A 136061-nucleotide genomic window follows, 5' to 3' on the forward strand; every position below is an offset into this window, starting at 1 on the left:
GGAAACATGCGGCTGGTTTATCATAGTAGGAGAGCGGATATTAAGTCAGAAATACCCATTTTTTAATGAGACATGATGAGTAATACTGAGTAAAACTTTATTATCATATCATCCAGACCCAGCTGGGATTGTTTCACCTTTCAGTATGCTGCATCACATCTTGATAAAAGTCTCAAATTAACCAAATTACAGCTATCAACATTGTAGTGGAGGCAAAATTGTAGGAATCATGAGGCATACAGTGTTTTTTTTAAGATATGAAGTTTCTAAAAAGTAACAAATTGACTAATGGGTTTAGTAATGGTTAATAAGCAGTTAGTTGATTATTTATTAACCATTACTAAATGAGAGTTATGCAGTTTAAAGTCATTAATAGGAACAACTTTGGGGTTGTTTATCATTTCTTTTTGGTAAAAATGCATTAAAAATGTCAAATTCTCATTGGTTTCTCACTTTATAATGACCTATCAGCTATAAATGTTAATGAGTCATTAATATATGATTTTTTATCCATCAAGTCTACAGTTATAACTATTAAAAAGTTGTTAATAAAGGGATTTTAGTCCAAGTTAAGTGAAATGTTCAAACAAGTCAAAGCATTTTTTACAATCTGGCAACCCAAATCGTTTCATTGTCTTATTAAGGGCTTATAACTGATCTATAAAACATAAGTAAATGTTTTATTATTAACTAAAAACTTATAAACCCATCATAAGGAGTGCCTTATTGGAAAGTGGCAACAGTATTTCTATTATTTAATGTTTCCAAAAATCGTGTTTGTTGGTGTATGCACGAGAAATGTGCATACATAATATGTTTTATTATGAGTCTGATCTATAACTTCTGAAATATGCGTGTCTATAAGCTGTGACTCACTTTTCACCACGAAACATCCACATCACCCCGTGAAGCTGCAGCATTTTCAGCACTACTGTAACAACTGATGCATATTAAAAAAAAAAATACTAATCAGCCTTTAAATTCAGTTCTTGCCAGATGTTGAGATTTCCAACACTTGACTGGACCTGCTGCTGCTGTCAGAGGGATCCCACAGAGTGTGCTGTGATGGGGAGCGGAGCCTCTCTCTCCATTTGGTTTCCAGTCGCGTCCTGCGCGCTGTAGGACGCACAAACGGATCAGCTGAGCAGCGTTTCACTCTCAGAGGAAGACAGACTGAGCTGTGTTCGCCCACACTCACTCTCTGTCTGGACAGTTCAACAGAGTTTGATCCGGTTTCTCACATGATATTTTAAAATTTCGTGCGTCGAAGCTACTTTTTGTGGACGAGATGTTGGAGATGTTGGTCGATTCGCCAAAATGAACACAGGTGAGATCGTTTATTTCAAAGGAGAAGGGTTTGAACTGTTGGTCTCACAAACCTTTTTTCACTGTGTGTGTTCGATACTGATATATTGCTAGTAAGTGAGTATTAGTAGTTTTAGTTTTCATCATTATCTCTGCCCGTACATTCCTGTAAATAAATGGTGAATCCAGCGGCGGCAGCAGGATGGGAAGCAAACCAAAATGTCTTAAACGCAATGTTTCTTGAGGTCAGAGTGTGATAAATTATTCACATAATCCCCTATTGATAGAATAAAGAGATTCCATTGTGATCTAGCACTAATGGAGCTAATTTGGGTGTAAAAACTCTAAGTTGCCAGTTTTATACCAGCATGTGTTTTGTATTCTAGTTTGGGGGTTTAATGCTCATATGGTATGCATAAATGTTGATTGCGGTGTTAGATTAATGAAAATTGGAAGACCTAACTTGTTTAAGAGATCATGCTTGGCCACCTCATCTCAGCTCCTTCTCTGAAAGTTCATCTTTCATCCAAATCATTTGATGCGATTTAGTGTTAAATCGACAAGTAGCCATTTACATGTGTTGCTTGTTTGTCATTATCTTTTGTTGCATTCATTATTACTTTAAAAGCAGTAAAGGCAGCTAACCCTGAGAGGGGTTTCTCTCACTTCAATCACAGGAAGTGAGTCAGAGAAATCCCTCAGATTTTTTGTATTCTTTCCCAGAGGGTGTAAAAGCATACATTATTCATTTTAAGTCCAAGTTTCAACATTTTAAACAGCTACTGTATTCATAGAAATTATATGGAAATATTTCAGCTGGTTTGTATAATAGATTGCCTCAATGGGATTTAAGAAATATTGTTCACATTTTGTGAAGAAAATGGTCAAACTGTGACAACAAGACAAACATCAGTTTTCATCGAATGTAAAGATTTCACACACACTATTACATTTTTAGCAGTTTTAGGTCACAGGGACACAATACAAATGACCTGTAAGCTATTTTAAAGCACATAATCTTACAGTTTCCTTTTCCTGTTGTTCTTTCAGACTGCACCAAGCCTTCTGTTGCTCCAAAGCCAAGGTTTGTTTGTCACGCCAGCCTGAAGCTGTCGTCCCCTCTCATGTCTGCAGCCAGGGGTCCCAAACCTTCTATAGCCCCGAAACCCAAAGTCACACTGGAGCTCAATGGGAGGGACCTCTTCTTCTCAGGCAGCCAAGGAGGATGCATCAATGGCAGCTCGCTAATGTCAGATGGTGAGCCTGACGAAGAGACAGAGAGACAGTTTAACTCCTGCATCCTTGGGTCACCACAGGAAGATTTACAAAATGTGTCACAGAAGGGACTGGAAGTGACAGAGGAGGAAAAGGAAGAAGACACGAGTCAGAAGATGGACGAGGATTGGAGATTGACTGACAGTGCCCTGACGGAGGAGGTGGACTCACTGGAAACTCTGTGGGTCGGTGATGCCGGACTCACCGCCGACTCTGAGGATGCGGTGGAGATGAATGACACGGACATGACGGAGGACATGGACGCTGACGGTTGTGATGCAGGCGAGGCGTTGGCTGACACAGATGGCCTCTCAATGGGAGACATCTCAGTCAATAGCCTTGATCAGGAGGCAGGCTCCTATTCTGCTGTAAAAGTACCTGTGCTTGAGGATGGAAACACAGAGGAGAGGCAGGAAAGGCCCCAAACAAAGGATGATGAAACAGGTGACTGGACAGCAGATGATTTAACCGAGTCTCTCACAGACCAACGGGCTCTCCTCATCAGTGAAAACATGCTGGACACTGATACCCAGGAAGGTTTTCTAACTGGAGGAGAGGAGAAAGAAGAGGAATCTGCTCCAGATTACGACATCTCTTGTAACATCCAGAAGTTGAGGTGTGGCCATAATATGAAGGAAAAGGTTATCAATGAACAGAATGTTAGATTTTATGATTTTATCCCCGAAAACCAGAAAAAGCTCTGTAATACAACTAAGAGACATGTTGCCATAGAGGATGATCAAACCCAAGAGCCTTATTACGTCTCTTCAGAGGATGTTATGATCCCAAAAAATAACAAAGCTCATGGACGACCAGAGAGTCCTCTCACACCACAGAAGCTTTTGGCTGTAAACAACGGTGGAGTATCAGCCGGGAAATATCTAACAGCAAAAAATGGGCAAAGAGAGTATGTGTCTTCCGAGGATTACGTGGAGATCCGTAACAGTGATGGGAGCAAGGTAAGAGCACATCAGGAAAGGATGTCTATGAAAACTGAAGAGCACAAAGCTCAGACAGTAGAGGCCTTGTTAAATCATTTGGATTGCCAGCCGAGGTTCAGGCTGGTATCCATTTCAGTGCCAACGGACACAGACACCTCGCTGACCTCCTCTTTCTCGGATAGCCAGCTGCTTTCTCCGAACGACTCTGATGTCTTCAGAGATGACGACGACCTGGAGGGTCACATAGTACCGTTTGTGGACGACACCACTGATACGGAGCAGGACATCAGTGATGAGCATGTTTATGAGGATCCGAGGTATACGTCAATGGGTGAAAATGTTTTTCCTTTCGACAAGAGGACAGCAGGGATGCGCTCCGGCTCACTGTCACAGCGCATGAATAACAATATGGCTGAGATAGGAGGGGTGCAGTTTGTTCAGAGGCCCTGCATGAGCGGATTCAGCCAAACTGGACCTGCACTGAGCAGCAGCCCCTTATTAAATACAATGCGGCACAAGAGCCACTCCAAACCCCACTATTTGTCCTTGTACCCCCGCTCCATTTCCATGGAGGGGCAGGACATGCCTCTGGGTGTCTACAGAGACAGGGAAGGGTCTCCGGGGCAGAGAGGCGGCATTTGTTCATCTGGAAGCTTCTCCAGGTGCTCACCTCTGTCATCCAGCGGTCTCTCCACACCGACATCTGTGGTGGATATCCCTCCTCCGTTTGAGCTGGCCTACATCACTAAGAGACCCATCACAAAGAGCTCCCCCTCGCTTCTCATTGAGGGGGACTCGTCAGAGAAAAACAGGAAGAAGAAATCCTCCATTAAGCGCTTCCTGATGCTCAAGTTTAGGCGGAAAACAGAGAGCAAGCCTGCAGTGGATGTCAATCCATCCTCCTTGAAGTCTTCACCAGAGTCCAGCCACCACATACCCAGTGGACTGCTGGACTTAGATAGACACAGCATAAGTAGTTCTCCTCAGCTCAGCTCACGTTCTGCTAGTAAAGGTTCAGCTGAGCCAGCCTCAACCTTCTTGTTCTACAAGGAAAGCAAAAGAAAAGGTAACTCGGTGGCCTTTCTCAACCGCAGCGTTGTCCGGGTGGAGTCTTTTGAGGACCGCTCCCGTGTGCCTTTCACACCTCTTCCCCTCACCAAGCCCCGCTCCATCTCCTTCCCCAACACAGATACCTCAGACTATGAGAATGTTCCTGCCATCAGCTCGGACTACGAGAACCTTCAGGTCCCACAGCGGAGGCCGGTTCGGCAGGGGCCGTTCACTGCCTTCTTTGACCGTCCTACTCGGGTGCTGTCGTCCGCCAATGAGACGGATGGTTACGTGGACATGAGCAGCCTCCCTGGGTTTGAGAGCAAAACTCAGTCATCTGAACAGGAAGCAGAAAGGTAACTTGTGCCTGTGTGTAAGTGTATGTTCAGATAGATGCTGCTGGACATAATATTAGCAACCCTTTTGCACTGAGCACTAGTCTTTTTTTATTACTGTTCGGCCACTGTGTGGGTTTAACCAGGCCCCTGGGACAGAGGATTTATATTTATTATGTTGAGTCCCCTGATGCTGGGATCACAGCAGACATAGATGTGGTGATCAGCGTTAAGGAGGAAAGTGCAGGAGCTTCCCTCTTGTCTTGCAGTAAGATGTGCTAAACCCCAGCTGTGTGTTGTTGGGTGGTAGAGGACGAAACGCTGCTGGTGGCGTTGTGGATGCTATCCTGATTTCATTCATAAATCATCTGTTTAGAGAAACAGTGCAGAAACAGGCTCTTCTGTTGGCGTTGCCGGTAAAGCCTCTAGCCTCCCTGCTGTGCTGGTACAGTATTTGTTGGTATGATCAGCCATGGCTGTGCTGACATTAACCCATCCCCCTCTGCATTCCTGTTGGCCGTGCCCATATCATACAGGCCGCTCAGGATGATTAATAGTCGGAGCATTTTGGAGTCATTGCTCTTCTCTACCTAGTCAGGAACAACAGGCTGAGATACAATGTCAGTGTATTCTCAGTAGTCAGCAGTTGCATTCTGCAGTGTTTCCCTCTCATCATGTGTAGCTGACTGTTTTGGTTATGTGAGCGAGAAAAACTAGCAAGGGCTCTAAAATACCGAATGTAGAAAATTGGATGAAATTTTTGGTTGAACTAAAAATGTTCTTTTGTGTTTCCTTCAAGTACCACATAAAAAAACCAAGTAAATATACATACTTCATTCTACCCATTGCTCCATGGTACTGGTGCCTCCATCCTGTGGGTTAAGGCACTCTCCATGAGGACTATCTCCCTTATTAGTCATTTTCTTAAATGAGGGAATTTTAACGTGTTTGCAGATTTTAATGTAATTCTCACATTTCCCATTTTTCCATTCTGTGAAATCTATTTAGCCTTTGAAGTTCAAAATAAAAAGGTGTCCTTTTCAGTGATACTTTTCTACAGTTTAATATGCATTTTAATGTGGGTAGGTACATCAAAGTACCGTCTAAATTAAGACGTGTTTCTGCTATAAATTCAGTTTGTTACCACAGTCAAATCAGCCAAAAAACATATGTAATTTGGGTGCCTTTTTAAAAATGCTATTCCTTTTTCAAAGTAATTTATGTTGCACTACAGTTCTTTTTGGTGCCATTGTTTTGTCATTACTGCATTGTTTGTTGTGTCCATACCATGCAACCATGGTCTTGAATCAATAAAATCTGAATGTCCACATACAACAGTTAATACAAATTAAGGGAAGTAGGAGTTCAAAGGTTGGTGAAACATTGGAAAGACCTCATTTAGTATTAGGGTTACAAAATACAAGATTGTAAAGCTTTCTGTGCTAATAATGAACAACAACAGTGATGTGATTGCGATTTTCTGCACAACGTTTGAGCATTCGGGGAATACAGCTGCTGTAACCACAGCAAAGCAATATCCAGACGGACAGCAGTGTCAGTGGTTTAGGCTGTTAGTTTTGCAATCGCCTAAAGGGGCAATATTAGGGAATAATTTGAAGATAATTGGCATATTTGCCCTCATCCCTGCTATCACTGGAACACATTGGCTCACCCATCAACCTGAAGCAAAAGGAAAATGAATATTTTTTTATGTCCTTCTGTAATTTATCTCCATAGATTCTGCCGTGGGCCTGCATACAACCTGGCACGACTGTGAGAAGTGACATCGGCAGTTTCTCTGGGAGTGGCATTAAAGCCTGATATATAGAAACTGTGCGTGTAGTTTGTGGTTCAAGCACCCCCTGGTACCACATCCAAAGTTTGATCCAGTGAGCAGTAATGGGCCATGCAGCTCTAATATGTGCGATGCAGAGATCTGAACTGCTCACATATGTTGTTCATACATAGCTAATTTGCATCTCAGTGGGGTTAGAGTCACTGGTGCCTGGAGTGAAACATGGCGGGAACATTGGCAAAGCAATTGGTCACATAGAGGACTACCGTATCACTACTGTAACTGAAGGACGTGTTTTTATTTGCACAGATTACACTCCCCACTGAGCTGCAGCCATTAGCATATTCATTTGGGCTCCCTGCAGAAGAGAATCTTGTAGCATAAAATACCGACATGCATCCCTGGTTTGGTACAGTTGTCACCGCGGGCCTTTTGGGATCAGTTTATTGGTTTCTGTAGATCTGTAATGTTTTATCTATTCACACTAGCTCCTATCGCTGAATATGTTTAATATAGTGATATTTCAATGTAGAAGACCATAAAGGACCATAAAGACAGCTTGGATGGCTAAATGAAACTCATCTGATTTATTCTCACATGACTGAAGGTTTGAGGAGAGAATATAGTTCATATTATAAAACCACTGAGTCATATTTGTGGTAAAAACTGATTGATGCTATGTTACTGACTACACCAATGGCTTCCAACCATGGGCTCGGGAACCCCCCCAAGTGGTCACATGATAATTAAAGGAATTGCAAAGAAGAACATACATTCCTCTTAAACAAATATTACGTTTATTTTTGGACTTTTCTCTAATTTTTTTCTTTTCCTGAAATATTGAATATTTTCACATCTTGGCGGTGCCTGGAAATCATTAAAATTAGACAATTGGAGAAGGATAAATCCTTGTGTGGTTGAACTGCTCACCAGTCTTGTCAAGTTATAAGGTGTGACTATGGGTCACAAGTAAACATTTCATTTATTTTAGGGGGTCAGAAGTGAAAAAGGTTGAGAACCACAGGACCAGACCATATTGTAAAGCAGGTATTAGAAGTTTTAGACATTCCACTTTGACTTTGTGGTAACACTTAACTTTAAGCCTTTAGCATTCACAACCAGCATACAGACATTTAATAAATGGTTTGTAACACATTATGCATATGTTCACTCTATCTATAAGCAGATATAAGTGCCTATTAATGCATTTGTCAGCAACTATAACTCCTTCTTTAGATACCCAGAAGGCTGGTATATAAACAGATAATGAATGATAATATAATAGGATATATAATAGGAGAAGTTATAATGGCTGACAAAAACTGTGCATTAATAAACACTTAAACATGTCCTTATATCTGCTTATAACTACATTATAGTGTGTTATAAATCATTTATTATATGTTTGTACTGTATACTGCCGACTGTTACCTGTGTACTTACTGTATCACTAATTCTTAGCATCAATGCATTAAAACTGACTTTAAAGTATACGCGTACAAGATGCCACGGCGCCACATTGTTTGTCTTTGTGTGCTATATTTAACCAGAGTATCCTTTCTTTCTTCCCAGTGCCTATACAGAAGCCTACAATGTGTGTTCGGTGGCTGTTGGTCCACAGGCTGGTTCAGTGGGTGATGTCGGGGGAGAGACGGCTGCCGATGAAGACCAAGGACGTACCTCTGAGGAGGAAGACGGAGGTGGAGACAGCAATTATGACAGACAGGTAAAATTTTGACCAATATGGCTTGAGCTTGTGTAGTGATGGAAGTAATGATTTTGATGTAGAAAAGATGTTGTTTGTTGCAATAGTAGATTCATATTTTAGATAACTTACATGGGATGAAAAAAAACTTTATTATTTAGTAAATCATGAGAGTTTCTTAGTCTTTTCTGTCTATTTTCCATTGCTTTTATCAAGGACTTACGTTAGCCACTATCCTTTAAAATGTGATTTAATTTGTTTTCTTTCGTGCCATCATTTTGTAAGAGCTGGTGCCTCCTTTCTCCAAATGACAGATGGAAATGAAATCATATTAGCAGAACGGAACAACAGAACAAAATGAGTTTCAAAGCTTTTCACCTTGGGCAGTCGCAAAATTGCCCTCACAAGCCAGGATTTTAATGCAGGTTAATGGAGGTTAATGGGCTACTACAACGCTGTCCTCATTATTTTGAATTTGATTGCTGCTTGGAGACTATGTGTTGAGAGAAAGGAAGGGGTGTGGAGGGGGTGGCAGCTATATTTGTTGAACTGGTGCCAAAATGCTTTACTTCCTCCCAAGCTTGGGCTTATTATGACTAAATAATATGATTACAGCCTGACGGTCGATCCAGAGCCTTTTACATCGCCAAAGAGCTGGTGGATACTGAGAGATTGTAAGTTACATGTCACTTCATTTTTCTTAACAAATATATTTGCCTATAAGTCAAAACCAATGTTGAATTATTTGTCTATTTCTCTGTTCACAGACATGTGAAAGCCCTCAAGCTTCTCCAGGAAGTAAGTGATGTATCTGTATTGTCTTCAGATCTCTGTAGAGTTGCAGAGTTACGTATGAAAGAAAGGCAGGTCATGGTTTTCTGCTCAGGATTAGGTTTAATCTCTTAATCCCCCTCAAATGTAAACATATCTTTCTATTTGGCTGCCTTGAGCTGTCTTATTATGTAAAAGATTCGCTGTTACGTATGTTTTTAGCAGGCACACACTATATTTACCGGAACTTTAATTCCATTCATGATCATATACATTTTTATTAAATCCTATTTATGTTGTGTGTCTGTTCTTTATTTAACCAGAGTAGATTTACTGAGCATGAATGCTCATTTCCAGGAATATTTGCTCCACACTCATTCACATTCTCACCTAAAATCTACACAGTACAAACACAGTCTGATCTGATGGCGTCTGAGCAGTTGTACTAGAACAATTAGAGCTTTTGTGCCATGCTCAAGGGCACTGTAGCAGTGGTAATGAAGGAGGAACAAGTGCTTTTTCTTTCACTTCCGTACATAGGTGTGAGGATCATACTAGTGACCCAGACCACTGCTGCCTCAGTATTCAAGAGATGATGAGATTTCCAGATATAATCGCTCATCTACTCCCTGCTGTCAGATATTATCTTGGTATACTGCAGCAGAGGAAGGAAACAGAAAAATAGGGGAAGAAATGGAGACTTTAGGGAAATTTGAAGTACAAAAAAAAATAACTTTTACTATACTCTCCTCTCTGTTTGCCAGGACTTTAGGGAAGCGGTCGTGGCAGCAGTCGGGGATGAGGGGGAGCCTGTGTTGGATGAAAAAAGGCTTTGGGAGATTCTCAACGAGTTGCCTGATGTTTACACCCTGCACCGCAGAATCCTCACTGAGCTGGAGAATCGAATCCGAAACTGGTGAGACGCGTACGCTGTCTGAAGCTGTTAAATAGGAATGCTGACACGCACACATGCACAAACGTCATATGCATTTGCAGCGGTCCTTCTCCTTCTATGGCTTCACACAGTGCACACATTAATGAAGTTCAGAAAGCATTACGTGTAGTCTGAGGATGGCTGCCTCAACTTCATCCTCTGTTTCTTCCTTCAGGGAGGAAAGCCAGAGGATTGCAGACATCTTCCTGTCCAGGAGAGCAGAGTTCTTGGTCTTTACGACTTACATCGGCCACTATGACCGAAGTATGAACCTGCTGGAGGAAAGCTGCCGTACTTCACCTGCCTTTGCTGCCATTGTTCACCAGTTTGAGGTCAGACCTACAGTGCAGTGCTTCTCTGATTCCACAAAAGATGTTTTTTTAGTAAAATTATACACACTCAAACTTTATTATTAATAGAGCTTTCTGAGAATTAAATGTACTAATTGGATATAATACCTGTACTTACCATGAAGTTGACACCATATTTTTTTCTGTTCTTTTATTCAGTGATGATTATCATTTAATTAACCTATTGTAACATGCAAATACAGTAACAAACTGCTCAATACAGTAAACATAGTTGGATATATAAAGTGGATTTTGTCCACATCACATGCAGTACTCTTTTCCTCCTCCTCCTCAACCAATCTCCTCCTCTGCCTCTCTCCACTGTTGCTGATTTGTCATTGGAATTCAAGCCTGCATGAATAATAGAAAATGAATTTGGTTTTGCAATTTTTTTTGCATATTTGATTTAAAGGTTCGGGTAAATATGTGAGCAACTGCAAAAATAAATGAGAGTACTGTGAACATTTGGAACAATAGAAATATTTTTACAGAAAACACTTCGATATGGTGAAAAATTGCAGGGGTTTTGATTAAAAATAACAGTGAAACGGTGTATTTGATCATTATCGAGAGCCTTTCTTATCTCTGCACATTATCTCTTATCAGCAGAGTACAGTGTGTGTTTGTGTGTGTGTGTTTCATGTGCAGTGACAAAGATGAAGTGCATGTGGTAGCAGAGATGGCGATGGCTAAGTGTGTGTGGTATTGACCCGTGTTTGTGTGTGAGAGAGAGAAAGAAAAAAGAGAGGAGAGGCTATAAAAGCAAGAGATGCAAACCGTTAAAGCAAGAAACAGACAACTAAATGAATAAAAGTAGAAATTAAATTTAAAGGAACTATATGGTATCCTTCGCTGTTATAAGAAACTTGGGAGGACACCCAGGGGAAAAATATAGATTTTATATATAGACGTTAGGAACAAAAACTGTTCGTTTGGCATTAGACACACAAAAAATGATCTCTTTAAAAACAGGGGAATCTTAAAATTAGTACAGGTTGCATTTCTCAACAGCTTTTTTGAGCTACACAACATATACAAACTAATGCACTTTAGTGAGGAGACGTTACAGAAGCTGATAAGTTGATAAGCTTAAAGAGTAAAACATATAAGAAAGTAGGATATGATAATAGAATAATATGCTGAAAAGTTCAACAGGGAGGCTGCAACATTGCTTCAATATCCACCATTTAATTTACAGTCAAATATTATCCAGCCAGCTGCTAAGTACAGAGACTGGAAGGCATCAAGGGTATGATTGTTGTTTTTTGTTAGTTTCCACAGAAATTGGTAACACAGACTATTGCTCCCTTTTGTAGTATTCTAGCTGGATTGTAGAAGAAAATCCAGTGAAGCTGTGTACATGCATCTCAGTTATGGACAAAGGTGTTTTCAGTATTTTCCCTCAATTTTATAGACCACTGAGGAGAAGACTTGGCAGAAAGTCTGGCAGAGTTGGGGAGTAACAGAGTCAAAAAGTCCTCAGATTCTCCTAAACACTTTGTGTATACAGTATTAATGTCAGTGCAGCTGCATCATCACACATTGAGTTTTTAAATGGGAAACCGCTGACAAAATAGTCTTTCCACACCCTCGAATTAAACCTGTTAGTCAAAATCTGACTGTTCAGGCCCAAAAAACTAAAGCAGTAGTTCAAATATTACTTTGAATGTCTGCGTGTGGGTGTTAAAGAGAGAAAAGTCATCATTAAGGGTGTTGATCCATAGAATGAGGCACTATTACTGTTTGCAAACACACGCACACACACACTTGTTATTCTGCAAGATGCTGTGCTGACCTGCAGTCTGTGTTATTGGCCCTCATTCACACTTAAATCTGGTGATTCTGCTCAAAGAGTCCAGTGCTCTTATATAATTTGCTTTTTAGTACAACTTTCTTTTTTCTTTTTTACACCGTTAGACCTCCTTGAATGTTTTAATGTATCTGACATGTTGTTTGGCTTCCAGCTCATGTTATAGCCTACAGTAAATCTGGCACTAATGAACAGGAGTGACACAGAGAAAATGTTGTATTTTTCTCAGCAGCAGAGTCCAGCTGGGGAAAAGGTTTCTCTCAAACATCAGCTCCTGCAGGTCATTGTGCGCGTGGCTCAGTACCGCATGCTCCTGACTGGTGAGTGTAGTCTCAGTATCCTTCTTGAGTTACGAATATGTTTTCATTCTTGACTCTTTGGAGGCATTCATTCTTTTCCACCCCTCTTACAGATTACCTGAACAATCTTTCCCCCGATTCCAAGGAATATGAAGACACCCAAGGTACAGTAAACACGTTGTAAGAACAATGTGGGCAGAGTCTGCTCTCTGTGACTCACAGGAGAGCTTTACTGGCCTCTGTTTGTCGCTGTGTGCATAAAAGGAATTTATTGTGCTCATTTGGCATGAAGAGATGGCCTTGAGAGAGCTAATTTAGATTTCTTTGTTTGTTGTGGTAACCCACCAGGGGGTCATTTTAGCTGTCTTCTGTGTGAAGACTGCACTGTGTAATTCATCAGGAGGCCAGTTACAGCAACACTATCTCTTTATCTCTGATAAGAGAAACATCCAAGTTCAGGTTTAGACTCCTGACTCATTGAGCATTATGTTAGGTAACTTTTCTTACATCTCTTGTAAGTTATGAATATTTATTCTGATTGTGTTAACTTCTCAAAGCTGCACTAATCAATCTATTAACAATGGAAAAAATGAGTATGTGAAATGTGAAAAGGGCAGCGCATCATGACAAACCACAGAGAGTTAGCACCAACTCTGCAGCTCCCCTCAACTCTACAGAGCGCTTTAGTGACTTTCAGATCATTGTTTTAGTTTTATGGCCCCAACTTTACTGTTTTAATTCACTCTCAGCGCTCTCATTGCATTGTTTTCATCCACATCAGAAAGCTGTTGTCAACAAAATGCTCTTAAAACTCACTGTACGCTACCTGCCCAGAACCAAACAGACCACAGAGAAATTTAGCAACAAATTTAGTGATTAGCTGGTGAACATAATGGAGTATTTAGCACCAAAAGTGTCAGATATTTCTCTCATATTTGGAAGTTACTTACATTCATCAGGTGGCCAGAAACATGACAAATGAATGCCAATGTAGGTATTTGTTTGCTAACACGTTAGCCATATCAACTTCATAAGGTGAGTATGTGTTAATGTGTTTTCAGCATGTTGCTCTATTCCCAAGGGGCCAAAAAATCTTTTAATGTAGATTTAACATGAAGTTTCTTCTCTTCTTTTGTCTCTCTGGTTTCATCTTATTCAGCTGCTGTTGTGATCGTGTCCGACATTGCAGATCAAGTGAATGACAGTTTAAAAGATGGGGTAAGTATCATGTGTAGGCATAATAAAACTGTACCAGAATTACATATCTTATTGTCAACCTAATACCTCAGCCTAACAGACATTAAAGTACATTAAGGACACAGACAGAACAAGACAGTCAAGCATCTCCTGGATCGACTGGCACTAATTTTTGTACATTCACTGTTTTCAGACAATGTATCTTAATGATTTTGGTTTTAGCACAACTATGAGGTTGACATTTGAGGTTTACAGTGAAATGTCTTGACAACTATTGGATGGATTGCCATGAAATTTGGTACACACATTCGTGTTCCCTGCAGGATGAATTGTAATAACTTTGTTGACCCCTTGACTTATTATCTTGCGCCATCAATCAGGTCAAAAATTTAATTTGTCAAATATGTTAGCATGCATGTTAGCAAAATGGTGAACATGGTGAACTATATATCTGCTAAATGTCAGCGTGTTGGCATACTGATGTTAGCATTCTGTTCAAAGCAAGCTGGGCAAGTCACTAGCATGGCTGTAAACTCGTAGCCTTATATTTTGGTGGCTACAAGTACATTTCTAGAGTTACACACCAAATGATGACATTTATGAACAACCTAGCTTGATCTAAAGAGAACATTATATAACATGCCTGTCTGATCCAGGTGATACCTAAAGCCTAATAATAAAGGGAGCCATGAAAATAGCCAAGCAATAACAGCTAAGGGTTAACAGGATAATAATTTTCCTGTAATGCTCTTTCATCACTTCTCTCCTATTTTGGCATCTAATTTTTCTCTCCCTTTCTTCATGTGTCTGTCTTTCTGTGTGTCTCAGGAGAACTTGTTGCGTCTGGTCAACATAGAGTACAGTGTTCGTGGCCAGCGGGACCTGCTGCAGCCTGGCAGGGTACGGCTCTGATAACAGCATTGTTTCTGTCTGAAGCTTGCCAGCCCACCCTGTCTGCCCTGCACCACCCCTGTGTTGCCCTTTACACAGTCATTCAGCTGGGAATCCCCAGCCCACTTGCTCTAAAACAACATTAATTATTGCAGATGCCCTGTGTGTGTCATGATCAGATAACTTGTGAAGTGTTGAGTTTGATTTAGTTTTGTTTATGTTTTTTCTGTCAGGTTTTTGTGAAGGAGGGCACCCTGATGAAGGTCAGCAGGAAGAGTCGACAGCCTCGCCATCTGTTTTTGGTAACTGTTGCTTCCTTTTTGTTTGTTATGCATATTATGTTTCATATTTATATACATGTTTCATATTTATATATGCTTCATCAAGCAACTGCAGTTAGTTACATTTCTATTGATATCTAATAAATCAGTGTAAAATGTAGAGTCAGGCCTTTTCTGTCTGGTCTATTTCTATGTCCAGACTGCGCTATTAAGAGCAGGGTTTCCTGGCAGGATGTTTCTGAATGCTGACTTCCTGAGCCAGTTCTTTACTGACAGCACAGGGAAGGTCAAAACCAGCGTCTTATAAACTGTAGCGCCCACGCACACCTGTGAACTTTTATGACTATAATTCTATCAGCTAAATATTAGTCTAATGTGTCTTCAGCACCTTTACTGCAATATAGACGGTGCTTTCAGCTCACTAAGATAATGTGAAAATAATCAGGAGGCGGCAGGATGTAGCGGGAGGGGAGATGAATCGAATTGATAAAGTTATAAATATAAACAGTAACAATACAATTCAGGTCATTCTTCGCCACCTGTCACAGTCGAGTCAATAGAGCATGATTTATTTCATGAGAGAGACTGTTGAAAAAGAGCCAAAAAAACAGACAATGTGCTGTATTAAATGTTCAGTTTGTAAAATCATAAGATAAAGATAGCGCTGAAATGTTATAATCAAGAGAGAATAGAAAATTTAACACCTTCACAAATTATCCATAGAGCATCATCAAAGTGCACTGTTTTTCCCTCCTGTAATGTTTTTTTTAAATTTGTGGTCTGGGCTCGACACTAAAAAAGCTTGTAAATGTGTCTTCTGGAAGACTGTTGGGTAATCATCGCTGCTGTAAAACTTTTATCCTGCCAGTTTTCATCCAGGCAATGATCATGTGTTTTCAGCTATTATTAATGTTGATGACAACATAATAAAACAAATCTGCAGGAGCTGGCAGTTTCCTAAAAAAGGTATTGAAACGCACAGGGACAGGGAATAAGATGATCCACTGGAAATGATATAGAGCTTAATGATGCAGTTTGATATCAACTTTGAATTATTCCATTCATGTATGATGTTTTGAAGTTTAAGTTAGAGATCGGTGCTTTGCAGATTTAAAATGATGGAGTTAGTTGTGTGTATGTGTGCTTGTGTTTGTTTGCTTTTCCATGTATGTAATATAGAAAAAAAATTATGCAGTGTGGTGTTATTTTATTATCCATCAGTGTAGAAACTGAATGGACATATGGAGGCAAAATTTCTATTAGTTTAGAGTGCCACCTAATGGAGAATTGTTGCACTTACAGTGCATAATTGACAATGTTTAAGCAGATTAATATTTTATTAATTTTACTGTATTTTATCTTTTTTTAACATGCCATTGATCTACCAATAAATTACTTCCCTGTTTTTCACATTTACAGTGACTTTTCACGGCTGTATCTGTCTGTTTTCAGATGAACGACGTGTTGCTCTACACCTACCCTCAGCAGGATGGGAAATACAGACTGAAGAACACTCTGTCACTCACTGGACTGAAGGTCAGAGCCTTTCATCATTTCTCCTAACATTTCTAATTTCTCTCCACCTTCCTCAAACCTTTGTGGATGTAGTTTTCACCACAAAATGCCTTAGGAGTTTGTGTGCAATCAAAGCTGGAAATGAGTTGTCTATTACCCAATATTATCATGGTTATATCCTGTGTAGGTGTTGCATAGGTGAATGTATAAGTATTTAAATTAAATCATGCTATCATGCATAGCTGAATGCTATTTGTGATTTTTGGATTATTCCCCAACTGTCAGATTGCAAATTTTCCCCTTTTGTTCTTGCTTTCTCTGTTTTTCTGATGTGTGATTTGTCATATTATTGATTGATTACTCAGGTCAGTAAACCCATCGTAGACAATGTCCAAAATGCACTGAGGATTGAAGGAACAGACATCTCCATCACTTTGTCTGCAAGGTGGGTCACACTGAACTGTGTCTTGTCTAAGTAGTGGATGACGGATCATTTCTTGTAAACAGCTGTGATGAAAAAATGATTTCACCATCACAGGAAGTTAAAACCTTTAAAACTCGTAAAATGTTTCCTACTGCAGCTGATATTTGCTTATTTAGTGTAAATGACATTTGAGTGACTTCGCAAAAAAAAACCCTTGTAAAATGAACATTGTAATTAACGACTTTGTGTGTTTATTTTGCAGTTCCTTCATCGAAAGAGAGGACTGGTTTTACACTTTAAGCCGTGCTGTGACTGAACATACCAGAGGATCTGTAGCATTCAGCAGCTGCTCAGGAGAGGTGAGCAAACTCCTCTCGGTATTAATCAATTATGTTGTGAGTTAATGACACTTTTCTTCAGTCATGCTTATCCTCACCCAACCAGAGTGAGACTGATGTTACACCTTATGGTCATCAGTCCTCTGCAGTGTGATAAAGTATGTTTTTCTGTTATTGTGTGTGTGTGTGTGTGTTTCAGGCCAGAGATCGTCTGCGGCTGTCTTTAGGAGAGAAAGCGCCCACACTTGTTCCAGTGTCCCAAGTGATGATGTGTATGAATTGCACCTCAGATTTCAGCCTCACCCTCCGTCGACATCACTGCCACGGCTGCGGCAGAGTGAGTCGCACACAAATAAAATGCAGTGTGCTCTATGATGATGACTGCTCTCTGAGCTCATTTAACTTGCTTGTGGTGACTTTACGTTGTTCGACACAGATTGTTTGCCGGAGCTGCTCCAGGAACAGATATCCACTGAAATACATGAAGGACCGCATGGCCAAAGTGTGTGACCACTGTTACAGCGAGCTAAAGACGAGAGGTGTGAAAACTCTGCTTGTACACATTTTTTAGGATTTCACCACAATTTATTTCATTTTTTTAAAACATGAATCCCAAGTAAAGATATACAGAAATTAATTCAGAGTGTTACATCCCAGTGAAGTGAAAATACACTCCAATTGGTACAATATATGGTACATGTAATACAAAGGAAAAATGCTAAGCTTCTTTTTTCCTCCCCTTAAATAGCCCATACCATTAAAATATTTCAATATTTCACAGTCACCACATTGGAGTAGTATTTAAATTCTGATTTACTAAAACTGTATAGTTTCCATGGTTATTCATGCATATCCCCACCATCGTTCAACAAAGAAACATATAGTTTCTTCTACTTCAGATGTTAAAGCTGCATATCTGTGTGTTTAGTTTGTCAGTAGGTGTGTTACAGTCTCATCCCTGTCCTTTGCCCTGTTTAAAAGCTGTTGTCTGTCTTAACAGGGGGAGACGTGTCTGCGTCAGGTAAGAATAGCCCACGATTGAACCGTACCAGTCGTCCGCTCTCTGCTGTCTTCCAAAACATTCATCCTCCCAACATCTGGAGACATCGGAAAGGCGGCATGTCCTTCCCCCAGGTACACATCATATACACCTGCATCATGTTCAGGAGCCATTTTCACTGCACTGTTTAAATGAAAGATCAATTGTTGATTGTGTGGAATATACCATAAGTAACATCTCTTCTCGCTGCTGTGTTGTGCAGATGACGGTGTCAGAGGAAGGCTCCATTAGTGGAAGTCTACATCGCAGCAAGAAGAGCAAAAGAAATTGGAAGAGATTGTGGTTCCTCCTAAAAGACAAGGTGCTTTACACCTATCGAGCCCAAGAGGTGAGGGGACACATGCACTCCCCTTTAACCTAACAACACATATTCACTCACTCATCTTATACAGTGAGGTGGCATCAGCTGGAGTTTTAGCTGTAGCCATCAGTTGACCAAAAATAGCCAAAAGTGCAGAAATTCCCACAGGTACATTGCTGTTTCTTATAATAGATTTCTTTTCCCCTGACAAATGTTGTGTCTGCAGGAGAAGGTAGCTTCAGAGAGTTTGCCCTTGTTGGGTTTCACAGTAAAGCTGCCTGACAAGCAGCGGGGAGAGGAGGAGGCCAACGTCTTCCAGCTTTACCACAAACACACTTTGTATTACACCTTTAAAGCAGAGGACAACTACACAGCCCAGAGGTGAGAAGCATGCTTACCTCATAGATCATTTTAAATTGTTAAGAGAAGATTAAGATGTTAGTTTAACTTACTTCATTTTGAAACACTGTACTAACATAATGACTGGTATTGTTCTATGGACGACTGTCTTTGTCAGAATGAGTGACTCAGAGAGTTACTATTGATAAGTTGTTGCTATCTGGCAAAAAACTAAGAAAACCAGCCAAGTTTACGACCTTACCTAGTGGGTTTCAAAGGGTTTCATAGGCCCAAAGTTGAATATTTATCTTTGACTTGTGGAGGACCATGTCATCTTTCAACTGAGGTGGAAACATGAGCATCAACAAATTTGCAGTTTCAACATTTTTTATGAACAGCATCAATTTGTGGACTAAGGTTACATTACAACATTACAACAAAATAAGTCAGTTAATCTTAACCCCGAAAGACAAAATACTACATTGTTTTAATTCCGCAGAATGCTATAACATTATCTCAGTAATAATGTAGCTGTCCATCATGCTGACAGTGACAGAATTGGTAGTTTTTAGGTGAAACTGACTGAAATTACTCCTTCTAGCACAACTGCAGTTTAAGCTGTTTAAAGGATAGATTCACCATTTTTCAAGTCTGTCTTAAAACAACAGTCAGGTGTCCATATGAGCAGTGAAAGTGGTTTTCCTCACTGTAATTATTCCTCCTGTTCATACTGGCTGTTAAAAGATCCCCTTCAAATGTGCTTTCAATGCAAGTGATGGGGGCCAAAATCCACAATGTGTCTGTCATTGCAGCTGAAATATCATATATCTTCATATCATATCTTGTCTAGTTAGGTGATGAAGGCAATTAATGCCTATGCATATAGGCCTCCCAAGCTCTCTAGCAAGGGAGAAGCACATTGATCAACTCACACAAACATTTTATACTTTCAGCCTCTGCCCAACACAGCTGTCAACTGTGTGCAGTCATACGTCTCTGTCTGCAGACACCTGTTTCCTGCAAGATAATCAATATATGGTGTCATTCAAATCATTTGCAACTTCCATTTCTTGCATTTAGTTCCCCCTTTTCCAACAATCACCTCTGGGGGCGCCATGTATTATGCACTTCAGATAACCATTTCTGTGTCTTCTTTCCTAACAAACAAGACAATAATTTGCCTACACAAACAAAGTGCAAGACATCTTACTTAAAAACAGAACAATGTAATCACAACATATAAAAACTGGTCAGTTGAATAGACTTTGATTGATAATCATTAAAACATTAATATTATAATACAGTGTTTTCTCTAATAGTACACTTCTAATTATCATAATTTCCTTCACATGTCCATGCAGTCATTTTGTGCAAAAATGTTTTTAAAAGTTTATCTGAAGCTTATATGAGGTTTCAGTCACATCAAGTGGATATCTGCCACATATACAGTCTTTTTAGCATAAAATTCCCCCTTTGTGTTTCCTTGGACAGTTTTTCCCTGTTGAGCTGTGGTGGAAGTATAGTAACAAAAAGAGGGACTTAAAGACTGGGCACTAAAAAGACTGTTTCATTGAAAGATATCTACTTGATTTGACTAATTTGGACAAGTGAAGTTTCATATTAGCTTCAGATAAACTTTTAAATACATTTTTGCACAGAAGAAGGCTTGTGGATTTTGGTCCCCATCCCTTCCATTGTAAGTCCATTATGAAGGCATCTTCAGTCCGCATGAACAGGAGGAATGTTTACAGCAAGAAAAACCTGTTTCAATGTTCATTTGGGTACATGACTATTGTTTTAAGACAGACTTGAAAAATTGTGAACCTGTCCTTTAACCTCTTAACATCCACCGGGTTGCTGGTGACCCGCGTAAGCCAGTTGTAAGCGGTAGCATCACACAGTAATGAGTAAAAACAATTGGCACAATTTGGCCAATTGGAGATAACTGGAGAGGTTCGGGGACACCAGTGACACCACAAACTAAAAACTCCCTAGCTCCCATAAGGTTAGGCCTAGAGGTCTGGAATTTTATACAGGTTGACAAGATGTAGAAGGTATGTGGTGATTTGCATGGTTCTGGCATAAAGCATGTCCTAATTATTGTTATTCAAATATGACTCATTATAAACAAGGACCAAAAACACTTTATTGAGCCTTATTTGAACTGATGTAGTTTTGTTTGTGTTTTAGCCACAAACAAGCACATTTCCAGAGACTAGAGGATGTCATTTGTCAAATGAAGCCTAATACATGCATCATGTCCTTACAGTTCTTCTGTTATAAGCTTTTCCATTTGGGTGTGCCAAATAGGTGAACATTCTCTAGAAAGGGTGGATGTTAAAGGGTAAATGCTGTTTTTTTCCTAATGTAAAATCTGCTCCTCATTCAGGTGGGTAAACGCGATGGAGGAAGCCACAGTTTTATAGGAGCAGTTATTCTGGTGGGTTGCTGAAAATAGAGAAGTCTGCTGCCGTTCTTCTGCTGCAACAAAAGAAAAAGGCCGACTGTGAAACCAAAAAGGGAAGATTGGGAATAAAAACATATTTGATGATGTATGCAAGTTGTAACTTCCCTGGCTGGACTGAAGAAAAGGACACGATCACCTACTTTGTCAACCTCCAGTGTCCCCTGCCTGCTGTTACAACAGGTGTGACACTGAGAGCCACGAGAAGCGTTGGCCCAGATACCTGTCGGTGTGCAACATTACACTGATGTGATCTGTATTTCCCCCAGCAATTGATCAGCCAAGTTCCTCCAAATCATGGAAAACCTTGTGGATTATTTTTCACTGTTTAGAAGAGAAAGATATTCTATTATTCATTTCAACAAACATACAATTTAATCAGATATATATCTATATATATCTATAATATTTGGGCATTCCCCTCAGAAATACACAAATCTGAAATGGCTTGACCTCCAGTTAAAAATTAATCAGTTATGCCTTCATTTCATCAGTATTCTTCCACTGGATTAAATTAATCTCTATGACTAATACTTTGAAGCACAGGCTGCATCAAAGAATGAATAATTTTATATACATAGAAGTGTCTGTAGCTTTGCCATGCACTGTAGTGTTGGAGATGGTGCTTCCAGTAAATTAGCTTCTTTGCTTTTTTGCACTGATATAAAAAGGAATAAACATGAATAAGAAACATGAGTGTACCTTCATAAAAGAGGCCAAATGCTGCCGCTACTGTACTTAATTTACATAACATACATGTTGATTTGGACAAATGTCTTTATTGTTTTAAGTGCTTTTAACAAGTATAATGTAAATCCATGTTTATATAAAAGCACAGATTTGTTGGCCTGGACCGAGTTCGCTGATCTACATCATCAGTGTCTTGGACTTTGTACTGTACTTGACGATTTATTAAGTTTATTTCTAACACTATTTTGAAATCAAGTAAAGGAGGCTATAACAATGGAAACTGTCTGTGTTTTTCTCGTCATCCTCCTCATGTCCTCTAGATGGCAGGTGGACTAAACACTGAGGTTCAGCACTGACTTTCTGTCACTGTGTCCTTGCTGATGGAGCTCGGGACATAGACTAAAAATCAACTGTTTGCCCTCCACATGTAGCACCCCCCTATATGAGCACATCAAATTAGGAAACCATTTCTCTTTGGTGGCGTGCAGTTCATATGCAGCCAGTTTTCCAGATCGCACTCTGAGCTGCTCAGGAAGACACCGGGGACTGAGTGATAGACAGACCAGTGTGCTGTGCGGCCAGAGAAAGGCCAGGCCTGCTCTGCTTCTCGTCTCCCCCTGAGGCTCCCTGACCCAGAATAATATCAGGCAGAAAGTTTGCTTTCTGGGGCTCCTGAAAAGTTGCAGACACCTCGTCCTATATAGAGGACAGATCATTCATCACTGTGCTCTCCATCTCTGGCCCCGATTCTGTTTTCTCCCTACTCTGTTGCTTCACCCTTTTATAAGATATATGAGTCCTGTTTTTTTTTTTTGCTTTGCCTCTTCTTTGCTTTGGTTGCTGCATCATATTCCTGCTGGTCAAGACACAACATGCAAATTCCTTACAAATGACAGTTATTTTAAGTGTTCATCATCCCACACTTCCTGCAACTGTTTCTTCTCAGTGAATCCTTCTACTGGAATATCTTCTTCCCTTTGACTGTGGTTCAGTGCATTTCGCAAGAAATGTGTCTTTAAATGACACTAGAACTGAATAGTTGCCAAGTGTTAAGAGCAAATCCCTTAAAGTACACCATTTGTCTGAGTGTAGAAATAAAACAGCTTCAGTACAGCGTCAGTACAGCTTCATCTACAAATGATGAAAGCTTGCTGTGGCGCTGCTGGTGGAAAAGATAGAAAAGATTTTTACAGTGGGGCAGCAACAGTGTCATAATCTGAGCTTACTTCCATATTGCTGCAGGCAGGAGCAATGCAGAGAGAAGCAAATAATCAATCATACACACAGCCTACTCGATAACGACGAATGCATTCAGCTGTGTTACATGTGCTCAGCTCCGCAATCATTAACAAAGCTGAAATATTTTCTGAGCTGAACTTCCTCAACTATGGCTTTTTACCCATGATGCTCTGGCAGCAGAGTGGCGTGAACTCTGCTTATTTAATGACAAACCTAGACTGACACACTTTCTGGTCATTTTCAGTTTTAGTCTTTGAAGGAAATGCAATGTTTTTGTTGATGTCGTGAGTTACAACAGCGTGCCTTCATCTTTTATAGTGTTGTGTGGGTAGCAGATCCTCAGGGGAAAGGGAAAGATTTTATTACATAATAGCAAGAGATTTTTTTTTAAAGAGGGAGTAAGAAGTGCGAGATAGATAAAAATAGCTGTGTCCACTTGACATTGTCTTGACATTTCTGGGTTTGCACCTTGTCTTGTGTTTTTCACCACCCTGCAGAGATGGAGAGAGGAAGAGAAAAAAGATGTGGAGAGGCTGGAAGAATAGAGGGACGCACTCTCATGTCCCACTTAGCAAACTCTTTGCAGCCTACACTGCCAAATCAATGTTACACCTATTCCACCTCCCCTGAAGCTTTAAATATCCCACTCTCCCTCAACAGGACAAACACACAGCTTTCAGCACATTCTGCACCTCCGACTGAACATTTATTATCCCTGTTGCCCAAACATGGAGTCTGCTGCGTGCTTTCCGTTCTCTTGTGGCCATTCTGTCATCTGCAGCTATCTGCAGACAGAGAAGTATAAACACATGTCAGCGGGCCGGCAGCTGTCACTGTGGGATCTGAAATCTGTCTGGAGACTTTGAGCAAAGACAAGTACTGTCAGGGTGTTATTCTTCCTTTATTTCCTTTATATTTAAAGTAATGTGCTTGTTCACTTTCTTGACAAGAGTTAGATGTGAAGATTAATACCTCTCTTAAGTCTCTACAATAAATATGTATTTGGAGCCAGCAGCCAGTTAGCTTAGCTTAGCATAAAGACCGGAAACAGGAAAATAAGTCCACTTATCAGCACCTAAAGCTCAATAATTAACATGTTATATCTGTTTGCTTAACTTGTACAAAAACCTAAAGTGTAAAATGTCAAGTTTTGGTTTTTGCTGTGCCAGACTATTTCTTGGCTGGGAGCAGTTGCCAAGCAATCAGCAGAGACTCCAAGAAGTCACTGCTCCATAAACAGCACATAACCCACTGTAAAATGTCAAATTGTCATATGTACACTTTTTTTTGTTTTTGTACAGCTTAAACAAATGAGATATAAATTGTTAATTAGTAAACTTTAAAGTAGGCAAATTTGTATACCTTTGGACAGAGGCAGGCTAGCTGTTTCCAGTCTTTGTGCTAAGCTAAGCTAACCAGCTGCTGGCTCCAGCTACATATTTACTGTAGTGACATGAAAGTTATATCAATCTTCTCATCTAACTCTTGTCAAGAAAGCAAATAAGAATATTTCCCAGAATGTCAAATTATTCCTGTAAGCGGTAATGTCTCCTGTAGCATGACAACTTTTTCTACATTCGGGAAACTATTGAAAACTATACTTTAAAACAACGTTGTATCACTTAAAGAAACTCCACCTAGAGTCACCAAAGACATGAACCTACTGACATGACTGCTGAGTATTAGCTCTGCTGGTGACTCTCAAACAGAACAGTGTACATTTCCTTATGATTTTATTATCTTAATTGCTGCCCTTAAAAAGAAGCAATGTGACACTTTTGGTCCTTTTAGTCACCTAGCCTTTGCAAACAATAACCAATCATCCTTACACACACCCTTTCCTTATCTGCCTATTTATAGGTGATGCTTTAACGTCTAAATTAGCCCCTAAAATAAAGGAACGTCTACCTGTGACCCCTAGCATTAGATTGTGGTATAGGTGTTGACATGATTAGTAAGCTGTTCAACCAAAGGGGGATTTTATTTCCTTCTGAGATTGTTTTAATTTTGGCCCTGAAGATGTGAAAGTATCAAGTATTTCATAAGAAAAAGCCATAAATAGAGAAACCTAAAAAACCCTGCTTTACTTATCTTGTGACCCCTCAGATTTATCTTGGTACCCCTTGAGGTGCTCCTGACTTTAATAAAATCATAAGCTATTCACATAGTAATAAACCACAATATTGCAACTTTCTCATGAAGGTGATCAAGTCCATACATTGTGAGTTTTTATGTGGATCTGCATCTGTCTCTCTTTAAACTGTGTGTGCTAAATTTAACATACAAATAGGAGTATGCACACATATCCATACCAAAGAGGGCAGACGCTGGGCTGAAAGTGAGCAAACTGTGAAATAAACAAATGAACAGCTCATACACTACATGGCTCCAAGAGTGCAATAAATAAGTGGACATTTGAGCCCTGCAGTGTGCAAGCTGTTTATTTGTTTATTTCTAAAATTAACACCCGCCCGTTCTACAGCCTATACATCCCACGGGTGGATCATGGCGGTGTGTATGTGTGCTAGAGGAAGAAGAGAAGGAGAGGGTTCCTCAAGCTTTGCATCTGTCAGAGTCAGAGAGGAGCAGCCAGGCGATGAAGTCTATAATGTACATGCACACATACACACACACACACACACCAAGTCTCCGCTGCAGACTTCCTGTGTCTGCAGTGAGTCAGAATCTGCCTGTTATGTAAGAGAGGGGAACACTGACACACCTGTGACCTGTCAGCCTGCTCCTGCCAGGTTTCAGTTTAAATTTGTGCTTTGATTTGTAATGTAGCAGCAAAAATAATTTCATACTTGGAAACTGCACCTCGATATCTAATTATGACTCAGCTCTGCTGCAATTTACTTCCTGCATTCCTCATTTAGATATTTGTTCACTTCAGCCAATATTTTATTAGTGGCATTATGATGAGAATAGCTCAGTTGGCATTAATGAGTTTCTGCCATACATATATTTGGATGTGTGTAGGGGGTGGGTGAATGCAGGCATGGGATAAATAAAGGATATGGATAATTTGAAGTGATGGTGTTACTTAAGAACAAGAAAATATCCTTTTGGCTGCGGTAGCCAAATCTGCCACCTCCTCACCAGCAAGAACAAAGCTCAAACCTCAAAACTGCCCCCGCAGCCTACCAGCCACGTGACCCCACCCCCTACCACACATACTCTTTTATGAAAAAATGAATAAATAAAAAATGCTCCCTCACATACAAGGCTATGCTACAATAATCTAGGGCACACTCACCAGCAATGCAGATCTGTATGTTCCGCTATAGTTGCATGGGCAGGTGATCAACAGGTCTGCAGTAATGCACCCAACTACACCATCATGTCAAGCACCCACCTGGGGTTAAAATGGAAAGTGACATGTGCGGCAGAGGCATGCTTCTGTGTATAGTTCAACCCATGTGGAAAAAAATGCATTATAATAACTGACAGGACCTTTATTCAATATAGGGCAATTGGGTGCAATGCAACGACTCTGGGGAACAGACCGTTTTGTGTGTGTGTGTGTGTGTGTGTGCGTGTGTGTGTGTGTAGCAGGTAAACGTCACAGCTTGTTGAGAAAGCTTGCGAGCGCGCGCCACACTTCCTCAATCGACGGAATCACAGAGCGAAAAAAAGGAGGGGAAGAGAAAGAGCAACTTTCGTCGTCGGTGAAAAAGAAAACGGCACCGATTTTTGCAGGACGAGGTGAGACTTCCATTATTATTCATTGTGGTCGAGTTTTTCACAGAGTTTAGGGCTTTCCGGTTGGAGTTTGCAGAAAGTTGCCCTAAAACTAAAAAAAACGAACCCCTTGCTCTTTCTTCTCTTTCATCTATGGGGAAACAAACTGTAACGTTACCTAGTTTGACCGTACCCGCTGCCGCTAACGTTAGCTAGCGTTAATTTTTTTTAAGTCTCTCAGACGGACGTTATAGTTGCGGCAACACTATGTCGACGCTTTTTCTACAGCTATTAAAAACATAATTATCTCTACCTTAACTGTTCTGAATGAAACAATATGCTCTGCCAACTTTTTTCGATTAGTGAAGCGTTGATTTGTTCAGTAAACTGAAGTGGTACGATGGAATCTGTGACCTGTCAGATTATTTTATGGCGCAGCGGGGTCAACTATGGAAACATTGGTTGACCAAATATTGACAGGTGGTGTCAGGACTCTCCAAACTGATCTAACTGACCGCAAGCTTCTGCTAATCACAGGTCGCACACTTTTGGATCCTATCTAAATATTATGGGGTCATTATTTGTGGATAACCGTTACCCACAAATAGTGACCCCCACATTCCAGCCGTTACCCGATAACGGCTGGAATGCGGGGTTTTGGCCATGTTGCCAATATGGAATTCCTGTTGAGGTCACAGAATCTCACGGGTCACAGAATACGTTGTAACACCGGGCGTGAGGAGGAATGCGGGCAGGTCTGTGCAGAAAGGATGTAAATTTAAAAAACAACAACATTGCATTTATTTGTCATGAAGACAGTACTGGTTGCAAACTGTCGTCTGTGTCAGACGTGAAGTGACATCAGCCAACTGACAATCAACCACTTCCTTTGGAGGTAAAACTGTTGCTTAAAGAATGTCAGATGCAGTGACTGATTCTCAAGTCGATGCTGATTTCTCTTCAAATGGCCACAGTTGAATTGTAAATCACTGTAACCGCTTCCGTGGACTTTGTGACAGTCACAGTGAGTCTTTTTGTCTTTCAATGTCATATGTAGTTTTCAAAAGCAATAAAAATGTGTGGCCGTAGTTGCAACACTTTAACCACTTGTATGTGTATGTGTGTAACAGATGTGAGGACAGGTTGTTCACATGACACAGTAGTAACAGACTGGTTGTATGAGCTTGATGCTTACATAGAGACCTGCTCCAAAATAGGTTTAAGTTGTAATTACATCCATACAGCATATCACTGTACTGTTAACTGTACGAGCTCCGTCTATGTGTTTCTGCCTGTTATCTCTCTTTGTGTCCTGGTGAAAGACTTTTCTTTCCGCCTCTCTCTTTCTCCTTCACTTATTATTTTATTAGTTCAAATAGTTTGACAGTATGGTTCAGTTTCCCGCACTCAGGCACAACATAGGCAAGCTACTAATGTCACTACTACAACTAATATGCATCTATTACCTGTGTTATAGTTGCTTATTTTATATTTTAAGAGCATAGAAACACACTTATACAGACCCCAAGTTATCTTTTGGTATGATTACATAGCCTGTAAGTCAAGCTTTTAGGTGTAATGATGAAATAATTAAGTCAGAAATTAATGTTGGTCATTAGGGTTAGGGTCACAGATATCAGGATGTGGGCTAGAAAAAGATAAAAAGTCAGAAGTTCATGTTGCAAATTACAGTACACTGGTGAATGGCACATAACTACTGAATTTAACAGTCGGGACAAATCGAAACTGCACATGAACAGTTTGCTAGATAATCAATCTCTACCGCCCTCAATCACACAGTGTGCTTGCTATCGATTAACTCCAAAAACCCTGACAGCACAGCTCACAGCAGCAGTGAGTGTGTGAGTTAACATGGTTGTTCACCCCCCCCCCCCCCCCGCCTCCCCTCCCTCCTCCCCTCTGATTGCATACTTTCTTTCTTGCCCGCATGTCTTTTTTTCTGTTTCTTAGTTTTCTGGTCTCAGTGTGGGCGATTATGAGTTTAGGATTGTGAATACCAGCTAGGCCTACCATGAAGCACTGCATGCTTGTGTTTGGATTAGGGACATGTTCAGGCTCGCTCTGCCTTTGTAGTACAGGCAAACACAGCTCCACTGTTGCACTTGAAACATTTCAGAAACTACACGCTCAAGAAAACACAGTAACAGGGAACTAAACAAGTAGCAGAGGTGCAAATATGGTGCTGTAATATTTAGTGTTGTAGTTGTATTTCACACACAAGGGCGTAGAATTAATAGAATAGGCATGTAAAACAGCATGAGTGTGACTTAATCGGCTGGCCAACATATGCGGTTGTTGGATTTAACGTGCATGTGTCTGTGTGGGCATTACACATACAGAAACTGGTGGTGCATAGATGGTTTTAGAGGTTGAGACATAATCTATGCGTGCACATGTAAGTTTATGCAAGCAGCAAGTCATGCATGCATCAAACTAGTGCCTGCATATGGGGTGATATTGCTCTCTCACTTATGTCATTATCAGCATATATTTCACTTCGAATCCACAATGGATGCAACATACTTTCATAATCTTTAAAGATACTGATAATTTTTTTAATCAATTAATTATTTAGTTTATAAAATGTCGAAAATGATGACAAACGCCAATCACAACAGCCCAAATTAATGCTCAAAAGTGCTTCTTTTTTACTAGAAGTGGGAAAATCTATTCAATTAGTATTAAATTAAAATTACCAGCACAGGATTTTCACCCCAAAAAGCCAGATATAAAAAAATTAACATTAAAAAATAAGGTATAAAAATATTTTAAAAAAACAAAAACAAAACAGGCATATAATCATGTTGCTCTTTCCAACAACCAGCTTTGGAATCACATACAAAAACAATGCAATAGTCAGTCCGCACACTCTGTTCTTCTGCCACACAAAAACAGGTGTTATAGATGGAGGTGTTGTGAATGTTTGTGTCCCTCCTCCATGTGGGTGTGACTGAGTTGAAATGTCTCAAAGTGAGATTACAAAGTACAAGAGTAAATCCAAAGTAATGGTGCAGCCACAGTCAAATTTTCTCTTGTTTCTGGGATTGGAACATAACTGCGGTTCGAGAGAAGTTTTTCTGTCCTTATCAACTAAGCACATTTTGTGTGCAGGTGTCTGACAGGGTGTGAGATATATGTTCACAATAAAAAAATCTTGATTAAGAGAGTATTATCGTAGGTTCTCTCTCTGATGTTTGGTCTCACAATGTACACAGAGATTATTAGGTCTAACATTGACCTATAGCACTTATCTTTATGCCTTAATGTGAGCCAGCAGTATTGATGCATGAGAATATGCAACTGTGTGTATTAATGCAATATAATAAGTGGATATGTTGATGATCTACAGTTGTGTGTGTAACTAACATGCCATTATAGATAAATGTCACTAGGGTAACACTATGTTTGTTCATATCTGAGAGCAGGTGACCCTGGTACTCGTGACCATGGCTCCTTTCTTGAGGATCGCCTTTAACTCGTACGACCTGGGCGTTCTGCCCCCCCTGGCTGACCCGCCCTTCTGTGCAATCAAAATGAAGGAGGCCTTGACTACTGGTGAGAAACTCCATGATAGCCCACACACTGCCCTGTCTTTTACAGAAGGTGTGATCTCTGTAGGCAAAGCTGTCAGTTCTTGTGGTTTCCTGTGCTAAAAAACATCTTCTGTCTCTGTCCGTCTTCTTTCTCCTAGAACGAGGTAAGACCCTTGTTCAGCGGAAACCTACCATGTACCCAGCCTGGAAAGCCAGTTTTGATGCGCACATCTACGAGGGCCGTGTGCTCGAGGTACTGCTGATGAAGACAGCCGAGGAGCCACTGGCTGAGGTCACTGTAGGTGTTTCCGTACTTGCTGAGCGCTGCAAGAAAGCCAACGGGCGTGCTGAATTCTGGGTAGGACATTCCAGACTGTCTTGTAGTCCCTGTAGAGCAATATCTCAGACTGCCTGTGTGTCTAATTGTGTGTTTGTGTGTTCAGGTGGATCTCCATCCTTCTGGGAAAGTGATGATGGCAGTGCAGTACTTTCTGGAGGGAGTAGATACAGGTGAAAGGAAATAACATGGAAGCATTCTCTTTTTTTCTTTTATTCTCTGCCTTTATACTGTTGACTTTAAATCTTATCTGTATGATTTGTTTTCAGACTGCTTTGTTTTCTTTGCTTTATTTGCCACATTGTCATTGTAGCCTTCAAAAACTTGATTTCACATGTTCCACATGTTTCACTATAGCATTAAATATAGACTAAATAAGCAACAAAAAAAATTGAAAAAAATATCCTTATTTATAATTTATTAAAACTTAAACACTGACAAACTCTCCTTATCTGCTGTTGGCAGGGACTTTGATAAGATAAACCAACAGCCCCTCAACTATTATCAGATTCTGATTCTAGTGTTATACATAGCATGCACGTGACATCCAGCTGAGCCACCTCAAACCAGGAAGAAGACCACAGACAAAATAAAAATACAGAAATCTCTTAAATGAAATAGTGAGAACTGATTTTTACTCTGGCTGAAAAATTTGTGTTCATGTAAGACACCAGCACTCATAGTAAGAGGCTGTTTGAGAAAATAGGTTTTCAGAGAGAGATGAGGGAAGTGGGCGAATAGTGTGAAAATGGGGAAGAATATTTTCTATATCTGTCCCTTAACTTTTGCATTGATCAAATACCATGTTGATGAAGCTTTATCTTTAAGGTTAGGGATTTCCAGTTTACAGTTTTCATACTTTGGTTTTTAAAAAACCCCCACCCTCATACATACACACACTGTCCTGCGACTTGTTTTAATCTTATCACCCACAGGCATTCACATGAGCAATTCCTATGGGTCCCCATAAATGATCATTAAGACTATCAAATTTTGACGTATATAAATTGACCTTTTGCATTGCATTGTTGTGGGATAACTGATCTATGTTTTTCTGTCTGTCTGGAAGAGAGTAAGCAGGCTGCAAAGGAGGAAGAGGCTCCTACCCTGAACCGTAGACGAGGGGCCATCAAGCAGGCAAAGATCCACTTCATAAAGAACCACGAGTTCATCGCCACATTCTTCAGACAGCCCACTTTCTGCTCTGTGTGCAGAGAGTTTGTCTGGTCAGTTCCGCCTACACTTAAGTTCTATAAACAAACCTTCAAGACAGATAAACGGGAACTCATGAAACACCAATCTGATATGCTAGAACATCAGGCAGAATAACAAGGGGAGATTAAAAATATAATGTTTTCTATCTTCCTGATATCAGTTTTAAACACTCTCTGACTTGGTTGATTTCTGTCAGACTTGAGTTAAATGATCTGTTTGCTTGTGATTTTTTTTTGATAAAACCATTAAGGTTCAGCTTTCCTTTTAAGTTGTATCATGCATCTGTAGCAATGTTTATGTTCACCCACTGATGACCGACCTCCACTCATCTGCTTTGAGGTCACTTTTGGTCTCACAGGAGAGGAAATTTGTGGTTTACATGGGTGTACTGCAGGTGTTTGTTATCACCAACAAATGATTAATCAGCAGACTATTTACATTCACATGATCAAAGAATGATACAGACTGACCCATTTGTGTTTCTTTGTCTCCCACAGGGGACTCAACAAGCAAGGCTATAAATGCAGACGTAAGTGTACAATCATTTAGTATATTTTAAAATTGTGTACTTGACTATAAAAGGATATATTTTTTCACTTTACTGTTATAAATATGCTCAGATACTGGAACAAGTATGCAATTCTCTATCATCTTTGCTTTTTACCAGAATGTAATGCGGCCATCCACAAAAAATGCATAGACAAAATCATCGGCAGATGTACCGGTACTGCTGCCAACAGTCGGGATACTGTGGTACGTAACACATAGTTGTGCAGTACACAAAGCACTGTGAGCGTTCTTCATAATTCTCCAAATGTCAGTTTAGTGTGGGCTTTTCTCACTCTGTGTAAAACTGATATAAAGGTATCTCTTCTTATCACTGTGAACAATTGTGATAATATCATTGAATTGGCTTGGGTTGCAGGTCAGAGTTTAATACAAAGGCAGATACCAGTCTGGGTCCACATCCAATGTGATATCTTTTCAATGATCATCAGTGTTGGTGGATAAAGACGATCAAAGACCAACTGACCCAGATAATGACTACATGGAAATGATCAAGCACACTCACCCACACAGTGGATGAATGACAGATGGGGCGTGTACTCAGGGAGGCAACTTAAATCCAAGTAGACCTTAGAAGATTTGACATTGTAGTCACTTTTAACAGTATCAATCAAGTATCAGAGAGGGAAGCAGAGCGCTAAGCAAAAAAGGGAAAAGATGAGGCAGGTGCGCAGGGCAGTGAAGTGTCACAGACCTTTGAGTAGGTTTCCTTTGCCACCGGTAATTCATGGAGATGACAAATCCCGTCTGTTCCCGCAGTTCCAGAAGGAACGCTTTAAGATTGACATGCCACACCGTTTCAAGACCAATAACTACATGAGTCCCACCTTCTGCGACCACTGTGGAAGTCTGCTGTGGGGTCTGGTCAAACAAGGCCTCAAGTGTGAAGGTACAGTACAGATATGATTGACTTAATTATTGGAGTATAAGTGTACTTGTGTCTGTAACGGACTGTCTCTGTTCTGTTTGTAGATTGTGCCATGAATGTCCATCACAAGTGTCAGGATAAAGTGGCCAACCTCTGTGGTATCAACCAGAAACTACTAGCTGAGGCACTTACACAAGTCAGCCAGGTGAGTTCATGGAGTCATTTAATAAGTTGTCAAATCAAGTTTTTTTTTAAAATCTTTAAGCTGAAGTCAAAGTAAAGTTGGAAGAATTGAAGAACAAGTCTGACTCAAGTATCACACCACTTAATTAAATCAAAACACAGCTCTGTGAAAAACAATACGGATATCTGATTACATTATCTTTTACTTAGCAATTAGTATATTGTATCAGGGTATGTAATGTAACTTAAAACAATGTCAAGATGAGAACCACAATAGTAGGCTAGCACTTAAAACATTGTATGCTTAGATTTATTCTGTTGATGTGTGTTTATATATATATATATACTATTTAAGCATTAACATTAGCACTGCATCATGTTTCATGCAGTTGACAGTGTTGACAGCTCTCCATAGGCACCCAGAGAAAGCTTTTAACAAACATTAAAATTATAGAAAAGTTAGGTTCACCATAACTATGGTCTTAGCCCATATCCTAGCTGTAAACCTGACCCCATTCTAGTCCTGAATCCAGTCCTTATCTGAGCCTATTTCTAACACTAATCCCAACACTTAGATTAACCCTGAACCCAGATAGAGCATATCTGTTCAGGGCTCTTCATTACAAAATTAAGTGTAACCATCAAACTGAGTGTCACTTGAATGTGAAACTCTTAATCCCTGGTGTGCGTTGACAAATTGTTCAGAGTGTGACACTTGATGGTGGGAACCTGAGCTCACTGTGCTGGTGTGTTTAAGGACTGGCAAGTTGTGGAAATCCTGGTTCTTTTGTTCTCTTTTTACAGACCTCTAAACTATTTGACTGGCTCTTTTATGCTTACTTTTTCTTTGTCTTCATCCATCAGAAATCTTCCACTCGCCGTTCAGATCCAAACCTGCCTAATCTGCCCGATATTGGAATCTACGATGAGGTTAATAAGCTTGCTGGACTGGAAATCAATGGTCAGTGAGTGTGTTTTTCTGTATGTGCATCTTAGGCTCTTTATTGCTAATTATACAGAATAACATGCGAAAGTTTTCAATATTTAAGATAACAAGGTGAATAAATCGTTTCTATGTGTTGTAATTGTTTGTTCGTTAGATGGATCTCCCTATGGCAGACTGTGGGATGGATCTAGCCCACGGCCTCAGTCTCGGATTACCCATCTGACCCGCATCAATGTGGACAACTTCGTCTTCCACAAGGTCTTGGGAAAAGGCAGCTTTGGCAAGGTACACAGCAACCATTTTAACTGTGAAAGAGTATTTTAAAAAACCCTCAACCCAAGAATGAGAGGATTACCATGAATAAACCAACAACACTCCAGCCATAAACACACTGGAAACTGCAGGCCTCATAGAAATAATAATCCCTCTTCTCTTCTCTTCTCTTCTCTTCTCTTCTCTTCTCTTCTCTTCTCTTCTCTTCTCTTCTCCTCTTTTCATCTTCTCTCCTCTCCTCTCCTCTCCTCTCCTCTCCTCTCCTCTCCTCTCCTCTCCTCTCCTCTCCTCTCCTCTCCTCTTCTCTTCTCATCTATTCTCTCCTCTCCTCTCCTCTCCCAGGTTCTCCTGGCAGAGCTGAAAGGTCGTGGAGAGTACTTTGCTGTGAAGGCTCTGAAGAAAGATGTGGTGCTGATGGATGACGATGTGGAGTGCACTATGGTGGAGAAAAGAGTCTTGGCTTTAGCCTGGGAAAACCCCTTCCTCACACACCTTTACTCCACCTTTCAGACCAAGGTACATCCCTCTCCACCTCAATAGTGCCTTTGTTCACATTTTGTTTCCACTCTGCATAATTACATCATTACACACTGAAAGTGAAACTTGTCTACAGGAGCATCTGTTCTTTGTGATGGAATATTTGAATGGAGGAGACCTGATGTTTCATATTCAGGAGAAAGGGCGCTTTGAACTCTACAGAGCTACGTAAGTCTGACCTTTCACACAGACATGAAAACATACAGACTTGGCGGAGAAAAAAAAACACACAACCTGGCATCATTAGTCAGCGCTTTCATGCTCATGTAGCTGTGAAGATGTACACAGACAGAATTGATGACTTGATGGAAAGCAGCTGCTCTTACTAGCAGACTGGCCTTGTAAGGAGTGAGCAGGTCTGAGTGTCTGTGTACTGTTTGTAAAGGAAGGTATCAGTTACCACCCACCACTCAGCACTCTGTGGGAATTCCTTCAGGATAAAACAATGGCACACTGGTAAAAGAAGGTGTTATGTCCAAGTCCAAAAACTCAGTGGCACCTGCACTACCACTAAGTGAAGTTTTAAAAATTCTCATATTTACAAACACAGAGACGGAAGTTAAACATTTCTTTGAAACAAACTAGATGTTCTTTCTTTTATGAAATATTTTTCCAGGTATCACCTTTATTAATTCCACCTTCCTGATAGAACAGTTGTAGTACAGAACACTTTTGAGTGAAACAGAGTTAGTTTGGTCAACAAATATATGTATAGTAGACTTCAGTGTGTGCAATTTTGTGCAAGCTGGTTTTACTTTTTGAAAAATGTCAAGACAATAAATGCATTAACCATTAGCTCCTGTGTTCAGAGACACTGATCTTACAGTTTAGCCTGCTGCTACATTTCCTGTAGTTAAAGTGGTGGCTATGTCCTGGACCCATGAGATGACAGGAGTAATTCTCCACTTTGCAAACACAGACATCTGATCTTGTGTTGGCATCCACTAAAATGCTCCTCACTCAGTGACTGTATTGAGCCTGGATGGATCATTTACCCTCAGTGAGTGAGAAAGAAACAGAATTGGCTGTTTAATCCTCCCACAGTGCATTCATTTGTAACAAATGTGTGTTTGCATGTGTGTTTACATATGTGGATAAATGCAATAAATAGTTCTGGGTGATGTGGACAAAATCAAATATCACAATATTTTTGACCAAACACCTTGATATTGATATTGGGAAAATATTGTAGGGATGATTATTGGTGCATCACAAAATATTTACACAATGAGATTTTTATAAATAATAACCAGTAATGTGGATATAATGACTAAATGGGTAAAAGCAAATAATAGAAGAGCTAGAACAGACTGGTAAGTTCAGAAAATTACATCACTTTACTGTAATGCAGCCTTTAAAACCAGGAAAAGACAACACTTGTGCCATATCACAATATTACAATATCCAAAATCTAAGATATCTAGTCTCATATCACAATATTGATATATTGCCCAGCCTTAGTAATAAACTGTGTGTTGCTGCACAAGCTGTCACGCTGCAATGGAAAGTATCTGCAATATTTTTTCCTTAGGCAGCAACTGAACTGCAGAGTTTCGAGTGACCTCTTTATCAGCACAAAGGCCCTGTTCTCCCAGTAGCTACCGCTAACCTGTTGACCCGGTGCAGTAGACAGTCTAGTGCGTCGTCTCAACTTTCATCACATAGCAGAGCCCATTTAAACTAACATCATACTTACACATACAAGATGCAGACTTCTTTTCATGCTGTTTTGTGTCTGTGTTTTTTGTGAATATATGTGCACATCCTGACATGTTTTATCTGAGCTACAGTATATTTATCAGTATTAAGTGAGAGATACTGAGTAGATAAACATGACGACCTATTTAGTTCTTGACAGCTAGTCATTTACAGGGAATGACCAGTTATTTGGTTTGAGCGGAGGCTACTTTATCTCCTCTCTGGACTCAATCGTTTCACCTGACACAGATGACAAGAGAAGCGGGTCAGAGGTAGTCTAATCTTTCGGCTCCCAGCAGCTCTCAGGTTTCACATTATGAGAGCATTATTCACCTGTCTGCTACTCCATACAAATGTCCTCCTCAATAATTCAGGTCTACACTGAAATGAGTCTGCAGTGACACCAGCGTTTAGCTGCCAACTCCATAGTGACATAGCTACAGTGCAGACCTGTAGCTTTCCATCAGGGACAAGTGGCTGATAATCTGTCTGTCTCTGCCATCTTTGTCTTCTACTCTACAGGTTCTACTCTGCTGAGATCATTTGTGGTCTTAAGTTCTTACACTCCAAAGGGATCATCTACAGGTCAGAGCAAAAAAAGTGTTTTACATAGGATGTACAGTACTTATATAATACTGATAGTTTAGCCCATAAACTTAAAATAATGAAGTCTTCAAATCACAGCTGACCATTTTATTGTTTTCCTGTCCTCTAGAAGACCACTGATTTCAGTGCAGTTGCAAGTGTGATGTGAAAATGAACTTGCAGAGACTCGAGTTAGATAATGATCCCACGCATTTTGACACCTTTATTTCCCCTGAAAGTTTCATTGTCATTGCGTGGTAATGCAGTTGTGTTCATGGAGTGTTTAGAAAACTGTCTCCGTGGGTGCAGTCCAAAAAGCAAATTCAGAAGAAGAACAAGCAAATGTGGATATTTCAAAAGGAAAATGTGAATGTGTTCATCTGTTACAGTAAAAAAAAAAAAGATTCTTCAATCTCAGAAATAGTGTTCCTTTTGCCTTTGCATAACCATGTGAAGATAATGAATGTTGTTCAAAATAAACATTCAAACACTGGACTAAATCTATCACAGGCAAATTTCACATCTCTGCAAGTAGAAATGAAACCAGTGGTTGCCTCAAAATTAAACCTAACATTTTAAGTTATGTGCCATTTGTAATTAACGAGCTAAACGTAAAAACTCTGGTATGGTGCTAAAGAGTGCTGTTTTGAGGCAAGTTACAAGTTATTATATTTAAAATCAAAATCAGTCTGCTGTGATTGTTTTTCTTCCAGAGATCTTAAGTTAGACAATGTGATGCTGGATCATGAGGGGCACATAAAGATCGCCGACTTTGGCATGTGCAAGGAGAACGTGTTTGGAGAGAACCGCGCCACGACTTTCTGTGGTACTCCTGACTATATCGCTCCAGAGGTACAGCCTTTCAAACTTAAGAGATACCCTCTTGTTCTGAAATATTTCAAATCTGCAACTGCTTTGCATTTATCATTCTGTATGCAGGAAAATGTCAGTTTGTCTGGAACAAGATGTATTTATAATGTTTTGTGTTTCAACTCAGATCCTTCTGGGACAGAAGTACTCATTCTCTGTTGACTGGTGGTCATTTGGGGTGCTGCTGTATGAAATGCTGGTTGGACAATCGCCTTTCCACGGAGATGATGAGGATGAGCTGTTTGAGTCCATTCGCATGGATACTCCCCACTATCCTCGCTGGATCAACAAGGAGGCCAAGGACCTGCTTGAGCGGGTCTGTACCAGAGCTTTTGTACAAAATCCATCTGTCACAGAACACCATGAAATCTATTCAAATGAAATTAGACATTAATTAATGTCAGTGTTTAACTGAAAAGGGTCTGTTTTTGAGATGTAATCATGCTCATCCTTTACTTACTGACTTTGTCTCCCTGCAGTTGTTTGAGAGAGACCCCACGCGCAGGCTAGGAATCGTGGGTAATATCTGTATACACCCCTTCTTCAAGAGCATTAACTGGCCGGCCTTGGAGAAGAGGGAGGTTGAACCGCCCTTCAAACCCAAAGTGGTACGTCCCACACACAAGTCAATGAGGTTTAAATTGTGATAAGACAATGGATTATATGTAACATACGTCTATAATATTTGATTTTATAATTTTTCTGAGATATATTTGCTGTCAATTACAGAAAGCACCAAATGATTGCAGCAACTTTGATCGGGAGTTCCTCAGTGAGAAGCCTCGTCTCTCTCACAGCGATAAGAACTTCATAGATTCCATGGACCAGTCAGCATTTGCTGGTTTTTCGTTCATCAACCCCAAGATGGAGCACCTTCTAGAAAAGTAACTGTTTTATTGACAGTCAGACTCGGGTTACATACCTACTGTTTTACAGGACAGTTCTGTCACATGGTTAAACTTGCAAATAAGTGAGCTGCTCCACAAGCAGTATATGTGTGACTTTATTCAAAGCACAAACTATTCTCCTTGGGTACGTGTAGAGATTAGCAGAATAGAAACGGGCCCTTGTACTGTATATATTGATATATTGATGTTATTGTGTTTGTGTGCATGCTTCTAAATTGTAAAGGCCTGTATGAGTAATAATATTAGGGTGGGAGGTTGTGAATCTGTACATTCCACTTGACGTCACTGCTACCATCTACAACCATGTTGTGTCCCTTTTGGTAATATTCAATTCAACTCAACTGAAAATTTAAGAAGAGGAAAAAGAAACGTATAAGAATAAATTGCACTGTATACTTCAAATGTATATTGTTTGTGTAAATGAGGTGGCTGCATGTACTGTATATAAATCTCAGACCAACAGAAGCCTATCCATCTTTAAATAGAGCTTATTAATGAATGTTATCCCTTTTTGAAACGTCTTAATTCTTGCCTTTGACTGGATAAATCATGCCTTGCTGACAAAGAAGAGATTGTGTTTGTGTGGTTGACTAAACAATGTCATGTAAAGATCAAATTTAAAAAGCTGTATTGAGAGGTCCTGTCTGTGGATGGGGGCAGATTCTGTGCAAAAAAATGATTAATGGTACATGACTGTAAACATGAGCAGGAGGTCACTGAAATGCTGTATATAGACATTATGTATGTATATTATTGTAACACGTACACTCACTGGCCACTTAATACACCTTGCTAGTACCGGGTAGGACCCCTTTTGCCTTCAAAACTGCATTAATTCTTCATGGCATAGATTCAACAAGGTGCTTGAAACATTCCTCAGAGATTTTGGTCCATATTGACATGATAACATCACCAATTTCTGTATATTTGTCGGCTTCACATCCATGATGCAAATCTCCCGTTCCACCATATCCCAAAGATGCTCTACTGGATTGAGATCTGGTGACTGAAGAGGCTATTTGAGTACAGTGAACTCGTTGTGTTCAAGAAACCAGTTTGAGCTCTGTGACATGGCATGTTATCCTGCTGGAAGTAGCCATTAGAAGATGGGTACACTGAGGTCATAAAGGGATGGACATGATCAACAATACTCAGGTAGGCTGTGTAAACAATGATTTTTATTTAGTAGTTTTATTTAGTTTTTCAATTAGTTGGTACTAAGGGGCCCAAAGTGTGCCAAGAAAATATCTCCCATACCATCACACCACCACCACCACCAGCCTGAAAGCTTGAAAGGTTTTTGGTGTAATTCTGTGTCATATTGTCTTTATTTTTTAATATCTTGGGACCATATTTGAAATAAGCATTCTCACTTTAACATATTATCACTGTATTTTGTAGATCCATAAATAACCCCAAGACAAAATAAATATCAATAGATAAAGTGAAATAAATATCAAGAAGACAGGCTGGTGATTATAAAAACCTACAGAAAGTAATATTTGCAATGAAAACGTTTTCAGGTAGGACACAATTTGTTTCCTGTCCAGGGACAGTCCAGTCCAGTTACTCCCCAAAATTCATTTTAATAAAATATTCCTACAGTGACGCAAAAATACTTGAAGACATTTTAGGTAGCTCAGAAAATGCAGTTACAGGTGGTTCCTTGGGAAATAGTAAAAGCACTATTTTTGTGTAACTATATAATGGGAAAATAATGAACAAAAGAAAGAAAGGAGGGGTTAACAAAACTGAAAAGCTTGTGAATTAATATATTTAATAATCAGCGTATACTTCGGGAATGTTAGCTGTGATAAAGTTTTTATATAGATTTTGAGCTTTGTTTGACAGAAAAAATGTTTTTTTGGCAAATTTTCATTTTGTGAATGTAGAATTTACCAAATATTGGTGACAACAATTTGGTCATTACACAAAAATGGGATATTCAAAATGAGTCCCCTTCCACAGATTATCAGAAGGGACAGTTACGCTCTCTAGCGGCGCTGCGCTTAACACAACGCTCTATTAACGTCACCGCGTAACGCGTGTGCGTACAATGTGTACGGAAGTGGAAATCTAGCCTCTAGCTTCTACTGCTGTCCAACAAATATCATCTAACACTTGCTGTGTTGCAACATTAAACCTGCCGTTCTCGTTTTTTTAGGCAGCCACATTAACAGTTATCACAGTATGAAGGTTCGGCAGCCGCATCTTTGACTTTATAATGAATTTATTTTCTTTATCTGCAGTAGAAAGCAGCGGATAATCTGTCAGATTCACTAAAAGTTTTCAGCTGGTCAGAGCAAATTCAACATGAGCTCTCAAGATGTGCTGAAGGATGCGTCCACACTAGCATCGTATAATGTGTTGCTACAGGTAAATGAACACACTTCTGAGCTGTAACACTATAACGCTAAATGCTCTGTTTGTCTTAATGTTAAGGGATTAATATTGTTTGTCCTGGTTTTGTCTTAGGTGATGTTCCGTGTGCTCACCTTCTTGTTGAATGCATTCACTCTGCGATTTGTGTCCAAAGAGCTGATTGGGGTTGTCAATGTCAGGTGAGACAAGACAAGAAACACACAATACCAGCACATTTCACTGCACCAGCTTCTGTAACGTGATTTTGTTTCGTCTTCGTATATGCAGGCTTACACTACTGTATTCCACATTAGTATTTTTATCCAGAGAGGCTTTCCGGAGAGCTTGTCTAAGTGGAGGATCAGGGACGAACCACAGCTGGAGACAAGTTATCAACCTGCTGTGGCTGACGTGAGTTGATTTTATAAAATGATTCAAATACAGAAAAAAGAGCGATTTCACTGCTTAGAAAAATGTAGACAGATTAGAAAATGCACCCTATAAAGATATTGTGTGATTGTGTTTCAAAAGGTAAAAATAACTTTTCTACCTTTGTTTGAGAAAGATGAGCTTTACATGGCCATAACCATTGAAATGGAGGGAAGTGGAAATTGTGCTGTGAATTTCTAGCCACAAGATCAGTGAAATTGCCTTTTTTCATTTTTCACAAATAGAATAAAGGCCTCACAAATCTGAAACTGTGTTTTAATGACTCTCTGGAGTGTCTTTAATAACCTAGTCCAGATTTTACAAGTCTAAATATAGCGCTTTTTGATCTGGACCTGATCTAATGTGGTCTGGATGGGGGGAAAAAGCAGTGAATTTGCCCTTTTCTCAGTTTTCATAAGCAAAATAAAGGTTTCACAAATCTGAAAGTGGGTTTAAACAGCGTGAAGACTTTTGCTATGATGTCTAAGACTCTTTCATAAGTGTAAGTGGTAAAAAAAATATCAATATTTATGTTTCCCTTAACTCTCCCCTTAACCCTGAATTGGAAGCTGTGAGTCAGAAACTAACTTCAGCGTCGTTATGTGCATTTGATATTGTATAATCAGCTTGGATATTTATCTCTGTACCTCTCTCACCTCCCAGGTTGCCTCTTGGTGTGTTATGGGCAGCCCTGCTGGTTTGTGTGTGGCTCTGGCTCCTGGAGGTCCCCGATCCTCAGACCGTTCCTTACTACAGCTCTGCTGTGGTGTTGTTTGCCTTTGCAGGAGTGCAGGAGCTCCTGGCTGAGCCCCTCTGGGTCCTGGCTCAAGCTCACATGTTTGTGCGACTGAAAGTGGTCGCTGAGAGCTTAGCGATGATTGCTAAGTGCAGTTTAACGGTAGTACTAGTGGTATCTTCACGTGAATGGGGCCTTTACATCTTCTCTGCTGCTCATGTAAGAAATGAGTTGAAGTCTTCATTATTTCTGTAAATACCTTTTTTCACATTTAATGATTGTAAGTTCTGGGCTTTTCTTAGTTGGTGTACACAGGAGTCCTGGTGCTGTGCTATGCTGTTTACTTTCTTCGCTTCTTGGGGTCTAAAGAGGCGACGAGGAAGGGTTTTCCTTTGCAGAGTGTTGGAGATCTGCTGCCCCACAAAGCTGATGGAAAGGTATTATTATTATCTATGGTTTATCTCCACAAATTAAACTGATGTACTGTTTACCATCTAGGACCAATGATGTTCATCTATTTTTTGTTTGTAGCCACTGGTTGATTGGACTCTGGCTCGGCTCACATGGAGCTTCTTCAAGCAGTCCTTCCTGAAGCAGATCCTGACGGAGGGCGAGCGTTACGTCATGACCTTCTTGAACGTCCTCAGCTTTGGAGACCAGGGTGTTTACGATATTGTGAATAATCTGGGCTCCATGGTGGCGCGCTTCATCTTCTTGCCTATTGAGGAGAGCTTCTACATCTTCTTTGCCAAAGTGCTGGAGAGAGGCCGTGATGTCAAAAGCCAAAAAAAGGTCTGTGGCGTGAAAATAAACACAAACAGTTTTGTGAATTACTGGGCAGGAGTGGTTGTTGGTTTTATTTCATGCTTAGGGTTTTGTCTACAGGAGGATGTTACTATAGCAGCAGAGGTCCTGGAGTGTTTGCTGAAACTGGTGCTGGTGATTGGTCTGATCATCATGGTGTTTGGCTACGCCTACTCTCACCTGGCTCTGGACATTTATGGCGGCTCTCTGCTAAGCAGTGGGGCAGGTAAGAGAGCTACGACACAATCACAGGAAGCACAAACATTTTAAACAACAATATATGAAAATCTGTTTGGTTATCTTAGTTACAACTTTTTTTTTTTTTTTTTAAAGGTCCCACTTTGCTGAGATGCTACAGCTGCTATGTCCTCCTGCTAGCTGTAAATGGTGTAACTGAGTGTTTTGTGTTTGCTGCCATGAGCCAAGAAGAGGTTGACAAGTAAGAACATAGAAATACAAACAGACAGATTTATTTAGTACACAGTATATAACCTGTCGGTCAACATGACGTTTGTGGGGTTTTTTTTTCAGGTATAACCTGGTGATGCTGGCTCTGTCAGTGTCCTTCCTGCTCCTGTCCTACATGCTGACATGGTGGGCAGGGGGTGTTGGCTTCATTCTGGCCAACTGTCTCAACATGGGCCTCCGCATCTCACACAGCCTGCTTTACATACATCGCTACTTCCAGTCCAGTCCACGGAAACCCCTGCGAGGCCTGTTGCCTTCTCCGCTCCTATTGCTGGCACTGGCTGTCAGTGCAGTTGTCACAGCAGTGTCTGAGGTACCAGAGAAATGTGTCTTTTCATTCTATGCTCATATTTTACTTCCAAATATTGACATTACATTACAGTTTTATTCTAAATGACCTGTGTCAGTGGCTCTAATTTAGGCTTCTTTATTCTGTGGTTTCAGGGTTTTTTCTGCTGTGACGGCGGCTGGTTGCTACGCCTGGTCCATATCTGCGTGGGAGCAGCGTGTCTGCTCTGCGTACTTGTAGCTGTTCTCCTCACAGAGACTCGGCTTATTCAGTTTGTGAGGACTCAGCTCTTACCCCAGTACAGAAAAAAACATACATAAATTAGATGGGAAATTATTTTATTGGACTGGAGGAAACCCTTTTCTCCTCTACAAACAAAAGCTAAAGAGTTAATGATTGACAGGCTGCGTGGGAGCAACAAGTGAACAGCTTTTTCCAATGGACCTCTAATACGAGTATGTGAATGTGTGTGTATGAGTGTGTGTACAGTATGTGTGTGATGATGATATCTTTTCACTCGATCATTCCTGTGTTGGTACCTACAAGTATGAAGAAACTTGCCATGACTGTTCTGGGATCTAATTGTGGGTGAAAAACAGATGAATGTATTTTATGGAAACAGTTGAATTTGTAACAGGGAATAGATTGTCCTGCACAATAAAACAAGGAAATGTAATTCACATTTGTGGTGTTAATTGAATGGAAAAGTATGAATTCATAGCCCAAAGAGCTACCTTGCTAAACTCACTACGTGTGTGTGTGTGTGTGTGTGTGTGTGTGTGTGTGTGTGAAAATGTTGTCAAAACTTCCATTTTGGAGGATTTCAGCAGTTTTAGGGTTATTTTAAGTAACTTATTTCAGTAAATTGAGTGTAAAGTACAACTGAAAACTGTTGATATCATAACAAAACATGACATGACTTAAAATTAGAAAAAATTATTTAAACTTGTGTAAATAATGGGCACTTGCACCATATTCTATTGAATTTGATAAATTTAAATTCAGGATCAAAAGACATTCAAGGCCTTTGTTGTAGTTTGTTCATGGAAACAAGTTTCACTTAACACTGAATTGTGTGTGTACTGTATCTTTTGCTCAAACTTTTTTTTTTTTTTTTTTTGGATTTCAGTCTCATAAAACATGATGTCCATAACTCTATTTGCATGACTTTTTTTGAGGAGGTAAAGCAGCTCTACACCACAGACAAAGTGTATGGTACATCTCCACTTGATGTTTAGTTCAATTATATTTTCCATGCTGAATTTTGGTGACATTTTCAATGAGACAAATTTATATTGTGCTTTTGCACGCTCTGTAGAACATGAGGTTACACCATATGTTTGTGTCAGTCTTTTAGTCATACATTTTTATTTTATGAGAGTGAGTAAACAGGTTGGATTCCTGCAGTTAATTAACATGTTGCTGGGGAACCTTTTCTGGTTACTTGTTGGTCCTTCCTCTGTACTAATCACCATTGAGTTTAAGATCCTTGAGGGCAATGACGTCATTATGGAAAATGAGCAGGAAGGGGTGGAAACAGCATTCTTTTAAAGTTGGACAATGCTTATTTTTATTTTGTTTTTGCTTTGTACATATATGTGCACATAAATCCAGCATGGTGTAAAGTTAGTTGGAAGGTTTGATGTCTTAAGACAATCAGCTACTTGTCTTTCGTTTCATATCTTGAACTTTGAGTCCAATTTGCTTGACCTGCAAGTTAACAGTGCTGTTAGAAAGGGATGGTTTGCCTAATGTAGGGAGGGGGAAGATGCAGGGGCAGATTTCATTTGTCATATTCTCGCCCCCTCTTGAATTTATTTGGACAAATGTAATGTTAACTGAATGAGCTATAGCAGTGACCTCATCATTTTTTTAAAGAAGAGCAGCTCAGAAGAGAAAAACCAGAGGCAAAGAGACAGAAAATAGGTGGAGCATGTACACTCATTGCGTCATTTATTAGTCTTAGGAAGAGATTTACTGTCCAGTGGAGAATTGCTGCCAGGTTGTGTGTGTGTATATATATGGGCTGGACCGACAGACAGCTGACAGAGAGAGGAGAATTTCCCACAGGATATCTTCCACCACTACTCAACCAACATGTCTCAAGTAAGGCCACAGTTTTAAGTTTTCAAAAGAGATGACATTTTCTTATATTGTTGACTTCTGTAAACACGGAAGTGTGCCTTGTCCTACTTTTTCCTTCTCATTGCCCTTCAGCCAGGTCAGGAAGAGGACGAACAACTGCAGCGTCCTGAAGTGAGAGAAGAGGACCTGGCTGATGCAAAGAATAAGCTGGGTGCAAGTGGGCGAGTGAAGAGCAAGACTGAAGAAGTTATGGAGGAGTGTGGTGAGCACACACACACACACACACAAATAATCACAGCTATATGGTTTGGTGTTAGTTTGACTTACAGATTAAACAGAAAGAAAACAGTCTTTTTCTTCCTGTATCTGGTTAAGCTAAGATAACATTATGGCAGTGAGTTTGTGTGAGGGGAGTTCCTCATGATGCACAAGTTTCCACTCCATATACAGAGAGGACTCTGAGAGCTCTAATGATGGGCGACTCCTGTCAGCGTACTCTCTCACCAAGTGGGATAAACTGTGTGTATTTATAAAGAGCATTTCTGTGGCCTTATGTAACCCGCTTCTTTCTGCCCCATTAACAGTGAAATATTTTGATAGTTGTTTCTCTTCCTCTGCAGAGAAAATGGGTAAAGTTGCTCCGTCTGTGTTCAGCGGGGTGAGGTCCGGAGGAGAGACTGTTCTCAATACGCGCTCAGCTAAACCAATCAGGAAGTAGCAGGAGACTTCCTGACCATGATTGGACAACACCTGTTCCACATTAGTGATTAGGTTGTTTTCTTGCTGTGCTTCATTGTATGAATTGTTAAGTGTGTTTTTATAGTGGTTTCCTGTTATTTCTCAGTTATCTTTGTGTTTTTGCATTCAACAGTTTCACTTTGGCATGTTTTTGAGCTTTTATGAAGCTGATAATTACCTTTAAAAATCTAAGAATTTCTATGACCTGGTAAGCCAGTTTTTTTTTAATTATTATTATAAGATTAAGAATTTAGGTTTTTTGCTATTTTTTTTATGTTCCTGTCTCACCAGCATTTGCCCACAGCTTCATGGTGTGGAGTAATAATAAAGGAACACGAAGCACCAGGTGCAATATGGCAATTGATAAATTTGAACATACAAAAATCTTCTGAAACATCAGTGTGCTTTATATACTTGTCTTTGTCAAAAAAAAAATTAAAAAAACCAAAAGAAAATAATTTGGTCTGTGCATTTGTGCCTGGACTGTGAGGAGTTTTTCAAAATCATCCATCATGTAAAAATCTGTAAAAATGTAACAACAATCCAAAAATATTAAAGAACACTGAGACAAGTTGTGTTTTCCATTTTTATTCAAAAATTATTTTCATCAACAAACGGAATGAATAAAAATCAATTAGAACAAACCTACTACAGTAAATGAGCCGTAAGTAAGGACACTACAATGAGCCATGGTGGAGCGATAAAAGATGCAAAGAAACAAAGCATGGGACAAAGATGGAGAAATAAAGTGAACCATGTAACAACTGGCTGGTAACACCAACCCTGAGAGTTGTAAAAGAAAAGAGGTGGAGATCCAGTTTTTATTTCATAAACTTGTGATGTTGATCTTGGAGGATTTTGGCGGAGGACTTTGCGTCGTAGAACAACTCGTTGATTTCCTCTACCTGCTCCCTCTCCACTGTCTCTTTTCCCTGAACGCGGCCTAGCAGACTGGCCGGTGTCAGCAGCTGCACAGCGTACCTGAGAAGAAACAGAAAGTAAGAAGCACTCAGTAAACTCACACACACACACACAAACAGTATACAGCTTTCTCCCCTCTATTCACTGACACAATGCACTATATCTTTACCTGAGGGTGGTCTTGTTGCCGATCTCTGCCAGATGTGCAAGTGCTTCCTCGCTGATATTGATCCCCTCAGTCTGAGAACGGATCTTGATGATCTACAAATCACACCGTCGTCAGTCACACAAATGCAAAAACCCCTGAAGTCACACATCACACATGCACTTTGACCCTCAGACTCACCTGCTTCATCTCCTGTGGTGTGTACAGCATAGTGCGGATGATCATAACTCTGTCCAGCAGGTCCAGTGGAATCCCGTGTGGTGAGCTGATGTCCTCCGTTCCCCTAATGTACAAAAAAGGAAAGTTAAACTACAACTCTTACTGCATTTCGAATATATATTTCTCTCTATAAAATCAATTTTATAGAGTTGATCCAAACCTGATTAAACAGTTTCCCCTGTTGGAAGCGAACACAACGATGGGGGCGATGGTGCTCTCCAGCGCTCGGTGGAGGTAGGTGAAGCACTCGATGTCCAGCATGTGCACCTCGTCCACGAACAGCACGCCGGGTACTAGCTCAGCTACACCTTGGTCGATGTAGCGGTTCACCACCTTGTTGATCTCAGCACGCAGCTTATCTGGAATGGCAAAAACGGAAGATGAATGAACAATAAAAGTCAGCTGGTGGAAGCACTCTGTGATGTTTTGAGTTTTTCTCTACCTGTGATTTCTGTCTTTTTGGGCTTCATCAGTTGTCCCATCATGGAGAGAATGTCCTGGCCTCCCTAAGACAGACAAATAATGAGCAGTTATTAAGGAAGAGGAAATAACTGCCTCTGACAACTTAATATATATATACGACAATGTGACCGGATGCACATACATATTCTCTATGTTACTGTTTTACAGTTCTGTACCTGGGGTCTGGCATTTGCAACATCCAGGTCGTGCAGTGTAACATCCTGAACTATCTCCTTCTTTTTGTGGACGTCACCTTTGGGCAGCGGCACATACTCCTCAGCCTCCAGGTCAAACTCTGTTGCAAAAGTGTCACAACGACCTTGTCTCTGCAAAAGACACAAGCATAAAGAACATGTGGGTCACTGTCACAAAAAACGAATGTCTTACATTGCTCCGGAAAACAGTGAAACAGAAGACGGCGCATAAGAGGAGGGAGAGCAGGTGTATGATTGAACCCGGTGCCAGCCCATCGTAGACAGGAGGGCATGTGGCTGAGGGATGAAAGAGTTAGAGGAGGCAGGTCATGAGATGGCTGTCAACAGTAACAAATGTGTCGTCCAGCCCTCCTCCCCTGGCCTCTGACTAGAGCCGACCCGCGCGCCCCCCTCCCCCCGGCCCACCTGCGCCGATTAAAGGAGCCGTCATCGCGGCCTGTCAACACGGGCCACAAGCCTCGCTGTTGGGCACTGTGGGAGATGGAGAGATAGAGGGAGCGTGAAGAGTTGCAGGAATGAGAGGGGCTCATTCCAGAGTACAGTAGAAAATGCAGCAGGGCTTTCATGCAGAGCTGAAAGAGATGAAAGAACGCCACCATGAAGGACGGAAGAGGACGAAAAAATACTGAGACACCAAGAACAAAACCAAGAGCTTTTATTCAAACTATTTCATTAATGAATTTGTTGATCAAAATTTGTGACGGTTGTGACGAGTACATGAAAGTAATATAGTGATACCTTGACAGCTCCACTGTTGGCTTCAATGTAGATGACATCTCCCACTTCCACACGCTCTTTCTGAAGACTCTCATAAATGCTGGGATCCAGCTGAGGAAAGAAGACGGGTGTAAAATATTTAAATCTGAGCATTAATGTCCCCATTAGCATTACTCTTATTACTAAAATCATGGCCAGAATTGGTCAATGACATTTTAAAAAACACAACACTAAAATTCACATGTAAATCAACTGTTTGTTTTTCAGGATACTGATGGGGAAGAAGAGTTTTCTCAATTTTCAGGTAAGAGTTAAAACTGAATATGGAGACACTGATAGAAATCACATCTAGACACAACCTGGATTTGACATGTATGTTAATGAAGGTGTAAAAAAAAAAAAAAAAAAAAAAGACCCATGGAAATATTTTAGCTGATGCAAAGTAGCTTGAGAAGTTGATAAACTCTTGATAAATTGACACCGTTCTCATCAATCCTGTGGAAATCATTATCATTAACAGTTTATACATGCACCATAGCTAAAGGTGCTTTACAAGCAGCAGTAGCACAAGTACAAATAAAAAAATAGAGAGAGGAAAAAAAAAAAAGATTATAGCTCCCAATCTGACCTTGAGCTGCTTTGTGCCTTTGCCCGTCTTCAACCCGATGACGACGTGGCTGATGGTTTTTCCGTAGCCACCCATGGGATTCTCAGTCTCACAGGGGGTCAGCTCTGTCACCTCCCCTTCATACACCTCCTTTGTTTCTTTGATACGTAATCCTGAAGGAGGGCGACATTACAGTACAGTGTGAGAACTCAATCGGGCCTTTATATTCCTGCTGAAACTAAGCCGCCACATCCTTCAGACTACTCAACAATGCGTTTTATTACAGAGAGAGAGAGAGAGAGAGAGAGCGTGTGTGCATGTGCCCATGAAATGTCTGGGCATCTTTCTCTGTAACACGATTACACTCTTGTTGCTCTTTTGTGCAGCCTGCGGCCCTGAGGATGAGGAAGGCACAGGTGGCTGATCCTCAGGGCCCAGTTGTTCAGAAGTCATCTGATGGGATTTCAGCTATTGGATTGGATCAAACCTTGAAAAAGGGGTTGTTCAAAAGGGAAAAAAGAGTATTCTGAAATCGATTAGATTAGATTAGATTAGATCAAATCGAATTAGATCACGTAATCCAGTCTTGGCTTTGATCTGGATCAAACCTTCAGTATTTGGTGCTTTTTAGCAGGATTGGGATACCTTTGATCACAAAAAAAATTAAAAAATTATTTATTATTTGTATCATGAAGTATATATATACACACACACACATTTATTTATATTGAGCACTTGATTTATTTAACTGTTACAGTGATAAAGTAGATAAAGTACTGTGTATTAATTACAATGTCACAATCATCAGAGATGAACCAGTCAAAAGTCATTTCTAACAACTGCATCCCTTATTGCATGTCCAGTCAGTCCCTCATTCTGGGTGAACACCAGAGGTTGATCTGGGTCTTCAACAAGCTCAGGTGCATCATAAATGTTGTAACAAAGAATAATCCAGATTGGGTAATCTTGAAAAGTTTGTATCTGGATCAGGGTGATTCAATCCAATGTTGCTTTGAAAAAAAAATGGCACAAAAGTAAGATGGATTACCTGATCCTGGATAGCAAAACATGGGATTTCAAAATCCGGATCATTCTGATCCAGATCAAACTTCTTGAACAACTGGGCCCAGGTCAGAGAGCAATGCTTAAGGCAGGGACTGTCTGTCACAGCGCTCTTATCGACATGGTGATGACAACCACAGAATGAAACCCCCTCCCCCTGGCAGATCATATTTGAGGGGAGGAGCGAAGGTGCTGATGACCACCTCTCCCTCTACCCAAGCTCCATTTCCCATTTCCTTCCCTCCGACAGGTACCATCAGCAGTCAGACAAACCCCTTCCCCCTCCAGAGCCTTCCTTCCTTCTCAACACCAGTCTCATAAATTTGCTGCAGAGTGCTGCCTTTCAGCTCATGAGAATGGTGTCAGCAGGACATTTTACTATTCCTGCCCAAGGACTCCTTCACTGAGGGACTCAGATGAACATATAAGGCTCTGTTACACCAAAAGCTGCAGGCAGGCTGAGGAATTTTAAAACTGAGAGGCATTTCATTTTTCACTGCACTTAAAGATCCAGCTCTAGTAGAATCTAACCAAGCAGATAGTTTCAGTTTTATGAGCTTTCATGTGCTGAGGTTTTTAAATATCTGTTGTTGAAACTTATACTGCCAATTCAGGACAGTGGGAGTGGTGTGGAATTGGTTTCATGTTGGTACAGAGTCTGGTGATGTACAGTGATTTTGTCAGTTTCTTCACTTATCGTTGTTTCAGCATTTGCTTTCTCTTGCTGCTATTATGGTTGCAAATCAACCGTTTTGCAACGCAAAAGCTTGTGTTTGACCAACATTCAAATTTTCTTTACTGTAAACTTAAAGCTCAACAGGTCAGAGCGCATCAAAAACAACAACCTCAGTCAGCCTTGTTTGGGGGTAGAAACTATGACCAGTCACACTCACCGATGGCCCTCCTGAAATTCTCCATCAGTACTTCTGTTTTTTTAATCTCTGATGAGTAGACCTCACTGCCGACCATGGGGCAGAAAGGCACCTTGTTTCCCAACTCCTGCGCTACAGCCAAGGCAAGGGCGGTCTGAAGGGAGGAGAAGCAGAAATGTGAGAGAAGAATCACCAACAACAACATTAATAACAACAAAAACCACACTCAACAGTTTAACTAATGTCCTGCTGTTAATGAATGATCACTGTACATTACCTTTCCTGTACCGGGTGGCCCAGCCAATAAAACTGCCCTTCCTGACATCTTCTTTGAGCGGATCAGCTCAACAATGATGCCACAAGCCTAGAGAATGAACACAGCATGTAGTCCTGTTATATATCAACATTCAAAAGTAAAATACCAACAGGACCTAACTGCAGGGAAGATGGACAGAGTAGTAGGATATCCTGGTGAGAACTTTGACCCAAGACTTTACCTTAACTCAGATGTCTGCAATGTTTCCCAATTGATAGATTTACTGTATGTTCACATGTGTGTTGGACTATTGTAAAACACAACATTTTTCACATTTATAATGGCTGAAGTCACACTCTGTTACTAGAAATGTACATTGTTGTCTGGTTGGACCTGTCCTGGTTGGCCACACCAATGTCTTTGAAAAGCTCATTCAAAACAGATCCAGTCCACTTGAAGCTGAGCATTTCACAGCAGGTTTATATTTTCACATATTGAAATCAAGTGTAAGCTTGACAATGGCAGCTCCTGACATTTCCAATCTGTGCACTGTCCCCACTCCCAGTCCCACTGACCACTCTGTTACTCTGTCCATGTATGTTAATGGCATAGGGCTAATAAAGAAAAAAAGCTGTTCTCTTTTATTAATTACATTTTTGAAAAGGGTACGGTACACCAATGTCCTATCCAAATGATTGTAGACAGTCAAGTATTTCTACAAACAGTCAGGTCTCCTTAATCTGGAAATCAGAGCACTCAAATACAATGCCTTTATCTGTTTACAAAGCTGGTCCTTTGTCATTGAATGTGTAATGTGTGAATAAAAGTCTTCCATAAGTTGAATATTGGACCAGGATTGGCTTCCAAAGTATTCGTATGTCACAAATCATGCTCGTTGGCCCGCCCCTTAAAATTGGATTTTCAATGAGCACAAAGAAACTTTACACTTTCAGCAGATGAATGTGAAAATGATGCTCAAACAACCAACTATAGGAATAAGAAGAAAAAAAATATTTTTGAGTGGAGGGGGACTTTACATAAAATCATAATTGCTGTAAGTGTTTGTCTATTGAGCTGATCCGAGTTGCATTCATCAGTTATACAAATATGCATTTTTGCTTTTCCGTTGAGGGATCAAAAATTCACAAACCAAAAACGGAGCTCTACAGTATTTTTTAAAAGGGTAAATATCATTTTAAGGTGGACTTTCCCTTTAGCTCACCTCTGACCTGAGAGTAAAACAGCGACACCACAGGGCTAACGGAAATAACACATTAACACCTGCAATGAGCTAAATCATCCTTGCAAAAATCCTTCAGCTCTCCCAGTCATCCAAACAAACACTACAAGAATAACTTAACTTCAATGCAACGTAAATATTACCTCTCTGGCAGCCTCCTGGCCGACTAGACCACATGCTGACTGTTTAGCATTCCCGGCCTCGTCGAGCCCGAGTCCTTTGACATGACTGTGAGAGGCGATCCGCTGAGTTTTTGTGGTGCTTTTTACCTCCTCGATCTTCATAGTTGTGTATAAATATGTGATGTAAAAACTACAAAGTGGGTTTAAGGCAAAGAAATTGCCTCCTGTGCCTCAGATTACTTCTCACCGCCAGAATCGGCGCCGAAACTCAAAACACAGGGAAATCGGTTTCCATGTGGGTTACTAAGGGGAAAATTAGCGGAAGTGATACCCCTGAAATTACCGCCTATTTGGACTATCGAGTAAACCGATTGGACCATACCGATTAATACAAAATTTTAATTGGCTAAAATTCACGTCAATCATTTCCACCCCTCAAAACCCCACCCCCAGAGTTTTCATTTCCGTTTGTGTTTCAGTTGCTGTGTCGTAGTAGAAACCACTAGAAACTTGTCAGTGAGTAAATAATAGTCTCAAATAAGTGTGAAACATAGCAGATAGAGGGTTTTCATCGCCATTCCCACATTTTATATTTACGTTTTAAACAAATAGCCATTACAGTTACTTTTGTTAGCTACTGATAAAACGTTCCGCTTTAGCATGTTGTTGTGCTGAGGATGCGAAGCAGGGAAGACGTGTCTCTCAACTGCCGAAGTAAAGTCTCATTTATAGTTCTCTATATTTTGTAAGCCACAAAGTAATTAGAGCAGCGTGTTGCTTAAAGTGTCTCGGTTATAATTAACGAATGTCACTGAACGGAAAGTTTGTGAGCAGCAGCAGTAACACCGCCTGATGTTTTCTCTGTAACCGTTAACTGAGACCAAAGTCTAACTCAGTCACGCCAGTTATAATCATTACAACAAACTGGCAAAATGTCAGACTCTGCTGACAGTCGGACAAAAACGTTAAATTTCAACATCGGGGTACTTGGACATGTCGACAGCGGGAAGACGTCGCTTGCCAGGGCGCTGAGCAGCACCGCTTCCACCGCCGCCTTCGACAAGAACCCGCAGTCCCGTGAGAGAGGCATCACGCTGGACCTGGGCTTCTCCTCTTTCACGGTGGATCTGCCGAGTCACCTGCGGGAGAGTCTCGGACAGCAGCAGTATGACAGCCTGCAGTTCACCCTGGTGGATTGTCCCGGACACGCCTCTCTGATTCGGACTATTATTGGAGGTGAAGTCTATAAATTATGTTCAATTGATATTTATAATAATGATAAACTTTATTAGGTACAAGGTGCTCCAAAAAATATAATATCATAAAATATACAGTATCATACACAGAAAATGCAATACAAACAAGGATCTTATGAAGTGGTCAAACATAGAGAGATAAAACAAAATATAAATATAACAATATAAAAACATTTGTGTAGGCATTATGAAAGTAATGGGTGGATAGTATATAGTTATATAGTGTGATGATACAGGCGACAGTAATCAATTACATCCCACCAAGTACTCTCAGTTGCCAGTTTATTACTCCCACCTAGTTAATAGTGTAACGCAACAGCTCTAAATTAAATCCTGATGAAAGTTTTTCAGAGAGGTGTTGATCCAACCTGATGGTCATTTTGGAGGCTGTGGTGTGTTGCTGTGGAGAGGTGTTCTTAAATTTTTTCCACTCCATTACATCAATGAGTTTAGAGTAAATATTACCCCTCAGTGTACTGAACATTGTAACTTTAATGAAGCTAGGATGGGTGGCTTTTGTATTAGATTGCATTAATTTAAGCTATGTGTAGCTAATACACTGGTAACTGAGTGTATATACAGCTTTAGAATAGTAGCTATCAAATCACATAGTGCTGTATTTCTTCACTGCATAATAAATTACTCTCACTATCAGAATTTGATAGACACACAACGATACACTTCAACAGCAGCATCTATGAAACAAAGTGCATATAGTGGTAGCATTTTTGACAGGCACACCTCTGCATGTAGCCTATGTAAAAATCATTCAAAACAGCCACATGTAAATCTTTTCAAGAGTAACAGAAAACTCAAAAAAACAAATTACTTTGCAAACAGCAAACTGTTTTGTAAAGTCCACAATTAACTCAAGTACAAATACTGCTTGGTACTAGTGTATCAGTTACATATTTAAAGAAAGCATAGTGCAATAAGTACCAGTATATGGATAGCATCTCACTATAGATCATGGCATGATAAATTGCGGTATTTCCCATCTTTTGTGCTCAATGTGCATATGTAGTAGTAACAACTACATTTTGGCACACTGAACCTGAAGTTATTCTGTGTAGAATGACAAGTAGACCTCTGTCACACTCAAATTTTACATTCCCAGCAGAGGGCGCCTTCTCTCTGCAAGTAGTTTGACACATTATGACATGTTGAACTGGACTGGGAGTGAGGAGAAATGACTACAGTGGTGAGGCACTTAGAGAGTGACTACAGGTCACTAACTCAGAGGGACATGGTGTATTACCTGCTTTCTCTTTCAGTCCTCCTTCTCATTTGTCACACACCTGAACACATTAGCTCCCACTTTTTAAAATGTACAAAGCATTAACAGATAATAGGCAGTCTGTGGGTGAAGTAATCGGTTTGTTATAGAGGCACTCAAACACTTAATGTTGCCGTGTCATGTAACCAACATACTAAATGAAACCTATGAGCCAGTGGGGTGGCACATGCTATAGATTAGGGAGGAAGGAAAGTGCAGGGATCGGGGTATGTATTAAACTTCCCCTCTTGTCCCAAGTGGGGAGAGCACAGGAAAGAGAGGGAGCCAAATGGAAGGAGAGAAAAGAGGGGAGCACAGGAAAGAGAGACTGCCAAAGTCAGGAAAAGAAAAGAGGGAAAGGAAAGACAACCAAGTGAGCCGCAGCTCTAGTTTCAACCCTCTAGCCCTTTACTCTCTCTTTGCTTTTGTGCACCCCTCCCCTAATTTCTCTTCTTGTTCTACTGTTTTTCTTGGGTGTCTGTGTCTGTTCCTGTTTGTATTGCTGTTGTCGGCTTCATAGTCGATATCACACTGAGGTGGATGAATTAATAGACAAAACCACCCAAACCTTTTCTCTTTTTTATAGGATGCCATATTAAATTTATACAGATGAACAACAGGAATGTTAATTACTGTGCTATGTTGGTTTTTATTGCATGTTAGTAATATCTAGTATCTCTTTTCTAGGGGCTCAAATCATTGACCTGATGATGCTGGTGGTGGACGTGGTGAAAGGGGTACAGACTCAGACTGCAGAGTGTCTGCTGATAGGAGAACTGACTTGCCCTCGCATGGTGGTCATCTTGAACAAGATTGACCTACTGCCAGCCAACAAGAGACAGAGTGCCATCGAGAAAATGACCAAGAGACTGCACAAAACACTGGAGGGCACCAGGTCTGCATTTAATACAAATAAAATACTTAATCTGAAGAGGTGTAAGAGGAAGTGAGTGTAAAATCTTGGCCCAGACAGTTAAGTAAGTTAGGGCATCCTGCATGCCTCCTGCAATTTAATCTCTCGTCAAACTTCCTCCATCCCTAACCATTCTGTCTCCCTCTCTGTTTTTTTCAATAAAAATAGTTAATTTTAATCATTACTTCAACATTAAAACATGAAGTAATTTCCACATGACTGTTTTTTGTTGCCCAGATTTAAGGAGTGTCCAATTATAGCTGTGGCAGCGAAGCCTGGAGGCCCGGAGGCTGCTGACACAGAGGAGCCACAGGGAGTGCCAGAGTTAATCGAGGTAAAGTCTGGAAACACACTGGAGCCCTTCTGTTGTTATTAATGTTGCTCAAAACAGCACAAGTTCTTACTTATGAGCAAGTGCTATTTGTCAATTAACATCAATAAGATAATAAGAGTAGTTCTCACCTGTGTGTACTTACTGTCCAATTAAACATAACAACAGAATACTTTCTTTGTTTGCAGTTTGTATTGTACTTGAAAATTTTCAGTGCTTATCGGCAAACTGACAAAGTTGGTGTTTGTTTATTACTTAATTGGTATCTGGGTTCATATTTGTGTATGTGTGTTTCTGTTTCTCGAGAGTCACACATGTGCCCTTGCAATAGTGCGACACAAGTTATCTTTTCATGTGTGAATAGGTGTTTCTTACTTATTTCCTTGTTGGTTTCTGTCTCAGCTTTTGAAGAAACAGACATACCTCCCTCAGAGAGACCCCGGAGGTGACCTTCTGATGGCTGTGGACCATTGCTTCTCCATCCGCGGTCAGGGAACAGTCATGACAGGGACCATCCTGCAGGGGTCACTGGCCATCAACGACACAGTGGAAATCCCAGCACTAAAGGTACATTTCAAAGATTGGGCATGAATTCTGAATCTCGGATATTTACAAGCAGGCAACATACCCGAGCGCTGGAAATGCTTTTGTGGAAACCACAGCGTTTCGGAAGTTCAGAAGTTTACTGGATGTGGGCAGACAGAGGGAGGGATGGCCGAGTGGGTTCAGAGGATGTGTCAGTTTAATGTGAGGGAAGGATGAGGGGACTTGGGGGGTGGACTGGCAGCACAGGAGTTTAGTAATTTAGACCAGATGCAAACTTTCAGCCGGGCTCAGCAGTTTTGTCTGCAGTTATTATATTCACCTCTTGGTGGCAGCAAATGGCTAAATGATCAGTCACTTGTGACAAAGCTTTGATCTGAACCACTACTGTTGATTTTGTCACTGTCTGATAAAAGACAACAAAAACAATTAGAAAGACATTGTCGTATGCCAGAAACAACAATCACTGATGGATATATTGATAGATAGTCAGATCGGTATCTTTCAGTTGTGAATTTGTATACTTGTGAAATCAAAACAAAGTACATCATCAGCTAATAATAAGTTTTTGTCAGTGTTTTACATTTTTAAATACATATTCAAATATGATTTTTTTTTTTTCACCAAAACACTGACAGTTTTCCAACAAATAAACCACATACAATAGTTTGCACTTCACTAAAGCTTTGTGGGATTAATTGACAGTAAATACATTTGGACATTGGCATAAAAAGCATTTTATAGAAAGCAGCATTTTGACAAATGGTTCTGTTATCTTTTAAAGACACACGTAGCTTAAGTGGTTATGCATGTTCAATAAGCTGTTTACTTATGTGCATATTTTAATGATAAAAAAACTGACAAAAGTACTAAATTGAGCCTTTCCCTTAAATATGTTATAAATCATCCCTGTGATGAGGATATACATATATATGTGTATATATATATATATATATATATATGTGTGTGTGTGTGTGTGTGTGTGTGTGTGTGTGTGTGTGTATGTATGTGTGTATATATATATATATATATTTATATATATTTATATATATAAAATGTATTTTTTATTTTATCACATGCTGTATTCCATGTTTAGTTGATTTACTAGTAACCTGAAGAAATGATTGAAAATGTTAAAGAAACATTTAAATATACATAGGTATTAAAATCAACTTATGTTTCCCATTTTGTGAAAAGTGAGCGATGAACTTTTAGCAGCAGAGTTCCAGTGTACTGCAGTGTAGTGTATTTATGCAGCTTTTGCTTTCTCTTGTATCTGTGAATTGTATAGCTTTCCAAATCTGCTCTGTTAAAATTGTTATTAAACTGATTATAGAAATCTATGTTGTTTTAAATTGTGTTTTTTATTTACTGTACTTCTGTGCTCTCTGACATCAGGTGACCAAGAAAGTAAAGTCGGTGCAGATGTTTCGGAAGCCAGTGTCTGGGGCCATGCAGGGAGATCGTGTGGGCGTGTGTGTGACACAGTTTGACCCTAAACTGTTGGAGCGGGGTGTGGTGTGCACCCCTGGCTCCCTGCATACCCTCTATGCAGCTGTCGTCTCGGTCAGGAAGATAGGCTACTTCAAGGGCTCTCTTGCCACCCGTGCCAAGTTCCACATTACAGTGGGGCATGAAACAGTCATGGCGAGGGTGACCTTCTTCGGCCTGCCACCTGTGGGTGTCTCAGAGCCCCCTTCAGACACTAAACCACCTCCAGAGCCGTGCTCACTAGAAACACCCTTCACCTTCGACAGGGAGTACTTCTACCAAGACGAATATCTCACCGGTCAGGGAGAGGCGAGTTCAGGACCCGACCCAGAGCAATGGGCTTTGTTAGAGTTTGAGCGGCCAGTCACATGTCCCTCACTCTGTCTTGTGATTGGCTCCAAGCTAGACACAGACATCCACGCTAACGCATGCCGTTTGGCCTTCCAAGGCCGTCTGCTGCAGGGGTTTGAAGATAAAGGCTATGCTGAGACTGCCCTGCCTCGCCTGCGCATCTACAAGACCAAACACAAGGAGGGACAGGTGGAAAGGGTGAGTGGACACTAAACAGTTTGTCTGTTATTAAAAACGGTCTTTTTCTAACTCTCCATTGTTCTGCTTAACCTTGAACGTTGCCCTTGTTTCTCTGCCCTCTTTATCACCTTATGCTCCGCTCTGATTCTTCTTTGGATGTTTCTCATTGCTGATGGCACTGGAGCGTGCCTCTCAGACAGAACCCCTATTGTATATTCATAAACAGACACGTACACACAAACAAGCATGCATATGCAGCCCTGGTGAGCACTGTTTGAGGCATGGGCGGGTATGCATGCCTTAGCATGTGCTGTGACACAGAGGTGTGTGTGGGTGGCCGTCTGACGCCACTCGCCCTGTCTAGCTGTCAGAGGCTGGTGCTGTTTGGACACACCTGAGTGGCATAGGAATACCCACATGACTCTGTGAGTTCACCTGACTCCCTAATTCTCTCTGGGTCATCATGTCTCTCTCTTGTTCTACTCCTCTCTCTCTCCCACATATTTTGATTTTCATTCTTGTGTGATTGATGTTACATTCTGTCCTGATTTACAGGTCATAATGATCCATATCTCATCTAATCAAAGTCTGTTGTTTTCTTATTGACATCAACATCTGATTTGACAATTTTTCAAAAGTTCTACAATGTCCAATAACAATCTTTAGGATTTTATCGATACCTTCTGTCCGATACTTGATACTCTTGTTTTTTTAGTACTGTGCTAAACAAAACGAATACATTTAGAACAGGATACAAATTTATATTATTTATGTACTTTTATGTGACAAAATATTGTTTCTAGAGCAGCAACAGCAATGTTTATGACAGTAAAGTTACTATATAAACTCAAAAAAATATCCCTGTAAACAAAATCTAAATAAAATGAATAATATTCCTGACATCAAAACACTGAGTGAAGATTAAAAAGAATATAGAACATAGAAATCAGCCACTATCACTCTTACTCTTTACTGCTAATGTGGCTTAGTTTACAAGAGTTTGCTTAATTTTAAGATACTGTACATGGCTAATTTGGCTAAACAGTTTGGCTATAGACAGCCAGTTTCTGTTTTAGCTTGTTCATAACAGTTTTCTATTTGCAACAAGCTCACAGTTGAAAATATAGCTTTTCTGCATGTCACTCCCTGGTTTCCTCAAGGACTGATAAAAGAACTGAAAAAATCTCAGAGTTCTTACAAACTTTGAACCAGTTTCTATTTAAAACAGAGTTTCGGGATTCATCTCTATCTGTGTGCGCACTGAAGGTGTTATGACACTTGTTTATTTTACAGTGTACAGTGAAGTTTCTTTGTGTGCACCCTCGTGCAGGGTCAGATTCAGGTCGGGGGTCAAGTGTGTGAACTAGTTTCCTGCTGTTAGCACCTCAGGCTGTTGACAGCTCCAGTCAGTGACTCAGGAGGAGAACAGCGTGTGCGAGAGGTCAGATCCTGGTCATGTGACATTACATTTGTTGTTTATCTGTCTCCCAGAATGAGTCAGTTATGTTATAAGACTTAAGAATTCCTCTTCGTAAAAGACACATTACTGGCATTGTTCAGATATGACGACCTCGACCAGTCACAATTCATACGGTCTGTCAGACGTGTATAGCAACTGTATTTTTTTTATCAGCGCATCAGTCACGCTTGAGGGACGTCAGGGTCAAATGTTCAAGAATGAATGAGGGTTAGGCAGAAGAGAGAGGAAGAGCTGGAGGTGGAGGGCTGGGGAGGGGGGGTGAGTTGGAGACAGAGCGGTGCCCTCCTGTTATCAGATTAGTGGCGGGTAAGATCGACTTAGTGATGGATGATAAGCAAGAAATACAAACAAATATAGCATAAAATGTGCAGGGGGATGAAAGAGAGAGTGCGAGACAGCCAGGCGGCGAGCCTCGAAGAATGCGGCTTACAACGAGCAGTGCAGTTGATGGGGGTACAGGATGGAGGGTGCGCGGTTCTTCCTCATCCTACCCTGATGGCAGAAGGAAATCATGGCAATCCACAAGATCTAGTCATCGGAGGAAGGAGCCAGGAAATCAGACTAAAACTCATCCTGACATATTCACAGTCATAATTAGATCATATGCTTTCCCACCATTTAAAACGTACTTCTAATCACGTTTTGTGCTTTCATTCTATTTGTCATTAGTGCTGCAGTTCATAAGTCTCTTTCCCTCTCTCTCGTGCTCTCAGGTGACTGATGATTATACTGTGATCGGCCGCAACCTGTTCAAGAAGGAGACCAACCTGCAGCTCTTTGTGGGGTTGAAGGTCACATTGTCGACAGGTGAGACCGGTGTTATCGAGGGCGGGTTCGGACAGAGCGGGAAGTTTAAGATTCGAGTACAAGGTAAGGATTTATCAGATGCATTTCGATTATATCGCTTAGTTTGACACTAGGCTGCATAGATATTGTACGTGTCCCTCTTCATCACTACACACATCAAAACTTTCTCCGTCTGTCCTTGGATTTTGGGGGCTCTGCGGACGGTTTTCAGGATGTGGTAAGAGTGGTAGGCCTGACATCCCGAACCACATTCCCAGGATTCCTCTGGGGATTGCCTGTGTTCCGGGGGAAGTCTGTTCTGTGTTTATTTTACCTTCTGTTGCTCCAAACCCACGGCTCCACACCGGGAGGGAAGAGAAAACAAAAACATTTAGAAAGAGAACCTCACCTACATCCTCTTCACTGCCTCACACTTGCATACTCGAAGGTCTCTTGACATACGGATACACACATCCTCATGTATGAACATAATGCAGACATTCAGCGGTGTTCATATGAGACTCCGCCGGGCCTCAGGGGGAAGATGGCACTACTCTGCTGCTGATTAGGGGTTTGTCAGACTGATACAGAAGGATGGTATTTAGTTGTGATAGGTTTTAGCCTTTTGAAAGTTCTACATTTGAGTAATGGCATATATAATTGTATGGGTGTTTTCTTCTCTTCACACACACATGCATAAGATAGAGAGAATGAATGAAAAAGTGGAGGACAGTGTCTGCTTTCATGCAGATTTCGCTGCCAAATGCTTTTCTGTTTCTCATATCTGCTGTGTTATTTATAGGACTGCAACTAATGATTAATTTTCATTATCGATTAATCTGCCGGCTATTTTCTTGATTATGCAGTTAATCTTTGGTCCATCTGTCAGACAAATAGTTTTTTAAAAAAGCCATCACAATTTCCTGAAGCCCAAGGTGATACCATCATATTGCTTGATTTGTTCAACCAACAGTCCAAAACCCCAAAATATTCATGTTACTATCATGTTACATACAGAGAAAAGCAACAAATCCTCACATTTGAGAAGCTGGAATCAGAGAATGTTTGGCATTTGTGCTTGAGGAGTGACTAAAACAATTGAGCAATTATCATTATAGTTGCTGATTAATTTTATGTCAGTTGACTAATAGATGAGCTCTTGTTATTTCATCAGAAATAATATACAGAGATAGTTTTAAGAAGATCTGACCTCATCCACAGACTTTATTTAAGGCTCTCAGTTGAACAACAGTGAATACAATCAGTGAGACCGATTGTGATGTAGTAACAATGTTTAAATACTTTGCTAGTGAGACAAAAAGAAGTCTCTCAGTCTCTGTGACTCATCATAATCTCCTCAATTCTTCCTTTCTGCACCAGCATACATATATATATGTGCTACCACATATGTAACTCTGTGTAGGCTTTATTACAATGACTGATATAGAAGTCCTAAGGAACTGTGCAACACATCAGCCAGTCATGGACTTCTTCATTAAAAGGATACTATTGTTGACTAGAATTTTTTAATGGGCACAAGGGACAGCGAGATTATCATTCCTCCATACTCTTATCTAGTGTTAGAACAGAAAACACAGTGACATCATGCTGCCCCTCAAAAAATTAATTTGCTGCCAACTCGGCAGATGACCTGGTTTTATATATAGTACACCAAACCCTATTTTTACCCATATTTGGTGATTGTTGGGTGTTAATTTTGGACCCTGTCAGATAAACACACTGTCTAATGTACATATGTCACTAATGCCTTGTGCTTCACATACACATATCTTGATTCTTAGGTTCTTCATCAGTGATTCTCCCATTACCTGCAGTCTTAGTCTGTGCAAGAATTTTATAATATAATGGATGTTAATTTGAGAACAAATGTGTAAAGAAGTGGTCCTTATGTGTCATTTATATGTGAACACAAATCATTCAAGTTTGGGTGTGTGTGTTTGTGTGTGTCTCTTTTGTGGAGGTAAATGGACGTTTTCAGCTGATCATAGATAACAAGGAGAGATTTCTGGCGGCGCTGCAACCATAACAACCCTCACATTGGCATAACGATAACAAGAAGAATGCTGGCGCCGTTGTACGTGAGGTCAGACAGTCAGCGTGTAAAGCAATGAACCCAGAACATTGCTTACCTTCCTTGTGCAAAACCGCAAGCAAACAAGCAGCCAGTTTCCATACTCGGTGCACAAAGATATGATGGCATAGAGGAGTCTGTAGTGAACATCAGACAGCAGCTCACCATTCCCAGGAAACAGCTCAGTACAGCTGAGAACAAGGCCCAAGTGAAGGATGAATCATGAGTTTAGGTCTAAGCAGAAAGAGGAGGCACGATACTGCTGCGTACATGTCGGGATGGGCCAGACTAGTCTCAAGAGGCAACCGAAACATGGTTCTCTGCACTTTTCATCAGTTACATCAGAATGATGGAGGCATCAGTTGATCTTGAGGTCAGCGCACTGATACAGCACCTGCTGCATACATAACAGTGAAGAAAAGATCTCTATCATGTATCAGATATACCTACATACTGAGATTATTAAGTTGACCTAAGTACAGCACATCAGGATCTAGATTTGTTAAATAAAGGGATCTATTTATATAATGTTTCTTGATTGTTGTTTTTTAAATAATAAGATAACCAACCCCCTTGCTTGACCTTTCTGTTTATCTTTTCCTCAGAGGGTCTTCTCCCAGAAACCAAGCAGTTGTTATCCTCTACCTCTAAGAAGAAAGGGAAGGGGGGGGGCAAAGGCGGACCAGCAAACGAAGAGGAGCCCAAAGCAGATTCTCAGCCTGTTAGCATTCACCTGCATTTCAAGCGCTATGTGTTTGATCCCCATAAGAAGATGGTTCAGTCGTGACCTTTTGCTGCACAGCTTTCAGACTGACACTATGTGGCAGTGCTGGAGACGGGGGGAGAGGACAGCTTCAGAGGTCTTTTAGAGGTGAGGGGGATTCTGGCCTCTGTATCAGGGGTGTGCTAACTTTTGTTGCCTCTTTTTCTGGGGATGGAAACAGTCTGCTGAAATGCAATGATTGCGAAATGCTGAATGCGTGTGAAACAGTTTTTGTTTTATCTCCGTTTATGGAGATGGAAGCTGCTCTTCTGTTCATGATGCATTTGAGTTGTCTTACATAATCATACCTTAGTTCAGTTCTTTTGACTTGCTGCAAACCTTTCTGTCTGTAACCTTCTAACTCAGCGTAGCCTTAATGGGACTGATCACATGATCTCAGATAAAAAAATTTAAAAAAATCACACAGGTTTCTTCAGAATTTCATTTTCTGTAATGGAAGTTGTAGAGCTGCAATTTTACCCTGGATAGCAATTATGTCGGAGTTCTCTTGAGTTGAAATTCAGAAAGACAAATAAAGTAAATCCATCCTTAAACTCCATTTCTGACTGTTATTTTCTGTGTGATCATTGGAAATGTCCTTCATCAAATGAGGTTATGATAGCAATGAATTTAGTTGTTGTCACAGAATAAGATTAATTCATCAGCAGCAATGTATAAAAACTACAGTGCCAGTCACAGTTTATATGTGCAGTAGCAGAGAGTTTCTGTATCAACATACTATATTACAGTTCCAATACACTGATTACATACTGAAACCAAAACCCTAATGTGTGTGTAATCTGTGGTTCTCTGTGGTCGGTTTGTTCTGCTGTCATACATAATGTACAGCATAATGGGCACATTTTACCTCATGTCACACTCTGCCCAGAATCTATTCGATACATGTACAACCTGAGACGTAATTAACATCCATACCAAGCGTACCTGCTACTACCCACTGAGTCATATTACACTGTATTGCAAAAATCAATGTCATTGCAGGGTGTAAGTTATGGAAATGGCATCTCTTTATTTATCAATTTGCTAAATTTGTACTGTTTGTACACTGTGTGTTCACTATTCTAAATCAGGAAAATATATTTTAAATTTCTTTTTAATTTCTTGAATAAGCAATAAATTAATCATCTTATTAAATTATTTGAATTATTATCATCTACTGTGTGCTTTACATTATTGCTCTCTATCATCACATGTTTTACATTTGTCATATTTCTTTTACATGTTTGATTGAGTAAACAATGGAAAACAATAAGAAATACCAAAAAATTTGAACAATTATCATTGGTGACTGACGGTGTGATTAATCAGCCAGTTACTGAGAACTGTACAATGTGAAATGATCATGTCTCTTGTGTATACTGTATGCGTTTCCATCCTGTCACAGAGATGTTTTGGGGTGGGGCAGTGAGAGTGCAGGACACTCGGTATGTAGCGAATGATGTCAGCAAACTGTCCCTGTGAACAGCGACTCTATCTCAGCAGGAATCTGTGGAAATTGGAGAGAGAAGGAGGAGGGAGGGAGGAGCAGGAGCAAGAGGGGACACTGGAAGGATTGTTCCTCTGAGTGACAGTCCTTTTAGTCTTATCTCCTTTCGTTCCTCTTATAGAAAACCAGACAGGAAAAAATCTCTGTTGCTTTTTACTCCTGTGTCTCTCCAATTTCTCTTTCTCGCTCCACCCCCTTCTTTCATTCTCCATCTATTCTAGTTTTTATTGAAAACCTATTTCTCTGTCCGTTACTGGTCTCATGTCCCATCATGAAACAATAAAGGAAATCATTTTTAGGTTATTAAACATTTCCCTTAAAGTCTTAATTACATAGGCAGACCATGATGATGCACATCTTTGTGTCATTGCTGCAATATCATCAGTTGGAGATGGATATGAGTGTATTTTTTAAATTTAGCAACTAGTGTTAATATTATCACATCCAGATCTAACATCCTACTTTCTTCAAACAATAAAAAACACACCCACTGACGATACAAATTAGCTGAAAGCTACTGTCTGTCTTGCATCACAAGAGGAATATGTGTTACATCTTAACATAATTGTAAACACTGAATCAATTTTCCAATGCTTCTTTTTAGAAGATGATTATTTTCATCCTCCTTGTCTTGATAAAGATCCTCCTGCTTTTCATTAATACAGACGCAGGAGTGTGGGTGCACTGCGTTTCCCCCAGTATGTTTTAACATGCATGCTAATCCTGTTTGTGTGTGTGTGTGAGAGAGAGAGAGAGAGAGAGAGAGAGAGAGACACTGCAGTCCCTTCTGAGTTTAGGTGAGGAGGTTTTGGTGGACTGTATAATCCGCTTTTAGAGACGTAGCTGATTGTGGCAGGAGGAGACAGACAGGGAGGCTGTGGAACTGCAGCTGGGAGTGTGTTCTCACCTCAGCTCATCACACACACACACAGACACACTCAGCGTCAATGAGACAGACACCTGACATGGGAAAGTGATCACCATTCTTGCTGAGACACTTTGGCCTGTACGTGAGGCCCAGTGCTCATATCTTTAACCACAATTTCCCATATGACTCCCTATAATTTTCCCTTTTTAAATTCCTCCTCTTCTCTCTATAGAGATAACACACACAGCTATGATGAGTTTCCTTCAGTACCCCTGTCCTTTTTTAGTTTTTGCTGGTAACCTTGAGGTCAGCCAGGAGTCAAAGGTCAACGTCTGAGCTCCTGAATGTTTATAGATGGGAAACGGTCATCGACGAGCTGAGATAACAGGTATCTATCTGTGAGAGAAAGAAACAGAGGGGAAGGGGATGGCAGACGGATAATTGACAAGGCAAAGGAGGAGGGCAAGAAAAAGAGTTTAAAATGTGGTTCAAGGCAGAGGAGATTGAAAAGACTAATTAACAGCTATTTGACTGATAAATGGGTGCAACATTAATTAACAATTTAACCAGTGGGGATGTGGTTAGGCTGCTTTTCTTATATTACTGTCTCACTCCAGACTATTATATGCCCTCCTTTAGAGTTTGCAGTGTATTTTTGCTCCAAAGCAGCTCATAAAATACTTTTTTCACATTTCTCTGGTTTTCTCTGTCCAGTTGTTGGTGTTGATCCTCACCAAGCTGCTATATACAATCACTGTTTTAACAGTATCACCTCCCTCTGACCGAGATGATATTTATTGCTGATTATTTGATGACAGAAGCTGTACTTTGCTATCAGACAGCTGCACCACACTAATGAGCACAGACACCGATAGAATCACCCTCGGCCCCCTCACTCCTCTCAACCCTCGCCTGCAAATATAATTAGCTGTGATTAAAATGGGCATTGTTTAATTAATACCACCGCAGCCCCTTTCAGTCGACTTCTCCATTTCCGGCACTGCTTATCTCCCACTCCCCCCCCCCCCCCATCAGCTGTGGAGGTCTTTTTAGTTGTTTTGTTTTTGACTTATGCCTGTGTGAATCGTGAGCATAAATATAGGTCTGCCTATTTGATTAAGCTATATGGTTAGAGTTTCTGTCACTGCTCTTAAAAATAGTTTGAAATTAAGTGTATCTCTAGTGTTGTTAGAAAACTCCACTAGTGAAAGAAGTAATTGTCCTGCATTCAAAAATTCCCTTATGTAAACATATGGAAGTATTTGCAGCAAAATGTACTTAATAGTAACACAGCATCCATTAATTATTCTTATATGTATTTGTATCATTATTGACTCATTGTTCTATAAGCAGTGTTTTAGCTAGTACAGTGAGTGTTTAGTGTAACTCCTATATAGCCAGCTGGGTAGATTTATCTGCAGCTATACATCATATCGAATGAGCTTAGCGTGTGGTTTGTGTGAAAAATCCTCATCTGCAAAGTAACTAAGGATTAAAGCATCCCATAAATCAAAGTATGATAAGAAAGTACAACATTTCCCCCTTTAGTGCAGGGACATAGTGTAGCGTATTTGAGAAAGTGTAAGGTTTCACAAAACTGAAGCAAAGTATTAACTGTATAGTGTGGTGTCACTTGTTTTCGTCAGTATCTTTGCAAGTAAAAGCTGCTGTGAAATAACTCAAAAAATATATTAAGAACAAAGACTTTATTCACTTATCAGAAATTGCAAAAAAAAAAAAAAGGATTGATAATTTATGATGTGCTTTCCAGGCTTTCGTTTCATAATATGAGTCAGTAAAATGTCAGCTCATAAGTTACCATAAAAAGGAATTTAAACAAATATCCTATCTGTTATTACTACTAAATTTGCGTGTTAAATAAATAACAGCTGAAAAGAAGGAAAATAACCAACCTGTGAACATCCTTGTCTTTTATGTTAGTGTGTCAGCCTCTTTACTCATAGTCCATCCCACACTGCACTCTGCTCTGTTAGTCTTAACTGGAGAGACTGGGTTCTGACAGTGGAGTATTTGTTGTAAATTGAGTATTATTTACATCTACATTTTTAATTTAGCTGACGCTTTTATCAAAGGGGCGTACATCTGATTATTATTTATTATTATTATTACAAAGTGATGATAACAAAGAAGGAAACCAGTGAGCAGGTTTATGACTCTGTTCCATTCATTCCAAATAAACTATACTGCATGGCCATAATAAACATTTATTGATACATTTATTTTGAATTTGACTGCAGTCACCTTTAAATTCAGATAAACCTTCTAAGCTTTTAAAAATAGTTGTTTTTACTGATGCACTGTGTTGTACTTCAAGAATAGCTTTTAGTCTAGTTGAGTTGTTGTCTGTAAAAATATTCTGTCTTTGTATCACATTTTTGAGCTTCATAGTGATTGTAATCTTTATGTGTGCCAATCTTGTTCTGTCTTATAGTCTTGCATTATCTGACATGACTTGTTCGGATCCTTGTATTTCCAATCACTATTGCATATGTTTTAATTTGGTTTTACCTTCTTGTTTTAGCAGCTCGTGTACACAGTTAGGGTCTAGAGTTTTTAATTCTACCTCTGCCAATATTTTTAGTAAAGCTTTTAACACTATCCCTTGTGAACTAGAGCCTTTATTATCAGTGGATGAATATTTAACTAATCTCAAGTTCCATCTTCTATGAAATTGCTCCATTTAAAACCAGGAAAACGAAACACATGTCCCAGCCATGGATAAATCAAAACATTCATACTATAAAACATAAATGTGGTAAGAAAAAACAACTCTAAACACATCTACTTTTCCCATCTCATTGGATCTAATATTTCTAATCCCAAGGTGCTTTTTAACATTGTAAGCCGTGCCGCTCATGCTCCCCCTGTTCCTTCTGTCGACGCTACTCCTGAAACCTGCAATGAGTTTTTAAACTTTTTTACTCAAAAGATCTCCCTCATTCATCAGAGTATGACCTCATCTGTAGATCCCCCGTCAGTTTGTTTACCCACTAGGCCTAATGCTTCTCGATCTCTTCAACCTTGTCTCTCAACCTACACTGTTGGAAATTGTCAGCAAAATAAACCCCTCCTCCTGTCCTCTGGACATTCTCCCTCTTCAATTTTTTAAAGAAGTTTTTAACACAATTTGTCCTTTTATACTGAACACCTTAAATAGCTCCCTTTCTTCTGGTACTGTGCCCCATTATTTTAAAAATGCTCTTGTCCAGCCCATGTTAAAGAAACTCTCTCTCTCTATCTCTAAACTTCATTTTTTAGGCAAAGTCCTGGAGAAGATTGTTACAAATAAACTTTTAGCTTTTATAAATGAGAACTCTATGTTTGAATCACAGTACAGAAAATTCCCATGAATGACTTGTTTTTAGGTGCTGACACTGGACGTCCCTCCATTTTAGTATTCCTAGATCTCAGCACAGTGTTTGACACAGCTGATCACACCATCCTCTTGTCCCATTTAGAGAAATGGGTGGACATCAGTGGCACGGTTTAAGTCATACCTTACAGACAGGACTTTCTGTGTTGGTATTATTGAGTCTAGGTCTTCCACCTCTAGGATGGATTGTGGGGTTCCTCAGGGTTCGGTGCTTGGCCCGATTCTGTTCACCATTTACATGCTGCCTTTGTGACATCTCAAAAGATCACACAACGCCAGTTTCCATTTTTACGCAGACGATACTCAGATTTATCTCAGCTGTGATCACAATAACTTCAATGAAATTTCTTCACTTATAAACTGTCTCAAGGACATTCAAAAGTGGATGGCTCAAAATTTCCTACAACTCAACTCAGAAAAGACTGAGATATTTCTTGTTGGCACTGACTCCTCAAACACTCAAATTAAAAACACACTAGATTCATAAACTCATCTTATTACTCCACAGTGTAGAAACCTTGGTGTGTTATTTGACAGCAACCTCACTCTGAATGGCCACATCAAATCTGTCATACATTCATGCTTTATTCAATTTAGGAAAATCTCCAAAATTAAGCCATTTCTGTCTACCAAAAACCTTGAAACAGCCATTCATGCTTTTATTTCATTGTGGCTAGATTATTGCAACTCCCTTTTTTCCGTCTAGAGCAAAAAGTCTCTCTCCTCTCTACAATTAATTCAAAATGCAGAGAGAGAGCACATTACACCTATCCTGTCATCTTTGCACTGGCTGCCTGATAGTTTTAGAGTCTGCTGTCACAGGCCCTGAGGTCCTCAAATGCTGGTCTCCTGGTGGTACCTAGATCCAGACTAAAAAACAAAGGTGACACAGTGTTTGCCATTAGGGCCTCCAGACTTTGGAACAACCTTCCAGAAGAAATTAGGAGGGGAAAGTCTATCTCTTCTTTTAAGTCTCTTCTTAAAACACACTTTTATAGTCTATACTTCTGTGATCGTTCTATCTTAACTTTCCCACACCATGTGTTTGTTTGTATGCTTTATTACCGTCTATAATTTCTTGCTTCATTATATTACTGTTTTATTGATGATGCTATTTTTCTTGTTTTTATGATTAACACTTTGATGATTCCTGTTGTTTGTTCTTTTTACCCTGTAAAGCACTTTGTAAACCTTGTTTTGGAAAGGTGCTATATGAATAAAGTTTTATTATTATTATTATTAATTAGTTTTAGAAAAGACAGGAAATCGTGCAATCAGCTACTAAAGCCAAATTCTTTATTTCCTTTGCATATGAAAGAGGCTCATTAGCTGATACGTCCACAAAATAGTTGCAAGACGTAAGCAGTACACCATAATGAAAGAAAAGCCTTTAAGACCTCCATTGTCCTCCCATCACCACCGAGTTGTTTGCATATCTATTCCTGTCTCATTTACGCAGACAGGAAAAAAACGCCCATGCAAATTAGTGCTGCCACCTCAATAAAGCAACATATTGATATACTGTTTCCATATCCCTGACACACACATACACAACACGAATGTCACTCTCACCTGAACGTCTGGCATTGTATGACTGCTCTATGTGTTTACTGGCACTGTCATCCTCTCATCTTCTTCCTCATCACCTCAGGACAGGGGGGTGGCCAGTGAAAGGCAGAGACTGATGGCCAAAGAATAACAGCCGATCATTACAGCTGAGCTCAGCAGAGCCCCGTCGTCCAGGTCAGAGGTCACCTGCAGCATCACCTTGAAAAATACCATCCAGCATTCTGTCCGTCTGCCTGCAGACGTCATCTTGTCTCATTCACCTTCACATATAGAGGAGAGGAGAGATACATATAAACACACTCTCTGACCTGCGATTCCGACAAAGATTGAGGTGATGACCAAAAGCAGTGAGGATGCAGAGATGATTCAGTCGTCAGAGGAAAAGATCAATAATATGGAGGACACAGCAGTTACTTTGTCAGGCTCTACTCTCCAATAGCCCTCCTTCATGACTCATCCTCCTTATACACGTCTTCATAAGAGAGCTGTCCTCTCTGTAGTTCACAGCAAGTATTTTTAATTCCATACAGGAGAACAAATAGCTACAAACTATTGCTGCGCTTAAGGAAAGAAAGAAAGCCATGTTTAAAGTAGCTGTAACTATTGTATGTATTTTGTTTGGTGTTGTTTCATTTTTCTAGAATAGTAAAAAAAAATTAGTTTTCGACCAATAAATTGGCTGCTATTTGATTATTACTGATATATTAGTATCAACCAATACGTAAAGAGAAACTGTGGCTTTGAGGTATTTCAGAAAGTGTTGCCCTTACATAGTTTGTCCACCAGATAGCACTGAGAAGTTAATTTTCAACTGTAAAATGTCACACTCAGTACATATCTTGATCACAATTCTTTTAAAAACATTTTTAAAGGCTCTTCATTTAAAAAAAATGTTATGTGTTTGTGTAACAAGACTAAAACTCTACTGCCATGCTAGTGGTTCTGTGAGCTGAAATGCTAACATAAGCATGCTAACGTGCCCACAGTGACCATGCTAACAGGCTGATGTTTAGCTAGTACAATGTTTACAACAACTTAGTTTTACATGTTAGCTTGCTAACATTTGCTAATTAGCACTAAACGTAAAGTACAGCAGATGCTGATGGGAATGTTGTTAGCTCTGCAGGTATTCAGTCAAGTATTGGACAAATAAAAATTTTGACCTGATGGTGCTGGATGAAGGGTTAAGGGATCACCAAAGTTATTACAATTTTTTCGGATATGTGTGTACCATTTATCCATCCAATAGCTGTGGAGACATTTCACTCAAAACCACAAATGTCAACTGGTGTCAGTAGGGGAAAAATTAGGGGAGCACCAATGTCAGTAGGATTCATCCTTTGTGGACCATGAATGATTGTACAAATGTTCATGCCAATCCATCTGATGGTTGTTGAGATATTTTAGTCTGGACTAAAGTGATGGAACGACCAACAGACCAACAGACCAACAATCCCATCCCTAGAGCCAGGATGCAAGCATAGCTAAAAAGTGACTATTGTTGGATATATCGCTGGTTGAAAAGATTGTAAATGTTATTGCAATGAACTATTTGTCACCTCTTTTTTGAATACCCATACAGACTAAAAGAAGATGCAGACAGTAAGACTCCAGGAACAACTTACTTTTCTCTTTTAATCTGTTTATTTATTTATGATCAAGCTAACTTTCCCTGAATATTGTGCTCATTACTGCTGCAATCAGCTCAGTGTAGCGCTTTAACTATTAAACCACAGGATTTTTGATATGAGATCCTGTGTACGCACAAAAATGTTCTAATAATTATGTTAAAACAACAGGGTAATGAGTTTGAAGGAAAAGCCTGAAGCTGTTCCCTTTCAAGCATTGTGTTACTGCTGAGGGGACCCGATGCTGCAGGGAGGAGGCTTTAAAACTGGGGGTTCAGTGCAACTAAAATCGCTGCTAGTGGGGTCATGGGATGTGTAGGGTCATGTGAAAAGTCACTTCCACTCTGGATAACCTTGTAAAAGATGTCAAAAAGATGTCAACTATTCTTAAATTTTCATGCTTGTTTTGCAATCTAATGAAATGTCTTTAGGGAGTTTTGGGAAGTCCATTTGGCCTGCAGAGGTAGATGTTATGTTTAGATTAGTCACCAAACAGGATAGTCCTAAACAAAGAAACCACTCCTAACTCGCTCCTTATGTGTTGTGCACTCTATGTCTGTGTACGTTTCATAATCCACTGGGTCTAAAATATGTTAAGTGAATATAAACGTGTCTAAACAGTGTCTGAAATGTGAATACTTTTACATACTTTGAACTGTGAGTTCCCTCAGGAAAAAAAGAAAGAGTAATTAATAGCACCAAAATGTATTTTTCTTTCCTTTCGTGATACACAGAAGTGATTTTATAGTCACATGTCCAATACACCCTCCAATCACGCATGTTCAAGGTGTATTTCTCTCAATAGATGGTCCATATAAGCATTTCTTGCTCATTCAGTCTGAATACAACAACGCTGAGTTCCTGTTCCTGTATCCTCGCTGCTACACTGCTGCTTGCTGTCAGAAATTTGTTCCAGAGCAACACATGAGCAGATCCACACCGCCAAACTAAATATTATTGCAATAAATAATAACCTTGAGGTGAGTGTTCTTACTGAAATGTTAATCTTTATGGCTAGAAACTTAACAAAAACAAGCAGCACATGTCCTGCTACCTAACTTTAAGGCAATTCCTTGCTCAGCCTTGCAAGAGATAAATGAAAATGAAATGAAGTTTTTAAAACAATTTACACCTGCCTTATGTGATGTTTTTGGCCACTTGGCAGTGGAAGATTAAACACGACACTGACTTATAATCGATTTTTGAGTTAATATGGCGAACTTGTTATTAAACAAGGCAACATTATAATTCATCTGGAGTCATGTATGCGTATACCTGGTGAATGTAAGTCTCCTTTTAGCTCTGTTTATGGTCTCTGCTAATTCCTGGGGGAAATATCTGGCTCTTTAGTCGCTAAATGCTTCACTACGTTCACCAGCTAGTGCTGAACATCTGTCTGCTGTTTGGTGCAGGGCAGATAGTGTACATCGGATCTGCCTGCTGCTTCTAGAAATGGTGCTGATGAGAACAGTGAGAATGAACCAAAACAGTAATATTGCGGGCTGTAAATCCAAAACATTGAGCTGAAAGATGCTAAAATGCACTGTAGTTACTATGTGAGACTCTTTTCACATACACGTAGTAACCTAATGCATTGTGAATATAAACTTATTTATTATAGCAGCTTTAAATGTTTTTTAAAAGAATATTTATCAGGAGAAACAGGCCTTACTGATGACAACAGCAATATCCTTAAGTCCTGAGGACATCTAACTGTGCAGAATGAATTACATTTTTATTTATGTTATTTGTTTAAATATATTTGAAAGCTGGTGCTGCTGCACTATCATGCAGAGGATTTTAGTGTAACAGAAAATCAAAAGCACACTTAAGAACCTCAGGACTGCAGCTTCAGGAAACCATGAATGGTTCTTTAACTATCAGTGAGAAACTGTTTACAGATTTTGAGGTTCTTCATAGAGTACTATGCTAACATACTGTGTCAAACCCACAAAAACCTCTAAATAACTTTCTTTTAAAGCAAACAGGAGGTTATCAGATTAAAGGATATTTATTGTGCCCTTAGGGCTGTGCTGTGTGTACTGTAATGGGCCAGTGTGTATACAGAGTTAATCCTGGACTGACAGGCGGGGACAGTGGGGTTCTGATGGGCCGGGGGACTCTGTGTCTGCAGGGGGACCCAAACATGGCTCTGGTTCTGTCTGGGACCCGTCTGAAAGCCCCGCACTGTCAGGCTGGCCCAAACACTGCCTGATGGGGCTTTTAGAAGAGCAGAGTGAGTGACGGAGGTTTAGAGGAGATCTGACACTGCAGCCTGTGGTGCTGCTGTTTATGTATGTATGCTATCCCTCCAAAAACTGTGTTTATGAAAACAGTGGCCCGCTGCCCATCAGATACGAGCTCCGGGGGCTGGGACAGAACTAAAAGGAGACGGAAAGACAGACAAAGACAGAGAGAGAGAGAAAAAAAGGACAGTAACACAAAGGGAACATATAAAAACAGGGCAGGGGGGTTCATTTGATGCAAATGTGGTCTGAAATAACTCTCCAAATCAGTTTTAGCAAATGCTCTCTTCATTAGTGTCTCTTTAACTCTTTATTCCTTGTCTTCTGCCCCACTTTGTCTCATCCCCTCCCTTTCCAAATTTTTGAGCTAAACACTTGCAAAAGTAGAAAGCCCTCTCACACTAATCCCCCTCCTGCCTTTAATTTGATTTCTTCCCTCTGTGTTGCCCCTTCGGTTGTCTTCCTTCTTAATTAGCTCAGATCCCTCTGGTTTTCCAGATTGAGGGTGTTGACATGCACACGGCACAGCCCTAAATCAAATATATATATGTAACCCTTCCAACCACTAACATCACACACACAGTTTCCTACTTTTACTCCTCTCAAGGAGCCCAAAGCATTTTTGTGCCTCTTGTTTTTGGTGTTTATTCACCGGCTGCTTCAGTTATCTGTTGTTTTCTGTTTGAAGTGACAGATGCAGAGTGACACCACTTTATGATTATGATTATTGTCATTAAAGGTCAATGTCATCTACTATATTTGAAATGGCATTTGCATTTGTTTAATTTTGCATCATGTAAACCCATTTAAAACACTTGGTTTTAATACTTTATTCATTGTTGTTGCTACGGATGCATTGCAGTGATGTATGTGAATAGTACACCCACACACACTTGTGTGCTCTAAGTTTACTTCACTTGTCCTTGATCATTTTAGTCTTATCAAAGGAAAGCGGAGGGAAAACTGCTTCTCAAAGTTCACATTTCAAATATTTTTTAATTGTTTTATGCAGCTTTCATTTATTTTTCTAATAATCCCCTGAGGCGGCTGGAAGACTGTTTACCGTCTTTGATTTGCAGTCCTGTAGCTTTTACTCCAAGCGTTAATTAACCTTCAAATGGAGAAATTACAGCAGGCACACAAGTATGCGCACACTCTTGACAACCACACACACGCATACACACTCTAACAATGGCAGAGAGTTTTTTTCCCGCTTTTCATCTGAGATCTTCCTCCCTGCTTCTTTCTCTGAGTTTAGTTCATTCCCATCCTCTCTCTGACTGTCACACACACACACACACACACATATACACGCACGCACAGACTTACAACGTGCAAGTCGACATTTATTCTCCCTTTCTCTTCCCTGTTCCTTTTGTGCACCAAAGTCTAACTCAATCTCGGCCTGCAGATTCTTTGAACTTCTGTCAGCACAAAAATAACATTACAGGTTCAAAGACAACAGATATCTGTTTTCTGCTCAGAAGCAGTTAATCTCCCCGCCTTTCGCTCTCTTTCTCTCTCTCTCGCCGTTCGTCTGTCTCTTCAGCTCTTTTTAGTTTCTATATGTCATCATGGTGTTTTTTTTTTGTTCATTTCTCACATAGCTGGTAAAACATTCTATTATTTTGATATAGGCTCTCATTAGCTGTTCAGTTTAATTAAAAGAGCTCATTCATATGAAAATGGGAGACTGATAGTGATTTCCTTCCCTAGCAACAATCACTAACCTTGCACAGCAACTCTTAATTAGAAACCTTCTTGATTGACATTGAGCATGCACAATGCACACATATACACACACGCATGCATACTGGCACACCTTTTAATGCCACTAATACTAGTAATGTATCGCCTGATATTTTTAGACAAATCAATAAACCGTTTTCCCTTTTTCTGCTTTATTGAACAGTTTATTATCTGTATATAGTATATGCTATAGTGAACATTCTTTCTCCTTGCACCCTCTCCTCATTTGTTTTCTGGTCCTCATGTTGTCAGTGCTCTGATAGGTTAATTCATGCAGTGTTTACTGTCCCGAGAAGATTCCCATCAGGCCCTTTCTCTCCTCTGTTTTTCTTTTATCCCCCATTCCTTTTTTCACTGCCTCATCGCTGCATATTAATCATCAGGTGTGTGTACATAACATCATTGCACGGAGGCACAAGGCAGCGAGGAGACAACAGAGGAGCAGAGACCATTCGAGGGTGACACCGAACGGCAGATACAGAGACTGATAGCGCAGAACAAAATATCCCATTCTCATCTTTCTTCATCTGAGTCCACATCTGCATCTCAAAGCATCAAATGGCTTGTTTATTATGTTACATTTCTCTAAAACAGATGTCTGGATGTAATGGTGTACAGAAGTTAACATGATACATTGGGGAAAATTATCCCAATGTGTTACCCGATAATCGCCTGATTACTTTAAACCCTTATTTAGCATTTATAAGCAGTATATTAACACTGAAGAAATGGTTTATAACACACTATAATGTAGTTATAGGCAGATATGCGGACATTTTTAAGTGTTTATTAATGTTTTAACAGCTATAACTCTTCCTCCTAATTAATAAATGCATTAACTGTTCATACACCAGTTTTGGATGCTTCACAGGTTGTTTTGACATGTACATCAATAAACACTTAAAATGTCCTTATTACATTTCATTATAATGTGTTATAAACCACATATTAATTGTTTATATAATACTTATAAATGTAAGGGGGGTTAAAGTAAAATGTTAGCGATTATTGTCATTTTTTAAAGGTCATGTTGAGTCCAGTTTGTTTGTGCAGTCCAGTGTAACATGTTACTATGTCTTGGTGAGACAGTGGGTCTCAAAGTCAGCTTCTGCATATGAAGATATTTTGAGTGATAACCTGATCTAAAAATTAATTACAGAACTTGTAAAGTCATTATCAAATTATCAAGGGTGTTTATTTTGAGTTACAGCAGTGGTTTCTTTAGTTATCTCTAATTTTAGGGAGATTTTTTTTTCTTCATATTTTTCACTACATTTCTTATCTTTTCGAAAAATGAGATGACACAGATACGCAGTGTTAAACTCTTTTCCATGGAGTGTAATAAGCCCACATGGTCTCCTAAACATGTAAACAAAAAAGGACTAATTTCTTTTTTTTTTCTTAAAGTCTTTTTTCTTTTAAAGTTTCCCTCCTTTCTTTCTTCCTTCACCAGTCCATTATTCTTTTCTACTCTTAATCTGTGTTGCTTTTATCTATAATAACAGCCAAGCTAATTGTTTGTCAAAACTTTAATTATACAATATAATTTAAAAGGCCAAAGATGACATATTAGGCCTTTAAGTACAGATTGAATTTTGAGTTGTACAGAGATTTGAAAGTTCAGAAAGTACAACTTTCACTAACGTACCATCCCTGTTATTTCCTACCGGCAAGTTTCGTGTGTTTCAAGAAATTCGGATAAGAAGTTTGGATACTCTCATAGTCAATTTGCCCAAACACCCAATCAAACAAACACAATCCAGCATACAAATAACTAATCATGAATTCAGCGTGTTTGGGCTGGTACTTTCACCTGCCCTGCCACCAGCAGGCCCGACTGGCTGTCTGCTCTCTGGAAAGGAAGACCCAACTGAAAAATCAGATTAGACATACTCCTGACTCTTTTTCCTGCTCAGCGAGGCACAGAGTGTGTGCATGGATGGGAAGATTTAATGGAGAATGGGGGTTGAGAGGTTGTCTCTTTACTGATGTCAGGCCCAAGGCTTAAGGGTAGTGTCCCACGGAAATGAGCCATTAAAATTGAGGATTTATTTATTTTTCTGCTTCCCCTTCTCCTTCTCTGCATTTGGCATGGGGTGCAAAAGTCAGGCAGACTGTTTGGGAATGATTTGGGGGACCGGACAACCTCTGTGGTAGCCCGGCCTGTGGTTGGGTTTCATAAATGGAAATGTTGCATCCATTATGGTGGCTTTATTAATTTATCAGCCATATCTGGGAGGGGGTTGGGCATCTTGAATGCTTCCGATTTGCCCAGACGGTAGTTCCAAGTGTGTAACTGGATCTCTTCTTGTCACAGACAGGCAGCGCAGTAAAGTTAAGTGCACACAACTTTTAACTTTCCCACATTGGCCTTCTCCTCTGCTGTAGTTTTCCAGCACTTTCTTTGGCAGTTTTTGTTTTTGTGTTATTGAAATTAAGCTCCAGCCACACAAGTACAGGCTGGTTTCAAGCAGATAGGAAGATAGTGCAGAAGCGAGGGATGTGGTTGAAGTCACGGATGAGGTGTTGCTTTATCAGCTCACATGAGGCCGGGATTGGTGCGCTGCGTAGACCTTTGATGAAAGTTGTGATCCAGACATCAAGGAGGTGAGGCATCACACAGCAACAATGAGGGGTGATGAAGAGAGAAGGTCCTGTTTAGACACAGATGAGCAGCGCAGAAACTCCAAAACAAACTCAACTCACAACAAGCAAATCTACTGCGTCTCACAGCTACAGACATAAGTCACTTTCTGGTTTTACAGATTTTTCTTCATTTCATGAGAATAGTTTGTTTTGCTTTCTTGCCTTCTATTTAATCATGAGTGTTACACACTGTCTAATCTTGTTGAGCTTTCTAAGACACGCAGACCAATTTTGGTTTAATGTTTGAGCAAATTGACTGACTAAATATGTAGATTTAACAATTAATTGATAGAATCTTCATAATTGCCAACAAGTTCTATAATCGAAAAGTAAAAACCGGACATTCTCAGTTTCCACGTTCTCAAATGCAGAGATGTTCTGCTTTTCTCTGTTTTGTGCCATTTTAAATTTAAAGGTGCAATGTTTAGAATTTAGTGGCAGGAATTTATAAGTATTTCCATTAATTCCATGAAAATAAAAATTGTTGTGTTTTCGTTACCTTAGAATGAGCCCTTTATATCTACATAGGGAGCAGGTCCTCTTCCACGTAGCCCGCCATGTTGCATCGCCATGTTTCTACAGTAGCCCAGAACAGACAAACTAGACACTGGTTCTAGCGAGTTTCTTTCGCATTTTTCACGACCACCGTAGGCTCTCCTACATACTTGGAAGGTGAGGGGGAGGGGAAGGGTATTCAGTAGGCTGCAATCTGCAACCTCACCACTAGATGCCAATAAATCCTACACATTGGTCCTTTAATATCTCTGGATTTTGGGCTGTTGGTTGGACAAAATGAGCATTTTAAAGACGTCACCTCTGGGAAATTGTGATGAGCATTTTTCGCTGTTTTCTCATAATTTATAGGCTAAATGATCGCAACACAATGGATTGGAAATGGAAATTACAAATAATCAATAATGAAAATAATCATTAGATGCAGCCGTAGTGGAATGATGTGTAACCCAGCCAATAGTGAAATCAAATGCTGTAAATAATTTTGTATATTTTATACATTATATATTTTAAAATGATCACAGAAAACATACAGTAGGAGGTGACAGTAGAGAAAGAAAATAGGGAATGTTTTCAGGAAAAACAAAGTCAAAATACTTTCATCATGAGGCCAAAAACAGCCTGAAGTGTCACTTTAAACAACAAAAAAACTAACGTCTCAGGTGCTGCTGTGATGAATACAAACTGTACTTTTATGATGAATGGCTCCGTGCAGCATTTATGTATCACAAAATATTTACTGTAGACTGACAGCTCTTGTTACTGACTGTGTTGTCTGTAAACACCAGCAATGAAACAGTGAAGAATGTCCCTCATCCACCATTTTGGAGGATCAGGAGTTGACACGTTTATATTTAGCGCAGCCGTACTGTATGTTTTTTTTGTTTTGCAGTGTATGTTTTTGCAGCAGTGATGTGGATTCCCCAGAGTTCATGTAAATACCACAGTCACCATAACCATGACAGCCATTGTCTGGTCTGGTTGGCTCTCCATCTACTGCGCTCTCTGTGTATTAATCTCCAAAACCCAGTGTTTGTTTAATAAAATGTGCATTTGATTTAAAGCCTCGATGAACAGGGCAGAATAGACATCAGGATCATTCCACATGGAAAGGGTCATCTGGATGTAGTTTTGACTTATGAAAGACACATCTTGGTTCACTTGTTCATTTTCTTCCCTTTGCTAATCTCTTCTTTCCTCCCCATCCTAATCAAGCAAAACTGTTTTCATACACGAACATTGCAGCTTTGCTCCTCTCATCTTCCTTCTTCCCTCCTCAACTCTCCCCCTCCTCTTCTTCCTCACATGTTTTGGTAACGCTTTATTTGGATAGTCCAGTTTTGATTCTTACCCATGATGACAAAACTTAGAAGTTCAACAATACAACACTTGCCTCAACTGGCTAAATCTGAAAAAGTTGTTTATGTGTGAAACAACATGCATCCACACTTATGCTTTCAGGTTGTTTTTGTTAAGATTTCTGTTCACAGTGAGATACCCAACATCAGGAAAGTGGCTAAATCTCTTCTTCTTTTTCTTCATCACTGCAAACATCTGGTCTTCTTCTTTTTTTTTTTTTTTTTTACACGTATTTGAAAAACTCACTTTTCGGGTCTAGTGAACAGAGGGCCAAAACAGAGAGATAAAGATTTGTCGGACTTAGCCAGCGTAATGCAGACATACTCCTTGCCAAGTCCCCCTTCTAACCTTAAAGTCCTCCTCTACTCTAAGTTGTGTTTCGCTTGTTTGTTTGAGCCACTTTGTCACTTTGCAGAATGATGTATATATGCAGCGTTTGACACTAGAAGACTTTTTTCACATTCATTTACTAATGATGTAAAGTTTCTCTGTGCTCATCTTAAAACTATGACATCACAGTGCACATACTCTGACAATGGATTTAGGAGACATCTTGCATCCAGAAGTTAAACATTTGAAACAAAAAATATTTGCAAGTTCATAGATTCTAGATTTTTAATGAAGTAGGAGAAGTAATTAATTTAATTAAATTTAATACATATCAGACACAAATTATTATTCAAAGAAGAGTATATTTTTGGGGGGATCTTTAACCTTAGTTTAAGATTAGCTCTGACCTAGGTAGTAAATATCATGTACTAGTTTTAAAGACACATCACAATTATTTAATAATCATTATCACATATCATCTTAACCATAATTTGACTTGTCCAAAACATGGAATAATATACAATAAATAAAATAACACCAAAACATAAATTAAAAAAAAAGATCTCACTGACAATGTTGAAAGTTATCTGTTGAGTATTAGCAGGTGACTAAAGTTTGATCTTTTTTCAAGAGCCCCCTGATCAGCTGTTCTGTTAGACCACCACTCATCTCACTCTGCATGTTTGTTTGTTTGCAGTGAGGTCTGCTGGTCATACTGTCCAAAATATGTGTGCGTGTGTGTGTGTGTGTGTGTGTGTGTGTGTGTGTGTGTGTGTGTGTGTGTGTGTGTGTGTGTGTGTGCGTGCTGCATGATTAAAGCACCACTGAGAGTTAGTCTGCCCTGCTCATGTATTCTTGTGTCAGTGCTCAGAGACGCTCAGAGACTATAGAAATACAGAGGCATACAATTTAACCCCTCCAAACACAAACACACACTACTCCAGTCTGGATGAGGGGATGAAAGAGGAGTCCATGCTGTTCACGCGGACACAGACGACACAACAACTCCGAATAAGAAACAGATTTCTCCATCTTTACCCATCCACTCTCTCTCTCTCTCTCTCTCTCTCTCTCTCTCTCACTCTCACTCTGTCCATCCTATTCTCCTGCTCAAACAGGCTTGTACATAAATCCTCACCCTTTTATCTTACCCTTTGCATCTCTCGCTCCGTCGCTTTGTCTTGAACTGTGTTAGCGATGCTGTGGCTGGAGTCTCGGTTCACTGTCCTCCTGCTGTGTTCTGTTACTGTTTCGCCCCCTGGGGTTTTTATATTTCTGTTTCTTTTGTATAAATATGAATGAAGCAATTTCATTAATTACAACATGTTGAAAAAAAGAAAGGTAATTTCACTCACTTGGGCTGCTTGTGAAAACACTGCAGGCGAGGTATGAAGCGACGTGAGTGTAACTGACTGTACACACATAAATAGGCACACACATAATTGCTAACACAGGAGGAACGGACACATGTAGACATTTACAATCAGGTTTTTTCCTACTTTGATCTATTGGTCCAGGCCTCCAGGCTTTGAAAACCTTTTCGTATCTCGCTTCTCGCTCAGACCATATGCTTATTGTGGTTAGCCCAAGTGTAATATCGAGGCTTAATGACATAACTCCCACCTGGAGAAGCAGGCTTTGAACAGCCATTATTAAGCCTGCTGCAGAGATAAGGCAGCCATTAGCCAAGCTTGATCATTTCATGGCTACTGCAACAATAAGAGTGACAGGCCCTTAACGTTAACTGCACCCGCTGAGAAGCACTGCTTTTCTCTTTCTTTGACGTGTCTGGAGGGATGCGGTAGAGGGTATTGTGCGCGGGTCAGAGGCCGTTTTAAATAAGCAATAAATGTTAAATCTGCCTGACATCTTCAGTATCCATTACTGCAAAGAGCATGCCGAGGAGGAGACATAGACGAAAAGCGGGAGTGAAACTGGTAGACGGAGGAGATGAGATCAATAGGGGCAGAATGGAGGATTGATTCAGGCTCTTAGATCTTTGAGATTAGTGGCTCGATTAGAGACAAATATGGAGGCTTATTCATGTGACCTTAGCAGTGACAGCCTGAACTAAGTGGTCATATAGTAATTACATTCAAACCCCAATATCCCACTGATGCTAAAGATTTGGAGATGACTGGATTTTCTAGAATCTTACAGGACAAAAAATGTTTGTATGGCCCAGTTTTTGACAAGGCTGTTGCACTCTGTCACTAATGTTTCTCTGCACGGAAGATTTAACACTCTGAGGCCGAGTTATTCCTTTCACTGGTCAGTCAGACTACGGGATCTAACTAATCTCTGACATTATATTGTGATGTTGTCTGGCAGAGAACGCTTGAGGGGAGTGTCTGATTTTGCAGCAAAATGCGTATCCAAGAGACCTGAGGGGTTTAATGCAGCAGTTACGAACAATGGAGGCTTCGTGTGATTTGGATGTTCACACGCAGAAATAGGGCCTATGCAAATTTAATCAAATGCACCATGTGTGCAAGACAGTGTGTTACCTGTTGGCTCTAAATGGTGGAGCTGCATCATAACCCCACATAAACCAAAACACTCTGCTCATCCAAAACATCACAAATTTTATATCATAATAAAGGTTTTCAATGAACGATATTAAACAGAAAACAATGCATCTCAGAGGTCATATGTTTTTCTTTTGTTTTGTTTTTTATAGTCTGAATTAGAATTTTCCACACTTATTGTGTAAGAAAATGCTTTGCATACAAAATTTAAAAAAAAAAAAAGATTTTTCAGACATATGCGTAGAAACAATGTCTAAGCTTTAAACCTCTGGGTGGACGTTTCCCATCACAGCGGTTAACTGACATCTGACATTTGCTAGAAGATGCGTTGTCAACTTCTGTGGTGTGTTACTGGCAGGAACACACCATGCAAATGTTGGTACAAGATGTTCTTTCCACCTTCATCAACCATTGTTTGTATTCCAGTCTGAAAGTGGAAGCCAACAGGCTACGGTAACTGGCTTCCACTTTACAAGGGTGAAGTGAAGTTTGTCTGCCTTGCTAATGTTAGCACAGATTCCCAAAAGACATTACTTTTCGTGGATGTTATGTCAACACCTGCTGAGTGCTGCTGGAGGCCTGGTCATGGCAAATGAGCAGACTGACAAAACTCTCAACAAGGGGTAGTCCCTCCTGTGACCTCAGCACTCCATACGTTACCTAGTGATTCGAACCAGGGCATGGAGTGATGTAGGGGGTGCACAAATCACAGATAGGGCTGTGATAAGCGCTCACCACAGAAACATATTGCATCATTCAGTCAGTACCAAAAATTCACACCTAAAGTAGGGGGTACTGTCACTGCAGAAGAATCAATAAAATTTAAATTCCTTCGCTTTTGTGATCACGACTTTGACCAAATAAGTACACCAGTCAAAAGAAACACCAAGAACATACTGTATATACAGACTTCTTAGTAAACATGACAGTTTGGCTTAATTTTTTGCAGCATTTATTTGAGTCTTTGTGTTGACATAGATGCAGTTTTTCCACAGTTGCAGCCTTTGTCCTGTGTAATTAATGCAGCTCTCGGGATGTTCATGATTGGCAGGTGAAGTTCGCATCTGTCGTCCACACTGATACGACTGTGAAGAGATACGACAATAAACAACACTTAAAGCGAGAATTACTGTAAAGGAACCCCTTTCTACCACATACAATGCTTCTGTGCGGACGGCCATTTTAAATTAGATGAATAAATTTGGAAGCTTAATTATTTTTTGGTGCTTTGAGCTATTATTCTCCTCTCTGGAAAAGTGAGGGATGAGATGAGAAAGAAAGAGAAGGGATATATGATCCCTAGAAGACAAATGCAGATGTGTTTGCTCAAAATCTCTCATTTTTCTTCACCTCTTTCTGTTTCTTTCTTTCTGTGCCTGATAGGCATAACTTTATTTCTCTCGTCATTAGATTGGCTCCAAACAAAACAAACTCAATTAACCTCATTTCTCCCCCTAAACTCTCTATTTCTGGAAGACTAGAAACACAAACACACATATATGTAATTGCCTCTCTCTGATACTGGTACGATAATAGATCGGAATAGTGTGAATTAGAAGTCGTAACAACAGTCTCAATCAGTGTATAGACTCGTTATTAACCGCAGCCTGTCTCTCCATGTTTAGCCCCACACATGGTGTTTTTGGCCAAGTGTAATTCAATCAATTCACACTAACTCTCTCCTCCTCCCCTCTTTTCCTGCTGAACTTGCCAGGTCATGTTCTGTGGCTCATGTGTTTGATTGAGGCCTCCCTCTCGTGTCTGGGAGAGGGGAGGTGGGCTCCGCGGGGAGAGACGGCCCCGGTCGCATCGGGACTGAACTTCCCTGGGCTGGGAAACAATTACAACCACCCCTCCGCCTCCTCCTCCTCATTTCTCCTTCGTCTGTCCGCCGCTATTCTTTTCTTTTTCTCTCTCACTTTAACACTCTGTCTCTTCCATCCCAGTCCTGGGGCACTATATACCCCTTTATTTATTTATGTATCAGGAGACGGAAATGGACTCCCACCCAGGGAAGAGGGGTGAGAGGGAGGTGAATTGTGACTGCGTGCAAATGGATGTGTGTGTGTGTTTGCGTGTATGCGCATGCAGGCGTACTGTATATACAGTATGTATTGCGATGCAGTGTTGAATTCATGTTCAAAGTTGTGCATTTTGCAACTTGAGGAGCAGACAAACCCAGACTTCAAGAGGGTGGATGTTTGTTGCCATGGCAGCAGTTCAGACTGCCTGCCTGCCTCCTCTCATCCTGTCTCATTTATAGTTTTGATTTTTGTTTTTTTTTATAAATAACACACACACACACACACACACACACACACGCACACACACATTTAGAGCCTCTTTAATGTGAGCAGAGAAGAAGAAAATCTGCTTTCTGCAATCTCCAATTTTTACTGATCTCCTCTTTGACTGCATTTTAAAGCAACCCAGATGTAGTCCTCATACTGCAAAGTTTTCTTTTAACAGGGGTGACTTACGGTACAGCACACGCCTGCTTGAAATACCTCTGCCAAAAAGTCTCAGCCACAAAAAATACAGAAAAATCAACTAAACTGGAAAAGACAAAAAGCCACAAAGAACTGAAGCAAGCTTGCTATTAGATGAGAAGCTCTGATTGTGTCATGCTCTTCCCAGCTCCTTCCTGTACACGATCTTTGCGTGACCTGCGCGAGACCCCTTTGAAAGGAGTCAAGGACTTCTGCTCGGCCGCTTTGGGCTCAAGGTGGAGGAAGACGGGGTGAGCCGAGGTTTAGAGTGCCAGCTTTTCTGCTCGCCCCAGAGTGCACGTTATCACCTCCATCACTGCAGCACGCTGTTGTAATTGCAGCCTGTGATCTCTTTCTGGCCAAGCTTTAATTTCCCTCAGAGGAGATTTTGAAGGTCTTTCAAATGTTCTCCTCCATGTTGTCACCCTTCAACTCTTTCACTTCAGATACTTGAAAAGAAAACTAGGTCTTTGTTGAAAGAATGCTGTACATTGTCAGGTCTGTGTGTGATTTACTGTAAACATCACACGTACTGTAATACGCAACCAAACCGAACAGCAGATCAGGCTCGATAAACCTTGATTTCAGCTGTATTCTGCTTGACATTTCTTTATTCCTGCTGCTCTGTCAAAGTTCTGAATTAAGTGGATTGGGGGGAGTGGGGCGTTTGAGATACTTTGAATATATTAGAGTCTAACAACTTTCCAAGGAAAGCATTCTTTGTTGTAAGTTTTTACTGGCACGAGACAGTGGAATGCAAAATGTATGAGATCTGTTGCAAAGTCATGTTTTAAGTGTGAGCCGCTTTTTGCTTTAAAGATACAACAATCCTCTCACATTTCTGTAAAATCTTAATTCAAGGAGAAAATTGTGTTTTATTTAATATCCATTTACATCCAACATTCCCTCTTAACAATTACACATCTGTTTCATGTGACATATAATCAGAATGTAAGGTGAAGATTAAACTAGTTTGATAATACACTGTGGGGAATTTTTCTCACAATGTGAGTGTATTTGTGTGGTGAGAAAGTGAAGTGTTTGCTCTTTATGGTTCATATTTTAAACACACTGAATAAAAATAAATATTATATATAAAAATTACATTCTGAATCACTGTAAAATTAGTGGGAATTATTATAATTTCCAAGTTAATAGTTAAGACTGAAATAATTCAAAAACAGCATATTTTATTGTAACTAACATTTCAGAATTTGACATGACTGTGATATTGTCAAAAGACTTAAAACTATTTATTTTATACTGTATTTAACTGTACTAGCACAAATTTTCATAAGACCAACTTTTACATTTTCATTAAACCAACTTTAAAAAAAAACATGAAGAAGAAAAAAAACACTTGCCTGGATAGATTTAGAGATATTGAATACAAACTTTAGCTGTAGTACTATGCTAGCTTATATGCTACCCTAGTGTGTGTGTGTGTGTGTGTGTGTGTGTGTGTGTATTTGCATGTGGTTTGCGTGGCTCTGCGGCCGGAGCTCATCACCTGCAGGGCCAGGTCTGCTTTCTTATCACTTTGTACTTCTCTGATTGGCTTTTATCAGCCCTCTGAGCTCTGATTGGCCTTTATCTCTGAAACCAGCTCTGATTGGGAGGTCATAACGCCTTACTGCAATGGAGCATAAATAGCCTGATAAGGCGCTGATACCAGAGTTCAGCCCCAACACACTGATAATACTCGACATTATATCCTGACCCTCATCCTGTTTCCACCAGCTCCATGCGCAGTCCTGCCTCGTTTTTAAATGTTATGTAATCTGTGTTCTAATGAGTGGACAGTTCAGTATATAAAAGAAAGGAAGAATCATGTAGTTTTTGTTTTGTAATACATGCTGAAAGTGCTACATTTATCTTCTCACTGGGTTTTGGGTGAGGCCCTGTAACACACTGTGATATCAGTATATCCAGATTTTCAGCTGATATGAGTTATACTGCTTGATTTTCCAGTTGCTGTTTTGCCATAATTGGCAGGATTTATAGTTTAACCGTATACTATTACAGCCAAATAGAACTCTGATTTAGGATTGTAAATCCCAACACACCAAATTTCCATTTTTTTCTGTACTGAATCCATGTTTGTCTCTGATCGGAGATCATCTAGAAGTTGTTGAGTTACTCTTTTCTGTGGAGATGTTGTTTGTCGTCACAGCTGAAAGTTAACTACAGCAGTTCCTCATTTTTGTCTTCAAGATATTCCTGTACTGAACTATGTACCTCTAGGGGGTAGTAGTCATCAAGAATGGTTAGTCCAGTGTGTGTGTGCTGTAGACAAGACACAGAAACAGAAAAACAGATTTTTAACTAAACTTGAACTGTTTTTGTTGTTTCCTCAAAAAAAAAGACAATAGAGAGGGAAACAAGGAAAAGAAAATCAAGTTTTCAGAGGATCAGAGTCATCCACTTAAAACACAGACATTTTTATTCTTCACATGTCTGTAGATTCTGGATTTTACTATCAGAGAGCTTGGATTAATGAATTACCAGGATTTCAGGTTTGCTATAATTGTTTGTCTTGTTTAATGGGCAGAAAAAAGGAAATCGTATGTATCTGATGAATTAGCCATGTGATAAAAGTTTGCTGTGGAATTATTCAAAGCTAAAATGATTCCTTCCTTCTGTCTTGTTGGCCCATTCTGCACACTAGAAGCACAGTTAAAAAAGAAAAAAAAGTCTTTTAGTTTCCCCAAAAAATGTGAATCAAAAATATCTGTTGTCTGATGCAAAGTATGTAATATGTTCTGTGTGTGAAAATTGAAACTTTTAATGCCGAATTTAAAGATAAAATGTAAAATATACTCACACTTACTCCAGGAGTCACTTCTATTTCATTATTTAGATCCAAACACTTTATAGAGAATTTGCTTTTCTTTGAATTTTACAAGTCTATATTGTCTTTATCTGTAACATAGCAGCAACTACTGCAGCGCTGAATTAAACTGTATGACAAATCATTTAAAATACTCGTGAGGTTTTCCAGCAAGCACAGTGGAGAATTTCCTTTGCCCTGAACTCGACTATTCTGTCCCTCAGTAACCAGTTCAGACCTTTAGTTTAATGGTGTATATCAAACACATCCAGATCTCAATTATCATTCTTAATGAGGGAACGACTCTAGAGGAATCCCTTTTCCATCTGCAACCTTCAAAGGTCCTCAAAAGAACATCTGAGGGTCTTTATCGGACAAAGTTTCTCCTTCATTTGAATAATTCTCTAAATCGGTCAGAGGGAGATATGAGAGTGAAGACTGAGGTCCTATAAAGTCCTGGAACTGAAATGAGATCTGGGTATCGTGGGGAGGGAGACATAGTAGCCTATGATATGGATTAGAGTTTAGGGATCCGTATCGTTCTCTCCCCTTTTTTTCGCTCCTTTTTTTTTTTTTTGTCAATTCTGTCGCCACTTATGCTTCTCTTGTGTTTGCACTACAGCCCTCACAAGTGTACTCTACATGCATGTGTGTGCACACTCACTCACGCACAGAAACATTAGCATACACACTTGCTCAGAGGTAAAAGGAGGGTCAGGAGGTGTCAGAGGGGAAGAGAAAACGTCTAAGATGTGTGTGTTCAGAGGGCCTGTATCTCATTACATAGGAGTGTGATAGCCATCAGAGTCAGAATAATATTTAGCACATGCTGCCTGCTAATGAAGCGGTAATGTCCACAGACTGGAAATGAGAACCAGAGATGCCTCTCTTATTCTTTTATCCCCTCATCTTCACGGCCCTCTCCTTCCATCTCTGCTCTCTGTTGAATATTGATCATAGAATAACGGCATATTTACTGTATTTGTGACAATTTTGTTTCCAAAATCTTTTGTGATTTCTTCTTTCAGCTGTTGAGTTATTGGGACTTGTGCAGAGGAGCTGGAAAAGGGTTACACATGAAGTTATGAGTAAGTGGTTGGCTATTTTCCTTTTTTTCCTTTCTCTCTTTCTGATTCTTGTCCTTTATTTATAAGTTGAAACACTATAATATCTAGTTAACATTCACTATACAAAAGATAATTGACGGTTAGTGCTTATTGCTTGTGTTAACTTTTTATGTTAAAGTGTATAGTTTTTACACCATCAGGAGAAATAATGACTAACAAATTGACAATGATTCAGGACAATTTTAGCAAATGTGTTATTTTAAGACGTCTTTTTTTTTGACATTGAGATGCCTTTAATGTTTTTCGCGTTGGGATTTTTTTGTGTCCATATTCCTGCACTCAGAAACAAAGAGCCGAGTTGAAACAAAGGAGTTTCTGTATGATGAAGGGTTATTTTCAGATCATTTGTCAATGCAAATCTACTCGCGGTCATGGCTACATCTGGTACAGGCAAATCAGCTGTAGGGAATCCACTGTAGGCCGGGAAATGTGCACAGCTGTCTTTTTTATCTGTAAGGTTTTTTTTTTACAGTAAGTTGTAAAAGCGATTACAGTAATAATACCAGAGAGTGTGTTATGTACTGTGATTATAGCCACAATTCATTGATAACTGCGGGCTTTTGTAGTGCCATCGATACATCTGTACAAAGAGTTCCTTGTACATAACAATGAGATACAACACAAGTATCAATTTTAACTATATTTTACATTCATGGATTAATTAAATTAAAATTAAACGATTAAAAAGTGTATGTTGTGTCTTTTTGGAAATATTATTGAGACACATAGTTGACCAGTTACATTTTCTGGCAGAAAATATCTGTTGTATAAAGATTTGAACACAAAAATACATTTATAAATGAATGTGTGCTTGGTTACAGCATTACATAGCAACAGCACCCGCACACAAACACACAAACACACAAACACACACACACACACACACACACCCTAACCTTAATATAACCCTAAACTACCCTTAACTTTAAGCCAAGCCTTCACCCTCACCTAATGATTTATATTAAGAGGACTTGCTTTTTGTCCCAATAAGGGAGGCGAGTCCCCACAACATGACTGTGTAAACAGATTTTTGTCCCCACAACATGAGGAGCACCTGGTCCACACACACACACACACACACACACACACACACACACACACGCACACACACACACACACACACACATTAAAATAAAAGTGTCACTGTTAAATGTGCTTTAAAGATTCTCGGACCACACTCACAGCTCTCATGGTTGGATGAAGTTTATAGTCAAAACATAAATTAGCTTTTATAGCTCCACAATAAAACACTCTTCTTCATTTAGATGTTCTGACGATCTTCTGCTAGTTTATTGGTCTTGATTTGGTTTTTGGTTGTAATGAAGGTGATGACTCAGATTCTTTGCTTTGCTTTGCTTCCATATGTGGATTCATGTGACATACGGCCTTATTTGATATAACAGATGTTACAGTACAAATCACGGATCATGCTATGTATTGTTTCCCAGTTTTCAAGCTAATCTGAGGTTAGCGCAAAGTATTGACATGACATATGAGAATTAAGGCTTTTTATTAATACATTTGTGAGTCTTACACTTAAAAGATAAGTTTTCTGGATGACATTAAAGATCCATAAAAGATGCATCTCACCTCTCTGCACGCACATATTCAGCATAGTTTGCAGTCGCTAAAGGGCAAATGCAAATCATCAGAAAGTTAAACCAGAGGATAAAGCGGATCCGAACTCCAAGCTTATTTGGTTAATGCCATTAAGTCTGTCTGTGTCAGTCACCTTGCACACAGCCCGTCTCTCTTTAACACACACAAAAAACACCTGCACAAAAGAACAAGTGATTGTTTCAACTTTCACCCGTGCCCCCTGTTTTCTCCTTCTCCAGCCCTCTTCCTTGTCAAGAAGATTTACATGCTCTTTTTTTTCCTGGCTCTTTTATGCTGAGATTGTCCTCCTCTGTAGACTGCCTCCCCCCGTGCCGTCACTGCACAAACACAGCTGACAGGAGGTGGAGGCGCTGCCATGACAGAGTCGCGTGCCGTCCAACAAATCCCTCTCAATCCGCCAGCCAGCAGGCCCCGAGTGGGCTTGTGTGTGTGTCTTTGACGCTGTCCTTTTGGAGTGTGTGCATGCGTGTATTTTATAGGCTCCACATTTGTGTGTGTATGTAGATCTATTTTGCTACCCTGCATGTTGTGTGTTTTTCAGCTTTACTCCACAGCTTCTCCAATAATTAGCTATGATTATTTCAGTGTTTGTCCTCTGGATTGAGAAGAGGATTTATCGATTACTGCTTTTAGAAAGAGTCACACACTCGATTGATTGACTGACAGAGGCAGTCAGCGTATCGGACATCAGATACAAGTTTGTTTTGAGCCAGCTTGTTGTATTCATCAATCCTCCGTCTGATCAGTTTGTCAGTCTTCATTAATCAATATGTCTATCTGGTGGATCAGTTTACCAATAAATCCATCTTATCTTTTCTTTTGGTAAAAAAAACTTTTACCGCAGTTAGTAAATTAGTTTAAACCCCCCTTTTGCCATTTTGTTGTTGCAATTTCAAACATTTATTGCTCAGTGCTTTATTCTATCACTTCTTTTCATCAATAACAGAACTGCAATCATTTTGCTCAGAGGCTCGTCTTCTATTCTAAAAGTATTTTTTGTCCAACAGGTTTTTTTGTGCGTGACCTTTGTCCTGTCACACTACATCAAGAGGTTGCTGTTTGTCTTTGCTGTAGTTAGGACGTTATAAAACCACACTGACAGACTATTGTCATGTAAATACAGGCTGCTGGTGGTCTTTTGTCTATGATGACATTCAAATTCTAGACAGTATTTGTCTGTGTGTGTTCGTACATGTTAAAATCCAACAAGTCAGAAATACACACTTTACATACATAGTAACACTTTGTCTTTTGTTGCTGGTTGTACATTAGATATTTTCATATGTCTGTGTTTTATTCATGCATTATGTTTAAGCGATTGAAGTGATGCGGTCAGTGATGGATGAATGTGCTTTGCTTTGTGGCATTTTAACCAGGTCTTTAGAAACAACTCTGCAGCTGTCTCCTGCTACATGGCACTGCGGGTTAAGCACATACACACACACACGCTGCAGCCCTCCAGCTCTGCTCAGTCCAGGGGGCAGTAAAGTGGTTATCTCTCTCTCTCAGATCCTAATCTGACAGCAGCTCCTGCCTGTTGCCAGGTTACCCCTGGGGCGTCAATCTCCATTTAAATCCTCACTGCCTCCCCGCCCACCCATCAACACCAGCCCTGTACACCCACCACCACCCTCCACTGCCATCCTCCACTCCCTTCTTCTCACCCCACAGCCCCGCGGGTCCGCTCTCTCCTCCCTCACCCCTCCCTCACAGCCCGCAGTCTGACTGTGATTGTGGCATCAGGCTGAATTCACACAGGGCAGCAGGTGACACATGGATGCTTTGGAATCAGCTGCCATTCAGGAAAAGATGGACTGTGTGTTTTTATGATGCAAGGGCACATGGTGGAGTTTGTTCAACATGCTCTATGCTGCAGGCCGTTCCCAGTGTGCTTTGGCACAGGTTCACACACAGTGTACAACCTGGTCTTGTAGAGCAGGGGGATGTGGGCTGAGTGGGTTTGTCTGAGAGGAGAACGGCAGACAGAGGGTCTGGTAGCTGGAGGAGGATGTGGGCAGAGTCTGTGCGGCCCGCTCTGCTCAGACAGATGAGGGGAAACGATGGAGAGATGGAGCGATAGGGAGTCTGATGTCTGAGAGAACGTTCTTCTTCTTCTTCTTCTTCTTTTCCCACTTCTCTCTATCCTCCCCTGGCTTGTGAATGGAGGTCCATTGTGTATGTTGGAAGGGACGTCTTGCATGTTGACCCTCACCCAGAGGTCACAAGGGGAGCAGGGTGGATAAGAGAGAGCGCATAATTGCAGCACAAACACAAAGACGAGCCCACTGAGAGGCCCTGCCGCTGTGCCAGATCAACCTTCCAGAGGCTGCCATTCAGAGTGCTGGTGAGCAGGATAAATTTCCTCACCCACAGATACACAGTCGTGTGTCTGTCCAGTCTGTCATTTGACTGTTTCTACTTGTTTGATCTGTTATCTATTGTTGACTGGTTAAAGCCCGGAGGCAAAGACAGTTTAGTAGCACTGTTTTCCATAAAGGAAGAAGGAAACACAGCTGGGTAGGTAGGTAGTTAGGTAGGTAGGTAAGTAGGTAGGTAGGTCGGTTTTTGTTAAGTAAGCATCTGGCACACAAGCATCCCACATGGTATTACAAGACAATGCTATTTTACAAAACACACATCTTCCAGTGATTAATATAGTATACAAAAAGCATGTGGAAAAAGAAGAGAACCCTCCCCCCCAAAAGATCAAAATGAACTGTTCACAGAAAAGAACTGTTGCATATCTACAATTTATCCCGATAAAGGCCTTTTTTTTCCTCTTCTCCCATGCTTTCTCCAAGTAACTGACTAATTTATGTTTCATATGTTAGCAGCCAACTCAGTCTTTGTGCATCATCCATACTTACGTGACGTTCAGTGCCAATGCAGGAAGTAGTATGCCCCAGATGAAAAGTAAGGATGTAGAGGTCAGAGCAGAGTTTGTGCCCCACCACAGAGCTGCATGAAATTCTTACATTTATATTGACCATAACCACAATCCTTCCCCAATCTTAACCATATCATAGTTGCATGTGCAGATATTGTAGAAAGGAAGAATTTAAAAAACATATTCTAGGGTTTTTCGTCCAATGTTAACTTTCTTGATTGGCGATAGGGTTATGAGAAACATACAAGTGGGAACAAAGTTGAGACGAGATGCGGGTGAGATTTGGTGTGTGTGTGCCTTGCATTGGAGTCGACTGTGATCCAGCCTTTGGCCCGTTCAACCTGGTTCTGGATGCCAGGGTCCCAGAGGACCCGAGGTTTTGGGCGGATGTGTGCGTGTTGGAGCATCTTTTGTGTTTGTGTGGGTTTATGGTCCAGTTGGCTCATTCCTGGTCAGTGTGTCAGTCAGTCTGTCGTGTGAGAGGGCACGCTCGGTGCATCTGAAACCTCTGGGCTGACGGCCGGCGGGCACGGCTCAGCCACCAGTGCTCCACCTGGCTGATTGATGCGGGCCTGTTTGAAGTCCTCTCAGGGAGAATGAGCTCCATTCATAAGCTGCTGCACCCTCCACACTGCCGGCCCCACCTCTCACTACCAGCCCTCCACTCTGTTAACAGCTGAAATGCTACACTGCTCAGAGCTCATAGTGGTATGAAACTGAGGTGGAAGACAGCAATATGATAGATAGCCTCAGGATATTCTCCATCCATGTGGAGCGGCAGCCAGTTGTGGCTTTAGCTTCCTGCTCTTGTGATTTGAATATACTGTACTATGTGTAAAGATAACTCTACTGTTGACATCCACTGGTAACAATGCCAGTCGATCACCTCACATTACTATAAGTAACTGCTGCAAACATTTAATCACTGATTAAACTGCTGTCTTTTCTCTTTTAATCAATTGTTCTTTTACTTTATAAAACATAAGAAAAAATTAAAAATGAGAGAGCCCAAGGTGACGTTCTCCAGAGATAACCCAGAGATAAGCAACAAATTCCCGCATTTGAGAAGCCGGAAGTAGCAAATATATGTCAGTGGCCCAAAAATAAAAAAGATGAATCAATTGTCAAAATAGAAGCTACTTAATTTTCTGCCAATCGACTAATCATTAGTCAATGAATTGACTAATAGTTTCAGCTCTAAAATATACGATACAAGTTTTGTTCACATTGGAGGTACAGGATGATTTCCACAGTTGTCTTGCAGTTGTTGCTTCACAGTAAATGCAGCCCCTCAGTTCAGTCTCTGTCTGATACAGGCCGTTTTCGCTCCCGTCTCTTTAAGGCTCCCCTCCCAATGGGACTCTGTTCCGATTGGTTAGTTCCCGGAAGCTGCCCCTTGGCAGATTTTCTGGCAGTTTCAGAGACTACATAGACAAACAGTAGTAGTCAGATTTAGCTTCTTTTTCTCATTCTTTACTCGAAATATAAGCTTCTCAAATACATCTGTACATGTTCGAGTCCGAATCCGATCCAAAATAAATAATAAATATCTGACTGGACAACGCGAATAACTCGTGTAAAAACCTTAGCAACAACCTTAGCAACAAAGACTACAGAATGGACGGCCGTTTGTGGGTGTGTGTGAACGATCTGACTCCAATTCGATGGGACAGTTGAGGTAACTTTGCAAACAGAGTGTTAAGAGCAGACTGAAGCCGGTGCTTTAAATTTGAGGGCGGCATTTTTACATACGTTCAGGTCAGTTCTGGAACTTTGACCATATTTAACATAGACAACCAACATCAGAACAGTATATAAATTACAGGATATCACAAAACGCATGATATGTTCCCTTTAAAGAAACTATTCATTTGAGAACAAAAGTAACTACACCTCATTCAACACTCCTAATCAAAAGTCTATGATTAGTTTCAAAAAATGTAATTGAAATCAAAAGTGGAACAATGTTGTATGTTCAATTTGTGTATGTGTTGGAGTGTGTTTGTCCGCCCTCCTGGTCATGCGTGTGTTTTTCGTGTGTCTTCTTGTATCATGCACATGTGAGTATGGGGTCCTTTGCAATTTCTATCAGAAAGATCTGCTGTTGACAGCCAGAGCCAAGGCCAGTTCCTGGCCCTCTCACCACGCTTTGTCTGTGGGATCCCTGGAATGTGCAGGAATGTGGGCTCTGACAGGTGGAGAGGTCCTCCTCAGAGACAGGCACCCAGACACAAACCTAAACCCTCTTTCTCTCACTCTCTATCTTCCTCAACTAGTCTGCCTCCATGCTGCCCCCTGCACCCTCTCTTTTAAGTTCCCCCTCACTCTTGTGTCTAGAGTATGAATGTCAGGAAACCGCTCTCCTCTTTTCTCCCTGCACATGGGGAGCAGAAGAGAAAGGGAGTCAGACACACTGGAGAGAAAAGGTTGATTTAAAATGAGAACAAGAGTCCAGGCATTTCCTTTTATTTTTTTCCTTGTGGCAATTTTCTTCCTCTGTCTGATTGATTGGGTCGGGACACCATTGTCACCACATTTGCAGAGAGATTCCCATTCTCATGCAGATGAACTGTCAGCACGCCGGGTTTTCAGGGGAAACACGGCGCCTCATTTCCAGCTCTTCTTCATCTAATTCCACCTAAGCAAGAAGTTGACAGATATCTCTGCAAGTTAAACTGGAGAAATAACCTGCCTCAAGTGGAGCTGGATAAAACTTAAAAAAAAAACCTTCTACTGTCAGCTTCCCTCATCCCCCATCCACCCACCACCCTCTTCCCTTTACTCAGATTGTTATCGTCAGTTAGATTATTGCTTCCTGTAGAGACCTGGAGCTGCCTCTGCTCTCAGCTTTATGTTCCTTGTGTTCCTGAATAAAACGTAAAGCTAAATTATTACTATCCACATGCAATAAGTCTCAGTTTTCTGTCCGATACAGTAAAACACTTGTACCAAGTGAAATATCTTCATTGTTTTCTCTTTTTCTTATGCTCTCTCTTCTCTTTACTTTTGTTGTATGTGTGCCTCTTTACATTTTTCTGCTATCTGACTGTGTTTCCATTTAAAATGTAAGTAAGGATTTCATGGAGTAACAATTTTGGATCCACAATGTATTAACTCAAGACAAAGTTAACATGTTATCAAGTAAAGACAACATATACAATACAAAACAATGGAAGCAGGAATAAAGTGCAAATTAAAGTGCTTGAATAAAGGAGAAACATTCTTTAAAACAGCACACGATTTATACACAACTTTTGGTTTATCCAGCCATAGAGTAACAAAATTAACTTAATTATGGGTGGACTTTAGCAAATACTTGTTGCTATTTTTGACTTTTCTGGCATTCTTAAATTTAAAAAATATGTGATTCTTGTCAGATGGTTCCAGACCTCTATGTCTTATCCAGACTTTTATATTTCCCAGTAACAAATTGTATTTTGGTTACAAGTTAGAATTAGTCTCTCTGCAGTTTCTGTTTTCATGCAACACTGTACATGCAACCCATTATATAACTTTATATTGTGCCTACAGAGACACTGACCTATGAAATATTGCAATAAAACATCCTTTGAGCATATTTGCATTGAGATTTTAATTTTCCTACATACAGTTGCACACACATTATTCAAATATCCCATGTCTACATCCTCCTCTCCGTCCTAAGCCTGACGACAGTACAGTGCACCAGCCGTCAGCCTCCCAGTCCCATTACTGGATCACTTCTGGGGTAACAAGAGCCATCCAGAAACCCCCCGCCCCCCCCGACACCCACTTCAACACACACTGTCCTGTAAGACCTCTGTGTCCTCTGATTAGATTTGATTCCTAAAATTGAATCTCCCTCTGAAACAAACACCCTTTTATGCACACAAGCATACACACAAACACACATAAACTGGACACTGAAACCCTACTTAGTTGATTGTTTACGCAGTGACTCTTATTCTCAGTAAAAGCTGCTAATAGGAGCAAATTACTGCCAACAACTTGGAAATATCAAGTGCCTGACTGCTGGGCTGTAATGGAGTTAACTGCTGACCAATCCAATTATGGGCCTGCAAGGGGCCAGTGGAGCCTGGGGAGGGACGGATGGGATGGAGAGAGGGGTGTGTTGGCCTCAGGGGACAGGGGAGTGGAGGGTACCTGGCTCCTGGGCCGCTAACTGTCACTGTTTGGCTGTAATTGGATTTGGAGTGGACCATTGGGTAGAGTTGCCCCTGCCATCCAGACTGGAGCAGGCGATGTGATCTGATCAGTCTTTATTAGCAAACATAAAACAGCTTGGGGCTGAGCAGCGTCTCTTCTTCCCAGTCTGTCTCAGAATTACTCCTTCTTTTATCTCACTTAACCTGTTAGAACAATTATTCTAAGTCTCCATAGAGCACTTCATCAGCAGTACTGCATGAAAAATTGTCACATTCCCCGCTAGAGACGTTTTTGTTGAGCTAGAAGGACATGTACCACCCCTTTGAGTCCGAGCAGTTTGAGCCGTTGAGGAGCGCGGCGTGTTTGTTTTTGTTCTGCTTTGTGAGAGACATTAGGCTGGTAGTGACCCAGGAGGTCAGCGGGAACACAGCTCTCAGCTCACCGGGTCAACTTTGTTTGACGTCTGGAAATGTTCGAGCAGTAACTCAAACCAGGCCTGTTAATCAAAGCTAATGCAACTTTGATGCAGCTGTATTTTCTCCCTCTATCTCCACTTCATTTAACCTCCATTACCTCGGCCTCGCTTCCTCATTCCACGTCCCTGTCCTCCCTCCCCTTGCTGTCTCCCTGTGGTGCTCTGTTCAACTGGCTCCATTACTGGGAGCCCCCCTCCAACCCGCTCCCCTCAGGCATCCCAAACCTCATTTACACAGATATGTTTAGCCAGCACAGGAAGCAACCCGTGCCCTTAACAAAATTACGGTCCAGCCAGCGAATGAGCCGCGGGGCTGGTCTGCAGGGACCAATCATAGAGGGCCTTGGCTCGACGACTTCCTCTTTTGAAAGCAGAAGAGGGGAATGGTAGTCTCAAAATGCTGACTTTTTTTGCGTTCCCCCCTTTCTATGAGACGGCTCTGGACCTGACCAGGAGCTCACCTCTCGCTATGTGAACTAATGTAGTCCATTACAGCTTTTATATGGGCTTCATGTGCAGCTTTGAACGATGTTAATGATAAGGACAGTAATGATGGGGATGTAAATGCACTGAGTGCTGCGTTAACGGAGCCAGGGTGCACAGCTCTGATCACTATCTCTGCGGCGCCTCAGTAATTTGGCTCTGAAGTTCACTCTATTAATGGGACTCTGCTTTTCCTTTTTCCTCTCATATCCTTTAATTCCCCCCATCCCTGCATTCCTCTTTGTGTCTGGTGGAACTCCCCTTGTTCCTCTCGGCACAGTCTTTAAGAGATCACACTGTTTATATAGAGCTTGATGCTCCCATAACAAATATATTTTATATATTTATAGAATATGTAGGTATGAAAAAAAGTCTATTCAAGTGCATTTATTTTGCATTAGCGCCTCACAGCAAGCCTTAACAACCTTTACTTAAAACATCCTTCATGCTTTTTATTGCTGCAGGGCTGCAGGTCTGTGGGAGATAGCCTATAGATGACTGTCTCCCTTTGATTCCTGTTTAATATTCCAATGTTGTCCGTGGTCTTGGAAGGACCATGAGGCCACTTAAACACCCCCCCCCCCCTCTCTCTTAAATCTGTTTCAGTATGCATCAGGGACTCTGGAGGGTAACCATGTGAGATATCTCTCTCTCCCTCATTCCAATCACCTCTCCCTCCATGCCCTCTGCTCAGGTAATTAACTTCTCCCTCCCATCTCGATCCCCTCCACGCCCAGCCTCTCTCTGCTCCTTATCTGGGCTCCTTTCAGACTGTTAAAACTATCAGCCCCCTGTCTAATTCCTCTGGCTGAAGGTGGGGGAATAGGCAGAGAATAATCCACCACACCCGCTCCTCCATTACCTTCCCATCCTGTCACTCCATACATCCACTTGCCATCTCCGTCAGGTGAATCACTCTCCACTTGTTTTGTCCCCCTTTTTTTCCAAAAAAAAAGAGACAGGGCTTTTCAAAGATTCATCTTTCTCACCTTGAGTTTGAATGGAGATTCAAAAGCGAGAGATTGGATTAATTAGACATGTTATCCTGATCAGTGAAAGGGAGACTTGATCCCTGTTCACTATATCCTGCTTAGGACCTGCACACACACACATACACACTATGAGGAGGTGAAGTGAGCAAAGACAGGCTAAATCTTTGACTTTTGGAACTGCTAGGGATTAAAAGGAGATCGTAATTGCTTTTTTCCCCCCCTCTCTTTCAGTTCATTTGTATTGACAACTTGTTACTCCTCTGTCACACAGCAGAGAGCACAGAGGTCGCAGAGTTGGGCCGTCACTTGACAAAGACAGAGCACGAATGAGAGGACGTGAAAGAGTGGAGGAAGCTTTCATCTCTCCCCCAGTGAGGCTTCTTAAGCACTAATGCCAATTTATGATCTGATTCAGAACGTCTGCAAAAGGTAACGTGCACACAATTGGCAGATGTGAATGGAGAATACAAAGAAAGGTATGATTGTCGTCAGATAATCACTGACATAATTACCACAGCGTGATAATGGAGAGAGAGCACTGATTGAATGTCAGAGGAATTAAGTGGAGGGACATACAGTATACGCTAATCTTGTGCCTTCCTTCTTTCTCTGCTTCTCTCTTTTTCTTTGCCTCTCACTATTTATACCCTTCTCTAATAGCCTGTGACTCGTAGTGTGTGGTACTGCTTGCTGAGTTAGAGGTCAAGTGTTAAGTGTTGTGTGCGCGGTGAAGATTTGTTCCAGATCGTGTGTGGTTAACCGAGACGAGGTGAGGTACACTGTTAAAAAATGAGCTATACCCCTGACCATAAATAGTCCTTCTGAAGTGGATCATAAAGGTAAAGTCAGCAGTAAGTTCTCTCACAGATGGATCAGAAATGTATGATTCATTTTTGTGGCATTAACAGGCTCTAAGATGGCGATTTGCTCAGCTATTGAAAGAGAGGAAAGGCAGCAGATTTAAATGTTTTAATCTGTCTGATTATACAGTTTTTGGTTTCTCCGTTTAAAGAAATAAACAATTGTAAAAAAAAAAAAAAAAAAAAAAAAAGACTCACTGTTAACTTAGATCTGACTAGTGACAACTTAGCATGTGTCCAATTCTCTAATTCATGTCAACTAACTGTTTATTGTCAAGCACATAACCAGAAAGCTAAAGCTGACAGTAGCTTCAGCTTTATTAAGACTATTGGTTTTAATTAAAAAAAATCAAGCTAATAGTTTAGCATTTGGGTTTTAGCAAAATAAGAAACTGTCTATTATATTCTTACATTTGTTACATCTTCTCTACTTGCAAAAGAGAGAAGCGATACAACATTGTTTCTGTAATTAACTCAATGCTAACACTGTAGAGGAATTCAGCTTTTCCTTTCTCATGATATCATTTACCTATGCACCTGTCTACCAGGTCTGCAATAAGCAACACTTAGTTTGACCTTTCTTCTTTTACAGTCTAATTTTCTAAAATTTTTAGCAAGATTCAATAGCCAGGAATGACAAGAGTCACTATCAGTCACTATCAGTTTCATTATAATGACAGCTTCAATTTGGAACTAAAACTTCACACTGACACGGTATCCTCTAGTGGATCGGGTGTATTACACACTGTAGTGTGATACTGGGTTGTTGTGGGACAGTAATGCAACTGGCTTATTAAACACTTCTTGCTAAAAGTCTATGAATAATTGGAATTATTGAATAATATTTGTGTTAATTTTGGTCATTGAATTAATTTTCCATTGAGAGAAATCTTATTGACAGCAGACGTACATTTTTGCGTTAATTCAGTCAAAAGACAAAAACAGACTGTTTCCATATAAACAGTTAACCAGATGAATTAATGATTCAAGGACCTCAGTTAACAGAATTACCTCTTGGCAGGAAACAGACTTGAAAATAAAATTTAAATGATTAGAATAACAAAATCACTTGGTAAATTTTGGAGGACACATTTTTTTTACAGTGTGAGAGCTCCTGCTGTTGTCAGGCATCTCTGGTGGGCATTCAGGGGAACCTCAGACCTCCACCTGGGCTTTTAGCACCAGCTGATCAGTGTTGCTCAGTTGATAAACACAAAAACCTGAGTCTACAGTTTCACTCTCTGCATTGTGCTTTTGATTCCACTTAAACAGCCTCAAAAACAATTGCTGTTAGTTTCAAATTAAATGATTTCTTTCACAGTCTTGGCACATACATACAAGATTGTATAAATTTCTGAATTGAGGCCTCTTTCTTTTTTGCTCTGCTGCCTGTATCATGTTGCCTGGACAAAACCATGCAGATCCCTCCTCCTTTTACACCTCTGTCTATAGCCAAGCACAAAGACCTCATTCACACACCCTCTATACACTCGTCCCTCTCTTTGAGTGTTTACTGTTTACCGTTCTACACCCAAGTTTGGCCTCCAACTCAGGCATCTTGGATCGTCTGCTGTTGCAGAAAAAGCCGGACTGTTAAAAGGTGGTGGAGCTAGAGCCGTGCAGGTCTCAGTGGGCGAGCGGGATGGATGGAGAAAGAGAATGACTTGTGATAAAAGTAGAAATGGAGAGATGGAGGGGTGAAAATGAGAGGGCGCAATAGGAGAAAGGAAAGCAGGAGATTACTCACAGTGCTTATCTCAAAGTGAAGGAAGGTTACAGTGATGAGAGGAGGACAGCAAGAAAGATAGACGGAGGGTTGGTTTAATGTTTTGGGTTTGTTGGTTAGATAATGACAGCAGCTCCATATAAGACCTGGACTTCTGCTTGGTGTCTGTTGTGCGCTATATGGAGATGACATAAAACTGCCTTTCATTGCTCCCCTCCTCTCCTTCACAATCTCTTCAACCCTCTGAGAGAGGTGGCTGTAGAGTGCACAGGGTCAGTTTTAGACCACTCGTGGTTTATGAGGATGTACGTGCACAAAGGTGACTCAATATATATTTCTACCGGCGGACCTTTTTCCATGGAAGACATTTTGGCATACCGTAGTATGAAAATCACAAGTGTTTTAATGATGGCTGAATTCCATTTAGCTGCTTCAGTTTCAGGGTCCTGGTATTGATCCTGCTGGCTCACTGTCACACTGTTATGGCTGAATGATGCCATTGTTAATGTTATCTGTAACACCTGTGCTTTTCCTACTATGACAAGTCACAATGTCTGCTGTGACTTGTTTTTCAGATAGAGGTAAAGCAACTCTGCAGCATTCAGGCCACGATTTGTTACACGTGGCAGTGTGCGCTCAAAACATAACAAAGAAGACTGCTGGCTAAGGTTAGAAGAAAAGTTCAACATTTGGGAAATATGCATATTTGCTTTCTTGCCTAGAGTCAGATGAGAAGATCAACTCTCTACTACTCTCATGTCTGTAATGATAATTATGTAGCTAGAGTCTTGTCATCACCTTGAGGTTTCCAGGCAACGAGCAGAGACTCCGGGAAGTTACTTTGACCGGCCAAGAAAGAGTCAAGCACATAACCTTCCAAAACCACAACGTGTCATTTTTACACTTTGGTTTTTGTGCATATTACACAAATGAGATATAATGTGTTAATTAATGAGCTTTAGAGGAGCTGGTAGCCGGTTTTTTTGTTATCTCTGTTTCCCCCTGTTTCCAGTCTTTGTGCTAATCTAAGCTAACTGGCTGCTGGCGTTAGCTTCATATTTAACAGACAAACATGTGAGTGGTATCAGTCTTCTCATCTAACTCTCGGCAAGAAAGCCAATAAGCGTTCTTACCGTAATGAAGAACTATTACTTTAACATGGATGAGGAAAAGCAAAATATCCAAAAAATCCTTTTTTGTTTTTCAGGACTGAATGATACACACATTATTATTATTATTATTAGCTCCACTTTCCTCATTTTCCCTCCAACTGAAATGGGTTCAATCACTCCCCATACCATTCCTCCATTTCTTTCCACTTGTACTCAGTCTAACAAGCAGCTCAGTCTAAGATTACCCACTATATCCCAGCAGCTTTGTTGGCATGACAAAGAGCAGAGCGAGCACTCAAATGACAAACTACGGTGTTGCATAAAACAACCACTACCCCTATATGCAAGCACAAAGACAGGTAGTCATGTAACGCTCCCACTGTATCTCTGTCTTTGTTCTGGGCATGATGTTTTGCTGTTTTTCTTCTTTGTTTGTTGTTATACACCCACCAACCCCCTTCCTCACTACCTGCACCACTACCTTCTCCAACCTCTTTCTCTTTGTACTTGGTCGGCCATCATCCTATTCTCTGTGCTGCATCTTGGTTATTGCTATAGTAGGTTTGGAAGAAAAAATGGATACCATCAGGATGTGATTGCCTTAAGTTATTATGTAATACACAAACTCATTTGTCACAGGTTAGAACTATGAGATGAAGTCTTTTGGATCTAGTGGTAAAACAAAACAAATCGCCATTTTCGGGGACTGTTTGAGGTCTTTGGAGTCATTTGAATTCAGCCACCATCACTCATTCACTGTGTGACAGATGCTACAAAGTGCCGTTACAAGCAGCTCCCAGGGGAGCGAACAGATAAGAGCACAGGATTCAGCAGGAAGGGGGAGTAATGGGATGCACAGGGTCATTGAAAGATACGATTTCTGTTTCAATCACCCACAAGCTGTGCAGAAAATATGACCGGCTGGCACGATCACTTTTCCTTTTGAACATTTCAATGCCCACTTGGCACCTATAGTACCACAAAGAAGTAGAAAGACTTAGATGGGGGCAATTGTAATAATGTGTTTTGGAGGGGTCCTTTGCTCTGCCCCTTTGGGTCTGTTTCATTGTGTCTAACTGGATTATAATGGACAGATAAAGATGGAGCCGGCAGGAAAATAATGGCATTAGTACCTGCAGACTGAGCACTAGTGGTCCGTCGTCAATCCAAACCCATTCGGCCTCGATTGACTAGTGATAAAGACTTTCAAATGAAGAGCACTTTGCCCTCCATGTGATAACCGTTTACTTTAGGATGGAGCATTCACAATCTAACAGAAAGAGTACACTTTACATGTATTAGCATTGGTTGTTTTTAATGGTTTGGGTCATTGTAAATCAATCAGCCAAAGCAGATGGAATCTCATCGTAAACCAGCTTTCCATTGACCACCTTTGTTTTGAGCTGCACAATGAGAAGTGACTGACTGGAACGTGTCCGGCGAGGAGCATGCTTCGTATCTTTGTTCCCAGAATAATCAGTGACGGTAGCTGTTTCCTATAAGTCAGCCAGAAATCCCCCCCTGTAAAAAAAAAACTACAAATACCACAGACAAGAAAAGATAGGAGAATGTAACGGTAATAGTGAATTTGAGAGCCATTAAGTGGCAGTGAGCAGAGAGCCAGTCTGATAACCTTGCTGTCTGGGAGACTGCACTATCTGTTTAAAGAAGACATCATTGGATTAAGGATACCCTCCCACAACCCAAAACATCTGATCTCTAACTGATACACATCATTATTAATTACCAAGTGCAATTACAGCCAGACAGATGGTAAAACAGTGATTACACATAAGCTCATGCAGGCACATCTCATGGTCTTACAGTAACCTGCACTTCTGTACCTCTTTTTTGGATACGCTAATGCTTTTCAAAGGATTATTTTGGAAATGGCAGTGGGCTGTGTGCATGCACTTTTCAGTCTGATTGCTGTGATGGACAATCTGATAGCTGTCGGAGTTATTATTGCATGTAGGTAACTGATTATATTGAATATAGTGGGAGTAGGAGTTGGATATTTTTTCCCTCAATATTTCTTTACTCCACTGAGCATTGTCAGCAAAATCATCCAATAAATCCAAAGCACTTGGAACAATTTCTTGGCACATAAAATAACGCTCCTGAACAAACCAAAAAACAGTGAAAAGGAGTAAAAGTCAGATAGCAGGAGGGTCCAAAACACATGCATCCATGCACACCTATTGACACATGTACGTATTGTCCAAGCCGTATTTCATTGGGAGGAGAGGTAAGAAGGAAAAAAGAGGAAATGGTTACTGACAAGACTTGAGCTAATGCTAACATCAACATGCTAAAATGCTCACAATGGCAAAGCTAATGTTGATGGCAATGCTGATGTTTGGCAAGTTTAATGTTTATTATTGGTGCCCATAATAATTTAGCATGTTAGCATTATAAAGTGTAAGGCTGGTGATTTTCTATATTTTTCTTATTGTCAACAAATCTCATGTGCAGAGCCAAACCAACAATGAATTAATCCTACTTATAAGTACTGTGTGTGTATCCAAAGCCTGATATCTTATTCCTCTGTGCCGTAGACCTCCACTGTAGTTCAAAAAAAGAGAGTTATGCTACATATCACAAACTTGACTTTGTACCACACTGTACATTTAACCTTTAACAACATAATAATTGGCACTCAGCAAAAGGTATAGATGAGGCTGATGAGAATGTCATTAGTTTTGCAGGTATTTGTTCATAAATCAAAGTATTGGACAAATTAAAGTTTGACTTGATGATGATCTGGGAACTATGAATTTGTATACCAAATTTTGTGCCAGTCCATCTGATAGATTTTGACATATTTTACTGGATAATTGAAAACTTTGACTTGCTGGTGGTGCTTAGCGGAAATGTCAGGATCACAGAAATCAGGAGGATACATTGTCTGGGAACCATCATTACAATCTACCCAATATTTATGTCTGGACCAAAGTGGTGGACCAACAGACCGTTGACAGATATTATCTTCCACACAGCTCCATCAATAGGCTAAAAATAATAAGGTGAAAGAATGGTCCAACCATTAAAAGTCAGCTATTGTTAAAGTGTTGTATAGGCTATTGTTTAGATTTAAGCAATTCTGAATTTTTGGTAGTTGAACTAAAATGAATAACATCCTTCTGTAAATAAGAAATATTTTTGCATGCACTTCATCTGCAGGATTGCTCATTAGCTTTCATTCTCTGACTGTCAGTCTATACAAAAAATTGAGCTAGACATATGATAGCCAGATGTTTGCAGGGCTGCAGCAGAGCGCAAACAGACAGCAGAGGATGATTGATCAAAATCAAAAGAGAGAGAGGGAGAGAAAAAGAAAAGATCAAGCGAACATGACAGCTGACCAAAGAATGGACGACTGTAATCTCTCATTGAGGTGTTTTACAAACGATTATGCCCAGTCTTACTGAGTAACAAATGTGATCTGGCAGATTTGTTTTTTTATTCCCGATATTATGTCTTAGAAATTTGATTGATATTAGTACAAGTGAGATAATGTGCTGCCGGTATCAAAGCTGTTGCTTCAGTGTTGTTTGAAAGGAAGCATGCTGGCATGAATGAAGATGTTTGAATGCAGGGAGGGAGAGAGCGAGCATTAACACAGTGGAAGTGGCGCTGTTCATTTGTCAGGAGATGGATTGCAGCCATTGAGAGGAAAAGCTTTTAATTTGGCTCTGGTGTGGTAATTAGGTTTCAATTCGCTGCGCTCACTAAGAGGAATGGGGAGGGTAATGAAGTTAGTCATCTTACTGTGTGTGTTTAGAGAGAGAGAGAGAGAGAGAGAGAGAGAGAGAGAGAGAGAGAGAGAGAGAGGGGGGGGGGGTTAAGTATGCACGTCTACATTTTTCAGTGGCCCTCTCTCTCATACTCTAATTCATTGTGTAATGCTGTTTATTGCGGGTATCACAGTGCTTTTATGCATTAGTTAAGTGGTCCCGGCACATTACTGTAATGGGGATAGAACATGAAAACACACTGAAACCTGATCTACCTCCTCTCTCTTGCTCTCTCCTCTCCATCGTAATAACGTCTCTCTTTACTCTGTAGGAAATATTTTCCCTCCGTGTCATTCGCTCTCCATCATTTCCCCAACGTCTCCTTCTCCCCGATCTCCTCGTCCCCACGTCGGAACTGAGTTGATGTCACTAATGGCTCGGTGTGATATGCAGAAAGGACAGAACATGGGAATCTCAGGTTACGTGACCTGGGGAAAAAGAGGGAAGAAGGGAAATGGGCAGAGTAGTAGAAGTAGAAATGGACAAGAAAGAAAGTGTACATATGTCAGGGGAGAGGGAGGAAAAGGAAACATATGATAATTATTTTATTGAATAAAGACTAATGGAATGAATAAGGATGATACATGTCATGAATATATGAAGGACATGTGTTTTATGTATAAATTATGGGCTCGTGGTCATGTGAAAATTAGCCATGGGTTGTTCTATTATCACATTTATGTTCTAAGTTTGTGTTTTTGTGTCCATGTATGTCTGTAAATCTCTTCATGTATGTGTGTCTTTGTGCACACTTATGCTTTATGTGTGTGTGTGTGTGTGTGTGTGTATGTGTTTGTATATTTGGCAGTGGGCACAGTAGCCACATGACGACCCCTGCGTGACCCCTGAGAAGCGTGTAGGCGCCGGGTTCAGTCTGACTCTTGTCACATGATCCCCTGCTGCCCTCCCTCTCCATTCACAATGGAGTATTAATCTGAACAACACGTACGCACACACACACACACACACACACACACACACACACACACACACACACACACATGCACATGCACATGCACATGCACATGCAGCTCAAAAACAGTCAGACAATCACACGCACTTTGCAGAAAAACACACACACAAAAAAAAACCTAATAAACGCTTTCTTTGTCTTCAAGTGCAGCATGTTGTGGATGTTGGTCAGCTGTAACAATATGGAGAATAATCAATATTTGACACATAGTTTTTTTTATAGTGGTCGTTCTTCTTCAGACTAATCTGTTGCTGCCAACTTTTCTCCCAAGCCTCACAGCGCTGCCGGAGCATTTCTATGTTTTTTTTTCACCCCTGTTGTCTTCACTCCTTTCTCTCTCCTCCTGTCTGCTGACTCTCGCTCTCATTGGTTTGTCATTAAGGGATTAGAGGGGTGAGAGACAGATGAGGTAGCCTGAGATGGAGCTGGGTTTTGTGCAAATAGAGGACGTGTGCCTCCTGTCAATCATGCCACTCCTCCTTTTCTCAGTCACATTTCATAAAAAGATTGCAAAAAAGTAGAAGATGCTCTTAAGATGCAAAAAAAACAACATTTTGTTCATGCGCAAAAATGTGACTAAAAGTGAAGGTTTCAGTGAAAGGGCCATCTTCAGCGCAACTTACAGACCATATAATTAGGCAATTAGCAATGCATAAATGTGTCTGCATACACCCATGCGTCCTCAGATACAAGTTTTAAACCTTATATGCACTTATATATACACAAAACAAAGACAAATGCTAAATGGATGACAGTAAGCCGTTACAGAAAACAAAGACAAAAGACAAGTCCTCATTGAGACCTTCTGGACGGTCTCATATAGAAAAATCCATCAGCACTGACTACACTGCAGCACATTAGTTTTCAAATCATTATTCCCCTGACTATTCGATATAAGTTAATATACTGTTCGTTAAGCGAGCTGAAGCTGACTTCCTCTTACCTCTCCCGTCTCTCCCACGGTTGGGGCCCAGGGCCTCCAGCGTCCCAGCATCCTTGGTGTGTGGGCTGACTCCAGCCCGGCTTCCTGTTATAGAAATTCGCGGAACACAACCCCCCCACCCACCCCCACCCCACCAACACACACACACACACACACACACACACACACACACACACACACACACACACACCCCTCAGCAGCCCTGCAGCCATCTGTAGGTGAGTGCGTATGTGTCTGTGTATGTGATGTACTGTACGTGTGCTGCCTGCTCACACAATAGAGTCCACACGCAAGAAAGAACAAGACCAGCCAAAATGGAATAAAAGGTGAACGGGTGGTGTAATGTCACGCCGCACACATGCATGAGGTGCTCAGTACTCACGCTTTCCAAAGATCTGCTGCGGATATTGCCATTACAAAAAGAGTATTGTAATGTAACATGCCACAATTTAAAAAAAAAAATCTTCTACATGTTTATGAACAAGCTTGAGTAATTTCATATGAATGTTGTAGTCAAAAATTGGTGCAAAGTTCGGACAATGACAGAAAACGTAAATTAAAGTTCCCCTCAGGCCCTCCCCTAGCATCGTTCAGCACGTTGTTTTGTGGTTCAGTCTCATCGCTTTCATCAGTATCGTTTCTAGATGCAGCAGGCAACTGTTTTCAGCAAAAAAGTTCCAATAAACCCACTGTACACTAACTGTCTCACACCAAACCAAAGACAGAGATGAAACAGGACTAAAAAGAGTGAATATTGAGCATTTGTCAGGTGGACACAGACGTGGCTCCAAATGAACGCCAATGGTGCTCCGTGTCTGCTGGATTTAAATATAAACAACTATTTTCTACCACTTTTTTATAAGGTAATATGTCAATATTGTGTTTAGAGCTTGCTGCAAAGCGTCTAAATGGCCAGAAAATCAACTAATGTTGCTTTAATGCAATTAAGTGTAAGTAACATTATTTGTGTTGAAAACTAAGTACAAAAGGTCTTTTGAAGGTACAGAATTATCATAATTAATTACTTTTCAATCCTGATGAAAGCACAAAGATATATGATTCCATGAGGGCGGTTTTGGAAACACAAGTTCTGCATTTCATATTTGCCAGCCATCATATTGTTCTAAATGCAAAGTGAGTTTAAGAGGAATAAATCCTTTAGGTTATTATAAAACGGGAAGTATGTTGCTGTGGCTGACTAAGGTGCAGTAACACTGTACTACAGGGTATCTGAAGCACTTATAGTCATGCTGGTGTAACAGGAGTACAGCACAGTACAAGGTGTAATTTATAGGCGGAGTGGAGCAGAGAAGGTGAGTAGGGTGAGGTTTCAGAACATGGACTAATAACCTCGCAGCGTCACTCAATCCACAGCGATTGTGCCGCAGCTCCTTGGCTGCGTTGTCACAGCAATCTGAGCGGTATTGTCTCCATATGTGGCCCGGGGCAGTGGTTTCATGAAGGAAGTATTTTCTTAAATGACAATAAAAAGAACAATAGGAGGGTGTAAGCGAGCAGTTTGATCATGTTTATTTCACAAAAGATCCAGTTTAGAGGAGACAGATGGATCTCCTTACACTCTGTGCACTTGAGTACGGGCAGGATGACTGTGTGAAAATCTCAGAATGAATATCTGAGTTCAGACGATAGACTTGTGGTTGTAATGACACATGAGTGCCTCTGTTCTTGTGAGATTTATTTTATACACATTGATAGAAGGATTTCTTGTGTTTGACATTGGATTTTATGCATGTGACTGTCTATAATTGTAAAGGTCAGAGTGTCCCGGCTCTGGCTGATGTAACTGGGCCCACATTGACTCCAAGACCCTCACAATGGCCGAGGTCTGCCCGCTACACAGTAAAAACATTGTACTAAAACCAGCTTCCTAACCCCCACCCGTCCCTGCTCGGGGTGTGGTGGCACAGCATGGAGGGAGGCCGCTCGGATGCTATCTGATTCGCTCATCAGCAGGTCAGGAGAACAAATCCGAAAAAGGACTCGAATGGAGAGGAATGTGAAAAGGCTTTAGTTGCACTTAGAGCTTGGTAGATCGAGGAAGAAATCAAAAAATTACAACTATTCTGTTGCTGACTTTTTCCAGCTTATTGTTATAAACTAGCTTATTACCTTCTCACTAAAATTTCCATGTTTCACCCAAAATACATCATCAAAAGGCCTGCTCTGTTGCCCTCTGTTGCCTTTCTTTCCTTTACTGCCTTTGAACCACCAACTGTCCAACCTCAACGTCCTTCACTCCCCTGGTCATTCCTGCTTTCACCATGGTGGGTAGACTGGACAACAGACATGAAAGGTTTTTGGGCAGTTCTTGTCCGGTTGAATTGGACTAGTTTGTTCGTTTTCCCCCTTAGTGCAGTTTGTTTTGGTGAGGTCTGAACACAGCAATCGTACTCGTGCAGACAAAAACAGCTCTTTAGAGGATGTGATCTCCGTCTGGTCCCAAACTAACTGTGGAGCAGTTAGTTTGTGGTGGGAATGTGATCTAACTTTGAGCCAATCCAACTACTAGTCATACTCTACAAGTTTGAGCTAAATGACTCCTTTAGCCAGGTGTGCTTTGCATACTGTGATGCCGATTAGCGAAATCAACAGTTGCTAGCAACTAACCAGAGAATTAATTGAGGTACAACCTGGACTAGCACAATTAAGTATATTGATAGGACCTTTTTCCTGTGTTTATGTTTTTACTGCCACCCCAGACACATCTGACCAGTGAGCGGAGTGAACGTTCTCATATGGTTTGTAGTGATGCACTTTGGTTCACTTCGATTTTTTCCTGTGTGAAAAGAAACTGAACCAACATGTCTGACCAGAGCAAATGAACTACAGGTTTGAAAATGCCCCAAATCTCACAGCTAAAGATTCAACATTTCATTAGATCCAAATATACTGGAAACAATTCCATCTCATTGCGTCACTTCTGTTTATAATTGAATCCCAAAACCCTTTCTATCCAATCAAACCATGAGATCATGTTAATTTCTTGATATTTAGAAAATTCTTGAAACAAGATGGTTTTTTCAATACAAGTTGCACAAGCAGATTCTTGACTTTTATGGAATTATATTAGTGTCTCAATTGTGTACATGTGACGGGGCACTTTGAGGACAGAAAAGAATTTTTTTGTGCTCTGTGGATGACATTCAAACACACAAATACATTTATTGAGCACAAAAGGGATATTTATTTGCCCAAATAAAATTATTCTTTGCGTGATAATAATTTCTCTATAAAAATATAACTTACGTGCATGCAAACAAAGAAATCTGTTCTCAAAATGTTCCGTTGCATGCACAGTACTGAGACACAAATGTGATGCTACAGTACAAATGTTTGCTTGTTGTCAGAAAATAAGACGCAATAACAGACAAAATGACTTGTTAAAATGGAGATTTTTTTTCTGTGTAGAATTTTGTTTATCAATATGTTCTCACATGGTCTCATCTGATCTCATATATGTGTGTGTGCATGCAGACATCTGTATGTGTGTGCAGGCCTGCATATGAGCGAGTGACTGTTTCATGGGATTAAACTGTTTAGGAAACACACATTGTCTACGGGCTCATTGAGTTGTAGCAGCTGCAGATGCCTGCAGTGATTTCAGTCCGCACAAAATGGCTCTTCTGCAGGTGACAAAACAGCCTCATTATATCAGGGCTTTATAAAGGACAATACAACAGGGTGTTGTGGCCACCGCAACAATGGCAGCGAAATTAAAGATGTGAAGAAGCTGGTGGAGACTGAGTGGAAATGGTTACAGAGGTGAAGGTACGGGGACGAGAGGGGTGGGGGGGAGGCCTGATGGGTTATATACGGCGCTCAAGCAGCAGCAGGAGCCACAGGTGAGGCGGATCCATGTCCGTCACTCTCTTTTCTTTTCTTCACTGTCTCTTTTTCTCTCAGTGCTCACAACCATGTCTCCAGTTTCTCTTGGCCCGATTTCCATCCCTCGCCCCACCTAAGTGTGTGAAAGTTGTTGTGTTTGCATGTTCGCGTCACCTTAACAGAAAACCTCTGCTGTTTTCTAGCAATATGAGATTCCTCATATGTTAGTCATGATAAACGTGACTAACATACGAAACCTTTTATGACTTTTCTGCATAGAAGAGATTATAGATGTCAGTAGCAGCAGCCGGAGAGATATCAGCATGGTGGTGGAAGGGTTAAAGAGGCACACACCCTACACAAATTATATGAAAAAAAAGAAAAGCAATAAGAAGGAGAGGAAATGAAAAGCAGCTTGATGGTGGAAGGTGACAAGAGGTGCACTCCTCAAAAAGACAATCAGCTCAAATTTGTTTTTTTTAAAAGTGAAGAAGGGAGAAGAGACAGACGTGAGGAACACGAGAGAGATAGCAGCACACATGTCACATCGGGATGCCTTTGCGATTAAATTCTCATGAGGAAAAATTTGTGTGTGTATACATGAAAGCAAAACCAGACATGCATCCATGTGTGCGTGTGCATGCGTGTTTTGCATATTTTGCTCATTATCAGCTTGAACTGCAGTCACTTCCAGTGCGGTGAGTGAGATATCATATGAGCTGTATGCTGTGGTTGGGTTCAATACTGAGCCTCTAATGCTGCTCAACTCTGCTCAAGACAACCTGATCACTTAAATCAACAAACACAAGCCCCAACACACTCTTCCTCTTTTTGGAAACTCGCTGTTATTTTCCCTCTACAGCTTCCCTTGTTCGTCTTTCATCGCGTCCTCCTTTTCTTGATTGTTGTTTTGCCGCAACAACTCTCTTGGCAGTACGTGTTTCTCTTTTCGTCTTGTTCTCTCATTCTGCGTTTGTTTCTTCCCAGAGTCTGGTCCCAAGCCAAAGGGGCCTCTGCTCTGAGCTGTTGGGCAGGTCACTGGAAGGTCAGCTGAGAAGCAACACTTGGCCTCCAGCTTAAACCCCAAGAAATGGTTATCTCCACTCCCTCAAACATCCCTGCTCACGGCCATCACAGGACACTGTGATTTGTTCAAGGTGCAAAAAACTGAAAACTGAAGTTATTGTTGACAGCACAGGGGAATGTTTCTGTTGGATGCTGCCAGCTGGAGACAGTTTTTGTGGCACTAGAGTAAAAGTGAAAGGTAACTGTAACATAGTGAGTGATCGTCAAAGGGTGTGGACAAGATAGATGATGTGATAAAATAGCCAAATAAAACAGTTAAATCCCCAGACAAGAGGGAACAACAGTGTCCAGAGACATTGAGGTAGCTGTGTATGAAAGTGTTGGATTGTTGTCTATCTGTCAAATCTCCTCACACACACAAGAAACACAATGACAGAGATTAGTAAAGTCCACTGTGAATTCATTGTTGGTGTTAGTGTGTATGTGTGTGTACATGTGCAGTGATGGGCAGCTTTCTGCAGAAGTGTCCTTGAGCAAGAAACTGAATGCCTTCCAGCCGGGGTACTGATTGGTAGCTCATTCTGACCTCTGACCTCAGAGAGACTTCCCTGCAACAGTCATAAGACTGTCACATTACTCTTCTTCTATTAAGTATTAGGACTAAAGGTTCACTCTTCTGTCTTGTTTTTTATATACACCAGCAGCCCTCTGCTGCTTGGATAAGCACTTATTTTTGGATAAATGCTTATCTGATAATTGAACAGCATCTAAAACCTTCTCGCACACCTCTCCAAAGTTGGAATTGGAGGCGTTGCATCTGAAAATTTCTTCCACATCATGCAGTGATTGGCCAGATGCGCGGAGGTGAGAAAGCAGGATTTGAACTTCTCTCTCAAGCTCTCTTTTACATTCCTCACAGAGCTACTTGCATCACTTCTCGTGTTTACAATTAAGTGTTTCACCAAGCATGCCTTTGAGGAGAAACAATCTGACAATGCTTTTTATTTTTCCTTTTGAGTGTGGATGTTTGGAACAGATACAAACATTTTTGCCTTCGATGCGGTCAAACGACACGTCGAACAAACTAGCAGACCCTGGCCTTTAGACACATGTGGGCCATCATAGGTGCAACGTACCTGAGATGTTTTGTCCCTCCTTACCTCTTTCCTGCCCTCCCGGCCTAGATACCCCGCCTCTCAGATTTCCTGAGGGCTGAGCCCTGGGCTTTTTGTCAACTGTGTTATAAGATAGTGGGGCCCAGACGCCCAGTCCCAGGGGCTCTAACACACAGGACATTAGCCCAGTGCCTACAGTGTAGCTCTGTGGGGCAGATGTATTTCTCCCTCCCTCCTTCTCTCCTAGACCCTCCCTCCTCCTTTCATTGGTGCAAACGGCAGAAGAAAAGAGGTGATTGTTTGGAGACAAGAGGGATGAATTTGTCTGCCTCAGACAGGAGAAGAAAAGCAGTTTGAAAGGGACTTGTCAGTGGTTGTGGATCGGGTGGTTGGAGGGTGTCCCACTTTTCAGAGAGAATGCACCGTGTGTCAGCATGTTCTACCTTTTCTGCAGGGCCTGGTTTACAGTCACAGTGTGTGTGTGCGTGACTGTACAGTGCACGGGTGCATGTGTTGGAGTGTGCGCATCTGTGTGTGTCTCTGGTGTGCATACCTGTACCAGCATGGTTACATGGGGGCACATTCTCAAGAGTCTTTGTGTCATAATTTATCCTCATAACTGTTTCCTGTACATATTTCTATTCCTGTTTTGAAGGAAGCTTTATCTCATTGTACACTTAAAAGATTTTGATCATGACATTAGAGTAACTCCTACTTTACGGTGTTTAATAAGACTTTAGGTACCTTGGTGGAAACTAGAACTCTGTACCACACTCATGTTTAGACCCAGTGAGAGTATGTCAGCGTGTCTCTGTGGATATGAAAGTTTTGTCAGTTACGGGTCGTTCATGTCTCCTGTGGGACACACAGCAGATTCTTTCACATAATCCTAACGATCACTATCTTTCCCTCATACTGTTTTTTTGTGTATTTTGGTGCTCTTAAGCAGAGACAAAACCTTTGTGTATGAAACACAAATCTCACTGAAGCATGTCCCAGATTGCAACAGAGCAAAAAGTCCCACTGGTGCAGATGTGACACATCACACATTCGGTGGTCATCCAAGAGTGCAGTGTGAGACCATGTGGTTGAAAATGAAATGACCACATCATAGGTTTATTTGACTCATTGTTACCCCGGGGATGAGAGTGAAGAGACTGTGGTTATAGTTTTCGTAATCAGGGTCATGCAGTTGTTTAGGTGGTGCAATGCTCAATAAGCTACGCAACAAGTAGAGGTGCTGCATGACTTCACCATGCACAGCCCCAGGACTGAATGTGTTAACAATACCAATTTTGATGCACCCCTAACTGTTAGCAATGGATATTATATATATGCTATTCTACAGACTTCCTAACATTTTGAGTAGCATAATTATCTGCATTTAAACCCAACAGTTGCAAAGAAGTAATACAGTTTAAAGTATTCGATTGTCACTGAGAGTAGTGCTTAATTTGAGCAAAGCCTTAAGAAAACCCATTTTTTTATTAAGTTTTCTGCCAAAATGATTGCCCTTACATTATAAGTTATTTGTCCCAGTTTTCATTATTGCTTTACAACGTATAAAACTTTCTTTTTCATAGAATATTTATCTAAAACCTACAGTTTCGTTCAACAGTCCCCAACATGAGACATGACAGTCATCTGTTCATCTGCTCAGTGCACGGTCAACATCATTTTTCATCTAATTTCATCATACTTAGGTTACTAAAATTCTCCTACTCTTCACTTTTGTGTTTAACTATCAGCTTGTTAAGATATAGGCTATCACATTTTAAGCTGGCTTTCAAGTATTTTAATTCTTATTTTTTTGCTGTTGTTGCATATTTGCCCATTGACAGATGATAGTTGTAGTAGTAGAATATGACACAACAACACAAAGTCCTTTGAGTTATAGATATGTGGGATGTGCCTTAACTATTTGGCCACATTTGTAATTTCTTCTGCATTTGATAAGAATCTCACTGGGTCTTACTCAAACTCATACATACATACTCATACTTACTCATACTCCTGAAAACAGATTTAAGGTTAGTGTTAAATTTATGCAATAATTTAACTCGGTTTATTTTTGTGTGACGATGATAAACTAAATGAATGCCAAATTTGCTACACACCACAACCTTCCCAAAACCTCCGACATAATTTCAACCACTGTGTTTAAAAATTATAGACACAACACTGCGTTAAAACTGATTTATTACATATTCACTTATCAGAGCAAGACCTTATTTCAATTAAAGTACCAGTGTGTATAATTTAGTGGCATCTAGCGGTGAGGTTGCAGATTGCAACCTACTGAATAGGTTCCAAGCATGTAGAAGAACCTACGGTGGCCGCGAAACACAAAAGGCCCTCTCTACAGCCAGTGTTTGGTTTGTCCGCTCTGGGCTACTGTAGAAACATGGCAGCCTCCATGGAAGAGGACCTGCTCCCTATGTAGATATAAAGGACTCATTCTAAGGTAATGAAAACATAATAATTCTTACTTTAAGGTGATTAAACTCCAATTAAAACATACTTATGAATATTATATTCCATTTCTGCCAAGTCTGTTCCACTAGATGCCACTATATTCTACACACTGGACTTTTAATAGGAAATAATTTGTTTATCAAAACAGAGCAACACACGTGAACTCAATTCTCCATCAAAACCACTGCAGGGTCCTAAGTGATCTCTGCAATATGTTAAATGCTTTACTCCAACTTTATGGAATCTGATTTTCTGCTGTAAAGGTTTTCTACAACTGACACCAGCTAAAGGATTTTTTAACTTGTGTGTAATCTGTCTCTGAGTTTACTGGGCCCTCTTTGATGTACATGACCTTAACTTTGACATCCCAGGATCCTGACAGTAATGTGGATGAGTTGTTTTCTCCCGCTTTTGGTAGATGCCCCATCCCTTCATCATTATTAGGGCTCTGAACAGGATAAAACTCTGCTCCTTTCCCCTTTCATCTCCTTTATCACCATCTCTCTGCTAACTCACTCCTCTGAAGTCACTTCTGGCTTTGTTTTTGATTCCATTGATTGAGTTTGGTAGAAAAACAAACGGTCTAAGAAGGAGGGTGCGCACACAAAGGTGGGAGCTATGAATCTCACTCGTGAGCGGATTTAGGACACCCACCCAGTCCCCAAAGCGACTCTTACTACTTGGCCGCTTTTTATCTCCTCTTTACGGGGAAAGTCTCATTCTTTCGCTGTGTCATATTTTCAGTCAGGGAGGACGTGACATTTTAAAAGGGTCTGTGAATAAGTCTGAGTGCAGTGTGGGAGGGCCTGAGAGAATGACAGAGTAAGTGCTTCCAGGGTGAGAGGTCAGGGAAGTCTTGAGAGGAGGCTGCATGCTGCACTTGGGTCGACCTTTGTCATCTCAAGGCTCACTGCTGTAGCCTCGAGGCAGAGCCGTGCTTTAGCCTTCTGAGAAACTCCTAAACACACAGACAGACACTTCACAAGTAAAATCTGTGCCAGAGACGAGACTGAGGCACACCAAGGTGGAGTTTTTGCAGCAGAGCATATTCTACTGGGAAAATCCCCAATTGGATTTAGTGAAGATGAAAATTGTTTAGAATCCTGAGAGTCACAGCAATGAAGCAAATCACAAGACGGTGGAAAAAGACCTCAGACTTGACAAGCTGGAAAAGTACTATTCAACAAGTACAACTTATGGAGAAACTGATTCACAAGATAAGAAATACGGAGGACACATTCGAAAAAAGATGGACTCTGGGTGGCATAAAATTAGTCAAATGATCTTTAGTTTTTTCTTCTGTCCCTAGCTGCTTCCTGTTGTTCTCTTAGTAAAAGGTTTAAATAGTTAAATATATGTGTCTGTATAAATGATGTAGCTGTATTTTTTATATGTATATAAAGATGAATGTATGTAATATCAAATTTACTTCTATTTTTTTTCCAATAAACCTATTAACGTCTTTTTTAAGTTTAGTTTTGCTTTGTCTTTTCTGTTACTTATATATCGTGAGTTGTTAAAAAACAGCATGTTTTTGCGTGTTTTCTGCCCATTCACTAAATGCATATCATATAGTTTACAAAAATACCAGCCAGGCTTCCCCTGGTTTCCATGCACTTTGTCACGGTATTAAAATCAACATTCAGATTATTTAAACTTGCGAACAGTGAACACCTTTATCTTTGGTTTACATCAAAACTGCAGCTATTGTTTTGTGGTAATGCAGGTAAGACCTGACATGATTTAAAAGATTTTCTCACTGCACTACCATACAATAATTTTTTGATGTTGTAGATTGATTTTTATAACTTAGAGCTTTGACAGAAATCCAATATCAGCTGGGAAAGGAGATAAACACATGGTTGGCAGCGATGTACGACATATGTAATCTGTTACAAAAGGGTTTGAATATGACGACACACTGGTATGGTCTTTTAGGAAAAATCTTATGTCACTGTTACAATAGCATCATGTAACAAGCTGATACTACTAATTTCATAAGAGTATTACCCAATGAGCAGATGCAACTGGTTAAGTAACTGTGGGAACATATGGTTCAACCCGCTCAATTTCTGTCAACAGCACTAATCTCCGCTGCCTAATGAAATGACCCTTTTATTAGAAAGTGGAAAACAAGTGTTAGAGGGGAAACCTGAAAACATTGATATTGTTCTGTTGAGATTTACTACAAAGGTTGTCCTGAAAGGAGAGGAGAGGAACGCCTCATTATGCAGCCGAGGAGATCGATGAGTGTGTGTGTTACAAAAGCTCCTCTGTGCCCTGGTTAGACAATAAAACTGATATTTTTTAGATATTAATGCCATGTTTAATCGTGTTTAATCAAAAATTACATGTGTAGAATATTACCAGATGAAAAATAAGTTGTCTCACTCATCTCTGCAGTTTTCTATGGTTTCTTTATTATCAACAGTATTCAATGGCCACCAGATTTTCAGTTTCTTGTTACAGGTAGCAAATAGTAAAAATGGGTTCTCTGACTCTGGTGGGATGGTAGAAGATTTGATGAAAAGCCATGTTATACAGGCTAATAGAAGGTTGTACTATACACAGCATTTATCATTCAGCTGCAAAGGTGTTCCTCACATGGTGACATTAGCATCACCCGTGGAGCAGGTGAAGGTGTAAAAATAACGTGGCTCATCCCCCAAAAACTCTAAAAAGATAGTATAACATTTTAGGAGATAAGCTTTAACACTTTTTTGTCAAGGGTGAAATTAGAAGATTGGTACCACTCTTATGTCTGTACAGTAAATATAAAGCTACCGCCAGCATTGGGTTAGCTTACCTTAGCAAAAACACTGGAAACAGAAGGAAACTGCTAGCCTGGCTCTGTCCAAAGGTAACAAAATCTACTGATCAACAACTCTTGTTTGTTTAATCCATACAAAAAACAAAGTGTAAAGCTGACATGTTGTGGCTTAACGGTCATGTGTCATATGCTGAACTATTTTTTGGCCTTTTGCAGAAACCTCCGGGACTCCAGGATGTTAGTGGAGTTAGGTTTGTCAGACTAGCCAGACTAGCTGTTTCAATTTGTCTTCAGTCTTTGTGCTAAGCTAAGCTAACCAGCTGCTGGCAAAGCTTCATATTTAGTCTACAGACATGTGAGTGGTATCAATTGTGTCATGTAACTCTTGGCAAGAAAATGAATAAATGTATTTCTTAAAATGTCAAACTATTTCTTTAATCTGTTGCTCCAGAGACAAACAGGGATGTAAAGGAGGCATCAGTGCTTCTGATACACTGAAGATATTTAATTATATTAGTACAAAGAAACAAATAGATGCTACTGATGTTGTAGCTTGTATTGACTGAACCTGAAATAGTGCCTACGTGAAGAGAGCTATTTCTCTCTGTAAAATATACACCTCTTGTGTTGTCAAATTCAACATACCTTGTCCCAGTATGGCACAATTAGCCAAATTAATTTTAAATATTGAATAGAAGGAGCAGATGTGATAATGAACTTGATCTCTTTATTTCTTACGAGTATAAATGTTGACCAGCTCAGAGAAAGCGCTTCAGCTAAAAATATATTAATAACTGGGATAACAGTATCCATATTATGATTCAGGTGATATAGGTAAAGAAAAAAAAGGCAGTGAAAATAAATTATCTGAATAACAATAATAACAATAATTATAATAACAAGAATTATAATAAACAGTGTCAAATTGGAATTCATAAACCTTTTTTTTGTTTGCTTGTTTTCTTTTGTGAAAATTCCTTTAAAATCGTCCATGAGCAAAAAATCCAGCATTTTTCATTTAATGTTGTGAAGGGGATTGCTCTGTCTGGGACGTCCCCTTCAGTCTCACATATTTACAATATTCACAGTTATTATAAACCTGTTCGGCACATACTGAACCACACTGCAGTCATGCCGTCAGTGTGGACTGTTGGAGTAAATCTGAGGTGCAATGACATTTTTTTGTGTTTACATGTGTGTGCCTTGCAGACAGGAGGCAGAATCTCTCTCTCTGTCTTCCTCCATCAAAATCGGTACCTATAGATAAGGAGTAAAAAGGTCCTTTCCTCCCACAACACATCTGTTCTCCAACAAACCATTGGCATAATCAATCAAGAGACAATCAAGATGAAGACACACAAACTGCATGTCTTAAACATCACAACACTGTCCTTTAGTGAGACCCTCATCCCCCTTCATATAACCATCTTATAGGTTCCCCAACTCCCCTCTCAACCCATAGCCGTCACCATGTTAGAGTGGTGCGGGTGGCCAAAGGAAGGGTGTATCGGGGTGGGCGTGGGAAGCATGTGTCCAGCATGGCTGAAAGGTGGCAAGTGGCCCATGGACATGTGTCCGGCCAGGGAGGCAGCGCTAAAGGTAGAGCTCTTGTCGTGCATGCTTTTGGAATACTCCTCATAGCAGTCGCTGCCCCGCTTGGTCTTTTTGGATTTATTGGACATTTTCCGGTTGCGTGTCTGTATTCCCTCCTTTTTCATGGTCAGAGGCCGGTTCACCTGTATAGAGAGGGAGAAGTTAGGAGGTGAGTGATGTGGTTTAAGTTTGGAGAGAAAGTTCTGAGGTTCAAACCCAGAAATCTGGAACTTGTATGTAATCAAATACATTTTTCTACCTATAGGTTGTGTCATATCTAGATACTTTGATATGTCTTTAAAGGATGAAGCACACAATTTCCTATATTTTTGATATTGTCAACAAATCTAGGTGTTTGCCCACCTCTGAATATGTTCTGACTGCCCTACCCTGTCTGTGGCTCTCAGCTCCGAGCTCATTGCTTCCTACTGAATACCTAAAACTTTAAAAATGTTTCACAAATATGTTATCTCACTTTTTAAGAAGGCTAAATAATTTCCTGAAACAGCTGGGCACTGTAGTTTTTTAACCATCATTTCTAAAACAGGAGAAAATTGTGAATTTGTTTGGGACTATTTTCAGCAGCGGATTAACACACAATTAGTGCTCTAGGGAGTATTTACAGCAGCAGGACAGTGTTTGTGGGATCGACTCAAATAAACTACAATGCTGATGTTCATCATAACAAAGGAACATGAGCAATGCAACTGTGTGGCTGCTTGATGTGTTTTTAATAGTTTTTGGACAACAACACAGAAATATAAATTAGACTTTGGTCCCACAGGTAATACTTCAGTCATTATTGGTTTTGGTCTTTTCATGGGATATGTTGACATTAAGAAAAATATAGATTATCATCACACTCATCCTTTGAAAATACACATCTTTAGTGTCTATAGTCTTTTTGATGCCTCCAGTCTTAATGCTATTCATACGGAGACTGGACTTGTGGCAGTTCCACTCAACAACAGTCCCACCATTGTGACTCTCGAGGGGATTACGCCTACCATGGAAACAATAAAGCACAAAGAAAGAAAACAGCAACGTCTGAGAGTAAAACAACCCTCACTCTCTCTCTTCTCTCTGCCTCTCTTATCCCTCAACAATCAGTGTAACCTGCCTGCCTACTTCCCGTCTACTTGACCCTGCCAGCTTTGTACGGGCCCAACTTGGCGATCAGCAGTCAAAGACTTACGTTATGCAGTTTATAGTAGAGGCCGCAGGCGTTGCACACCGGGTCTCCATTTGCATTGCGCCTCCAGAGTGTGGTGGTGGTCGTCTGACAGTTAGCACAACAGGTGCCTGCTCGTCTGGCAGCAGACTGTGAAGAAAAATATCAATCGGACTTTGATTAGAGCTCAGTAGCAGCAAAGAACAGTACAGTTAATGAATATTTACATTCAAGACAGTATATGAAATTAGCTCAACTTTCTATTCTATTGATTTAAACAGTTTCATGTTAATGAATCTACTGATTATTTTCTCAATTAATTCAATAATCGTTTGGTCTAAAAAGGCCCATCACAAGTTCCCAGTGCCATGGTGACATTTTTAAATATCCTGTTTTGTCCAACCAAAACCCAAATATATTCAGTTTACTATCATAGAAGAGTGAGAAAACCAGAAAATATTCACATTTGAGAGGCCGGAACTAGTGAATCTTAGCTATTTCTACTTTAAAAATGACTTCCTCTATTACTCATTCATCACAATTGTTGCCAATTAATCCCCTGCTGACTGACAAATCGGTTAATCAACTAATCAGTTCAGCTTTAGGTGAAAGATTTGTAGACGTTCAATGATATGATGGGAGTTACTTCTGCAATATTCTGACATCAGATTTTAAATTTAAATCTCTCACAGGGAACATTAATTTGATGCAGTACATTTATTATTTCAAATGCTCAGTTCACATACACAAAGCTCAACTAGTTTAATATGATGAGTGAAGAGTCCAGAGTGTCACATCAACCCTGATGGGTTCTTCACACCTGATTATTTCATGCTTTTAATTGAGTTAGACCTATTACCACAGAAAATTAAGACATTAATCTGCACCCTCACTCATAAATGTTGCAATAATTTAAAAATCTTTAAAAAAAAAACACACACACAAAATAGTTATCTTCAGTCATTATTTTCCCTAAAGTTCTTTTTTTTCTATGAATACAGTGAAAGTCAAGAAAACGGTGCCTAAGGTGCTTCCTTAACTTTCCCAATCCTCTATTTTAAACTCTTTTTTCACCTTGTCCTACTCTCTGTGTCATGGATGGAGAGTTTGACCACCAGAAAATGAGGTCTGAGCCTATAGTTAGTCAGGAGGCCGCAGGAGGAAACAGGCGCTGGCCCCGCTGCTTTATCTGGACCGGTCAGATATCCGGAGAGGAAACAACTGGAAGCCTGCTGCCACTGAACACAAGGCTCACTGGAGCACTGAGCCCCGGCCGAGCCATACGGAAACCAGGCCTGATATATGGCCGTATACGCTTTTATAGCTGAAAGACGCTGAAATAAATGCCCATATATTTTGTGTGAAACAGACAGTTTGCCTTTGTGCTCTACACGTCTGTATAGAGTCTCAACAGCCCGCATGTGTCGACGCAAACAGCCTCGAAATCTTTTTATTCGACACGGGTGAAAAAAACGATTTTGCCTTTTTTCATGGCTGACGCTACATGTTCGTATAACATCTTTCTTATTCAAATTGTCTTTATACTTTGACCTTTTTTCTCAACCTTCTTTCCTTCAAAGAAACGTGCGTTAACTTAAATTTGTTGTTTGATGACAGTTTAGAATAAAATACTTAATATACAGATTTTATAAGAATAATTGCTTGTATTTTTATTTTTATTCTTATTTTGCAGTCCTGTCACATTGGTCCAGAGTTCCTTCAGTATCAAACAATGTAACAAACCGTTTCCACATATCCTGGTTTAAAAATCTGGTAGACCTACACTGCAGTTTATTAGCTACTGCTGATTTAAGGAGTCTGTTGACTCTACAAATACGGTCTTCATTTCACAGCTGCCTCCTGCAAACACAACTGCTGCAGAGAATTACATCAATACACTGAGGCTGCAAAGATATTTGCTTTTCTTTGAAAATATTACGAGCTATCAGTTGTTATTATCGGTTAGTAGGAATGTTTTTTTTATGTCAGCTGTTATTTTAGCAGCCAAAGTTGCTGCTGCTGGGTCAAAATGATAATTCACTTAAATAATATTTAAAGTGCTTAGATTTAAAGTACTTATTCAACATCAGATTTCACCCTTTAAAAGTGCGACTCCCCTGACCAGGTATTGAATTTTTGAACAATGGCTTATGCAATTCTAAAGTGCTCAGTATGTGACATGAAGTTGGGGATGTGACTGCTGACCTTCTGCCCAGCAACACTGATGTCTAAAGCAATTCATGATGGGAAATATCTGACTTTAACCAAAGCCGATCTGACTCTCTGCAGTGAGACAGACTCTCCTTTGAAAACCATAAATCTCCACAAAATGTCAACTTTTCACGAGCTAAGAACAACAGCCCTGTTTTCAGCTTTGTCACGTTGCATTTTCAGATAATCCAATGGCTTTTTAATGGTTTATTCAGCTTTAGAAGAAGGGGAATTTTCTCAGGAACACTTAATCCTTTAGTTTATTTGAAAAATGCGTCAATTTTGTGCCCACCACACATGTCACAATAAAAAACATGCCTTTACTTTGCACCTTTTCCCCGCATATCTAAACAAAATAACTCAGTGCAACACATGGCAGCACTGCGAGCCATAGGGTGTCAGCGAGGCACTGTGTTGTTTTGAGGGATGGTGTGCTGGCCCCGCTATCAATGACAGTATCAGAAGTAGCAGTAATAATGATAACAGAAACAACACAGATAGTCCCACTCTGCTAACAGCCTGAGCTGAAGGAGCAAGAGGTGAGTGGGAAACACAATTCCTGGAAACTGATTGGGAAAATATAACTTTCCTGGAATTGTGCCTCCTCCCCGTCTCCCTCCACCTTACACTCATTTTATTTACTAACCCCCACCACAAACATACACACACACGCACATATGCATGCACGCATGCAGTGGTCAAGACTCACCAGTCTGCGTTTGGGTTTAATGAGCGGTCTGTTCTGGCCGTTCATCTTGTGGTAGAGCCCGCAGGCGTTGCACAGGTAGTGTCCGGTGCTGTCACGTCTCCACAGAGGTGTAGAGGTGGCTCCACAGTTTACACACTCGCGGCCCTCTGTAAGAAAACGCACATTTACATTTGTAAAATCAAACTTTATACTCAGCGGGGAAACAAAATGCTCCCACTTTTTAGATCTAACCGTTGAGCTCTTTCGCTTAATTTGTTCATTGTGTGTATGGTCGCCAAACTGTAAAGATATATTTTTATTAGCTTCACTGACCGTTCTGATTATGTTACTTGAATTAATTGTGTGTGTGTGTGTGTGTGTGTGTGTGTGTGTGTGTGTGTGTGTGTGTGTGGACAAATTAGATTTCAACAGGATTTTTTCTGGTTGAAATTCTTTGTGAGTTTTAGTTCAGCGATACACAAACAAGACCTTCATTTATAGACTAAAGAGCATATTATTTAACTTTTATACCCACTGACTCTAGGGTATGCATTATCAGAGGTACAAAAGCAGCTAAAAGTTAGAAGAAAAGTTTGTTTTTCCAGTACTTTCACACTCAATTTCTCACGCATCAATCCAACATCAGTTCTTCATTAAAAAAAAAAGAAAAAAAAAAGCTAAAATTCAGGCCATTTAATTATTCTTTATAAAATGAACCAAGATGTTTAACCTTCCAAAATCCTGAAGCAAACGACCACAATATTAAAAAAGTAATAATATGGGTCATTTTAACTTTTAACTTAATGACATGAATCACTTTCATGTAACCTGCGATTCCATTAAAGTCATAAAAATACAGTATATGGCCAATAAACTTGTCAGCTCTTGTTTCATGAAACAAGTCAGTTACAGTGAGTTTAGGTCACCCTCCCGTTCATAAACTGGTTAAACACAACCAGGCTTGAAGCTGGGAGTCTCCTGCTCTGTAATCAAATAACAATCAGGACAATGTATTAATGTCTTATGTAACAGAGAGGCGACTCCCAGCCTAAATACTGAGGTTTGTGTGCCTGCGGATCTTCCTTTCACACCTCTGGGCTGGATCCAGTTCACCAGTCTGCTGCAGCCAGCTCAGGCATCATTACAGAGTCACGGTGAACAAAAGAGGATTATCAAAGTGGCTCTGTGTTGGAGAATAGTCGAGTCTGAAACCATTTATATACATGTTTGTTTGTTTTTTAAACATTGTTATTTTTTATCTATTATTATTCTAACACAATTTGGAAAATGATATATTCATCTTGATGCTCAAATCATAGACTGCACATTGCAATAGGCTGGCTGCGTTTAACGTCCTGCACAAAATAAATGAATCTGGTTATATTTGGAATATATTAAATTGATTTTACAGGCTTTATAATTTAAACAGTAAATGATATAATGTTGATATAACAGAAGTGTATCTTTCCTGACAGGCTGCATTTGTGAAAAACCGTTTCTCATCAAGAGTTTCTCATCAGTAAATGTTCTTTTAAATACTTTAAAATGTCTTTTTTAAATATAATTTAATTAGCTCATTAAGAATTGTGGGATGTTAATCCTATACTATATTTGCTTTATATACCCTAACATTAATAAACGACTTTAACTTTAAAAGGCATTAGAGCCTATTTATTTATGTTTGTTTGTGTTCATATGAAAAAAGATATAAAAGGTGAAATAATCATTAATCATCTTATAGGATTATGGACAGATTAGTACATAAATTATAAATATAGTATAAGGAAAGCTGTAGTTCAATAAGCCTATCTTTGCACCACAGATAGACAAATATTACCTCCAATAGACTACAGTCAGCCATGGCATTTTAGAAATATATTAATTGCTTGACAGGAGCTATCTTTAGTTTTAATTTAATTTAATTTAATTTCCAATGACTCAAATCAAACTGCAGAGATGAGATTAGGCCGGTATATAAACTCACTGACAGCCTTCTTCTTTTTTAAGATTATACTGCATACAGGACTATCTCCCGTGCTTCCAGGGGGACTCACCGGTGCAGGACCGTGTCTTGCCTTTGTTCTTGTGGCTGAAGCTGGATGAAGCTCCCAGCAGGCTGCCGGGGTGAAACAGACTGCCGCCGTACTCGTGGGCCGCTGGCAGAGAGTAGCTGGGATATGTCGGTATGGGGTGGTGGGTGGAGGGCGTCTGAGCGCTCATGGAGGCCAAGCTGCTCCTCAGTGGACTTGAACCCTCCATCTTCATCCCCTCCGGTAACGAACTGTGGTATTTGATAGATTCCTTCTCGTCCATTCTGGTGGCGGAGGACGAGGGAGACGCGGCCCCCGGGTCCGGCGATACGTCCTTTGGTGGTGTTGGGGGGAAAGGGTACAGATGGGGGCTGGAGTGGGACGGCGGCGTTAACGAGGATGCGGAGACCGTGTTTGAGTTGCTGCTGCACGGATAGACGGCGGAGAGGCCGCCGGGGGACGCGGAGCCCGGGTGGTGCAGGCTGGGCTTGCTGAAGGGGCTCACGGCCCAGGCGTTGTGGTGGTGAGCCGACAGGGCTGCTTTCCCACCGTCCAGCCATGAAATCCCCGGGCTGTGAATGAGATGAGGCCGGCAAACCTGAGTCCCCGTCAGACGAGCTGTGAAATAATCAAACAGCAGAACATGTATTACAGAAATGTTGACAGGCTGATTCAGCGTTTAATATAAGTGTGGTGTTTTCTGTTGCATGCAAGTTTTCAAGATATCAAGGTTAACTGTCCTGATTTAAATGTGCAAATAAAGACTAAATTAATAAACAACACATAATTTACATCCCTATTCCCCGCACTTAAATGGTCATATAAAAATTCAGATCTGATTTGCACAGTTACGTTATCAGTTTAATCTCAGGATATATTTTACTTTAGAGAATTTGTGGGCAAATATTTTCAAAAAAAATGTGACAACAATAAATAAGCTGTGCATGAAGGCAGGAAATGTGTTCACATTTTAAACCACATTTGAACGTTTCAAACAGCAGAAAACTGTTTGCATGTTTAATGTTCAATACTCAAAAAATGTGTAAAATTACCTCAGTGTTATCATAAAACAAACAACCACTAAACCATATTGGCGATTGTATTTCAAAAAGAAAACAATTTTGCTTTACAAGTCGTACTTTTCATGCAAAAAAAGCCAACAATAAGTCACTATCTTCAGGACATTTGTTAAAGTTTGACCCTGCGTTTGGGATCTTACCGTGCGCTTGGCTGTAGGACACTCTGGCCCTGGCAGAGTTGTGGTAGTACGGGTTTCCTTGTGAGTCCAGGTGATTAAAGAAAACATCCACCTCATCCGGAGGCAGCAGCTGAGCCGTGGGCTCCATGTAGTTGTGCCCCAGGCCGGGATGGTGAGAGTCCGGGTGTTGTCCGTTCAGCACGGCGTGGTGATGCATCCATCGGGGCTGATCAGCCGCCACATCCATCTCTATAACTCTCTGTAGCGCGCTTTTTTTTTTTTTTTTGAAGAGTCGATCGATATCCAGGGAAAGGATACAGAAATATTTGTCCTTTTACGAGATCTTCACAGTGTCCATGTACAGTAGGAGACTAATGCTTTACGGGTTTTCTTCTTCTGACTTAAATTCCTCTCTTCTCCTGCACATCAAGTCGAGTTTGACACTGGAAACCTGCAACAAGCAAACATCACATGTTAATATTTTAAAAGCAAAGTTGTTGTGCAGGCTGGTGCAAACTGCTCCTGTGGTGCAAGGAGTGATGCAACTTTAAGATATTAAAAAAAAAAAAAATCATCTCCACCCACCATATTTACTACCACATCACTCTTCATACACCTCCGCAGGCCAGTACGGTTTTATCACTAATCTCAGAAGCATTACTTAGTGACAATAAAATAAACAATCCGTACCTCTGCCTGTGGTGTTATTTTATCCACAGTGTCCGCAGCTGGCTCACGCCTCTTTGGAAAAATGTGCTCCCCGTCTCTTTTTGGTGCCGCAGGTCCTCTCCAGTTTTTGGTTGGTGTTTGTCGGAGTAAACTCCGTCCGCTGGGACTTAAAGCAACACGTAACTGTGGCTGACAGCGCGGGGCCAGGCTTGTCAAGCTCAGGGGCGGAGTCTCCAATAAAGCTTTGACTCAGCCAATTGCGCACAACCTCCATAAAACCTCAGAGGCGGAACCCCCGACCAGAAAATCACAAAGATATCTATGCAAGATTCATATATCTACACTCATAGTCAGGCTTATTGGAGCCAGGCCTGTGCTGTAATTTATGGATGTTTAATCATCAGTGCAAAATCTACAGAAACATAACATCTATCTAAAATAAATAGGCTGTATAATAGCATATTTATAGATTATTTTTCCAAAACTTTCCTATAGAATATTAGTCTCAGCTGTCACTTTATTTTCCATAATGGCCCTTGCTTGGCAGAAATGGACAAATAATGAATATCTGGTAAATAAATAAAGAAATAAAAATAATGTTAAATAAAATTATTATAATTGTCACTGCATGTGCACACCAGCAGAAGTGGAGCAAAACTACAATGTCTTTTAGTGTTATAATTGATGTTAACGCTTTAAAGAAACGTTGATTAGTGAAGTAAATGTGGAATAAAGTCTTCACGTTGGGCAGCAATGTAACTCAAATTAAAGACCCAAATTTAATGGTTTTTCATTTTAATTTAATAGTTTTCTAATACGCAAACGGTTTGAAGAAATATTGAGTAAAGACAAATGCACTGATGATGTGATTTGCACAGGATGAATTATTATTTTGTATTCAGGTGAAGGAACAAGATGTTTTTACCGCACGTGCTTGTGTTCCATCTATATTTGTGTGAGATAATTAGTCTTTTTTTCCCAATAATTGGCCTGATTCCTGGTATGTTTGGACGTTAAATGGCTAAAAGTTCAGTCTCTCTCTTTCTCTCTCCCTCCTTGCGCATGATTGACAGACAATAATTGGAGAGGGAGCGCGTGCAGTCCCGACCGGCCAACCCTGCCGCCTGCTTGACGCCGTTTCCTGACGTCAGTGCATCTTAGTAAAGAAGAAGAAGAAGGAGGAGGAGGAGGAAGAGGAGGAGGAGGAGGGGGGGGGGGGGGGGGGGGGGGGGACAGATTCAGGACATGAACTTTGTCTAACACAGAGGGACCGGGAGAGGGAGACGGGGGTTGCCCGGAGTCTGCTTCAGTCCCAGCGGATGAACTCGAGGAAGGACACTGCAACTGATATTTACACTGTGGCAGCATTAATAATACATCAAGTACGTCCTCCTGACCTATGCTGTGATTTCGAAGAATAAACATACAAGCAGTGGCAAACTGTAACCAAAGGTGGACTGAAGACACCGGATTATATAATATTAGATTAGATTAGATTAGATTAGATTAGATTAGATTAGATTAGAAAACTTAAATGGCGTCAACGAGAAAATTATTTTGCAAACACACCCAACTTAAGAAATGATGTTCACATTGCAGTGACCTAATCAAGAAAACTCTATGATGAAAATAGAAAGAAAGGAAAGAAAATTAGGATCTTGACTGAAACTTTTTTTTGTTCGACTTTGTAGCTCACATAAATATGAGTGTGATAAGTTTGGGAGTCCAACATGGCAGAACCAAAATGTGATGTAGTTTAGTTTCTGTATATCTTGCTGCATTTTGCCAAAACCACTGACATGGCCACAAAAAAAAAAAGTCTGAACATTAAAATTTCTACAGGATGTTACGGCCTAAAAGTTATGATGACCAGCCGTTTTGCACGTCATCTACAAAGACTTTAACGCGGGACTACGAAACAACAATCTGACTGTTCCTCACTTATTCTCTGTAATCACAACTTCAAGCTAAACCTGCAAGACGCGTGAGTCCCTGCGTGTGTTTTAAACGTGAGAAATCTTGTGTTTCTGCTCTGCAGGTGGGAGATCCACGCAGCTCACATGCAGGTGAGGCCTGACCTGTCAAACATACCAGTGATTAGCCATCGCCCCTTTTCTCCTCTGCTTATGATTTCCGCTCTGTAGCACCGTGTAGGAAGGAAAATCATTAAGAGGCGCTCTTTCATGTGACAGACGCAGGACTGAAGTGATTTTTAGATAATAAAAAAATGTAAACTTTTTACAACTTTGTTTTGCAACCATCTCATGACATATCCTCCTATTTGTTGTTTTTTTTCTTAACATACAGCAGCATCTCAAATATATACTTTCAATACATGAAGGAAAAGGCGATTTTAAGTGATTATATCTGGATAAATCTGTTCTTTTTTAAAAACCAGAGTACAGGCCTACAATATGAAGAACCGTCTGTCATTATTTATACCGAGACAACAATCCTTATCAAGCAGCACTGAGAGGAAACACACCACATAAACTGAAGAAAGCAGAACATACCGGAGGGCCAAGTGTGGCAGTATTAGAGCTCATCAGCATGATAATGTGGAAATACACATGCTTTGAGTGTGAGCCCTTTTGATCTGGTCTGGCGATAAAACCTTATCGGCGGCGAACATCCACTTCCATTTTAGGATTTGACATTAATTCAATCCGCCCTTCTTTTTTTTTTTTTTACTGCTCTTTTTCTCACA

At 40.3% G+C, this 136061-nt stretch overlaps 7 protein-coding genes across 15 annotated transcripts; 5 read left to right on the top strand and 2 right to left on the bottom strand.

Moving 5' to 3' along the window:
* The first annotated feature begins 1054 nt into the window (after positions 1-1054).
* Positions 1055-22328, top strand: LOC121894853 (FYVE, RhoGEF and PH domain-containing protein 5-like). 4 transcript variants are annotated; one of them, XM_042407732.1, is made up of 22 exons: positions 1055-1327; positions 2356-4587; positions 4711-4927; positions 8274-8427; positions 9022-9080; positions 9174-9204; positions 9942-10093; positions 10287-10443; positions 12501-12591; positions 12684-12734; positions 13730-13788; positions 14596-14667; positions 14892-14960; positions 16392-16475; positions 16820-16899; positions 17141-17237; positions 17416-17553; positions 17653-17755; positions 18217-18350; positions 18479-18604; positions 18804-18958; positions 21306-22328. In XM_042407732.1, the coding sequence occupies exons 1-22, from the start codon at positions 1318-1320 to the stop codon at positions 21340-21342; spliced, it is 4308 nt and encodes a 1435-aa protein (XP_042263666.1). In that variant the 5' UTR covers positions 1055-1317; the 3' UTR covers positions 21343-22328. The 4 variants fall into 4 exon arrangements, with proteins under 4 accessions (XP_042263666.1, XP_042263663.1, XP_042263665.1 ...); XM_042407729.1 differs by having other exon boundaries at positions 2356-4927; XM_042407731.1 differs by having other exon boundaries at positions 2356-4927; positions 18479-18577.
* Positions 22329-26921: 4593 nt separating this feature from the next.
* Positions 26922-40102, top strand: prkcda (protein kinase C, delta a). Of its 3 annotated transcripts, none has more exons than XM_042406974.1 (18): positions 26922-27017; positions 30440-30569; positions 30706-30905; positions 30991-31057; positions 31954-32110; positions 32597-32628; positions 32767-32852; positions 33426-33555; positions 33639-33739; positions 34582-34678; positions 34818-34948; positions 35279-35452; positions 35550-35641; positions 37694-37756; positions 38470-38608; positions 38754-38942; positions 39106-39234; positions 39356-40102. In XM_042406974.1, exons 2-18 carry the CDS (start codon positions 30461-30463, stop codon positions 39512-39514), a joined length of 2055 nt encoding a protein of 684 aa, XP_042262908.1. In that variant the 5' UTR covers positions 26922-27017; positions 30440-30460; the 3' UTR covers positions 39515-40102. The 3 variants fall into 3 exon arrangements, with proteins under 3 accessions (XP_042262908.1, XP_042262909.1, XP_042262910.1); XM_042406975.1 differs by lacking the exon at positions 26922-27017 and adding an exon at positions 27617-27888; XM_042406976.1 differs by lacking the exon at positions 26922-27017 and adding an exon at positions 27898-28017.
* Positions 40103-41579: 1477 nt separating this feature from the next.
* On the top strand, positions 41580-45301 carry rft1 (RFT1 homolog). Of its 2 annotated transcripts, XM_042406433.1 has the most exons (10): positions 41580-41910; positions 42010-42095; positions 42184-42306; positions 42988-43279; positions 43363-43497; positions 43592-43852; positions 43946-44090; positions 44198-44303; positions 44396-44645; positions 44777-45301. In XM_042406433.1, the coding sequence occupies exons 1-10, from the start codon at positions 41848-41850 to the stop codon at positions 44939-44941; spliced, it is 1626 nt and encodes a 541-aa protein (XP_042262367.1). In that variant the 5' UTR covers positions 41580-41847; the 3' UTR covers positions 44942-45301. The 2 variants fall into 2 exon arrangements, with proteins under 2 accessions (XP_042262367.1, XP_042262368.1); XM_042406434.1 differs by lacking the exon at positions 41580-41910 and having other exon boundaries at positions 42008-42095; positions 42210-42306.
* A 1290-nt stretch (positions 45302-46591) lies between these two features.
* Positions 46592-48015, top strand: mustn1a (musculoskeletal, embryonic nuclear protein 1a). Its single transcript, XM_042405862.1, has 3 exons — positions 46592-46727; positions 46839-46968; positions 47327-48015. The coding sequence occupies exons 1-3, from the start codon at positions 46719-46721 to the stop codon at positions 47422-47424; spliced, it is 237 nt and encodes a 78-aa protein (XP_042261796.1). The 5' UTR covers positions 46592-46718; the 3' UTR covers positions 47425-48015.
* Position 48016: 1 nt separating this feature from the next.
* On the bottom strand, positions 48017-54604 carry ruvbl1 (RuvB-like AAA ATPase 1). The gene is made up of 11 exons (XM_042405865.1): positions 54325-54604; positions 52963-53049; positions 52707-52839; positions 50773-50924; positions 50166-50255; positions 49389-49538; positions 49193-49256; positions 48911-49109; positions 48712-48814; positions 48535-48626; positions 48017-48425 (listed from the first exon to the last, which is right to left on the bottom strand). The coding sequence occupies exons 1-11, from the start codon at positions 54463-54465 to the stop codon at positions 48266-48268; spliced, it is 1371 nt and encodes a 456-aa protein (XP_042261799.1). The 5' UTR covers positions 54466-54604; the 3' UTR covers positions 48017-48265.
* A 115-nt stretch (positions 54605-54719) lies between these two features.
* On the top strand, positions 54720-73418 carry eefsec (eukaryotic elongation factor, selenocysteine-tRNA-specific). Of its 3 annotated transcripts, XR_006095428.1 has the most exons (8): positions 54720-55539; positions 57523-57730; positions 57986-58082; positions 58482-58646; positions 60021-60662; positions 62838-62994; positions 64892-65375; positions 65608-65699. XR_006095428.1 is itself a non-coding variant. In XM_042405864.1 (7 exons), exons 1-7 carry the CDS (start codon positions 55236-55238, stop codon positions 73203-73205), a joined length of 1593 nt encoding a protein of 530 aa, XP_042261798.1. In that variant the 5' UTR covers positions 54720-55235; the 3' UTR covers positions 73206-73418. The 3 variants fall into 3 exon arrangements, 2 of the variants coding, with proteins under 2 accessions (XP_042261798.1, XP_042261797.1); XM_042405864.1 differs by lacking the exons at positions 64892-65375; positions 65608-65699 and adding an exon at positions 73186-73418; XM_042405863.1 differs by lacking the exon at positions 64892-65375 and having other exon boundaries at positions 65608-66319.
* Positions 73419-124841: 51423 nt separating this feature from the next.
* Positions 124842-133627, bottom strand: gata2b (GATA binding protein 2b). The gene is made up of 6 exons (XM_042406753.1): positions 133376-133627; positions 132707-133136; positions 131512-132105; positions 129479-129624; positions 126583-126708; positions 124842-125530 (listed from the first exon to the last, which is right to left on the bottom strand). Exons 2-6 carry the CDS (start codon positions 132930-132932, stop codon positions 125246-125248), a joined length of 1377 nt encoding a protein of 458 aa, XP_042262687.1. The 5' UTR covers positions 132933-133136; positions 133376-133627; the 3' UTR covers positions 124842-125245.
* Between the last annotated feature and the right edge of the window lie 2434 nt (positions 133628-136061).

Source organism: Thunnus maccoyii, chromosome 3 (assembly GCF_910596095.1).
Source record: "Thunnus maccoyii chromosome 3, fThuMac1.1, whole genome shotgun sequence".
Lineage (NCBI taxonomy): Eukaryota > Metazoa > Chordata > Actinopteri > Scombriformes > Scombridae > Thunnus > Thunnus maccoyii.

Coding starts and splice junctions, on each gene's coding strand:
- LOC121894853 (XM_042407729.1), top strand. Junction 9,205..9,941: donor CCCTCAAGCTTCTCCAGGAA/GTAAGTGATGTA, acceptor TCTGTTTGCCAG/GACTTTAGGGAAGCGGTCGT. Junction 14,668..14,891: donor ACCTGCTGCAGCCTGGCAGG/GTACGGCTCTGA, acceptor TTTTTCTGTCAG/GTTTTTGTGAAGGAGGGCAC.
- prkcda (XM_042406974.1), top strand. CDS start 30,461: ATGGCTCCTTTCTTGAGGATCGCCTTTAACTCGTACGACCTGGGCGTT. Junction 30,570..30,705: donor GAAGGAGGCCTTGACTACTG/GTGAGAAACTCC, acceptor TCTTTCTCCTAG/AACGAGGTAAGACCCTTGTT. Junction 35,642..37,693: donor TTTGAACTCTACAGAGCTAC/GTAAGTCTGACC, acceptor TCTACTCTACAG/GTTCTACTCTGCTGAGATCA.
- rft1 (XM_042406433.1), top strand. CDS start 41,848: ATGAGCTCTCAAGATGTGCTGAAGGATGCGTCCACACTAGCATCGTAT. Junction 44,304..44,395: donor AGCCAAGAAGAGGTTGACAA/GTAAGAACATAG, acceptor TTTTTTTTTCAG/GTATAACCTGGTGATGCTGG. Junction 44,646..44,776: donor TTGTCACAGCAGTGTCTGAG/GTACCAGAGAAA, acceptor CTGTGGTTTCAG/GGTTTTTTCTGCTGTGACGG.
- mustn1a (XM_042405862.1), top strand. Junction 46,969..47,326: donor AGAAGTTATGGAGGAGTGTG/GTGAGCACACAC, acceptor CTTCCTCTGCAG/AGAAAATGGGTAAAGTTGCT.
- ruvbl1 (XM_042405865.1), bottom strand. CDS start 54,465: ATGAAGATCGAGGAGGTAAAAAGCACCACAAAAACTCAGCGGATCGCC. Junction 50,256..50,772: donor AAGGCACAAAGCAGCTCAAG/GTCAGATTGGGA, acceptor TTCTTTCCTCAG/CTGGATCCCAGCATTTATGA. Junction 48,815..48,910: donor AGGGGAAACTGTTTAATCAG/GTTTGGATCAAC, acceptor TTTGTACATTAG/GGGAACGGAGGACATCAGCT.
- eefsec (XM_042405863.1), top strand. CDS start 55,236: ATGTCAGACTCTGCTGACAGTCGGACAAAAACGTTAAATTTCAACATC. Junction 60,663..62,837: donor AGGAGGGACAGGTGGAAAGG/GTGAGTGGACAC, acceptor TCGTGCTCTCAG/GTGACTGATGATTATACTGT. Junction 62,995..65,607: donor GTTTAAGATTCGAGTACAAG/GTAAGGATTTAT, acceptor TCTTTTCCTCAG/AGGGTCTTCTCCCAGAAACC.
- gata2b (XM_042406753.1), bottom strand. CDS start 132,932: ATGGATGTGGCGGCTGATCAGCCCCGATGGATGCATCACCACGCCGTG. Junction 129,625..131,511: donor CAAGACACGGTCCTGCACCG/GTGAGTCCCCCT, acceptor GTTTTCTTACAG/AGGGCCGCGAGTGTGTAAAC. Junction 125,531..126,582: donor TCTACTATAAACTGCATAAC/GTAAGTCTTTGA, acceptor CTCTCTATACAG/GTGAACCGGCCTCTGACCAT.